This window comes from Aythya fuligula, chromosome 2 (assembly GCF_009819795.1).
Source record: "Aythya fuligula isolate bAytFul2 chromosome 2, bAytFul2.pri, whole genome shotgun sequence".
In the NCBI taxonomy this organism is placed as follows: Eukaryota; Metazoa; Chordata; class Aves; order Anseriformes; family Anatidae; genus Aythya; species Aythya fuligula.
This window is the reverse complement of record NC_045560.1, coordinates 137,920,139-138,061,941: the sequence shown is the minus strand read 5'-3', so window position 1 is coordinate 138,061,941 and position 141,803 is coordinate 137,920,139. Positions and strand designations below refer to the sequence as shown.

Here is a 141,803-nt window from a genome sequence, read left to right as displayed (position 1 = left end):
AGCCCACTTTCTCCCAGCCATCCCCGAGAACACCTGTCTCCGAGCGAAACGCAGCAGCCGCGGCGGCGCGAATCCTGTGCCCTGCTCGTTGTCATGAGGTGCTCGTATCCGAGGCTGCTGGAGATTGTGTAAATGCTAATAACATTGCTAAGCAAAACCGCGAAAGAAACAAAAATAAATGGACGTCAAATTACGTGAACCCTGCTGGCTGCAGGGATGAGGACTGCACTTTGAGGCTGAAAAATGTTCCTGTGCCTCCCATGCCTCAGAAGTGACAGATTTTGGCAGATTTTCCAACCAGCACCTTTCCATTTTCTCCCGCGTTGCCTGAGGACATGGCATGGCCTGGCTGACGTGATCTGTAAAGCTTCGCTGCTGTCCTCTTCCCTCCTAATTCCTGCAGGAGCTTGGCACCTGGCAGCAGAGAAGCAGCGGAGAGGGAAGCCAGAGGGGGCAGTGTATATTAAAAAACAACCACGCCGCCTCTTCAGCGGTGGGGAAGGAGGTTGTGCAATATCTGGCTTGTGCACCCATGTGATCTTACCGCTGCCAGCCAGGGTTTTCAGAGGGAACCGAAAGGAGAGAAACACCCACTAGATTCTGCTTCAGATCATCTGCGAAGCTCAGCTGCTTCCTTTCAGCCTCTTCTCTTCGTGTTTTGCAGTTGCTCGTCGTGGTATTTCTCCCTGGGAGCTCACGGGAGGCCAGGCTCATCGCCAGGTCTGTTTGTAGGCAGTCCCAGGATGGGTTTGGGGTGCTAAGCCAGCTTCCCCGTGCCCTGGCCTTCCCTGCCTCTTGGAGCAGGGGTCTTCCAGCAAAAGGCTGGTGTGGCACAGGGTGGGTTAAGCAAGCACGGGGTGGGATGGGTCGCTGCCACCCTAACAGGGCTGGGGCTGCGGGAGGACCTCGAGAGGCGACGTTCTGCAGCTGCATGGGGTGCAGAAGGTATGGAGCTCAAAAGGCCTGGAGAGAAAGAGGAAGGAGACACCTCCCTCGCCAAAGAGCTAAGCCAAAGTAAAAATGAAAGCCTGTAAAAACAGGGGGGAATCATAGCAACATATACTGGAGGGTTGGGTGGTTCCTGTGCTGCGTTTATGGCTAAAAACATTCAGGTTCGTTGGGTTTCTGGTCTCTTGGATCGCCGTGACAAGCACCTGAGCCTCTTCCCTTCCCACAGATACACCTTGCAGCTTACTCCACCTCCAGATGGGATCTCTGGTCGCAGCGCTGTGTGTCAGCCAGGATTATCCTGTGGGGCTGATCACATCTGCCACCCACACACGCTTCCTGTGGAAACTATGGGCAGGCAGGGAGGCAGAGACCCGGCAGTAACACAGGGAGCGGGAGACCGGGGTGTGGGGACAGCAGCTCCGAAGCAAAGTGCTGGGTGCCTCTGTAGTCGCCTGAGAAAAATCAGCACTTCCAGAACCTGATTCGTCTTGTCCTCGTGCAGATGCCTCCAGGAGATCAGGTAAAACTGCTTCTCTCTGACTACAGAGGGAGCACAGCGGACTAACTGAGGCAAGAGACACGGTAAGCACCGAAGTAGGGTGAAATTAATCCCGTTGAATCTTCAGAGATCAGGGCAATTTCACGCAGAGGCTTGAGAGGGCACTTACATGTGGAGACAATTATATGTGAGACACTTGTGGGTGTAGCTTTATACCAGTGCGCATGAGAAAGTATCATCCTTAATATGATGCGAACAGCGCCCTTCATCCTACAATCAGATAGCTGTGACACCATATCCTTTCAGTACTCAAATCTGGGTGAAAACATCAGATTTCCCTTCAACAGGAACCCAGATAACGCCCGAGACCAGCCTGGGAGGAGGCTGACCCTGGCGCTGCAGAGCCCCACGTTGGCAGAGCGTGTGACACTGGGCCCTGTCTCGAAGTCACGCATGTGCCACAGTTTCTTTCCTCCTTTTTAGCACAAACTGCCCTTGATTAGTCATCGACCTGGTTTAGACGCTGCACTGCTACCACACAAGCTGCGGGTGAGTATTTAAATATAATGGGCTGCGATCGTTTTAAAACTGGCCTAGATCTAAGCCCGCAGGGGGCCATAACTAATTTGGTGGAAGCTGTAGCTTCTAAATAGAACTACCTGGGACCTCTCCGGAGCTCGGCTGTGGGCTTCACTGTTCCAGCACCAAGCCTCAGCTGAGCTCCCTGACTGCCCCGCAGCCCTTCACGACAAACCAAGGCCAACCTGGCTACAGCAGGGCTGAGTTTCCTGATGGGCATCCTTCCCCAGGGGAACAAGGAAACTCAAAATGGAAGGAGGGAATTACGGTTTTGACTCCAACACCATTGAAAGTCTGCCTTTTTGTACAGTTTTGAGTCAAAACCATATGCAGCTCCATGGTTTTGGCTGTGTATTGCCTTGTTTTGTTTTTTTTCCAGCTAACTTCAATAGTCTCTGATCCAAAAGGTAGAAGTAAAGTCACCGTATGTTTCAAACCTTCCATACTGGATTATCGTCTGCAATATGCAAGTCCTGTTTTTAATGTCATAAGTCCTTCACACCTGATCTTTTTCGATTCTTCATCTTTGACTAAGTACATCTGCAAACTCAGGACGAAATATCTGCCTTTTATCAGCAAGCACAACACTGACAGACAAATAAGTGTATCTGTAGTGAGTTTGTTTGCATTAGTAGATACTGCTTCCTTGCATTAGCTGGTATTCCCGTAGCTTCTAGACCAGGAAATTACAGGTGTTGGCTCTGTATAAATATTGAACAAAACGTTGGCTGATGATGCATGGCACTTCGGTGCTACTCAACTGAAAGTGTCACCCTTCAGATGGTACCACAGCTGAGATTCCCTTGCCCATCCCTGATGTCTGCTGAAGTGGAAATCAGCCATTGCCCCAGGCTCTTTTTCAGATTCCATCTCCTTCAAAATTTCTCTCTTCCCTCTCCAAAAATTATTCTAATAGAAGCTTTGAGTGAGGCTGCTATACTGATGTATCTGCCTTCAAAATCACTTTGCCATTTTTTTTTATCATAGTGTAAATGCTGTGAAACCATGATAAAAGAGACAGTACAGCAAGTGCTTGCGGTACTGATTTCTAGGGTCATCTTTATTCACTGCAGACAATCATATGACATTCACTCTGAATCCAGTGCTATACAGCTGAATAAATATTCAAGTGTAGGTGAGGCTCACCTGTAAAAATGTAGTAAGTATCAGGTGCAGCTTATTTGCTAACTATCTTTCTTGCATCAAATCAAAGCAAATGTTTCTAAAATCTTATTATTTTTTTTTTAATTTTATGCCACCTCCACACCACCAAAATCAGTATTGCTAAGTCTGCAATATTCGTCATGAACTCCACATTCCCGTAGATCCCAGTCATTAGAACTGTATCATGCCCTTTCTTGTCTGGGGGGTAGGAGTAATGCTCAAATCTTGAACAAGCAGAGTCTTCCCCCAGGACTGGAGAGCAGGAGGGACGTGGCTTGCTTTGCATGCAGACAGGGTTAATTTTTCCTTCTTCCTGCATTCTTTTGCACAGCCATCCCAAGGGAAGTGTCATATTACCTCACCTCTCATTCCTAGGTTTCTAAGTTGGACCTGGATTTGAATTTCCCTGGCATTAGAGGAGTTGCATTCGGTGTTCTGGTTTGGATCCATCTTAAAATGGTAGCTGAGACATTAACTTAAAGGGAGTTTGAGTTGCTTATTCGAGATCCAGCCCATCTCACTTCAGACAAATCCTGGTGTCTAGTCTCCCCCTTTTTGTGCAGCTGTGGAAGATACTGGGACAAATCACTGCTTTAAAGAGGAAATAAAGTATTCCCTTCCCATGGGAGAATTTCTGAAGACAGAAAGACGGCGTAGTTAGCACTGCAGCCTTGTCCTGGCTTGTCTACACATGAAAGTTATTCCAGAATAAGCTAGGGGCTGAATGTAAAGCAGGATAGGCATTCCACAACTGCTGCGTGTTGCTGAGATCTCAGCAGAAGCCAAGGGTCAAGGTAGCTGCATGCCGATTCATTGGGACTGCCCTGCGTCTTTAGCTACCTCCAACAGAAAGAAACAGGCAAGGATTTTTGAGGACTTTCATGGAGAATAATAGACACAAAAGCAGAAGTAAACTATTTCAGACTAATCAGAATTAATTAAATACTTCTTATTTTCCTGATTTCATAAAACCAAAGCAATGAAACGTTTCCAGGACTCCTTTGCTTCCTGTCCTTGGTTCAGAATAGGATGAGACAAAAAAAAAAAAACAAAAAAAAAAACAAGGCAACTTCAAACTATTTCGTTCCTCCCTGGATCTTGCACCAAAAACATAGCTGTTTTCACTCCTTCCCCCTATCCTTCTCTGCTGTCTGCTGCAGGGCATGGGCTGGGCAGCGGCGCTGATACAAACCCCACCTCACTGTCATTGTCTCCCTGCCTTTTTCCAGTGCCACATACACCGTTTGCAGCAGTGGGCACTGGATCTTTTTGGAAAATACTGGTGGCAGTTTGACCATCTGGAGGAAAGCCAGCCTCCCCACAGTAACGTGATGGATGTGGTACGGGCGGGTGGCCGCCATCATTTGGATTTGCTGCTGCCACTTGCTCCTTGAGCGCTGTGCTTTTCCCCAGTTGCCTCCTGCCCAGAAATTGCTAGGAAACTCCATGTGCTTCCACAGGGAGAGGGCAACACTGGTAATACCTCAGGAGACAAGTGAAAGGAGGAGGAACATGGCCATGCCAGCCCCTCACGCTGCCCTAAGATGGCGGCGGGGCCCTGTCCTCCCCACCTCAGGGCTGGGGGAAGCTTCTGGCAGATGAGGAGACCACAATGGCAGTCAGAGCCCACTGTACCCCACCAGGCCTCACTCGTCCAGCCTGGCATTGTACTTCACAGCTCAGGTTGCCAATTAACCCAATTAATCAGCACCCTCCTGAGGTGCTAATTAGGGCTCCCCAAGCCCTCCCCTGATAGCACACTCTTCATTCCTGGGGGTTTCCCTGTGAGGGCAGTGATGTTTCCAGGCCAGTGTGGGTGAAAACCCTCGGTTTTGCCCAACTTCACAAATTACTGACTTTTGGCATTCACCTGATGAATAAAGATCCATGAGGTCTGCGGCTGCTCTGGACTGAGAGCTTTTTTTTACTGCTCCTGCTGAAATGGAAATTCAGTAAAGAAACAAAATGTGGGACCTGGGCACAAAGACAGAAGGCACTGTGCTCTACTTGGGGAGATAAAATGACTTTCGCTAAATTAAATGTAGGAAAAACTTGAAAGGAAAGGGGTTTTTGATGTGAAAAAAAGCTAAGGTTTCATTTTGAATGTGTTGGAATGCAGCATTTTCAGAAAGGTGAAACTAATACAATCCAGTGCATTCATTGTAGATTTAAATAGGTTTTTATCATCCTCACCCCCTCACCCTGGCACCCACAGCATGATGGACTTCAGACTCCCCAGTTGGCTCAAGTAGACAAATTTTATGCCCCCAAATTTAGGAAATAGGTAATTTAGGAAATATTCCCCTTGCATTGAAAAGGATGTACTGCTTTGTCTTCCTTAAAATGTGATCAGAGGCTAATGAACAAATACTGCTTTAACAACGTTTTTGACACGTTCTGTTTTTCTGAGAAGATGTAGGCCTAGGTTATGGCTTTATTGTGAAAATATATATATATATTTAATATAGACATAAAATTCAAGTTGAGACAGGCTTTCCTGCTGTTCTGCCACAAACTGACTAATGAAGTAGGGCTTGGGTTCAATTTTTAGAGGGCCTTTGCAGAGAAGCACTTAAACATCATTTTGAGCTTCCGTGGTGAAATCTGGGAAATTGCATTATATTACTTGGGCCTCACTGAGTGAAATATCTCCAATAATGAGCAATAAAGTAAAAAATGTATTCAAACAGATGTAACATCTTGGAGGGGGATGAAAGAAAAGCACAATAAATCACATCAATTTAGTAAATTTGAACAACAAACACTCCCCAACACCTTTCACTCAGTGTGCTGGCAGTTGTCCTGATATGTTCTTCTTGCTGGGAGTGCTCTCTGCAGCAAGCAGCTCCTACTCTCTCCTCTCCCTGCTTTCCTAAGTACTTTCCCCCAGCTCACAGGAACGCAGCCATTGAATATGCTGATGTCTTACTCCTGTTTTCTGCAGGAAAAATATAATTTTTTAGTCAAACGCATCAATTCAGTAGAGGTAAAGCTTCAAAAACAGACATACGCACAGTGCTCCAGTGAAGAGTTACCATCTGCCTTCCCCTCTCCTCCTCCTCCTCACAGGAAGGAAGAAAGAAATTTCACAGGGGGTTAGCTCTTCATTACCTGCTTGCTCTGACATTCATTCCCTGCAGGAATTTTCTTGCTACCCAGGCAGGATGAACACCCACAAAAATTGGCAAGGAGATGACTTTTAACTCATTTTCAAAAGCTGGCTCTATTTCAAGTAGACAGTGTCTCTCTTGTATCAAACCAGGAAGAATTTGGTTTTGCTTTTCTCTGAAAAATAGAAAAGGCGAGTAGCTATCCTACTGGTTGCCTTGAATACTAACAGAGAAATATGATGTTTCAAGGATCAAAAGGAAGACAATTTTACCTGTCAAAACCGGAGGATGAAGCTCCATGTTCTCCTGATAACATCTTTTAGCTAAGCATCCTGAAAACCTAAGGCAGAGTTTGCTTTCTGCATAGTCTGCTCCCCTGCCACTACTCTGGAGACAGAGCCACTATTGCCTACAGCAGGGAACACTCAAATGTCAAATTCAGAGCTCAGCCATTGTGTCAGGAGAGAGCTGTTATTGCTACACCAGTCATTTGCATGCGGTGTTACACATACAAATGGTGTTTGTATGCTGGAAAAAGTTGAGTCTTGGTATAGAAGCAAAAAAAAAAAGTGATTTTGCTGGGATAGATTTTTAGACTGAGAAAAGTTAGACCAGCTGCCTCAGCCAAAATAAAATTAAATAAATAAATAAATAAAAACAACAATGACACCTTCCTTAGCCAATGTACCTTGAGTAAAGGAATTCAGTCTCTTGGCAGAACTGTACCAAGCAATACGAGCAGGTTGACAAGGCTTGGGATAGACTTGACAGATGTCTGAGAGAAGAGAAATAGCTGGAAAGAAAGAGCTCTTGTAGAAGTGTGCCTACAGAGTTACTCAGCATAGGAAAACACATGTATTCTCCATGTTAATCTCAACAAGTCTTAATTTATGTCAGTTTGGACACCAGCAAAAGTGTTATCCCTAACAGGCAGTCTTGGAAAGGTGACTTCAGGGCTTTGAGATATAACTCAGCAGACGTGAATTTCTAAGGGCAGTGAGGTTCTGTGGTGGCATGTAGGAGGTGGTATATTTTAGAGAGATCAAGCCAGCTCTGCTTGGGAAGGGGAAAAAAAAAAAACGATGCTTGCTGTACAGTTCATATGTTGCAGACAGGGAATTTGTTTCTTTTGTATGGCTCTATTGTAAGCTCAGCAAGCAAAGCACTGGGAGGAACTAGCACCCAACAGAATTACATGGCCGAGGCTTTTATTGCTTACTGGAAGTTTTCCACAGCCTGAAGAAACAGTTACAGTCTATTGCATCAATAAGAGTGCAATTTAAATTGGAAAGTAAGAATACAATGTTTATTCTGGGAAATTATTGACATAGCTTGATGCCACTTACTACCTTGAAGGTGAAGAGCAATATCACTACCTTGTAGTCATTAGCAATAATTAGGAACAGCTCATCAACCTTAATACCTCCTGTGGCAGACAAGGAAACTATGTCTGTAATCTCTACTGTTTACAAGTGTAGAAAGCAAATAAAGTCCTGAATATTGGCAACAGTGGGATGGATGAAACTCTTATGTTGCCACAAATGTATGCTTTACAGTGCAGTACAGGAGTCAGTCACCTTCTACCACTTTGTCTCGATGAAGATTTCTTACAGGCCACACATGAGATTCTTACTTACCTTGGAAAATTATGTTCATCTTGCTAATCTTCACCTCAGGTTCAAGATGGATTCAAAAGTGGCTTCTCACTACTCCTGGCCTGGACATGGTCTAGAAAGAGACTCCTCTGCTTTCATTCACCTGTAATGAAGGGTCTGACCCAAACTCCAGATCCAGACATTGTAAAAAAATGCATTTTGATGGTAGTTGAGAATCCAAACTACAGAATTTGTGCTAATAGCCATACACACAAATTCCCTGCTGGCTGGACAAACATTTTATACTAGCAGAGACCTGTTGCTGATAGAGTTAAACCATCTTTGAGAAATGGAAGCTACCTAGCCAAAAGGCTCTTCTGCTTGTATATGGGGTGTCTGACTTGGCTGTGGGTTCCAGAAGAGGTGCCGACAAATCCATGTCAGTGAGAATATTGATTATTTTTCCTACTCCTGAGCCACTGGCGCTCTGCCAGGAAAACGTGGTATTCAGGGCCTGCCTACCATGACTCCAGTCCACTTCCACTTCCCTCTGAGCACATTTTACAATGAATGATGTGCGATATCTCACTTCAGGCAGCTTACCAAGACTTCCCCCCCAGATCGCTGTAGCTGCTGAGAAAACCAGTATCCCTCAAATTAGACACCTACTTTAAAGAACAGTGTGCCTCAGTAACAGACACGATAAATGCTATGAGTAATGACAGATCCATGTGTTAGCAGTACCCTCTATCAGCCACCTACTGGCTCATTTCTTCTTTTGAAAGAGGCTTTTCTCCTCCGGTTCTGTATGAAATGTATATTTCTTTTGTGAAGGTGGATGCCTCTGCAGAAGCAACGGGAGCAGAAGGCAGAAGCTCCTGAGTCCTGACTGCAGCTGTGAAACAGGCTTGGTGTTGATCATCAGGTTCCTTGCCTCAGTTTCCCCACTTGTCGTTTGAACGATGCCTGTGTTGCAATCACGCTGCAAGGCGTAGCCGATATTTGCGCAGCGGTGCTTTGGAGGTGCCACGCATCAGATCATCCCAGGAGATAGCAGTATCAGCCGTGTATCAATTGTATCTACGCAGGGAACAAAACCAGGCACAGATGCTAGCATAATGTTATGTATTTTGGTACAAAATGAAATAAAAATCTTGCCTTCTGTCCTCGGATTTCTTGTCAAACGTTCATTGCTTCACATGCTGAAACAGTTAGGAATACAAAGCATATTTTTATCCTACTTTATTTTATTCTTTGAACAGCACTCCACATAAAAAAGTGAAGAACCATGATTGAATCTTAATACAAAAAAAAGGGCTTAAGTTACATTCTCCTGGGATCATCTGTAGCAAAGCATAATAAGTTTCTCAATATCTGACCTAATTATATCTGTCCTTCTAAGTTTTGTTTCCCATAAGAGCTAAATGTCTATGGTTAAAAATAACATTTGAAACTCCTCCAAGTTCCAGCAGAACTTTTTCAGCCTCTCTCAAATTTAATATCTATTTTTAATTTGTTTTAATTTTTCACCCGACTTTAAAAGTTACGATTTTGAGACTGGCATTCTGCTCTGCTATCCAGCTCCTAAAAATGTTTTGGATAGATAAACTCAAGAGCTAGGAAAAAAAATAACAATTCTATTACATGGGTTTATTTCATTGTGTTGGAGAAATACCGCCACGATTGGAGCATGTGACACAGAGACATGGGGAAGGAAGGATGGCTCTGTGGTTGAAAAGAGATTGGCTCTGCTAGGAGTGTGTCTTCTGGGTCACATTGAGGTCTCTGCCAGACAGTGCCGGGTGATTTTGTGGTGGCTGTTGGCATATTTTGCCCCCTCTGCCAGCAGTCACTGCCCCAGAGCAAGACTGAACCAAGGTGACAAAGGTCTTTGCTCCACCCCATGGGATGTTCAGGGATCCCAGTGGCTACTGAGGACCTCTGTGCCTTTGAGATCCACGCAGGACTTTGGAATGGGAGATTCAAGCTCAGCCTTCACTGTTAAAAGCCTTTTGTGGCTTGCAAGGATGTGGAAGGAGGGATCTGGAGCTCAGACCGAGTGCTGGAGTCTTGTCTGGAGGAGCCCTGCATCCATCTCTCTGTGCTGGCCATAAAGTCGCATCCCGGGGCTGTATAAATGGCACTGCCCGGTCACAGGAGCTCAGGGCTCAGCCCACAGGAGGAGGGCACAAGCTGAACCACAAATTCAGCTTATAATTGCCCAGATATTCCGCTTCGAGTGTCTGGGGGAACATGATCACAGCACACAAATGGGAATTGTTGGGAGAAACAGCACCACGAGGCTCAAAGTGATTGCAAAGGCACAGGACTCCGGTGTTTTCCCTAATTTGTAATGCAGGTTCAAGGCCAGAGCAGCCTGCCAAAATTCCCCCAGAAAACGACAGTTTCCTGAGCGAAGGGCAGTGAGGACGAGGCAGCAGCTCCTCAGCAGCTCGTGTGGTGAGGAGGCCTGGCTGGTGGCAGCCTGCTTTGGTGGCTGGACACTGGTTCATGGAGGACGTGTGCCTTGAAATCCCTGCGGGCCCAGCTGGGCCGAGCACTCCAATTTCAGGGACCTTGCCTTAACCAGGAGGATCTTCCACGTGTGCGAAGCCTGATTGCAAGCCTGGCATCCTAATTCCGCAGAAACATCTGACTTTTCTCTCAAAACTCAGAAGAGAGACAGGGACAGAGCCACCTCGGGGCTCCTCAGGAGGCCTGGCAGCACTGAGTATTGCTGTCTTGGGGACGAGGGGCCGGGGCTGGGTTGCTCCTGCCACAGGAAAGGGGAAGGAAGGGCAGCACTGCGACGGAAAACCAGGCTTGTTGCTTGCTGCTGCCTCTGCCGCAGAGATAGGAAGGGTGAAGACAGAAGTACTGGTGCGGGATGGGGCCCTGGGGCCCTCCCTTCACCCCACACAGCAACTGCTGCCGGGCTATCAGCACGCCTCCGCCAGCTCCTGCCATGGCAGGACCCACAAATGTTGCTGCAGCTGCTTGTTGGCCTGCCTGGCTTGGCTAAAGGAGACATCTTCTTCTTCCCAGTGGTGGGATCCCATGGTGTTCATCCCCAGAACAGGGGAATCTGTGGGTAAAGCAGGGAAGAAAGTGAGACAGCAGAGAGGGGAGTTACTGACACGGGATGGCAGCTGCTGTGGTTTGGGACTGGAGCATGGCAGTGGTACCCTGACTTGTTTTAACACAAGGGGGGGTTGAACACATGAATTAAATTCAATTAATTCAATTAAATCACATATGAATTAAATGCATTGTGTTTCCATTCTCTGTTTTCTAGCTGCTCTGCCCTGTGTAAGGCATTGAACTGTTGGTTGTTTTTTTTTCTTTTACACATCTCTTTTTTGGAAGAGTAAGGTAGAAATTAAGGGTCTCAGACATCTCTGAAAGCCTATATAGCCTCAATTGTGGGAAAATGGCTCCTTTTCACCAAGATGTTTTCTAATAAGAAGGTGGTTTGTGAGCAGTAAGCACCTGACATTCTTTGATGATATACCACGGCTCTGCCACAGCCACTTCGGGAAGCGATAGAAGGGGAAACTCCTATTAGAGAAAAGCCAGCATAGATCTATCATGAAATAAAAGGCCTACAATTTCACCAACATTAGTCCTCCCAGACTGGGAAACTGAGGAGAGGACAATTATTTTTTCAGACAATATTGACATTTCCAAAAGCAGGACATTCTTGGGTGATAAGGCTGACTTGCAGCAATAGGTGCACACAAACACCCATTTGCTCCTCGCAGGAGTGTCAGAGGCTCATTTCTAAATCGGGCACTCGCACCTGCATGTGTAATATTCCAAACATAGTAGGCACTTCTGACTGTTTTCCTATGTCTGATTTTAAAAATCTGTTCCTCACAAGATTGAACTCATTGCTTCCCAAATATCTTCTTCAATCCAGGTTTGCTTGTGATGTTCATCCAGGACTTCTGCAGGATCGGTTCCGCTGTTATGTTTTCTGATGTTATTTGTTTTAATGGTTCCATAACAATTTTTCTGCCCTCCCTTTCATTTCTATCTGACCCCCCAGGAAACCTCTATAATCCTGATATGCTGTTTTCATACTTTCTCCAACAATCTCTTTGAAGAGACCGGACAAGCTCAGCCATCCCCGAAGTGATGTGAAACATTTCCCCAGTGTGGACATAACGTGTGCCAGGAAATTCCTGACTGAGTTTGAGCATTTCCATGCTGCATTCATGTATGTCAGCAGCCGTCAGAGGGGCAGCCTGTCCTCGCTGGAGACTGCTCGTTCCCAGAGAGGTTATTTTGCACCTGTAGGTCACTGCATCTGCCTCTGCCAGTTCCAGCGAAGGGCTCTCCACCCCTCCGATGAAAACAGCCACCCCCAGCTATCACCTGCCGAAAGCCCATCATGACAGATCATCTCCAGCAGCCCACGAGACAATCAATGCAGATAGCTGCTCTTGGTTTATTTTTAAGGCTAAATACAGCCCAGATGCCTCTTTTCAACGAATGTCATTCTTTTTTTCTTTATTTTGGTATCTAGAGCAAGTTCTGATCGCCAAGCGAGGCCAAAGCAAAGAGGCTCTAAGCAGAGAGGCACAGAAATAGGATCCTCTCCCATGACAATTTCTGGATTTCCAGCAGAGCTGCTCTCCGGTTGTTACAGCAGCCTTTACACAATCGCTGCTCCTCTGCTCCACCCTCTAGGGAGATCTCAGCCACCTGAGCTCAGCACCCTGCCTCCCTCAAGCATAAAGGCTGCACACAGAGCAAAGGGCTGGTGCTTTGCTGTGGGGACGGGGGGGAACCCAACAGAGCCCCCTCTTGGGTCAGCAGCCCTCCTCTGTCCCTCCTGAAGAAGAGCCGGGGTCCTCTTCTTTCCAGCTGCTGCTGGTGGGAACAAGGATTTGTTCTCTTATCTCTGCAAGATCCTTCAAATACAGAAGTTAAAACCAGGCTTATCCTCTCTTCTCTTTACATAAAAGCTCCCACTCAAAGCAGGCATGTTCTGAAATCTATTATCTTCTATATTGTTCATAGTGGGTCTAATTTTTCCCACGTTGCTCAAAGCTCTATCCTCAGGTGACTGTTCCCAGAGCTTTTGCAGCTCTGCTTTACCTTTCAAATAAGATTTATCCATTAAAAAAACAATTCCACTGCTTTTTGCAGCTATCATTTTGTCACATATGGATTTATTCAATAAATGCTTTTAATAGCAACATTTCTAGGCTTTGTTTGTCAAGGGCTGCCAGGCTTTTACAAGCCAGGGTTGGCACAGACGCTGAATTGCCTCTTTGTACCCAGGAGAGTTCCCCGCTGGTCGTGACAGAGGTCCTGCACACACAACTAAATGAAAGGAAATTAAAAATATGAGTATCTACATAATTCACAGCCAGTAAATTGTGGCATGTATCAGGCTTCCAGCAACTTCTGGACCTCAGCAAAGGTTCTCATAACAGCCGAGATGTGGGGTTTTAATTGGCAATTTCAAGACCCACCCAAAGACCTAAAAGCCTGGCTTCAACACGCGTACCCGGGGAGGGAACTACACAAAGGGCATCAGCAAGAGCAAATCCAGCCCGTCCAAGGGCACTGGGAAACAACAGCTGACAGGCCAGAAGGGAGAGGTCAAGCCCAGTATGCCAAAAATTTGTCATTCCTGGGTCAGCCTGGAGTTAAGCAGCCTTGCTCCTGTCCATCCGCTGCCTGCTGTGGAGCAGAGGCTCCAGCATTTGTGTCTCAGTGTGTGGGGCACCCACCCGTGCAGGACTTCACATGCGTCTCCCGAAGAACTGTAAAAGAAGGTGGTGGCTGTAAAAGAGGGAGTCTTTTATCCTCTTTCCCTGATCCCTTGCTTTTTCTGCGCTCTTCAGACGTCTGTTGCTAAATCCTTGGCCCAAATTCTCCTCCTTGAAAGTGGTGCAGCACTAAGTTTTGCTACAGCAAAATTGAAAGAGAAAAGAGAGCGCATTGCCTAATGCTCTTTGTGAGTTGTTTTCCAAAAGCTATCAACTCCTTTTGGTGCCTCTTTGGCTTTCCTTCAATGAAATGTTCAATACATCCAGACATTAAGAGGACCTTTTTTTGCTCATCGTCCTCCATCCTCTCCACAGTCACCCGCAGCCCCACAAGGACTTATTAATTAAATTCTCTCAGTACCCTGTTATCTCTCTCTGCCTCTCTCTCTTCTGTGCTGCAGCTTGTGTACATTGTCGAGAGAAACCAGAGCGAGCAAAGAACCAAATAAAAAGATCCCTCCAGGAATGCAGTGTTCGATTATACAAAGAAAACCCACAGTTTGGATTGCTCATCCTTATTTCCCAGAGGAAACCGGATGTCTTTGTTCTTTGGCTTTTTTAAGAGAATTCCTTTTTTATTTTTATTTTTTTTCTGGTAAAGTCCTTCTACCTGTGAACTGCAGGCCAGGCCTTTGGTCACATTCACCTGCTGTTCCATCAGCAGTTGTCACACATCGCCCTTCCCCACGCTCTGCCTCCAACCAACAGCTCCAGGGCATTTTGCAGCGCTCCCTCCCCGGGGCTTTGTACCCGGCTCCACAAACTTAGGATTTTTTTGGGGGGGAAGCCTGGCTTCACACAAACAACACGGCTTTTCTCACAAATGACAAAGTGTCATAAATGCATTGCTGCTGATAAAAAGTGGTGATGAGGTCCCTGGAGAGGCCAGGAGAGGAATGAGCGTGGGGCCCACGGTCCCCTCTCATCTCCCGAAGTGCCGTACCTGTTTTATGGACAAAGAACACCTTCTGCTCCCGGAGTTGTCCGCCAAAGCCAGCTTCTTCAGGGCTAAAGTTACAGTAAATTACTAACCACGTAACTTTTAAAATCGAAAATAAAATACAGCTATGTGTATAATGCACCAAGCATTTAAAGCAGCGAGTTCCCTGCCCCCTCGAAGCCCATACATTTCCATCATTCACCTGCACACATACACACGTTTTGAAATATACAGTATTTTGCTCTTGTCTAAACATATAGCTGGATAACGGAGGGGGAAAATCCACCTACCCCCTCACGTTTTATGCTGGGAACCTGATATTACCTCGAGCTCGCTGTCTTCCCAGCTGGCTGGGTATTGGATTGTTTGTGTTGGACCTCCTCCAGGATTAGCAGCAGCATCTGCACAGTTTTCAACATCTCATCGTGCTAAATCGCTTTGTTTTGAGATCTGATTGCGCCCAATCTCCATTATTTTAATTGTTTAATGTATTATAATTAGGGGGTAATTAGATCTAGCAGATCCCACTTCAGCCCTGCGGATCCACACCCGTCTGCAGGCTGCAGGAAGCACGAGACAAAAAGGGTCGATCCCACGCTGGCTTTTCAGCCCCAAGATCAGTGCTATTTTTTGCCACTGACTGTGAACGAAGTTTCCTATCTTCTCTTCCCCATCACCTTAACCCAGTGGAAAGAGCATTCACCCGGGACAGGGGGGACCCAGATTCAATTCAATCCATCCTAAAGAAGATAAACCCATTGCTTTAGGGAACGCTCTTGCTACCAGGAAACCTTTAGCTCCTGCTGAAATGTCATATTTGTGCCAAAATGGACAGCAGAGCATTGATCCTGAGCTGCTGGGCAGTGCTGCAATGGAGAGCCAGGAGCCCTGGTTCTGCTGCTGTGCCTCATCCAGTGATCGCTGCTGGGTGAAATAAATAAGCTCAGTTACCTTTCGGAGGAGGATCAGCACTGCAGCCAGCTAAAGGTGCGAGGCTGCTCACTTGACTTTGAGGAACGTGTGCCCAAAGGAAGATGCTGCAGGGGCAGTGCTGGAGGAGCACAGGCACTCAGTCCAGGCAAAATGCCCCGAGCAGAGGCGAAATGGGTGGGCTGCAGAACGAGCACCCACCAGCCCTGAGCTTCTCCCGAGCTTCGGCAGCGTCAGTGCTTCTGTTTCAGCCTGCTCTGAAAACGTTTCCGAGATGAATTGAAGGCTCTCCCTTCGAAAAGCAAAGAAAAAGGGGATCTTCCGTAGGAAGCTCGGTAAAAAACAAGCAGGAAAAAAAAAAAAAAAAAAAAGATTTCTAGCGAGCATGGAGATAGAATTTAAATTTTAAGGCTCTGGAAGGAAAAAAAAAAAAAAAAAGTGCCTTCTATATTTTTAAATCCCTTTGAACATTTACAGATCTGCAAACATAGTCAGTTAGAACAACTGCAATCAAAACAATACACAGCATCTGCTTGTAGCCTAATTTGGGGATTCTTTTCGACTCCCCAGACATAACGCTGGCTCATTTTTTTTAGGTAGAGAAACGTTTTTATTTTGGTAATTTTTTTTTTCTCTGAAGAAAAGGTAGTTCGAAAATAACATGTGGGATGGATTCATAAATTCATAACTGGTTTGCAGGGCTGCTAGAAATGAAAAATAGCAATAATAATTTGAGAAATCGCAGCGTTTGGGCCAGCAATCCTTACATCCGGGCTGGTCCTGAGGGCTGAGCACCATTCCTCTGCTGCCTGGCTCTTTGTTAGTGCTGTCAGCAGAGCTGCTGAGCATTTCTGACTCAGGTGGGCAGAGCGCTTCACACCCCAGTAGCCATGACCACAGACTGGGAGGGACCCGGCGGCAGCTATTGTTGCCAGGGGAGAATTTGTCAGAGCAAGAAGCTCGCTGGGGAGTGCTGGGGAAGGGAGGAGCAGGCCAAAATCACCGGCAAGGCTGCTCTGTGGGAGGAAGATCATGATGGGGAGGGGGGATTTTTTGGCATGGCATAGGCAAGGGGTGCTTTAGTGCTGTGAAAATCCAGAGGAAAGCCTGGCAGAGCTCTCTGAACGTCCCCCTTGAGCTGCTGTGTCTTACCTAGGTGGAGAGGTGATATGCTGGAGATATGAATTGCTCTGTGAATGTAGGAGTGGTGCCAGGCACTGCAGAACAAACTCCCAAATCTCCCTGGGAGTGGCACGCTGCACAAGTGCCAGTAAAGGCTTCTCAGTTGACAGCTGAGGTAAGGGTATGACAGCCTGGCTTCTACCTGAGAATCAGAAGGAAAAGCCTTCCCTGAGTCATCCCTGCCTGGTTCAGGGGCAGGCCTGGGATTGCACATCAAGGACACGTGCACAATAGCTTGAAACTTCCAGCAGAAAGCAAACCCTTAACCAGGTTTGCTTCATCACCTACTTACTATCTGTAGAGATACAGATGGAGATGGAGAAAATAAGTGGTCTGGAGAGCTCCTTGTTTGGTGCTGAGTAGCTGTAGCACACACGGCACTGACTTGTGGATTTAAGCGTGCTCCATGATGCTTCAAGATCCTCTTGCCTGAACATCAGCCGTAGCTCTTCCAAATCTCCACCTTGTCTTGTGATCTGCTTGTTAATCCCCCTGTGTGCCCTTTTTTCCGGCAGTTGCAGGATGCAGCACAGATCTTCCCATTCTTTAAGACCATCTGTGGCTTTCACCTGTAGTTGTGCTTTTTACTGCTTCTCTTTATTCACCCAAATTCTGAACATAGAAATGCTTCAGACTTCTCTTATTAACCTCTTGATGTTTGTCTTCACAGCAGGTGGAACATTTTTTACACTAAGTTTTGGGGGTTTAGATTTTTTCCACCAAATCTCGTCCCTCCAACTATCATTGCACATTGGCAAAAAAATCCAGATTTTCCTTAGAAGAGCACCCAACCTCTGATTTTGAGTTTTTATTTGGCATTGGTAAGGACCTCAATCCATGGCCTAACAAGTCTTCCTTGTACACTGTTGTCTCTCCACAGCTTTTTACATTTGCAGGCGTGAGCCGTAACCAGCTACGGTGATATTTTTCTTGTGAGAGAAGAATGAGAGCTGATCAACACACCTGGTGGTGAAGTCCAGAGGCATTCACAGCATTCAGAAGTTCGTGTACTGCTGTTATTGCTGCCTGCATGCTGCCTATCCTATCACAGAGATCATTTGTTTTCAGCCTAGTTGCACTCCTAATTAACCTAGCCAGAAGCCCATTAGAATGGCTGAAAACAAGTTTGAAAAAATAAATGTTTAACTGAGAAGTGAGACATTAACTATTTGGGAGATAATCGCATCCATAAACTTGTTAGTCTCCTTCAGCAGTTTAACTTTCTTCTCATACAAAACTCATTTTCAAGTAATAAATAAATTAAAAGAAAGAGAGAGAGAGAGAATCCAGAAATTAGGGAGGAAAAAGAGTAGCTGCCCTGTGAGACCTCAGGTCTGGAGTTTTTTCCTCAAAAATTTCTCCTCAAGGCTTAGGTTTCAAAGTCTGTGCTAGGTAAATGATGAGAAAGATTAGCTTGGTAACTCTGGCCATGGCCTGGAAGTGACAGGGTGGGATCTCGGTCCCTTCTTCAGCCTGGGATTTTCTGGATGGCCGTAGGCAAATGATGCAGGTATTTGCCTGAGAGCTTTGTCCCTACAAAACCTTATCCTGCAGGACTGGGTGTAGATGTCGATTTGCTGCTGACCTTTAAACGACTGTAAAACTGTAACTTGGCCACACTGCAAGCACTCCCACTACTTTTATACTTCCTGAGGCTTATCTATTATGCAAAACCAGACAGGTTTCACAAGCTGGGACACTGTGCAGAAGAGCAGCTTTTATCACAGCGCAGTGCTGTGTGTGTATGTGTTCGTTGTTTTGACACAGCACGGTTGGGTCATCCTGTGCAGACAACTGACCGGAGAAGATCTAGAAAAACTTTCTCTTCTAGATAAGGTACCCATCCTGAGGTAGAACCTGAGAGAAAAGACAAAAAGGAGGCAAGTAATTTGTTTCTCCGGTTTCTCCACATCCTAACAGCCTGGCTGAAGTTTTTGGATGAAGAAAGAGCCAGTAACTGGCTCCCAGCAGGGTACCTCTGAGACCTCATTACTAAATCAGACAAAATTTGTACGCCTGTTAAGTTACATGGACTGATACTGAGCCAGGAGAGCAGGGGGAATGCAAAGATAGTAACAGACTCCCAAAATTCTGGGAGGAAAGCAGGTGTTCAGGGTGGAAAGAAGGAAGAAGAGGCAGGACAAGAGAGTCGAGTTGCTCTGCAAGAAATAAAACAAGTGAAGTGGGCTTTGACTGATTGTTTTCACAGTCTTGTGTTGTCTCCTAAAATCTCCTTTGCCCTAATAACCTCAGGTTATCTTTCGAAACCCACCCTCCATGTAGGGCACATGCTATGCTCAATCAAAATCTTTGAGCACACTCTGGCTGGCTGGCTGCTCTCAACTGCTATAAAAGGCTGGCTTCCACCTGCCTTCTCCATCGTGCAGGCATTTAATTATGCTCCTTGTCCTCTGTACAGCTGCAGTTTCTCACAAACCTTATTTATCTTGAGATTTCATCTTTCAAATTCGGTTGAAATTGGGTCCCGAAGTTTTTTAAGGGGAATTGCTGAATGTACAGAGAGATAAACAACACAATCCTATAAACTTCGTTTCAAAGGCAACCAGGCTAAAAAAAAAAAAAAAACACAGCTTTTAATTTCTGATCCTGTTCGTGCCAAATGTTGTCTAACATTTCAGCAGCAATCTGTGGCCCTGAGAGCCTCTTTCAATATCCTATCAAGAATATAAAATAAATTGTGATAAATGTAGTCAGTATAAAACAAAATGAGTGGAAATTGGTTGCTGGGATGCAAAACCGAAGTTGACAGGCAGTTGAGAGGAAACTTGCAAGAAAATGCTTATTTTGTGTATTTCTTTGGGGCTTAGCAGCCTGGAGCTGTCAAGATGGTTTTGCACATGCTCGGCAGCAAAAACAAGGGAACGAAGAGATTTTACCAGTGGAAAATGCAAGTTCCCACAGCACTAAGCAAACCGTCGGGGTTAAAAATGCTGTTAATGCCTGTAACTTGAATGAATTTGCTTAAATACTTATTTCAGGGCCCAAGTTTCCCTTGTAAAACTACATTTTGAATTTCCTTAGTAGCTTGTTAGTTTCACCAAAGGTTTATGAAAAATCTTAATAAAATATTTTAGTAAATTCTCCTTTATCCATACTTCTATTTAACCATTCAGGTAACAGTGAGAGTTTATGGAGATGGACTTTTCTACTCTAGAAATTGTGATTGCTAAGACCACCTCAGAAAATGATCTTTGAGGTACTGCATCATTCCATTTTAAAGAATAATGATAAACAAATACACAATTCACTGTATTAGTAATTCCTTGGATTTCCTTTTAAAAATATAGGTTCAACAAATTACCCGCTGATCATGTTTTTAGTGAGAGTTCTCATCTATTATACACTAGCTATGCTACTTCGTTTTTGAGGCCCTTTAGAAGTCCTCAGGCCATATGAAACTGGCAACTTACATGTTTACGAACTGCGAGCACACCTTAGCATTTCTTCTGATGCCTTCAACTGTAGCAGCCGTTGTATATTTCTAAAGAATGTAAACACAGTAAATAATTTATCGTTTAAAAACTATCAGACAAATTAATTCAGAATAAATGCATACAAGGCAAGGAGGCCTGAAATTTAGTGACAGAACAGATATGAAACAAGACATTACAGAACCTTTTTCCTGACAATCAACGTTAAAATAACATTAGCTCGTAAGCTCAAATAAATAAAAAATAAGTCCAAAAATAAATCAAAGTAAGTATAATAGAATGATGTTAGTCTCAAGTCTGCTTCAAGACATCCTGTCTCTTCTGGTAACACTTTTTATGTATTATCTCGCTCGCTCAAGAACAGTTACACATAAAGGAAATGAACACAAGCTAAGGAGAGTTCCAAGTTCCCAAATCCCCGTGGCTATTGTTTGCAAAAAGAAAAGAACTGCTTTCAGCTATAGACCAACCAAATTACTCAGGATTTAGTAATTCAGGGTGTAATTTAGGGCTATGTAGAGTACCAGGCTAAGACCAATGCATGGTGATTTTATCAGCACGGTATTAACTTCACTCCAACTCATACTTTCAGCCCCAGAGGACCCGGGTTCAGCCAGTGATCTCACCTGACAGTGGCCTCATCCATCTTGTCTCCTGTAGGGAGAAATTGAGAAGAAAACATATCTGATCCACTCATTCAATATGTCTTTGGAAGACACAAATAACTCAGCATTTGGGCAATCGGTTAAGAATGAGAATATAATAAAATCACAAGACATAAACCATATATATTCCACTCGCAGGCCTCTGTCTAGCCAAGTGTCTTTAAACACTCACGTTAAGTCTCCTTGTGCTGATGGTTGGGGATATTTCATTTGATTTCTTCACAGTTCTGATAACTGCAGCAGCATCCCTAAAATGCTCCTTAGCTGCTTCTCAAAATAGTCTGATTAATCAATCTTATTCAAGTGCTGAACTTTATTCTTCCGCATAGCTTTTCAGTTTGCATTTAATTTTGCAAAATCAAATCAGGTACAACACAGAAATAGGATGAATTTTCCATGGGAAAGTAAATACACCCAAAGCCGTGGCAAGTTGCCTGCTCTGAAAATGAGCTTTCAGCAGTTCAAGAATTTGCTCATTTTCTCCTCAATATGTAGGTGCTCAAATGTCACACATGCATTCGAACACTAAAAGGAAAGGAATCAAATGAGATCCATCCATGGAGCTACATTTTATACACAACATCCCAACCTCTCAAACTAACTCGCAGCTAACTTGGTACGGAAATTTGTTGCAGCCCTTTAAATACATTCTGGTGTTCTCTGCCATGTCATACACTAAATGTCAGAAATAAAAGTTTTTTAGATTAAATTCAGCTTCTAGTGACCTCTGTGCAAACTTGCGGGCTTTCATACCTTGCTGGAACTTTTTCTAAACAAGGAAGAACTGCATTTAGCTTCCTTTCTCAGAAAGGTCAGTAGGAAGTAAAGAGCAGCGTCAATTTATCTTTGTCATTTGGTGACAAGTTCTGTGAAGGAAGTTGCCATTTCACATCACTTTTATTTTCAGAACCAAGGAACGTGCTAACTCATAATCTACCTGCTCTATGCCATTTATTTGGTGGTGTTCTGACATCCTTCTTGGATACACATCACTTTTGTGACAAAATGTTTACTAATGTTAAAAAAAATCTACATTTTATTTTTGTGAAAATGATGTTTGCATTTTCCTGACAGCAGAATCTCAGGAATCATCCTTCAGGACACTTGCAACCAGGCACTAACTCCCTAATATATGCATTTAAACCAGTCCATATCCAAAATCACTTGAGAATTTAACTCCTGTGTACCCGCTTACTGAAGCAGGACTCGCTCTGATTCTTCAGCTAGATGTGCCATTTTTAATAAAAATGGACTATGGATGGAAAGGTGAGGAGTTTGGAGAAGGTTCTCAGCACATCTCTAGGGAAACGGAGGGAAAGGGCATTTAAGACCCAGCAGCTCTAACTGCTTTCCATTCAGTGGCAGAAAATAGCAGCCCTATCCACAATTTATACTTTTTATCACTGGCACCTGACACGGAGTCAGAATCTGACTCATGTTAGACCACTGGGGGAAAAAAAAAAAAAAAAAAAAAAAAAAAAAAAAAAAAAGGGAACAAAATGGAAAGTCTCAAATGCATCCTTCCTTCAGTAAAGTCTCTGCTTGATCAATCTACAAGAATGTCCTGAGAACAAAGTGTGTTAGCTGACTCAAGACCTCAATCAGACTACACAAGAGAGGAAATATCTCATCCACTAATGCTATCAGCAAAGCTTGAAGCTTTTAAATCACTGAAAAACTTTTAAAATCACAGGTTGTGGCCAAGGAAAGACATGAAGGCAGCTATGACGGATTCCTTTAAATTTTGATGAAAGTTTTACTCCAGAAAGGTGGTGATACTCTGAAGATCTTGCTTTTGCTAAGTGGGGGCAAGCGGCTCAAAGCCCTACAGAAGCTCAAAAAGACTATGTAAGGATACATAGTCCTATATACAACATAATAACCTGAGAATTGGTGCAGAAAAGTGTGAAACAAATTCACAACAGCTAGGGTTTTGAGCAAGCAGCTTTCAGAAAAGTGGCTCCTGATGGCTGGACACCACAGGACAGAGCTGCCATCTCTTCTTTCTCCCCACATAGGCCATAGATTTGCCGAATCATCTCCTGGTCTCCTGAGAAATGCCCTTTGCTAGGCTGCTTTTCCTCATTTTCCTGTTCCCAGGAAAAAATAAGGCAATCAGAACATGTCCATTTTCTAGCAGCAGCAGCAGCCGCCTCCTGGTTAGCTCCAGGATCGAGCAACGCTCTGCCTCCCAGTTCCGGACAGCATTCACCGACCTTTAAGAGCTATTCCTACTGACTTCCTGGACTGCTTTCCCTGGGCTGTGTGAGGATAACCTCCCCCAAAATTCCTGCTGTCCTCTTCCAGCAAGCGGATAACCCTCCTTTAACCACCCGTCCACTTTCAGTCGGGTATGGTTAAGCACAGGGGAGAATAACTAGCACTTACAGGAGAAACGATGAGAGGGAAGTAGAAAGAACTAAATGCTGTGCTCAAGGGAGAATAAAAGACATCTGGGGCCGTTTTCATTTTTTTCCCACTCCGTTTCTTCCTCTCTCAAGAAGCAAGTGAAGTGAGAAGCGCTGTAAATAAACACACATAGATATACTTTTATATGCTAATGTGTCTAACTCCACAAATGAGTTTTTGCTCCTAGCTGTTGACAAGTATGCCTGACAGTCTGAGATAGTGAAAGTGCAAGTCATCGAACAAAAAGCCGTGTGGAAAGCAGCACAGAAAATGCATTTGAAGGAAAGGGAAACTGCTTAAAGCCTATCTTTTTAAGAGGCCGAGCTTCTTGGTCAAAACTGCAGCAAGCAAGACAAAATATAACATTCCACGCTGGGGGAAAAGTGCAGGAAATGTAAGAATAGAAGACAGCAGGAGAGTATCTGTTCAGGAGACGGCATATGCAAAGGTGAGTAATGTCTAATTCCTTGGATCTGTTTCAAATGGCAGCGTTCGTAAAATCCAGAGAAGTGGAAACGGTGTTTGGCAAAAATAGCTTACTTAAAGGAGAACGAGTGCAGAGTCTATTGACATATGGGGCTGCTAGCAAACAAAAACTATGGTTAGTGGCAATTAGGGCTGCTGCAGGAGACGTTCCATTCACTCCAAAAACAGAAATAATGGAAAGAAGTGAATGGAAAGGCTGATGTTTTCCTTCCACAAACCTATTAACACTACCTACTGTATTGCAGCCTACTTCGCAAGCCATTGCCCTGTGTTTCCTGGAGGTACCAAGAAGTGATACGATGCATACCTGTGCTTCAGCTGACACACACACTCCAGCATGGATTTTTGTGCACTTGTAAGGCTGTAAGGATTATTCTATTTTCTCGTATCAGTTCATTTTTCACCACGTTACCACAAAACATTCAAATACCTCTGAAAATGTATAGTCTATATTTGGGTAGCTGCCATTTCAATGAGACTTTTCTACAAAATAAAGGTTTAAAGCTTATGTTAAAAATGAACTCTGTAACATAACTTGAAGCAAGTTGCAGCAAATGCTGTGCCATCATACCATCTGTGTTCAAGTACAGCTCTCAAGCTCTCCTCCTATAGCTTCCTAAAGTGGAAAATAATGATAAAAAAAAATAAAAAACAGATAAGATGAAGAAGCATTGTGTGTTGGAATCCATTATGAACCTGAGCTTTACCCTGCTTGTCACAATAAACAAACTCCTCTGTATCTGCCTCCTGCAACAAGGTGTCACTGGGGAAATAAAAAAGGAAGGTTATGTTCTTCATCAGGTTTAAATTAAGCAGCAGAGATCTTCTCACCTGACACAGCTAGCCAAGCCTGGCCAGCTTTGCTTGACCCAGCGTTGTCCACCAGCCTCCATGCTCTGCTGTCCTTGGCTCCTTCCTCAGGCATCCCAGCAATATTCCACGGGCAAGCGAGTGAAATTCTTATGGAAGGCACTAGAAATGTTAAGAAAGAAAAAAAAAAGTAACATATATATATATATATATATATATATATATATATATATATTCCTCAGTGTTAAATCAATGTCTAGGATATCAGTAGCTGCTGGAGAAAACAAGGAGGAAAAGGCACGTTATGACAAACCTCAACACACATCTTAGGCCGTGAGCAAGGGTGGTAACAGAGCCATAAGCCAGTAGTACAGGTAAAATGTCACTGCTGAAAATGGAGCAGTTCTTTTTGTGATACAATTTTAAAGGTAGATGAAACAAAGCCCTGTTCTTAGGAAACCAATTTTGTCATGCGGAGCTTGAAATAGAGTCTTCCTGATATTCAGTCAAAACACGGGACAGTTGGTTGGAAGATTTGGAAATAAAATCCCCATTCTGGCCACTTTATCATGCTCCCAGTCTCCGTCCCCTTTGCCAAGGCAGGGAGAAGGGAAGGCGAGGAGCGTGCCAAGCAGCTCCCCCAGAAGCGCCTGGAAAAGACAGAGACGTGCGGGAAAGGCTGCGAGGCACAACACGGGAGGCGGCGAGCTCGCAGGAGAACCTGCTCACGCTGTTTTCTCCGGTCCCGTCCCAGCCTAGCCCTGACCAGTGACTTGCCAAGAGCACAAGCACACTCCCAACTTCCTCCTGCTTTCCGAGAAGCGAGTACCTCAGCCTTCCTATGCTCTTCCCACACGCTGCCCTACCAAGAGATTTTTACGGCTCTACCCACATAAATACCCCTCCGTCCCCTGCTTTGGCTATTTCTGCATGAGTTGTTTTGAAGGATTTGCCCAGCAAGCGTGCGTGAGGCGAGCAGGAGCAGCTCGGAGCACTGCTGCGGCTTGTTTTCCAGCCGCTGCTCCACCGCTGAGATACAGGAACCCGCCACGTGACCGCCGCGCGAGGTTTTTCTGTTGGATCCCGCATGGAAAAAGGAACAGGGTGGAGTGCTGGCTGCAATCTCCATAAATACGAGCGCCTGGAGCGAGTCCACGAGAGGGAATCTCCCTCTCCCAGTGGAGGTGCTCCTGCTCCGTGACACCGCCAGCTTGCGGTACAAAGCCCGAGGAGAAAACCTCCCCGGCCCCTCTGCTGTCACCGGCCATGGGCAGGGGACAGATTGGGGCGCTTTCTCCATCTTCCACCGACAGCAGACCCCAAGCCTCAGCATCCTGCAGCCGCTGCCTCACTCAGGCCGGCGAGGCACCACCTCAGCGGCTTCTCGTGGGATGCCCCAGCCAGGAGCGGGGTTTTATTTCCGATCCTGCTCATCCCAAAGCCCAGAAGCAAGCTCAGGACGCAGCGTGCTGAGGCAGAGAACGAGGCAGCCAAGTGGATGCAGGCTTGAACATCTTATTTTATTTTATTTCATTTCACACACAAAAAGCGTTCCCAGTATTTTGCATTCCCACACGCCTCCCACTCCTTCCCAGCACCTCCTCAGGACCCTCAGACCCTTTCCCCAGGCACCCCACCCACGGGGGTCTCTCCCGGGACCCCCTCAGCACTCCCGGGGCTCCCTGTGAGGGAACCGGGGGTGATCGGGGAGCCCCCACAGCAGCTCCCCACGGGGGAGCCATTTTGTGCACCCCCCCCACCCCACCACCACCATGAGGGAGCAGAAATGAGGGGTGCTGTGCTTTTTGTGACAAATTTGTGTTGTTTTTTTTTTTTTACATAAGGGGGGGAAAACACAAAAGGGCGGCGGAGATCGGGAGGTGGGCGGAGGGGGGGGGGGGGAACGGCCGCGCGCCCCCGCCGCCGGGGCCTCCGCCCTGGGAAGGGCGCGGGGCTCGTGCCCGCGCCTTGCCCGTTGCCATGGCGACGCTTGACGTCACGGGCCGGGCGGCGGGGCGGCGCGCTGATTGGCCGAGCCGCCCGTGCGCGGCTGCCGAGCTTGGGGAGGGGAGGGGAGGAGAGGCTGCAGCGCCGCGAGCCCCGCACAGTCCGCGCCGGCCGCCCGCCCCGACACACCGCCGCCGCCTCCCGCAGGTAACGGGGCCCCGCCGCGCCCGGCCCGGCGCCCACCGCCCTCCTCGCAGCCTGCCGAGCCCCCTCCGGGGCTGAGCGGGGTGGGGGGGAGCCCGGCGGGCCCTTAGGGGGCGGGTGGGGCCGGCCCCGGGGGTCCCCCCCCCCCCCCCTCCGCATCCGTTAACGGCCGCTCCCCGCCTCACGCTGAGGCAGAGGGGGGGGGGGGGAGGGATGTGTGTGAGGGGGGGGGCGCCCCCTCTGCTTCTTCCTCCTCCTCCTCCTCCTTCTTCTCCTCGGGGCTGGAGGCGCCCCGCAGTGGGCAGGGCTGCGGCGCCGAGCCGCCATGACAAAGGCGAGGCGAGGCGAGGCGCTCGGTGCCCCCGCGGCCATCCTGAGGGGCCGCCCCCGGCCGCCATCTCGCGGAGCCCCCCCCCCCCCCATCCTCCTCCTCCTCCTCCCCTTCTTCTCCTTGTGCTCCCCCCCCCCCCCCATATAACAGCTTGAGGAGGGCGGCACCGCCTCCCCCCACACCCCCCCCCCCCAGGCCGGAGCCGCCTGTAAAATGGCTCCCGCAGCCGCCGCCGGGCTCCCCGCTAGGGGTTGTGCCCCCCCCCAGCCCTCTATTGCTTGGGCTGAGCCCCGCAGGGTTTTTTATTTTTGTTGTTGGCACCCTGGGGAAGCGAAATGGGTCGGATGGAGCCGGCTTTGAGCGGGGTGTGCGCCGCAGCAGGGTGGATAAAGGGGTTTTGTAGAGCCCAGCGGGCCGCCAGGGCTTCGGGAAGGAGCCAGCCGAGGTGTGTGAAAGGTTGGGGGTGAGGAAGGATGGTTCTGAACTGTGGAGCAAAAAAAAATAAAGGTAGTGGTTATCCCCGTGCAGCAGAGCTGGGTTGGAGGAGCCCTCCCGGGGTGCAGGTCGTGAAGCATCGCCACCACCTCCTGCCATCTGAAATACGGATGCTGAAGCGATACCTTACTAAACCCTAAAATTTCCTTTTGTCTCCAAAAAACCTCTCAGGCTGAGGGGTCAGAAGGTCTGGCATCCCACCTTTCAGGAGAGGAGGTTAGCGTGGCTGAAATCAGCGTGGCTGCTCAATATCTAGGTGCTTTAGGTTCTGACTTTGCAGCATCCAGTGTGGGATTGGATTTGCAGATCCATCTGCCAGTTCTTTCTGCATGTAACCATAAGATTTTTGTTAAGGCACAGTGCTGCGTGGTGCTGTTCATCTTAACCTTTATTTTGTCTGTTTTTTGTGGGGGAAAAAAGCACTGCTGGCTGCTTCCTTTGTCAGTTCTGTTGTATTCATGACTAGATGCAGTTGATGCTGCAGGTTGGATGCGCTCTTATGAGAGAGTGGCAAAGAACTGGGATCGTGTATTTGCATAAGATAGGAAGGATTTGCTTCCAGTTCACCTTTGGATGCTTTTGTTTGCATTTTTTGGAGTAATCACTTCTCCAAGTTAACAGCTTTTTAGGAGGAATCAATGACTGTGAGTTTTCAATCCCTGTGTCTGAGCACTTGCACGCCTCGCGGTCTAGATTTCAGCCATACCTTGTACAATTCCAGGCTAATTAGAGGATGGCAGCTCTGCATGTGAAGCTAAAACATCTCTTTTCATGAAATCGGTGTCTGAATAATGCCTCACTATTTTTCCTCTTTAGAAACATATCAGCATGGATAAAAATGAGCTGGTGCAGAAGGCCAAACTGGCTGAGCAGGCTGAAAGATATGATGACATGGCAAGTTGCATGAAGTCTGTGACTGAGCAAGGAGCTGAGTTGTCCAACGAAGAGAGGAACCTTCTCTCCGTTGCCTATAAAAATGTTGTAGGAGCCCGTAGGTCATCTTGGAGAGTCGTCTCAAGTATTGAACAAAAGACGGAAGGCGCTGAGAAAAAACAGCAGATGGCTCGAGAATACAGAGAGAAAATTGAGACTGAGCTAAGAGACATCTGCAATGATGTGCTGGTGAGAAATAATGAAACTGTTGATCCATTTTTACTTACCGTTTGCAGGGTGAATGGTGCTGGGTCTTGTAAGGCTGCTTCTGTCTGTTCTTTCATTAAAGCTGTGGCATTTCTGAAGGATGGGATTTAATATTTGTCTTGCTCTTCTTTCCCTCTAATATATTGATTATTTATGTACAAATTAACATAGTTATCAATGCTAATGTGTTTGGAGATGTGTTGAAACCTTTACGGTAGCTTTTCATACCTGTTACTTTATATCTAATATTTCTCTGAGGCTGAAGTAGATGCAGGCTTGGTTTGGAGCCCTCTCCTCCAGCCCGCCCCCCTGCAGTACTCGTGTCCTGGATGGCTTTGATTCCTGTAACTTTAAGGCGCTGCACTAGTTGTAAGAGGTAGTTCTTACTCGACGGAAATTGTGCCCCTCCCTGGGTAAGATGATGTAATGTTAGTTATGACTCAGCCATGCAGAAAACTCACTGCAGGAAGAGGCAGTGGGGACGCTGTGATACCTCCTCAAACTTCAGATTTTTACAAGCAAACTGCAAAGGGGTTCAAGTTCGGCATTTTCTGGGACTCGCAGTTGTGTCACAGTGGGCACGTACCTACCAGGGAATGTTACATTTGCCATTAGGAGGCTGGTTTAGAAAACCTGAACCTCCTCCAAATGCTTATTCCACGTTGTCTTTTTTTTTTTTTTTTTTTTTTTTTTTTTTTTTTTTTTTTTAAACTGCATACGCTGGTAATGCTTCAGCGAGCACACGCGCAGTGGCCATCCTGTCCTGCCTCCACTCGGGGCAGATGTTGCTGTCAGCTGTAGAATTTAACCCTGGACCGTGGGCCCTGCTGGTGTGTCACCCCGTGTACATCAGGGGATCACATCCCTGGCGGTGACAGCATGCCACACGAGCGGTCTGTAGCGAAGCGTGTGCTCCCAGACCTGCTGCCAAACTAAAATTAATGCCACTGGGTAGCACAAACCTGGCTCGCCGTGTCGGAGGGCGAGACGGCATGGGCGGTGATGGCTGCTAGCAGACTGGTTCTCCAAGGGTGTGTAAAAGTCGGCATGGAGAGCTCAGAGCCTTGGCTCCCAGCTCAGGCTGGCTTCTACGGTTATTGTAACACACCCAGTTCCATGCGCTTTGTTGCTCTGTGCGGGGATGGCTCTTCAGCTTCCACTGTGAAAATGGAAAAGCCAAGGTTGTGATCGGAAAAAGCTGCCTTGCTGTTCCGTGCGTTAAGTGGCAGCTCATCAGTTTAAGTCAGGAAAATAAGGATCCGAATCTGACGTTCTAATTTTGTGATTTCTTTTTTATTATTATTATTAACTGATTTTATTAACGGGGAAAGTCCTCGGGGGTGGATGCTTTCAGTTCAGAGCGATCTGAAGTTCTTTTTTGTAAACTGCATGTGGGTTTAAGGATTAATTTTAATTAAGCCGTTGGGCTTAGAAACCCCTTTTTAGTAGAAGTTAACAAAGTGTTTGCAATTAAGTTTCATTCTGATAATGGAAACCAGATTGAGGCAAAACTAGCCTGCTTTTATTGTGCATGCTAAATACAAGAACTAAAACAAAAAAAAAAGTTTTTGAGGCTGCTGCAGCAACTAATGAATCAGGGAGGGGGAAACATAGGTGGGGAATCTTGTTAAATCTTTTGATTCTCAAAATAGGCTTGAACTTCTCTTTGCTGTGCTTAATGAGAGGTACGTAAATTATTCAAAAAATTATTATCCTCTGACATGTTACTACTTCTAGGCAGCTAATGTCTCGCTCGTTTTCAGTGTTGCCAGTCTGGTTTTTGTTAATAGATTGAGGAAAAAGTATTGTCCAGATGGAACAATGCCTTAGACAGTGATTAACAGCAATAAAACTACTTTTGAGATTTGGGATTAAAAAGGAAAATAAAATCTTGTATTGAAGAGACGAGATTTAAAAATGCTTTCAAGTGGCACACACTGAATTTGACATTGATAATTACAGTGAAGGATTAGATTTATGTCTTAAAATGTATTCTTGATTCTTTGTTCACATACATTCTTCCTCACCTAGTGACATGACTGATTCCATTGCTTTACTTGAAATCCACTTTGCTTTACCAGAGGAAAAAGGTCTAATAACATAATTTTCTTTTTTTATGAACAGGAGTCTGCACAATGCCACGTGCAAAGGTAGAACTAGGATTTTTTTCTTAGATCCTCTGTAATTTTTGCACAGCCTGGAACTGCTCACAGAAATGAAAAATAATGCTTACCAAACCTTGATTGGTATGAAAAATGCCTTTAACAGGGCCCAAAGTGTTAAATTTTCAGAGTTCTCAGGCATGAAGCTTATCCATTTTGGCTTAAAAAACAAAAAAGGCAGCTTGGCAACTTGTTTGTATCTTTTATCAAGACTGTGAATCCATTTGAGCCGTTGTCTTCAGTTGCCTACTGGGCTCTTAAGTAACATTTAATGCCCCAGAGTGTTACGTCACTTCCATGCTCAGCTGTGACCGGAGCCTTAACTTCTGTGTTGAAGGGAGGAAATTAAGGGAGTGTTGAAGCGAAATGTAGCCAAAGCCGGCTCCTCTGAAGCTTCTCGCTCTCTTCCCTCACTTGTTGGAATCAAATTAGTAGCGGCTGGAAGGAACAGCCAGTAGGTGTGGAGTGTGCCAAACTGCGAGTGGGGTCTGTTCCCAGCTCCCCTGCTAATTTACGGGCTGAATAAGAGCAATGCTGGGCTTTGCTTGCTTCCTAACTGCTGGCGATCGAGAGATAACAACATGAGCAGTGACGTGGGGCAGATCCAGATGTTTTTCTTCTTTGCACTGACCTCGCTAGAGAGAAGCCAGCATCTACATCCTCGCCATCTCTTTATCTTCCCTTCCTTCACCTTTCCACCGAGTACTTGTACAGCTCTAAGCAGGTGAACTCATCCTTTTGCTTGCTGCAGCCTCGGCGTGCTGCTGCGTGGAGAGAGACCCAAAATCTCTTGTTCCAGCACCAGTTCTCTCAGATACGCCCAGATACATTCAGACATATTATCATCAACCCTGATTTTTGGTTCCTTTGGTAGCTACCAGTAAACTGCAAGTAATTGTGACATGTGATGCATACGACAAGCTATGTGCACTGTAACAGTGAAGACTGATTTTCCAAACCCTTCAAGAATAATATAATTTGGGGGGAAGACGTGGATGGATAGTGTGTTGCCATATTCAAGCATCCTAAATGTACGTATTATAGAAAATTTCCAGCCTCAGAAATTTCATATTGATACAGGAAATTAAGCTTTTAAGTACTTTTCCTCATGTTAGCTAAGTGTGTGCTTCACAGCCCGTTTCACTTTCTGGGGCAGAAGGAGGGTCTGTCTGAAATAGCAGTATAATAACCTTTTATTTGTCGTTTCCATAATAAAAATGGATGTTACTTGAACAGGTGTGGATTTTCTTCAGAAAACCTTTTTCAGTTAAAGGGAAACAGAACTGTAGCTGAAGTAGGTCCCATTAAACGTGTAGTAAGATGAATTTTCCAGCTAATACGGGTTCTGAAATACAGAGAAGAACATGTGGAGAGGTCTTTGCACAGCTAGCATCTGATATTTCTTACTGCTCATGTGTTCCCTGGAGCTCTAAACTACTGCTAGCTTTCAGGCAGTCTGATAATTTAATAATTTGACTAATAATTGGAAGCATGACAAGCTTTCTGCAGCTTACTAGGCAGAGTTACTGTCTGCTCTCTATGCTGGCACATATGGAAGCACAGTCCCTTGCATTTTTTCTAAAACACCTTGTGATTTTCTTACATCTGCCCCATGCCCAGTCTTCTGGGTGACCTGCCCTCTCTCCCCCAGATTCTCCCACAGCCATACCTTAAAAGAATCTTCCCCTGCAGTGCACAAGCACTCTGCTTCCCTCCTTCTGTTCCCTTTGGGTTGTTCCTCTTGAGGTGTAGAGTGCTTCCTGAAGCCCTGGCTCCCATTCAGCCCTCGATAGCTGCTGTTGCACAGAGGTGCTGCGCCGCGTTCCCCTCCCTGCCAGAAAAGGTTAAGGATAAAGGTGCTGTTCAAGAACAAGATGAATTGCTTGCTGGCTTTTCCAGGTTTTATTTCTTCCTGACTTCATGCTCAAAAGCATAAAATGGTGCTCTTTGTGTACCTAGCTGGATTTCTTTGCATTCTATAAAAAGTAAAACATCCATAACAGTGGCTATTGTGAACAGGGAAGGTTTGAAAGGTTTAGTAACCTGTTGTGGGGCTGCAGTTCACTGGGGGCTGAGTGTAATTCCCTTCAGAATGCATCTAAATGGCTTCTTAGAGAACATAGCACAGAATTAATGCCTCTTGCTGTCCTACTCACAAATTCCTCTGCGACTGTTTTCTGGATGCCTGCAAACACCTAATAGGTTACTATTTCAACATCTATAAAACCTGTTTGTGTGCTAGCTCCTAAGCGATAGGATCAGGAAACTTAGTCCTCCCCCCGTAAGAAGCTGTGTGTACATGTGGGGTGTTTGTAAAGCTCAGTGTGTCAGGACACAGCTGACCTATAGAGTGGTATAATTGAGCAGACAAGTAGATTGTTTGAGCCACAGTGGCTGATTATCCTGTACAGCCTTCAGATATTTTCATAGTGTAGATGCTAACAAAAAAAAAATAGCATATTCTGGCTGAAAACTTCCATGTTTAGTTCTCTGATTCCTTCAGACTTCATCTTTTATTTCTGACTCCACTTTTTTCTGCCTTTAAGACCTGTGCCCTTTATCAGTTGTTTTTAGGAAGGAAAAAAAAAAAAAGGAAGAGGTGGTAGAAACTTCTGTCTGCAGAAAGCAGCTCTTTGAAGGAGGATGGTTAACTTTGAAATCTAGGAGTTGCGTGCACCAAGTCTTTGTCTTGAAAAACTTGTTCCATGTCATTTTAAGCTGCTTTGGTTGAGTAATTATTGAGGTTTGAAGGCAGGCCTTTTAGTTCAGCTTCACTCAAAACAGGTGCTGCTTGATCACATCAGTCAGGGTCTTGTCCAGTCAAATTTTGAACATCTCCAAGGATGGAGATTGCGCAGCCTCTCTGGACAGCCTCTTGTAATACTTGTTACACTGAAAGTGTAACCATAAAATATATATATTTTTTTCTCTTTCTATGCAGTTAGAACTTCTTATGCTCCAGCTCTTTTGCTCTGTCTCTTTCTTTCCCTGTAGACCTTCTGGAATAGTCTGGCTCCATCTTCTCTAGTCAGCTGTAACAAGCAGTAAGATCCCTTGGTTATCTCCAGGCTGAGCAAGCCCAGCTCTCAGCCTTGCCTCACATTTCATGTGCTCCTGCCCCATAATTATGCTGGTGGCCTCCCCAGGCTCGTTTTAGGATGTCCATATGTTGGGCTGTGGAGCCCAAACCTGGACAAAAAAACTCTGGTTATCATCTCCTGTGTGCTGAAAGATGGTAACTGGTAACGTGCTAGTGGATGTGTATGAAATAAGTCAGTTCAAAAATCATTCATTTGAATAAATTTTTGTTTATTGCAGAGGAGAAAACAGCCAGGGTTTATGCCTTCCCAGGATGGTTATAATTAAACCTTTTAATTACTTTCCAAGTCTAGCTTTTTCAGTGAAGTTTCAGCTGGGATAGTTGTTCAAATACCTTGAAGGGAGGAGGCTGAGACTACTTGTATCAACCTTGTGATTTCACTTTGCTAATCCTTTAATCACTTCCCTAGTTGTAGCTACACCCCTTCAGGTGTTTGTTTTTGTCCTTGTTTTCCTGCAGTGGCGAAAGCACTGCCTAAACTTGAGCAATTTCCTTTTTTAAATAATAATAATAATAATAATAATAATGTGGTGAAAAGCTTTTGAATCACAGAATTAAAACATGGACAAGTTCAAATATTATTACTTTGATAATTTCAATTATTAGTTATCAGGTGTGCAAAATTAATCCTTTTTTCTACATTGTTCGTGTAATTCTTTGCAAATGCATGAAATTTCAGCTCATTTTTGAGAGGACTTTTCTGATTCCAGCATCTGTAAGTAATTTACTGATGGTTGGGCTGCAAGAGTAAAGGTGAGACAGCACTTACAGATGGAATTCTTGCTAATATTAACAATGTTGATGTTTTCGGAGCACCCATTTATCATAAAGTTGGTCATGGTGCTCTGCACAAATGCAAACAAGTATTTAAATATGCAGTTACCTGTTATACACACACGGCTGCATGTACATACATGCAGGTATCTGTGCCCTCTCAAATTTGTACAGCAGATCTTTACTATAACCAGTGGTCTGCTGTACTAATTTAAGGTCACATTAATGCTTAATAATTGACTTTGATTAAAAAATGAATTAAGAACTGTACATAGAATTTGTGCTGCTCAGGAGCATCCAGGTAACTTTCTTATTTGAGAGCAACCTTGAGTGTTTGCCTGCCTTATGTCCTTGGAAGTGATACACAGTTTCAAGCAGCAAAATAAAAACAAGTTGTTCAATTTTAGGCACTTCTAACAAATGTTCTCCCCCTTATTCCTTGCTGTTGAAGAAGCAAGAACTTGACGCAAGCACTTGGAACTCTTTAGCTGCTAGGTGTGCTCATTTCACTGATACTCAGGAGGCTGCCAGCAGAAACACTGCTATGGGAAGGTGCCTGCTGCTGCTGGGCCTGAGGAAGATGTGAGTGGTAGAAATACAACATCTAAAACATGCGCAGAGTTGGTACGTTATCTCTGCTCATCTGTAATAAGCAGATGCCAAAGCTATCTCTGGTTTTATCTGGAAACTTCTGCCTTGTTACCATGCGTCTGACAGAAATACTTTTTTGAAACCAGTTCTCAAACTCTTGTCTTTTTTTAGTTAGTTAGGTTTTTTTTTTTTTTTTTTTTTTTTCCTGTAGGTAGACGAAGCAGCTCCTGGCTGTTAACCTGAATGTGATCATCTCGTCAGGCAGTAGCTGGCTACCATTATGAAATAGTTTGGGAGAAAGCTTTGTGCTGTTAAATATGATAGAAAAACATTAAGACAATTACCTCTTGAACTTGTTTTTTACTGAACGCCAGCTCTTGCATAGCTGCTTATTTTTTCTTGAAATCGGACTAGATGGGACTTAGATGGGGCTGGGCCCCATCTAATGAAGAGTAATAATAAGTCAGGCTGCTGCTGAGACAAAGATAAAAAGTATATTTTTTGATGAGTTTTAATCCAAATCAAATAATTGAGCAGTTTTTTTTTTCCTGGTTGTTACTACCCTTTGTGGTTATGCAGGTAACAAAATATTTAACAACAGGAATCTAAGCTACTCAGTCTGTAATCAATCAGCTCCTCCTAGTGCAGAGTGGGTTTACATCTCTAAAATGCCATTTTTGCTAATATTAGCATCCCGTGCTGTAATGAACTGCTAATAGACACGTTGTGTAACGTGGTGCACTTCACATTGCAGATCTGCTCAGAGATTGCTAAATTGCTAGGGATAACTTGGTCTTTTGTTTCTTCTCAAGGATAAGAAGTGTTACATCATGTTTCTGGGGGGGCTTAATAGTATCTCTTCAGAAAGGAAAACTGGAAAAGCTCAAGACAGCTAGAACTGTGCTCTGGTTTGGAGTGCAGCCAGGACAGCTTGTCATGTAGCCCTACCTGTCCAGCAGAAATTCTCATCCAACCCAATTGGTTTCAATTTTGTATTATTACAAGCTTCTCAGAAGGTATTCTGTTTTTTTTTTTCTTTGTTTGTTTGTTTTAGGGAATAATGATCTCTTGGCACCGTGCTATTTTGTTGCGAGTTCACAACAGTCCAGAAATAAACTTGAGGTGATGCCAAAAAGCAGGGAAATGTTGCGTATTGGCTTTGGTTCCCAGCAAAGGCTGTTTTTGTGTATTAATGCCTATAGCAATGCCTCAACAAAAGAATAACGAGGAAAACAATTAGGATTAAAGTGGCTTATTAGCTGCTGCCTTTTGTATGAATTTTCTCCAAGAGTATATCCTGATATTTAGCGTACCTGTTCCCTGTGCCACCAACACTCGCTGGAGAGCAGAGAGGTGGAAGGAACAGGTCTGCAAGGAGAGCTACGGATCCACCTGTGGAAGCGTGATATGGAAGATCTCGCTCCCCACTGCCTTGTCCCCCTGCTTTTCTTCTCATACTGGGGGCTTTGTGGCTGTAAGAGCCAGATCTTCCCTCTGAACCACCACCCCCTGAACTACCTGTTGCTTAGTGCCACATCCCAGCATATGTGTGAGCACGAGGGTGATTTTTTTCTGGGTGTCCTACTTAGTTCTCTCATGTCTTCCTCCGATTGCCCACATGTGACACTGCTTTTGTTCTCTTTCCTACAGAAATATATTTAGACCATCTTTAACAGCATCTTTTGCATAAGCTAAAAGTTCTTGCCATTCCTCGCCTGCTCTACAGGATTCCCTTTTCTCCAGCAGTCTTCTAGCCCTGTCAGTTACCCTCTTATTACTCAGGACTGTCCTTCATTTTCCCCCTTCCAGATCTTCACCAGATCAGCAGCTGCTTTGCTGTAACCACGTACATTTTTCCTGTCCTTACCAGTCCTAGGTAAGCTCCAGGAGTCCTGCTCTTCCCCGTGTCCCAAATCCTGCGTTCCTCCCCTGCTCAGGCTCATTATTCTCACCTTGTCTTCCCTCGCCTCGCGTTTTTCAACCTGCTGCTGCCTGTGTGGGCAGCCACTTTGATGGGAGGAGGGGATAACTGGTACTGAGGGCAGGCAGCAGGCTTCTCTCCTTCTTCGGCAGCTGTTTTAGCAGCCAGTGGTATTTGACAGATCTTCTTGTATGCCTGTTCTGCTGGGGAAATGAGTAGATAGAAATCTCAAGCTGAGTTTAAACAAGAGACTTTGCTGTTGGCCAGAGAAGGCTGGCAGCAGAACCATCCTCTTGTGGCGGTTTGTTGGTTTTCTGTTTCCCAAGAGAGCCGGAGGTCACCAACGAGGCAGCAGTTGTAAATCCCCTTAAAAATCAAAATTTGCCATTTTCCTCCAGCAATTCAGATAGATGTCTGGAAATAAAACTTGTGCTGGCCACAGATGGCTCGGTTGAACCCTTTGTAGTGGGCACACAGATCTGTGCGGGGTGGCTACTTGCAGATAGGATTTCGTAGCCTGTGTGACTTGCCTAGCTGGGGTGCTGACACAGAACACACACGCACAGAAAACCAAACATGATACCTACTGGTCCTACAAAAAGCTAGTGAACTTACCCAACACATGTGACTGACTTTAATTTTGGCATCAAAATAGAGGTAGGGAGTAGTTCAACCAGGATGTTCTGCAGTTACTGCTCCGGTTAGTTGGCTCTGCTTGGGACTAAGTGTGTGTAGTTCTTCCTGCCATGTGTGTACCTGATCAGAATTGATGTGATAAATGTTGGCCTGGCTGCACCTGATGCTTTACATCTGTAAAGTATTTCCACACCTGTAGAAATGAGGTTGTTACCCTGGGAGCTCTGGAACACGAGAGGAGCTGGGTACTCTCTGGTTTGCACTTGGTAAGTGTATTAGTACATCCCAAATACACCCCAAAAGCTAATTCAGGAGATTCAGGGGTCTTCAGTTGACTGCAATTTCGTTGCCTGTTCAACCACAGGGCTTCAGCTTGCTGCTGCCTTCCTGACATCCTCCACATCTCTCCCTCTTCCACTCCTCACCTTCCTTCATAGACCACAAATAAAGAGCTGCCTGGATGGTGTCAAAGTGCAGCGTGAGCTTTTGGTTCTAATTTGGAAACGGTGAACTCTTCAAATGATCTGAAGCTATCTGGTGGCCTTCTGAAAGAAAGGCAGACTTGAGCACTGATGCTTTTATAATCTTTTTTTTTTTTTAATTAAAGTGGTTTAAGGCAAAAGTAACAATTCCTTGTAGTCACATATCTGCAACTTCCTTGACACACAGCACTGTGGCTCTTAAGGTAATGTTGATTTAAAGGGAGCTTGGACGAGTGTGGCCAAGCAGCCTGCTGAAGGTTACCACACTTAGAAACCACATCTGGCTCAGGAAGTCCCTAGGCATCGATGGAGGCCAACGGAAGCATGGTATTTTCTTGGCTTTTTGTATGTTTTTCTAACGGAAGCCTCTTTGGGGCATTGTTGTGGGTGGGTTGGACAGAACAGCCCTGTCTTCCAGGGCAGTCACCCCTGTGTTCTTGTAGAAAACACAGCGCTCGTGTTGTGCTCCTGAAGAAAGGTGATGGCACGCTGCCTACATCATGAAATTAGGCCGCTGTCCCTTAATAAGAAATAGCAAAGAAATAGGTTTTCAGGCTGAGCTTAAAGAAGACACGCTGTTTCTTTCATGCCTTCTGGGCAGATTTATAAAAAGAGAAAGCCCTTCCATATGTTCTTCAGCCCTATGCCATGTTCACTCATCATCAATTTGTGGTATTAAAATTCAGCAAATTCTCCTGTGTAAGTTCTCCCCAAAAGCAGCAGTAATGGCACAGCTGTGTCAGATGGCTTTGACACTGCTTGAAAACAAAAGGCCTGCCACGTTAGCTCTGAGCAGAACTGATAGCGTTTAAATTAGCTACTATTTTTCAGCGTGTTCCTCTCAGGTTTTGCCTCTCTTAAGCTCGGTCCTTTTGTGCAGGAGATTTTTCTCCCCCTTTGATATTTCAAAAGGTTTTTACTCAACTATTTATCTTACTAGTAGCTAATTGCTGGTATTTAAACATTTTTATATATTACCTGCTCATTTACAATTATATTGCTGTGGAATCAGGTGACTTTATTCTTATGACCTGTTTGTCAGGACAGGAATATCTTGAATAGAAAACAGAGCTGTTGCTGCAGTCCTCAAGCGCTTTAGGAATTATCTAAAGATTCCAGACCACACGTACTGAAACTGAGCCCATATTAAAAGGAAATGCATGCAGGGCTACAAGCAATGGAGCAAAACTGAGGCATGGATTTTAACGCTCTTATGGTGGATTTGGGAATGGTCTTCTGGCCTGCACAAGTCATTTGCCAAAGATGTAAGCAAGTACTTTCAAAAGAAAGGCATTTTGAGGCTTCTTGTGAAAGGAAAAGACTATTCAAGTCGTCTTGGGTTGGCTTCCTGTCTTCAACTGAAGTTCTCACCACAACGTGACAAATTTAAGCCTGTATGCTTGCAGAAGAAGGCAGGCTTCTTGTAGAGGATTTGTTTTTGTTGTTTTTTTGACTGAATTACTACTGTGATGCTTCCTTCATGCTCCTCCTGAGTCTAGTGCTCACCTTTAAGACTATCTTGCAAAACCACAGGAACATGTCCTTGGGGCCTTTCATCCAAAACGCCTTGTGCCTGTGGTTAGCATTGCCATCTGTTGAATGCGTCCTGCTCTGGCTAAAGAACATAATTAAAAAGGAACAGAATAAATCTTTCTCATTTAGTTTTTATTTTAATGCAAGCCAGAACCAAAGCTCGCTGGTCGAATAATAAATTTGTGCTGATGCAGCCTGTTACATCCTTTGAGACAAAGACTTTCTTTGCTGCATACTTGCTGGGGGTGGGGGAATGTACCAAATTTGTGAGATTGCTTATCTGTGGTATGCGTCAGCATAGCTGGCATCTCTCGGGGCTGAATGCACTTTCTCTACCAGACCAGAGGACGGACGTGTTGTCTGGACTGCGATTGCTGCCAGCTGTGACGTGTTGAGCCCGAGCTTTTCATTGCTAGTGTATTTGTAAGAGCTGATATTCAAACTTAATCCATGCATGTTTAAAAACGGACCCCAAAAAAGTGAGTTTCAGTTGAAAATCTCTTTGGAAAGGCTGCTTGTGACTCTGCTATGAGAAGTATTTGAAGCACTTGCACAAGCTGTTACAGGTTTCTGCTGTACAGCACTCTGAGATGCTGCTGCATCCCTGTCTGCTTGACTACAATGCCGTGGTTTGTTTCACAGCAGCTAAAGGCTCTTGCTGTCAAATTAAAAGCTCCGGCAATTACAGCTGGGGGAGTAGAAGAGGGGTGGTTTGGGGAGATACGTTGTTTCTACAGGATTCTCATTCCAGCACTGTAATTAACTGCCCATGGAGGTGTAGTTAGTGCATACTTCAATATATATTATATATAATACTTAAAAAAAAAATCAAAAATGGGCAGAAATTTACATGATAGCTAGGATATCTTGAATAAGCAGGACAACTTAGCAAGGGTACATAGCATCTGTATGATACATTGCTATTTGGGACATCCTTCCATTGTCAGGACACTGCATGCATTGCAGTGCTGTGGCTTACCTAACGAACTTCTTAATTAGGGGTTAGCATGTTGGTCCTGTCCTGGACTAGTTTCTAGCACTTCAGTGCCCCATGTGGTGATGAGCACTACGCTGATAACCACCCACTGCCATCTACCTACCTTCTTTCTCCTTTAGCAGTTGATACACTAGAACAGAGCAGTTGAAGCATCAGTAGGACTGTTGATAGATTTCTGGAGAGGGGAGAGAGCTCCTCCTTTCAGTAATCTTACAGACTGGCTCTCAGGTCTTGCTGTTACCATTTATGAAGTATTCAGCATAAATAAAATTCTCCCAGAGATGCGTGGTGGTTGGAGAGAAGATTTTCACCCCAACAGGAGCGAGCTACCCACGTGGTTGGAGACTCGTTGTATAGGTTATGCTGTAGGAATAGCTATTCAGTGGGATTTTCTTGGTTCCTCTGTCTTCCCAAGTCAGCTTGGGTTCAGAACCCTTTTCATTTCACTCTTTACCCACTGTCCAAGCTGCTGTTGCCCTGTTAGGTTCTATCCAATTATGAAGACTTCATTAATTGGTAGTCTTCCCTCCTCCGTGTCTGCTGGTGCAATCGACCCCTTCAGTTAGATGTTGGCCAACAACTTGACCTCCTTTGGGACCAAAGTGAAGTTCAGGTCTGGGGATTCAGCTGCTGCTGTGGGAGTGAGCGGAGCTGTACTTCTCAGTCAGCTTCCTATAGAGGTGACGAATAACTTCTCGTTCTGGAATCGCTGCAAATATTTTGGTCTGGCCGCTTAATGGAGGGCACAGAAGGAGGGCAGCTCCCCGTGGTGCCAGAGGGTGGGTGCAGACTGACACGCCTGGCTTAATTGCAGCCCTGCAGAGACAGCCTAACGAGCCTCCTTCTCAGCAGCAAGGAGGAACCTTCACTTGTCATTGGAGTCAGAGCTGCTTGGCACTGATGAAGAACGCCAGAGCTGCGAATCCTGGAGCTGTGCGATGCTGAGAGCAGAATGTATGAGTAGTGACAGAGCCAAAGTGTGTGGCCCACAGACCTGACCGCCTTCTGCTTCGTGCCAGCCGTGCCGGGGCAGCATGGTCTTGCCCTCTCCTGCTCTTTCTGTCAATGACAAAGTTCTCTGTTGCTTCTGTCCACTGGTTTACTGCCCACAGGTGCCTGTGTGGGGTTGCAGCACACTGGTCCCAGCTTACTGTAGTCCAGTTAAGCCTGTCCCAAGAGCTCATCATGTAAGACACTCAGTAAACCTGCAGGTCTAGAGGAAAGCACTGTAAGGCAGCCGTGGCTCTGGAAAGATGAGCTAAAAACAGTGAAGCAAAACTGAAATGTCATTCTTCTAATTTCAAGTGAAAAGCGACGCCCAAAAATTCATACTGAGACCTCTTTTAAAAAAAATTGTTTGCTATGTAGCCATAGCAAAGTTTATGTAACAGCTTCTGATTGCATTTTCAGTATTCAAGAGCACTTCTGCACTTTTTTTTTTCCTGGCTTTTAAATAACTGGCTTTTCTTTCAAAGTCTGACTTTGAGCACTCACTATCAAGAAGTTTGACAGGCTTGTACCTTAATTTGACTAAATGTGTTGGAGCTAGTGACTTTTTTTCTTTCTTTTCATCATAATAGAATTCTTACTAAATTACATGACTGCCTCAGCTGGGAACTTGCTATGTTAATTTAATAAGCAGCTAGAATAATCTAGAAAAACCTGGTCTTAACTGGCAGCCTACGGGGAGGATTTGGTGGGGTGACTTCAGAGAGCTCCCCTTTGCTTGGGAAGGGATGGGAAGACCTGTTAGGGCAGCACACAAATAGCTGATCCTCCTCGGTGCTGCTCAGCTGTTGAGAAATTCAAGGATCCAGGTTCACCTTGCAGTTTCTTTTGGTGATTCCGGTGTTGAGTTCTAGTTAATCATAACTTTAAAAAAGCCTCATTAGCCTGCCCTAGTTCCTGGTGCCAGTTTATGTAAGATATTTGGGTCTCTGATTTGGCAGCTGATGTTTTGAATCCTTTTATCACTTATCACCTGTGGATCCAGACTTTCTTCCATTGTGTATGCTGTGGCTGTGCCCAGACTCTCTGGATTACCTTATTTTTGTCAAGGCCTACAGAAACCCTTCCTGTGGTTCTTAAAGATTCATCTGCGAACCTAACACAGCCTCTTTTTCTGTTCTCCCCATGGAGCATTCCTTTTTAGTGCCTAGAATTGTGATCCAGGACACGTTCACCTTAACTGACAACGCTATGTAAGACGTGAAGAAAACAGGCAAAAAAATCAAACTCTCTTGACTGTGAGATAGATGGTGGTGTAACTGAGCTGTTGCTTCAACGAGCTGTACGAGCACACATGTTCACAACACTGTGTTCTTTGTTTCTGTTTCAGTCTCTGTTGGAAAAGTTCTTGATCCCTAATGCTTCGCAAGCAGAAAGCAAAGTTTTCTATTTGAAAATGAAAGGCGACTACTACCGTTACTTGGCCGAGGTTGCTGCTGGAGATGACAAGAAAGGTATTGTATGGCAGCTTGTCACCGCCTGTTGTCACGTTGGGTTGCTTTTGGTGAACACTGACACCACTGTAGTCGTGGAATACTTCTGTTTGGGCTGTAAATTTCTTTAGTAATAAGCCTCCTATTTCCTAAAGAAAAGTCATAGGTCGCTGGCTTTCAAACGAGTTATTAAAATTTGAGGCAGGGAACAGATGTTCAGTCACTAAGTCTGGAAATCAACTCCACTTCGTGCACATGGGCACCTTATCACTGAAATATGAGTTTGTGCATCTCTTTCCTGGCTGAGTATTGGTTTTGCATTTTCACAGGGAGTCAGTCAATCTAGCTTTTTGAAGTCCTTTTCATGCTAGTTCTGCATTCTTACAGCATATCTGCATAGGTTCAGTGATCAAAGACTGCAGTACACCTGGAGAAGAATGGGATTAATGAACTAAATGGTGCTGTTAGGTGAGCTTGTTCGATAGCCATGATAGTTTAATCTCCAAATGGTTTTTAATTTCCTAAACTTGCTTATATCTTCACTTAAGCAGCTTGTCCTAATTGCAGGTAAGTTGCCTTCACCTAAGTGTGGCTAGTAAAGTTAAAATAAGGTACTTAACTACAGCAGTTAAGCCACCTAATATATTGTAGCATTACAACAAGTTAACTCTGTGCAGCCACCTTCAATTCAAGAGGATACGTTACGTTAGGTGGAGCTTGCGAGCAGTCCTAAATCATTTCCTGGAGCCAGTTTAGGGCTGCGACCAGTGCTCAGAAGAACAGAGCCCAGTCTACAAGTTCTGCCAGCCCTGAGCTGTTTCCTTGCAGACTCAGTTTAATCTGTTACTCAGTCTGTGGAAGTATGGGATATTGGGGAGCGTGCGGACAATCCAGATGCGTGGACTGCTGTTGCTTTGCCTCATCTGTTTTATCCACGTTACTTGTGGTAGCCCAGTTTCCCCAGTATGCTGGATAATGGGGAATTGAATAAAATTACTGAAACTTAAATAGGGCTTGATTTGACTTCTGATGCTTACCGCATGCAAACTGACCCAGCCTTAGTGACTGCAGAACTGTAACCAGTGGTCTGTACTGTCACAGCCCTGAAGGAACCATGTTCCATTTAGTAATCTCTCATTTACAGACCTGGAAGGTATGATGTTCTGCTCACGGTGAGGATTAAGTTGCAGGCTATAAAATCAGACTGTTAAAATCTCTGCTTAATGTGGTTTTAAAGTTCATTTTTAATCAACCCGATCTCCTGCCTGAGCAGTTTTTTAGTGGGTTTTGACTTACCAAATAAAGAAAACGAATTGAAAGCACCCTGGCTCCTAGTTGCTATGGCTCCTAAACTGAAGATCTTTTTTGTAGGTGTTTCATCTTGCAGGCTTTTCCTGCATGCTGTGATGGGTAACATTGAAGAAGAGCAGCTGATAAGTGGTTTTTAGGAAATAATGGCTGTTCAGATGAACAGGATTCTTTCAGCCTTTTGCAGAATAATGCAATATCAGGATAAAGCTCCCAATTCTAGAAACTGGATTTCTGTTTTCATAAGTTATTGTATTGACAGGGGTTTCTTTGAGCTGTTCAGTGGACAGGAGTGTCAAGCAGGTAACCTTACCCTGCTGTTTTAGCCTTGAACTTTGGGGTTGTGCAATGCTATTTGTCTGAGCAGAACAAGGCTGAAAATCTTGCAGCCTTTTTATGCTGGATGACTGATTTTAAAACAAATAGAATATATCTAATTCTGCTTGCAGTTCCATGAATCCGTGCTCAAAAGATAACTCTTGTCAAATAAGGAAAAAAAAAGTACTTTTTTGAAGTTATTTATCTTAAAGAAAAAATGTTTAAAATGAAGCACCTTCATGTCTTGAAGGTGTTTATTTTTCAAGGTACTTGTTCTGGCTTTCATAAACAGCACCATTTTCTAGCTCTTTTCCATTACGGAAGGAGTAAAACACATCCCACTACTTCTAAATTTAACTTCTTGTAAAACCAGTTCTTCTCAACCATAATGAGCTAACTTCTGGTGATTTTCAAGGTGGTGTGGTGGTTGTCTGACTTCTGAAGCACTCCATTATTGGTAGTAAGTGAAGAGGGGACAGAGCCCTGAATAATTGTGCAGTGAGTGTCCTTCCTCTTCCACGCTGAAGAGGACAACGTAATGCTTTAATTTGGGGAAATTCATTCAAAGCTGAACCAACTCAGATTACATAGGCATCCTGGATATTGGTGTTCAGTTATTCTCAGATTTTGAGTGCTCTGACATGAATACTGATATTTTTGAGTCCTTAACCTTAAGATTGCTTTCTTCCTGTTTGGCTATGTGACTGGCACTCCTGCAGAGATCACGCTGGATACATTTCTGGCGTGATCTAGAAACGTTAGGATGTGAATCCTTTTGCATCTGAATTGAATTCCTTCCTGCACACCTTTTTTCTCAGCTGCTATTAACAATCTTTGAGAGTAGGGGGTAACAATGGTGACATTGTTCTCAGTGTCTTACACTTTACCTCCTGCAGTCATCAAGGGCATAGTCCAGCTTGTAAATGGTGTTGGACCATGACCTCTGACTCGTGCAGGCACGGGCTGCTCATAAGCTCAAGTGTGCTCAGTGAGAATGGTGTCTGGAACGGTTCCATCTTAGTAAACACTGTAGAGTTCCATTTATTTCCTACTTTTTTCCTGTAACTGAGTGGGAATTCACAGATGACTGTAACAGAAAAGATCCAGCAAGATAGACAAAGGTAATCAGGGCTTTTTGGGACTAAAATGTGGATCTCTGTGCAGTACTTACAGGAATTGTGGTATTACATCAAACCTGCGTGTAGTTGAACCTTCAACTTTGTACCTTTTTCATTTAGGCAGTGAGTTTTATATTTATCAAGCACTGTAAAAGTGCTGTAAGCATTTGATTGTATTTGCAGATAGTCACGATGTGACAGGGAGATGCTCTAACCTATGATTTAGTGGCAACTTCCTGTTTTTTTACCCATTCAAAAATATGATTTAGTAATATCTTTATAAAACAACTTAAGTGCTTATTCACGAGCATTGGCTCTTAACATACTTTGTTCATGCAACCATGAACACAGTCCTCATTGTATTTCTGAATACGCTATTTGAATTATTTACTTGTTGTGTTTTTGTGTGTGTTTTTTTTTTTCCCTAAAGGGATAGTGGAGCAATCACAACAGGCGTATCAAGAGGCTTTTGAAATCAGTAAAAAGGAGATGCAGCCAACACATCCCATCAGATTAGGTCTGGCTCTAAACTTCTCCGTGTTTTATTATGAGATTCTCAATTCCCCGGAGAAAGCCTGTTCCCTTGCAAAAACGGTAGGTCTGTGGGGGTGGAAAATCCCACTTCTATTATTTATGTAACCTTTTGTCACGTGTCTAATGAAGTTTGTTTTTGAACTGTAGGCTTTTGATGAAGCAATTGCTGAACTTGATACATTAAGTGAAGAGTCATACAAAGACAGCACACTAATAATGCAGTTACTGAGAGACAACTTGACAGTGAGTATCGTTAAATCTTACGTATTTATTGGTAGTGGGGTTGGTCTTTACAACAATTAGAGTTGCCCTCTTCATTCTGAACTTCTATTTATTGTTATTCTTAGCTGTTATTTACTTACAGGCAAGCTTATGTGATATTTCTGAGCTACATCTTTTTCTCCTGCCTAATCTCTTGTGTCTCAAGGCGAATTAACATAACACACTTTTCTAGCAAAAGATAGATTGACCACGTTTTTGTTTTGTTAATCCAAGTAATTTAGCATGTTTAAGTGATGTGGCATGGGGACTGTGACCACTGACAGTGCTCTCTTTTATTGTAACAGCCTTAGAGAATACAGTCACATTTGCCACCTCAAAACTTCCATCAAATCTCACGTAGCTTGCTCTGTGTATTTGCATGTAGAAGGAGCAGACCCTATATGCAAACCCAAAGCCAGCACATCCATTTAAGGACCTGCGGGGGGGGGGTGAGGGAGGAGGGCGTTGGTTTTAATTTTGGTAAAGCTGAAATTGGAATCAGTGCTAGCCAGGGTATTTCTGGGGAAGTCATAAAACAGCCATATTAATTCCTTTTGACTTGGACTCTGCTGTAATCATGATCTTCATCGTGTATGTGTGTGGTTTTTAACCTGTTTTGAACTTTAAAACTGGCAAAGATAAAAATAGTAAGTGTAAGCAAGCATGCATTACTGTAATTAATGACACAGTTCACGGTCATCTTGTGAGGGAAAGGGAGAACTGGAAGCAAGAGCAGGAAAATAAGAAGCACCTCTCTTGTTGCCAGACGTAACCCCTTGTTCATATGTTCATCTGGAATTGGAGACAGCAAAATAGCTGGACTTCTTTTAACATAACTACAACTAAAGTCATACAGTTGCATAAAGTTGGAGCTGCCACACCTTCTATTTCTGTTTCTAACACGTTATTTGCCTATTTCGTGGGACCTTTTCCATGAGAATAACAATTTAATACTACTGGAAAATTACATGTGATGATTCCAGCTGTTGCTTACAAAACAAACGGCAGAGATTTCCCAACTTGTGTAACGGAGACAGATACAGGATTGGCCTCGCTTTCAGTGCGTGTGCGCGCGTGCTGTCCCTTGGGTGAGATTGCTCAAGAGCTGTCCTCTGAATGAGAGATCTATCGAAACAGAAAATAGAAGCTGACTTTAATTGCTGGCTTTCCAGTGAAAATAATGTAAAGCTTGTCACAGCAGTTGGAAAGCAGCTTGCTTCATGCAAGAGCAAAAGTTGGACTGAGATACCCTGCTGCTTCTATTATGATAGAAGGGCCCTGATAGTTGATGTAAGGTTTCCATTATAAGGGAGAAAATTGTAGATAGCTGCAAGACTCCATGTCCCTGAATGGATGGATGTGTCTTGCCTTAAATATTTAGTGTGACCCGTGTGAGTATTGCTCTCACAATGATTCTGTGTTTTTTCCACAACTTCTTGAGGTGGGAAGTAACTTCTGATATATGTGTGACTGATAAAGACTGCAATTAAAATCATAAATGTGAAAAGTTCTGCTAGTTATGCAAGTCTCTCACACTCTTTTGGATGTAGGCTTTTAACAGGTTTAACAGGGATTCAGCATGCTGATCAATTTTATGCAGTAGCAGTTTCCTCAGCTGATGATTCTTTGTCTCGTCTGGCTGAAGAAGAGACTGTGTTCATTCTCAGGGGGGATTTGAAGGTAGAGAAGTGTTCAGAGGACTGTTTAATGTAATATAGCAGGTCAAAACTTGTTTTACTGGGCTGGGAGGTGGGGGGCGTGGAATTTTTCCCCATTTCCTTTCCCATAAAGGTCCCCCAACAGATTATTTAAACTCTGCTTTCAATTGGTAATCCTTTTTATATCATCCAGGCTCTGTTTTATTGAGTGAATAAAGGTATGTACATTACCCTAGATATTCTAGGGGTGAGGATTTAGGGTAGAAGCACCCAATAAAGTTCTGATTAAAAGCTCTTCTTACTGACTGTTCCTTATAAATGCATGGAGTAGCACTGAAATTGAGAATAATGGATTTGAATGTAGTGCAGGGGCTGGAAACAGACTGGTATGTTGTCGTCTCCGGTATATTAACTCGTTGCTTAATGTCTTCAGCAAGGAATGTTTAGTGCAGGCGTGTCTTGAGAGTAAGGACATGGTTGAAGCCTGTTTTGTACTTCTGGAAAGGGTGAAATGTTCTGGTGTTGAATTTATTTATTTATTTATTTTAGCATCATGTAGGACCTACAATTATTGGTAGATCCCAAAGCAATGCTAAAATGTGGGTGGACAAAGAATTAAGTTGTTCTCAGGTTTTACCACCTAATGCCATAGAGCATGAAGGATTCAGTTAAGGCTGCTCTAAGTCCATGGTGAGAGATAACAAATCATATTGGGCTGGGAGTAGTTTGGAAGCAGTCAGTGTAGCGAAAGGCTGGGTTCACAAAATAACTTCTTTGCCCTGGGTGTTGCCCTGGAACTGGTGCTTAGTTGCTTTAGTGGTAGTTAATCTTGATACATGGCTCCTTAATGTGATTTTATGGAGCTGAAAATAGGATTTGGTGCATACAGCACGCTTAGCCTGACTTTTCTTCCCCCCTTCCACTGCCCTCTAAGTTTAGAAGCTCTGTGCCTACCCTTAAGCAAATTTTGGATCCATTAACCGAATAGAGCCAAGGGATAACAATTTTAATGAAATATCTTGGTTTAAAAAAAATCTTTAGATGCCTATTCTGAAGAAAAGGCAGCATTCGCTCTGCCACTGGCTGTGGAAAGACACCTTTACTGAAGCTTTTCCTTCAGAAAGATGCATAAAGCTCGCTTGAGGAGAAAGTACCAATCCACATGAAGCCAAGTGTTGTTAGTTCCTTGTTTTCAAGCATCTGTTCTGTAGGTGTGACTCTGGCCTGCTTGTAGTCGTGTTCTGGTGAGCCTCGTGAATACGAGGTCTTGGTTTTGACTGTTCACGAACTTCCTCATTAAAAGCAGCGTAGGGTTGGGTCACCTAGCACTAGCTTTATATTTTGTTTTGGGTGGAAGCAATAGCCGTTTACTTCTGCTTTCCTGCAAAGAGAAATATATTAAACGTGCTTTTTATCCCCCCGTGGTGCTTAGTATGGCCTCCCACAATATTATTAGAAACTGGGCTTCTCAAATAATCATCGATTGTTGGTTGTAAATACGACTATCTTACCTGTTTTACTCCATTTTTCCCCCAAACAGTTGTGGACATCGGATACCCAAGGAGATGAAGCCGAAGCAGGAGAAGGAGGGGAGAATTAACCAGCCTTCCAACTTCCGTCTGCCTCATTCTGAAATTTACACAGTAGACCATTTGTCATCCATGCTGTCCCACGAATAGTTTTTGTTTACGATTTGACAGGTTTATGTTACTTCTATTTGGATTTCTATATTTCCCATGTGGTTTTGTTTAATATTAGGGGAATAGAGCCAGTTAACATTTGGGGAATTTATCTGTTTTCATCTGAGGTGGCCAATATAGGGTTGTGAAATTTTTATACAAGTTTTACATGTTTGGCATAGTACTTTTGGTACATTGTGGCTTCCCACAAGGCCAGTGTTAAAACAGCTTTCTATGTCAAGCAAAGACGACTGCTTGCATATTGGTCTGTCGCGGTGGAAAAAAGGGATAATTGGTTGCAGCCACAGGTGTAGTTAGCATGCGTACTCGAGCTGGAGCACACATGGCTGTGAACAAAGCGATGCCCCACAGGTCTTGCGTGTCAAGCAAACATGTGAAACCTGTGGAATATACCAATCAAGTGTACATCTCTGATTGCAGCTGAAGTGTTCCTTAAGGCAGTTTGAAAACCCAGTCAGCTTTCTCTAGAGAAGGACAGAGAAACGGTTCACATTCCATTATTTGTAAAGTTACCTGCTGTTGCTTTCATTATTTTTGCTACACATTTTATTTGTATTTAAATGGTTTAAGCAACCTAAGAACAAATGTACAAGTAAAGATGCAGTAAAAATGAATTGCTTGATATCCATAATGACACTGTATATCGAGCACAGCAGTAAAACAAAAACCCATGTATTTAACTTTTTTAGGTTTTTTGCTTTTGTGATTTTTTTTGATACTTGCCTAACATGCATGTGCTGTAAAAATAGTTAACAGGGAAATAACTTGAGATGATGGCTAGCTTTGTTTAATGTCTTATGAAATTTTCATGAACAATCCAAGCATAACTGTTCAGAACATGTGTATTAAGTTGATGTAAGTGGAATAAAAGTTTTATGAATGGACTTTTCAACTACCTTTGTAGATTTCATGTGATCTCTTTCCACACCTAGGATAACAGCAGTGTTAGACGTGAAGTCAATTTGGGAGCCTTTTTATTAAGGAGAGTCTTAATAATACACACTCAAGCATGTAGCTAATTTCATGGAAGCCAAGATTGGGTGCTTCATATCAGATTTTTAGATTGCGCTAATTAATTTACAACTTCTAGGTGGCTAGAGCTTTCTGACTTCTGCTGGTACTCTGGAGATGCTTTAATAAAACATATGGTCCCCAGATTTATGGCAAAATGCATAAGAAGCTCTTAAAGAGCCGACCCCTGCAACGAGTCTAGTCTCTGAAAGCCCACAGCTTCCTTTTCTGAGCTCTTCAAAGGAGAGCAGAGCAGGAGCCTCCATAGGATTCAGGCGTTTCAGATATTAAAACTCAGTTTAAAGAGACTCTGTGGAATAATGATGCTCTTCCTTTCTTTGTTCCTGCTGAGGTCTAAACTGACAGTATTTACAGAATAGCTCTGGCATTTGGGGATATTTAGTTAGAAACTGGGGAAAAAAAAAAAACAGGGAAGTAGAAACTACTTTTCAAGCCATGTCACATCTCTGCCAGGAGCTGAGATTATTGGAAAATAATTGACCTTTATATTGATTGCAGAAATATTTTACAACAGAAAAATTTAATAAAAGGGAGCATGAGTGGTCTTTTTCTTGGTCAAGCTGCATGTGTAAGCACAGTTATGAGTATTTTCTAGTTTTAGATACCTTTTATTTGGGTGGAAAGTTATTTTAGTGTTGCCAGCTTAATCTTTTTACCTAGAATAAGATAAACCGAGTCACTGAAAGTGATCTCCATTGCCTTATCCTTTTGCATGTGTGGTTGGACTTGAGCGAGGTAACAGGTCTGACTTTTTAGAAATTCTGTACAGGCTTTTTCTTTTTCTTTTTTTTTTTTTTTTTTTGGGGGGGGGAGGATTTAAGACATGATTACATTCAGAATGTGATGCTCTGTTTCTAGAAACAGCTGAGCTTCGTCTCCCAGATCTTAAATATTTATATTGGTGGAAAAGGTGGGTAGGATAATTTCAAGCTTTAAAAAGGTAGTTGGGGGCACTAATAACCATTCCCACAATGGTAAATTAATAATCTGTCCGTTATAATAGGTAATAAAAATTAGAATCTCATGAAGAGCAGGAAGGAGGGAAGAATACAGGGGGTGAAGGTTAATGAGGTTTTATAGGGGTGAAATTAGTATATTCCTCAATTACCACTGAAAAAAAAAGTAACAATGGCTTCTTTAATATGTGAAAGCACTTGTCAAAAGGAAAAAGCAGTAATCAAGTACACTGACAAAACAAAGGGCTGCATTCCAGTCTGGGAGCAAGGCAAGTTGGCAGACCACGACTAAAAAATTCACCACAACTCAAAATTCCTTTGGGGATGTTGGATCCACTTTTAGAAAGGAAGAACCGCAGCAAATGTGGGTTTTGTTTCTTGGGAAGTCTTTAGTGAAGATGTTGCTTGCTTCCCTTCCTAAACCCATTTACCAAGTTTTATGGTAAACTAATTATACTCTAAACATTTAACTTTAAGGTATAAAATATTACTTGAGTTGAAGTTGCTGCTTTTTTTTTTCTTTAAATCTTTTTCCTTAAATCTTTATCCAGCTCTGAGTTAATAGGGTTCTGTAATGTTATTCCATCTATCTGGGGAAATCAAGGTAATACTGAAAATTAAAACCCACACAGTTAGGGACCGATGGAATATAGCATAAAAAATGTTTCACTCTTGTGCCTTTAATCGCTAAATAAGATGTCTTCACATGGGAGGTCATTGGGGTTTTGTTTGGTTTTTAGAAAACCTTTTCTTATAGTATCTGAGCTGATCTTCGGTATCACAAAAGGTTCACCCCGAACGTTCATTTTCTCCATCACCCCACTAGAGAGGGATCCACAGTCTTTGATCATGAAAATAATTTTGTGTGAACGAGCAGCCTCCTCTTAGGGCAAGTATATTCTCACATACTTTTAGTTTGGAAGCTGAAGACCTTCCTACCATGGGGCACTGCCTCAAACCCAGTGTGTATCTTGTTCTGAAATAGTCTTTGTTGAGCAGAAAAGGCTTAGAGCATGAATTCCTCAAGCCTTTAGTGCAGTGCTAGCGCTGCACACGTTTAAAACATTGCAAGCTCTTTATTCGGGAGCTGTATAGAGGTGCTTGCAAGCCAGTGCGGGTGGAAGAGGTAAAACAACACCGGAGGTTGGAACTGTTCATACAGAACCGCCTGTTGCACAGAGGACAGCCACGCAGCCACCTGTAGCCTGTTTCTGAAGGGAAGGACTTCTAGGATGATAACACGGACACGCAGAAGCTTTACCTGAGGAGAAGAGATGGAAGTTAAGATACCGCAGAAGCAATCTCTGATGGCCCAGGCAGCGCACCTAGCTGTTACTCATTGTGCCTCTTGCTCCTGGCCCTTTCGGATGGCAGGTAGCTAAATCAGCTGCGTCTTCTGCTGGTAAGAGCTCCGCGTGGCTGGCAGCGTGTGACCGGGTTTGCTTCCTTATTTCCAGTAATTTACACGCGAGCAAGATCCTGGCAGGCTGAAATTTCCAGATCCTGAACGGAGGAGGAGGCAAGGATGGCGCTGTGGTTAAGAAAATACTGGAAATCGAGATTTAGCTTCTATTCTCAACTCCTAAGATTATTTTTGCGGGTAAGTCACTTTACTTTCTTTAACGATGCAGTAAAAGTTGTTAGAAGATCCAAAGTCCCAGATTTCTGAAAACGTTTACTCGAGGTACCTTTTCAAAGAGAGAAACTAGAGTTTCTCTCTAAAAAAGTGACGTGATGTTGAAGTGCCTCAAAATTCACGTAAGGAGCCTGTTGAAAGCGAGAACTTTTTCCAAACAGCTGTAGCCTTTGAGCCCTATTCAAAGGCCGTGCATTAATCTCGTGCCTATAATTGAGCATAATTTCTGCCCACCCCACCCTGAGAGTAATTAGCATTACCTGTCAGCTGGAGGAGGAGGAGCTGCTGGTTGTGGTGAGTAATACCCTGCACAATTACTGTACAGTAAAGGTTTGATTCGTTTTTTATTCTGCTTTAATGGAACCAAGTTATTTGCCTTCAGGATTCTTTTCCTATCCTCTCATAGCCTAGCCTGAAATAACAAAACAAAACACACACACAAAAAAAGAATAATTTTAAGCCTGCCAAGTGCTAATTGCTATGAAAGCTATCTGCTTTTTAAGAAATTCAGAAACATTCGTGACAAAAGACAACAACAATGGGAAGCCAGAAAATGAAGCTGGGTTCTGTGGCCTTTACACAGTGCCCCAGCATCCCCAAGCTCTGCTTTTGACAGGTGAATGACAGAGAAGTCACTCAGGAGTGGCTCCAGCAGCTACAGGGTAGAGTCAAGTCACTTGTATGGCTTTTTTTTATTTTTTTTTTTTTTAAAAAAAAAAAAAAGAGAGAGAGAAAAGGGCAATTTCAGATTGTTCCGCTCAGGTGGGTAGTTAAGCTCTCCTGGCAAATCCTCCAGATGTCGCCAGGTTGCAGAGATGGAAGGTGGCCTCCCAAAGAAGCTGAAACAAGGAGGCTGGGCCCCAAACCGAGCTCCTAGCTGTGGATCTGGCAGGCTGCATTGCAGACCCATTGCTTTGTCATTCCTGACCTGGAGGAAGAGGACCAAAAAATAATAGTTTCCAAGGACAGGACTTTAAATACCTCATGCCCTGGAGTACATGCCTGGGGCAAGAGGCTCTCCCGGGTGTGTCCTTAAAACAGCTTGGAAAACATTTTAAAAAAATGTGTATTTTTAACCAGAGTCTACATTTTTTCTTTCTTTGCCTTGTTTCTTTCTTACAGTCGGTGTTTTCTGTCTTCTTTCTTACAAGAGATGTGCTTCCCTGAAGCACCTTGGTAGGTGATCCGTGTTGACCAACCCTTTCTGGCCTGGCAGGGAACACTGGTTGTGGTGGGAGGCATTTTCTTGCCTTCCTGCCTGTTTCCTCCGTGATCTTCTGCTTGCTTCTAACCCTGCTCCCTGGCGTAAGCTGTGAGGTAGGGCTCTGAAAGCTGGAGCAGCTCATCAGGAATCCGCATAGCTGCGGTGAGTAAAGCTGTGTATTGGAAGCATTTGTTTTCAGAGCAACTGTAGCTGTCGATTAGAGGGCCACCTACATGAAATTGAAGTTTCGTAGCCTTAACTCCCATCACAGAGCATTGCAGGCAGAGTGGCCAGCGTGCTGCGACCCCAGGGGAGCTGTAACACTGTCAATGTGTGTAAAAGTGCAGAGCCGAGTCCCAGGCTGCTGGGGACTGCAAGACGCTTAAAGAGGAAAGAATTATTCAAATATAAATTCTTATCGTGGTAAAATATCCTCATTCATGGATGAAAGTCAAACATAATTTCACTGAATTATTTCTTTGCATGCAGAGGTAACGTTTGGAAATGTTCTCATCCAGACTGAGGCTTTCTGCTGAGCCACACGCAGCAGGGAGGAGGGCTGATCCCCAGCCTAGTGCCACGGAATACTCTGCCTGCCCATTGCTCTGAGCGATTTTTAACAGGCTCATTGTCGTTTAACCTTCTGGGACAGGTTAGCTGAGCTGTTCTGCTGTTAGTGCTAAGCTATTTAGCATCAGCATGGTTAATTTCGACTCCCAGTGCCAAAAGGAGCTGGAGAACCCTTTGAGGTTAGTGCTTGTCGCTGAGATTTCGCCCAGACTAGAAGATTGAAAGCATTTCAGAGCAAATCCAGACCGTTTTCCTCCCATGTTCTCGTCCTCCCATGTGCCCATGAGCACATTTTTAAAGGACGGTGGTAGAAAGATTGATTTACTGTATTAAAAAACACTTTCAGGAAAAAGTACTGTGTTTCTCTAGCTCCCTATATTTCTGCAATATCAAGAATTGTTTTCCAAGGAATGCAAACTGATACATCGGCGAGGTGAGCACAGAAAATTCTAATAAGAAGACTGCAACAAAAGGAAGTAAGAAGAGGCGCTGAGGTAGGGAAGTGAGGCAGCAAGAAGCTGACCATGCAGAGGATTACACCACCCAGCTACCCAGCCAGCCAGCCCAGCACTTTGGTGAGGACGATCAGAGTTGTGCATTTCCCATTCTGTAGGGCTGAGAAGTGTTCACAAACTGTCCACACGTGGACTTCAATGAGAATTTTTGGAAAGAATGCAGCCTAGGATAATGGGCTGGAGTTGTTCAAAAGGGCATCGTGTTCATTAAATGATGAAATGTGACCTTCAGAGAGAAGCAGCTAGACTTGTCTCTTTGGGGAAGGGGGGATAAATTAAGAATTGCTGCATAAAACATACATCAGGACTATGTTACCTACAAAACTGTGATGAGATTTTGGTTAAAATTTGGTTTTGGTTTTACTGCTAGCCCCATTGGAAACTCAGGCCCTAATAGAGGTCATAAGGGAACCTGTGAAAGGACATCATCATCCGAGCGAGGATACAGAAGGCTGCACAGACGAGGGTTTTAAAGGAAATGCCTAATTGATTTTGATTTTTCTTGACTAAAAAAACCTGCCTGTGCCTGATGAGCGCTGGGGCATGTCGGCATAGGTTCAGGAGTCCCTCCTTGTCCATTACTGCACAACTCAAACCGATAATCCTCAGGGGTCGGTCAGCAAAGGAGGGTTCTGCTTCAGTGCCTGCAACAAGGATGTAACACACACAGGAAAGAATTCTTCCCTGCTCTCGAGTCTGCGACATAAACAAGGCCCGAGACTTTGAGCATGCTTGGAAAGTAAAATGGGAATCAGACTTGGCGTTTCCAGTCGCAGTGCGTGTGAGCCCAGAGACAGACTGCCTACGGGGGTCCTCGGGGATCCCAGATGCACTGGGGAGAGAGGTGTGGGATGGCCAGGGGAGAGTGAAAGGATTGATGAATTCTCAAGGAGGGAAAAGAAACAGCTCTGATAGTCGGGATGCAGTGGGGAGTCATCTTGTGGAGGGATGAAAGTAAGTAACGACAGAAAAAAATCTCCAAAGTGAAGTCCTTTGTTAATATGTTGGTGGTAATTCATGTTCCAAAGCCAAGGAAATGTAAAGGATGGATCCAAGATGCCTTGCAGTCAAAATGGGTTTAGATAGCAATACAAACTGAAATTAAAGTGAAAGGCTAAAATTTATGCCTGTGGGAGCATTTGTTGGTGGCAGAAAACACAAAATATATGCGTGGGGGGCTGGTGTTTCCTAATGATCATAGTTAGGAAGTCTATAACGTGTGTGCAGCCTCATCAGACTGCGCCTTGTACGTCAGAAGATCCCCAGTGAGTTTTGAGTCAGCTCCTTCTGTATCCCGGTAATACCTTGAGATTCAAAAACAAGAAGAATGAAAAAGAAGTTGCTGTGCTGGTTTCAGCCAAGACGTTTTCTAAAGAATAAACTTTATTCAGACAAATAATAATAATAATAATAATAATAATAATAATAATAATAATAATAATAATAATAATAATAATAATAATAATAATAATAATAATAAATCTGGGTTTTCTGTCTCAGGATGTCAAGATTTTTTTTTCCTTTTCCTTATCAAATGGATGGATCAGGATAGCCAATTCCCAAATTGTCTGTTCACTTTTTAGGGGGTAATACTGTACACAGGGTATTTTGTTGCAAAATAAAGAGGGATCTCCTTCCCCAGAGACGTCGAAGAGCTCAGTGTCTGTGCTGTACCTGATCTCCAAGCCATGCTGGGGCAATATGCACGCTGAGCAACTCTTGCTGAACACAGCCGTGCTCTAAGGGAAGCATCCCCACCTGCGATTCGCTTCCCTGAAACACTGAACAAACAGGGTCAAAGCCACGAGATCTCCTCCCAAAGCCCAGAAATCTCCTCCCAAAGCCCTGAGACCTCCTCCCTGCAGTCTGGTACACGGATGTCCCGTCATTTTCGCAGCTCAACACAGTCATTTCATTTTCTTGGAGCGATGATCAGGAAGCCCAAATGCTTCTTCAACCCCCAAAGCGTAAGAGATCTTTCAATTGAAATATTTGATTAAAACACTGTTCAAACAAGGAACTTCCAAATGTAATTTAGACCTTAGAGAAAATACTTTTGAGGTGATGCGAGCCAAATTGGAGCAGGCTTCATGGCACTTACAGCGTACTGAGCAAAAACTCCATCACGCTCCCTAACAAGGTTCCTGGGACAAATTAAAGAATCAATTAAATATCTTGCAAGAGGAAACAAGATATCCAGGAGGAATAAGCCAGATGACCTTTTCTTGATTAAAATGTCGGTTCCACTCTAATGATACATTTTTCTTTTAGCTGTTAACCCCACGGAACGGGCTGTAATATTGGCTTTTGTGATATTAAATCCTCGTTAATTATGCCCTTTCTTTCCTTTGGAATGTGCTGAGATTTCCAACTGTGTCAGACTCAAACTCCTTACGCTAAAACCGTACGCAGCTGAGGATACAACTTTGCAGCTGGCAGCTCCTGCAAAACCCTCCAGGTTTCTCTCACTTCTATGCTTGCCTTTTGGGTAGGTAAACCTGTACCCCGCTTTGTACAAGCTCCCCTGGCGGAGAACCAGCCCAAGCTAATTCCTTCAGATGCCACAGCCAGAAAACCGGTGCAGCCCCAAACCAAGCTGTGTCAAATCCCTGCTCACAGGGCCACACAAACACCAGTGCCAGCCCCAGGGACCAGCCTCGTGACCACCACGGGGCTTGGCCTCTCCATCGTGGGGTCAGCGGGGTGCTGCAGGGGACCTGAGCCCACCGAGCCATCACCGAGCCACTCCTGTGTGAAATTGAAGTGACACCAGGCTCAGGCCAGCCCTGGCTGCTCTGGTGCCAGATTGAAATAGTTACCGAGCCTAAAAACGCTCATGAGTTTTTCAGCATCTGAAAAGAAGCTACGTGAAAGGTGCTTTCATTGAAGAATTTATCTCATCCTCGTGCTGTGTTGTTATTTGATGATAAACAACGTGCTGAGGGGGTCTCTTACCATGTGCCACACAGTTATGGGTTCAGCAGCATGTGAGCTGAAGAGACAAGCCAAGAGAGTTTCCTAGGGAGATGCCAGTAGGTTTTATCAGGCCACATTTAGATCATAAACACCGAGCACAGCACTTTTCAGTGTTCTTCACTCCAGCATCCTGCCACCTCGCTTCAAGGAGAGGGGATGGGGACAGGGAGAGCAGGGAGTTAAATCCCTTTCCATTGCCCTGAGGTGTTTTCTCTTAGGACACCCCAAACCCTGTGGCACTGCCAGCGGCTGCCGAGGTACACGTGCAGTAAGATTAAAAAAAAAAAAAAAAAAAAAAAAAAAAAAATTAACTCGTTTTGCATCTGAATAAGTCCTTCGGCGAAGAGCCTTGGTTTAGGCAAAGTATCGCCAGCAGGTGGAGGGAGGTGATCCTTCCCTCTGCTCAGCACTGCTGGGGACACACCTCGAGTCTTGTGTCTGTCCTGGGGAAACAAGAGGGACATGGGCATAGCAGAGAGAGTCCAGCAGAGGGCCATGAGGATGATGGAGGGCCTGGAGCACCCCTCCTGTGAGGAGAGGCTGAGAGCTGGGACTGCTCAGCCTGGAGAAGAGGAGGCCCAGGGGAGCCTTGTTATTTCAGAGAAGCTCTTTAGAAAGTTCTCAGCCAGTGTTTATCTGCGATAATTTACCGGGCCTTGGTGCCTTGGAGCAGTGGCAGAGCTGCAGCAAAGCAGACACGCACTGAACTCCCCCCATTTTCCTATGGGAAATTAAATCCAGAGTGCCTGTTGGGTGCTAGCGAGAACCTAAACCACTGAAAAAGAGATTGTGGGATCACCTGAATTTGTCTGGTGGTGTCTCAAAACCACACGGTTTGGGATGCGTTGAACACTTTTCACCAAGATTCAGGCGTGCATGGAGGTGGGGAAGGCCCCCCAAAACACAGTGCCGCTCTGCAGGAAGCATCCCAGACCCCATAAGGGGGCTCAGGACCAGCTCAGGGCTGCTCCCAGCCTCCTGCTGGGACCTTCTTGGTCTGTGCCAGGGGCCCCGTGCAGGCCGGGTACCCCGGGACAGCCCGTGGGTGGCACCACGAGCCTGCTAATCACCGAGTAGTCTCACAAGGTAATGACGGGGTTATTTTTGCCCTCTGAAATCAAGCGCTACCTCGTAATTAAAAATAAAGTGACCAGCGTGTCCCCACATGTCCCAGGGTATGGGGACAGGGGGGCAGTGTCATGGGGAGGTGGCCAGAGCACGCTGTGGGGGAAGGAAGCGGTGGTTTCTGTCAGCGGCGGGGGAAATCCAGTGAGGCGGCTGCCTCAGGGCCTCAGCCCGCAGAGCCCACGTCACCCTGCCGAAACGGGAGCTCGTGTGCTGGGGAGGTTAACATTTGATCTGGTTGTTGTGCAAGGTGCTCTGCCACCCTCCTAAGGCTTTGAATCCTAAGCACCAGTTAGGCCACGCACCTCCTGCGAGAGCATACTGCCGTGGTAAAGCCCCTGGGACTGCAGGGAGTGTTAATTAGCTATAAAGCTCCTGGGCTAGCCTGTAAATGGCATCACACGGCTGGAATGAACGCTCTGGTCAGCTCTCCAGGAATGCTGCTGCCGAGAAAAGCCCCTGCTTGCCTTCAGTGGCAGGAGGCTGTATCTGCCACACAGAAGGGAAGGTGGGGCAAGGACGTAGAATTGGGCAGAAAATAAGGACAGCAGAAGGTCCCGTGGGTCAGCCTGTGCTGGGACACTCATGCCTGGAGATATCACCTGTGCTCAGTCTGAGCAGCTAAGCTAGGCCCTATAAAGATGGGGAGCGAGTTGCATTTATGCCAGACAATTAAAGCTGGTTTTGAAGGTGAGCGATGTGGCTGCAGCGGCGGTGTTTGCAGGGACAGAGGTTGTTGTTATCCTCCCTTTCACTCCCAGGAGGCTGAGTCCTCCCCGCTCAGCCAGGCTAACATCAGCACCCTCAGGCCTTGTGCTTCGCTAACACGATACGGGAGCTGGTTTTGGATCTCTGTGCTCACTGTTTACTGCAGATCCCTTGGGAATCTGCCAGTGTGCCACACTTCTCCCTATCCAAATGGAAGTGCGTGTCTCCAGAGACTCACACTCAACTCTTCCGGAGTACCTGAGCACCTGAACTTGGCATCATACAGAGCAGCCTCCTTTTGTCCCTGGGTTGTGCACCCTGCTGCTTATCCGGTGTCAGCTCCGGCTCTGTAAGCAGATTTAGGTCACTAAAACATCCAAATTTACTCATTGCAAAAACAAAACCAAAACCCTTAAAAGGGAAGCAGTCAGGACTGCATGGCCTGAAGAAGGGGAGAAAGCAGCAAAGAGGAATAGACAAGAGAAAGCAGGAAAGAGGAATAGTCCTTCTCTTGGTGGCAGCAAGCCACCTGGGTACATTCCAGTGCTGGTGGAACCACAAATGGTCACTCAGTGCCCTCTAAAGGATGGCCGGGCAGGGCCACTTGTCTCCAGAAACACCAGGTTTGGCCATGCTGCGTAACACAAATTGCACTGTAAGTTACAGACACCACAAAATGCACCTGAAGTTATACATAACAGCAGCAGCGGCCTACTTCCCACCTCCGACGGGGAAGAGCTTTATTTTAAGGCAGTTATTCATTGCCAGTGTGATCCCTCTGAACTGAGAGAAAAACTCTGCTGTGGTAACATTGATGTAGAAAGGGAACAGGGTCCAGCTTCCACCAGCTTCCCTCAGACTGAGAGACTTTTGATCCGGGAGACTTTGGGGACTATATGCTTGCCTCAGGGCACTTGCTGGATGCAGGCCTCCTACCTCAGACCTCGGCTCCTGTGCCCAAGTCCTGCTGTAAATGTGTGGGAGAGTGCCCTCTCCCCGGCTCAGTGTCACACAGGTCTGAATCTGGATACAGTTTCATTTTTCCTTTTTTTTTTTTTTTTTTTTTTTTTTTTTTTTTTTTTTTTTTTTTTTTTTCCTCTTTGTACTTCATCTTCAGGCCGGCCTTGCACTTCTCTTTGTCCCACCGACCGGGCTGAGATCGTTAGTTAGGGGCTGTGCTGGAGATCTGCAGGCGGACATTTCGGAGCCAGCAGGGTTTTGGCAGAGGGTTGGAAGGTGCCAGGCTGGTGATTCAAAGCTGCAGGACTACATTGATGAGCCTTGGACTGAGATCTGTGAGAAAAGTTTAGGGAAAAGCAGCCCCCATGGAATAAGAAATGGGATCCCCTCATCCACACGACGTGCACATGGCCAAGCTACTGCAGCTTGCTCTGGAATAGGGAGAGACAGACTGGCACATGCTGCCACAAAGTCACTACTGTGCTAATTCAGCAATGCCCATCTGAAAAACATTATCTGCCAACGCCAGAACTCGTTCCAGCCTGACCCACTTCCTGATCTAGCTCTGCAAGGCCAGCATGAACAACTTCCACCACGGGCCCTGCAAGGGAGACGTGGCTTTGTCAGGGGAAAAGTAGTTGAAAGGCAAAAAAAAAAACATGACTGCACTGCCACTGGGAATAGAGTGAGAAGGAACTGCAAGAATGGGAACTTAGGAAAATCATTTTCAAGTTAAGGAGAATAAAGCCCCTGAACTGACTGCCTTGGATATCACTGAGGATATCTATGAGGATATCTATGAGGATATCTACGAAAATGCCTATGAAATCTTGGTCAGAGGTGACACAGTGTCCTTACTGGGGGAGCGAACGGACTAGGGCACTAACAGAACTTTCTTCCTATTTTTTTTTCCTACAATTCCATACTTTTAACAATCTGTCAGAATCTAGGTGTTTGTTTCTAGGTGAAGAGATGCTGTAGCATCTGATGAAGGGAACGTGCCCAACAGCTAAGCAATTCTGATTTTAACTAGAAAAGGGCACAGAGACAGAGCACACTCCTAACGAGACACAAGGGGAAACACGCAACACTATTCCTGACCATACCCAGCTCAGCACCTTCCCATGCTCTCAGCTGCACTTTGCACTGGAGAAAACAATCCCAGCACACAAACCTGCTGTTTTGTTTGCTTCAGGCACAATATAAAGTAATTAACTGTGGCCTTCCCCCCATCATGACTGCCTGAGAATGACACTTCTTTCCCTGCTGCTCATTGCGAAAATGACTTCCCCTACACCAGCTCAGTGAAGGAAATGGACACACAGTTCTTCATTTGTGAAGAGTGTTTATTAAATGGCCCCTAAAATAAAAACGCAAAACTGGTTTTGCTCACACCCAAGAAGCTCCAAAATGCCCAGCTGTGAGGTCTTGTATTATTTTTATTTTCTATTAAAGAAAATACTCAGAATTTGGGATTGGCTCTGCTCAGAAGGTTACCCAGCACCAAAAAGCATATTGGGTCTAAGTAGGCTCCCAAAAGCAAACAGCATTATCAGCGAGGCACTCAGTTTAAAGAAGCCGGCACTCCCCTTCAAAAGGTACATGTTCCTCCTTATCTCTTTGACACAGATCATCAAGGTTTTAGCTTTCACAATGCACTTTTAGTATATGGCACTGTACTGCAGCTAAGCTGAGAAGGAAAAAGCGGAGATGTGGAAGAGATCCTGCAGTTCCTGAACTCGGCAACACAGCACGCTTATTCTGGACAATAAAACTTTCTTTTCTAAATCAAGCATCAGCTGTGTTCATTTGGAAAAGTATCGATCTTCAATATTAGCAGTTTTCGGATACAATTTAAAAATGCTTCCCGTGGCTACCTACAAAACCTGATTTGCATGATTTCCAACAGTTTAGCCAATCCATCATATTTCAAAAAGTCATAATTCCTCGGCAACAGAGAGGAAATTTGTTGAAGTCTGAGCACATTTCAATAACTTCCCCACTTCCATGATAGCCTAGAATCAGAAATAATTGCATTCACAAATCATAGTACCGTTGGCACAAAATCTTGTATCTGCCTAGAGCTTTAAGTTACAAAGGGTCTTTAGCAGCTTTGGTAGAACACTTTTGTTTAGAAAACACGTTTCCGGGTAATTTAAAATATTAATCAATTGCCCTTAGTGAAAAATACTGTGTAAACATTGCTCATTTTTCTATTTTCTAGTAATACTCCGCCAAAAGGAGCCAACGTGCCCATCAAGTATTTTTATCTGGATTGTGAAATACTTCAAAGATGTATAATTAAATTATTACTCCTCATTCAATTCCTCTTTGGCTTAGATTCTCCGAAGCTGACAAAGGAAACGCTGAATTATGTCTTCCAGCTACATCCCAAGCCTGTGGTTTCCAAAAAAAAGAAGCTGTTTCTGACAAGGAGGCCAGCTCTAGGCTCAGCCATGCGTGTTTAATACCTGCGGTGGCAGGGCGTACGCTGGGGCTGGGAAGTAAGCCCAGCTGATGAGACAAACGTGCAGCAGCAACTGGCACCCGCCATCACACGGGACTTCAGAGAAGCAGAGCTAAAATGGGTCCTGGAGAGAGCCAGGTGAATACATCGGGTGGTGCCATCCAGGGATCTCCTGCCAGGGTCCCCTTCTGACCCCGGCTCTCACCTGGGGCTCTGGGCTGCAGTTGTGGGGGGCCATCAGCATTACGAGCTCCCAAGTTTTCCATGAGGTTGAATCCTAAGTGACTGGGAGGATTTGCCAGCAATTTCTGCCAACAGAATCTAAAGCTTAATTTGAATCTTGTGCCTGGGCCACAAAACCATCCTTTCTGCTTGCCTAAAAGCACTTAGGCCACATCTCGAAAAGTAAGTTTAATGTATTTGCTGGAGGTGGAGGACAGGAAAATTGTTTTGGGCACCACCAGCTAACTACACCTACCTCCTACAATGAATCTTTTTCCTCATCTAAAGAACAGCCAAACTGCCAGCTTAACACTTTATGACAGTATGGGGAAACAGAGGAAGCAGACAGCATTTTTTTTTATTAGTGGTTACATCCTTGCTCCAAGCAAAAGGAGCATAACCCACGAGGACAAGACCCAAGAAGCCCATTATTTTGCTGAAGGGATAAATGCTAGAAATGTTTAATGAGCAAGCTCCAGAGGTTTTAAGTTATAATTTGAACTTTGGTGGATATCCAGCTAAGGGTAAGAGCACATCTTTACTTCCCTGAGAGCATTGGTGACAGAAAACTCTGAAGCTGTATGTTGTTAGGAATCTAAGAGCCAGATCAGAGAACACCTTTGCTGATCAAAACTCATCCTGCTGTTGTTTGTTTTTTTTTTTTTGTTTATTTTTTGTTTGTTTGCTTGTTTTAAGTGGCGCCAGGGAGAAGCAGTGCCCGGCTGTGCTCTGGGCACTTTCTCGCTCTCACCCAGGAGCACCAAGGGCGCCAACTGACACGATGGGGCAAGAACACGGCTGGGGGAGAAGAAATGTGTAAGAAAACGCTCGAGTGATAATGACAGAGAAGTAAGAAAGAGCCAGGGACCCAAATCCACGCAGTTATAACTTTATTTCGGGAGCCCCCCCAGCCCCGCCGCCCCCCCCACAGCGCCCTGAGGCGCCGCCCCTCCCCCCCCACCCTGAGGCGCCTCCGCGGCCGTTACCAAGCCCCGCCCCCACCTACGTCACACCACCCCTCCGCGCGAGGCGCCGGAACCAGCCCCCTCTGCGCATGCGCGCGGCCCTTCCCTTTTCCCGGCCGGCGCGCCGCCTCCAAGCCCCTCCCCTCCTTCACCGCGCATGCGCCCCTCCACCCCCCTCCCAGCCTCGCACATGTGCTCCCCAGCCCGGCGCATGCGCGCTGCGCGCCGCGCCGGCCCCCCTCCCACCGCCCCCCGCTGACGCCGCGCGGCGCACGCGCCCTCCCGCGCGGGCCGGCGGCGCAGGCGCAGTACCCGCCCCGCTCCCTCCGCCTCAGCGCGGCGGCGCATGCGCGGCGCGCGCCGTCGGTGCGTGGCGTGCGGCGTCGGCGGGGGGGGGCGGGGCGGGTATATATAGAGCGCGGCCGGGGCGGCGGCCTCCCCCTTGTCCCCCGGCCGCCGTCGGTGCTGCGTGCGCAGTGCGTGTGCTCCGGACACCGGGACACGCCGGCCCCGCCGCCGCACCCCCTTTATTACTAAAAAAAAAAAAAAAAAAAAAAAAAAATTTAAAAATTTAAAAATCCTAAAAAAAATAAGATCCTTGAAAAAAAGATTTTAAAAAATCCTTTAAAAAAAATACTTTAAAAAAAATTTAGAAAAATCCTTAAAAAAAATCGCTAAAAAAAAAATACTTAAAAAAATAATAATAACCCGTCCTTCCTCCTTGCAACCGGCCGGTTTTTGATATATAAAAAAAAAAAATAAAGCCCGGTGAAGCGAAGCGAAGCTCAGCGCAGCTCCCCCCACAGCCACCGCCACCGCCTCAGCCCGGAGCCGCCGCCGCCGCCCCGAGGAGCCACGGAGCGAGCCCGCGCCCCGCAGCCGTTGAGCGCCGCCGCCGCCGCCTCGGCCCCGACCCCGACCCCCGCCGCCTCCTGAGGCAGCGCCGGGCCCGCCGCGGCCTCCTCGCGTCGCCAGCGCCTCCGCCTGCTGCCCCCCAGCCCTCCCCGCGCCGGGAGACGGCGGCAGGATGAACCCCAGCGCCCCCAGCTACCCCATGGCGTCCCTCTACGTGGGGGACCTGCACCCCGATGTGACCGAGGCCATGCTCTACGAGAAGTTCAGCCCCGCCGGGCCCATCCTCTCCATCCGCGTCTGCAGGGACATGATCACCCGCCGCTCGCTCGGCTACGCCTACGTCAACTTCCAGCAGCCGGCCGACGGTAAGCCCGGATTTCACAAATACATATATTTTTTAGCCATTTTTACACATCTTTCTTTTTTAGGGGGGGGGGTGCGGGGGAGCCATTTTGCCCCCTCCCGCCGGCCCCGGCCGCCGCATCCATTTTCCGGCGGCGCGGGGTGGGGCCGGAGGCCGGTTGGAAGAGGTGGGGAGGGAAAAAAAAAATAAAAAATTAAAATAAAAATGTTTTTTTTTTGGGGGGGGGGGGGGACGCGCACCCACAGGGCTGACATGCGGCCTGCCTCGTGGCGGTTAAGAGGGGGGGGGGGGAGGCGCTTCCGCGAAGCGGGGTGGAGGGAAGGAATTGGTGGAAGAAAGCAAAAAAAAGGGTAAAAAGAGCCCTGGGGACGTTCCCCCGGCTCGGTGGCTCCTGGGGTGAAGGCGTGGGGGCAGCTGTGACTCGGGTTGCTGTGGCCAAAGGGGGGGGGAGGCTGGCTGGGAGGCAGCGCGGTGGTCATCAGCACCCTGTGAGAAGTGGTGAGGGGCTGGGTGTGTGTGTGTGAGCGTGATTCACAGGCACCAGGAGGAAATAGGACGGCCCGAGATCGTCGGGGACTCCACGCACCCACCGTCCGCTCCAGGCCGAAGCGCTGGGGCAGATTCATCACGTGTAGGGAAGGGGGGGGGTTACACGGGCCTCCTCTGGCTGCTCTCTGCCATGTCCTGCTCTGGTTGTCTTCCCGCTACACCCTGACGGCTCGCTGACGAAGTTGCCTTTTTTCTCTGAAACTTGTTTTACGCGCAACGCTGCCATTTCTCCAAAGTTACATCAGCAGAGAAACTTCCTGTGTAGCGCTCACCAAGTCTCTGCGAAGCTCGGCCAGCCGGCTCGCTCCTCCGGAGGGGATTTCGGTAAAAGAACCGAATCCAACCGATTTTAAGTTCCGTGGAAACCAGTTAAAAGAAAAAAAAAATTGGCCAGCTAGATCATATTTGATTTCAAGTACAGTTAAGTAAACAGCTTTCCATTAGAATGGGTTTATTTTCGAGCATATGAAAGAGATTTGAATTACCAACTTTTCAGGCAATTAGATTAACTGGCTTTCAGAGTTGGCTTTCGCATGTAACCATTATCAGATCGGGCTTCTGGTGCCCCAGCGTTATCTGTGTGCAAGTAGTAAAAGTTACTGTCTCATCTCTTTAATAAGACATTTCACTTGTTATCAGCCCTCTCGCTTCAGAGAGCTTTTAATTTATTCAGACAGCGTTGAGGAGGAGAGAGTTTAACTGCTTGCCTTAACATTCTTTCAGTTGATAAAAAAAACTGCCATACGGTTTACTCTTAAAAAGCAAAATAAGTGGTCAGCACAGTTCAGCACTGTGATATGAGAATGGCAAGGCAGAAGCTGAGGGTGATTCAAATGCTTTTCCTCCCTAGTAATGACAACTCCGCGAGGGTCGACCTCGCCTTTGTGGTTACCTAAACAGCCTCGTCAACCCTACACTTTGTGACTTAGTTTAGTAATTTGCCAAATGGGGGGGGATAAACAGAGCTGCTTCACCCCAGCAGCATTTGCATTCAGGGTTTGAGAATGTGCCTCTTAGGAAAATGCCATTACTCCAAACCTGTAAGTATTTTTCTGACGTGGGGGGTGGAGGTGTCCGTGTTTGACACCCAGTCCGGTTCGGCTACAAGCATTTCTCCTCTGTATCAGACAGGCACGGGCACCTCACTGGAAGCACAAAACACATCGATGTGACCATGTGACTGTACTTCTGCAAGAATTCGATGTTCTTGGCAAATACCTAGAAAGTGTTTGCTGATCTTTTTTGACAGATCGCACTTTCCTGAAGCCTCGAAGCATTTTCTGGAACCTTGCACTAGCAGCTCTGAGGATGAATGGTTATTCCTGTAGTCATGTTGGTTGCTTTTTAATTCCAAGCTGGCTGCCTTTCCTTGGTTTAGCCTAATTCTTACCTACATCTCAGACTACGCTCATTAAACAGCCGGTAACAACTAGCTGGGCTTTTGAAAAGGTCTTTGAAGGTGTGCTTGACATTACCAGCTGCCTGTAAACCAGGGATCTCAAAGCTCTTCCGAAAAGTAATTAGGCCGGGTGACACACTCGTGAGGTATGCTCACATTTCACAGCCGTGACTTCTCTGAATTTGAGTCACTGTCCGGAGTAAAGCCCCAGCAATCTTGTTTAATCACTGAACTGGGCTTATCCTTGAGTAATCGGAAACTGCACTTTTCCCATCAGTTGTTTTTTTTGTCAGTGGCTCTGTTTCCAGGGCTTTATTATCTCGTAGCTATCCCAGTGGAGGTTTAGCACCCGGTGTGCGTTCTGTGCGATTCTGAAGTTGCTGCGAAAGTTGAGCGGCCAGTTGCTCGTGACTAAAATGGGAACCGGTGACTCATTCAATAAAAGCTCCAGCAGAATCAGCAAAAGGGTAGCCTGGGTAGGTGTGTCCTCTGGGTAACAAGTTAACTACCGGATTGAATTGTCCCCCTGCAAACTAGTCCAAGGGTTCCTGTGGCAAGCTGTAGTGTGATAAAAGCCAATTTTACTGCTTCCAATTTTTTCTGAGTAGCAGCTTATGCCTAGTGAAGTATGTAAAGTATTCTAGTCATCTGTTAAAGTATATTGTGGTATGACTTCGGTGCATATGAAGCTGAAATCTTCCTATTTCTTGCACTTCCACTCCACAGAAAAGACAAGGAGGGTTTCCCTGCTGTCCTCGTCCTCATGGAGAAATTGTATCGGCCTACGATTTGTGCTCACTGCTAATTCAGTTTGCAAAGGCTGGTGTGGAATCAGCCACCAGCAATCGCTTCGGATCAGACGTTTGGGAAGCAAGGCCATGAGCACACATTTCTGAGGAGTTTCAGGATTATTCTAGAAGCAATTAGCACGAATTAGGAAAGCCTCTTTTCGAGTAAAAGCAGGCCCTGTTGCTACTGCTGGAAATCACAAAGTGTTTATTACTGGCACTTCTGCTGGCGCTGGCAGTAATAATTGTAATGACTTCCAGGGCAATCCCAAAGTGTTCGATGTTTCTACCACAGCAAGCCTGATATCCACAACTTGTTCTGTTTGGCCAGCAGGTTTTTTTTTTTTAGTAATTTGCTGTTCTAGTACTCCTTGTGTCTAATTACCAGTAACCAAAGCTGGCTCCTTCTCTCCTGCTTGATTTATACTGAAGTTTGTGAGAGCTTTGTGAACTTTCACAAAAGATTGGCAGTGCTTGTATTTCTGTGGCTTCAGCTCTGAATCGGTTGTTGGCTGTTGTGTGACTGTAGCAGTAGTTTCTGTAGATGATTTTTCACAAGCAAATGACTTTTACCTGTCTGTCTAGTTAACCTCTACAGATGTCTGTCTTCAAATCCATTTGTGATCTAAAAACACGGCACTAAAGGAGATGCCGTGGTGTATTAGCTGAACGGAGGCCAACTGCACATTTTCTTTGGCCATAATATCCAGCAGCATAGCCAAATACATGAGCAGCACTAAAAGGAGAATAAAAAAAAAAGGATTCTGGTTGAGTTTGGCAACGTGGTTGGCCTTCGGTCCTTCTCCTGAGAAAGACAAATAAACCAGGTGGTTACTGGTTTTAAACTAACACTGAATGATTTCAGTCATGTTCATGTCGCATCGGTACTGATGGCTGTGACCTCAGGTATTTATTGGGGCTATTTTCAGGGTTCTGCCAGACAGGCAGGAGCAAAACTGGAAAGGAGCTAGTGCAGGAGATGGTGTCTGCCATAATTTAGAGCTGTCTCTCTTTCTTGCTTAAATGTATTGTTGACTTAAAACATCATAGGCACATCTTGTTGCTTTGAAGAGACATGAAAACTGAGGACGTCTTGACACTTCCCTGTCTAAATACACTGAGGTCTTAAATTCAGGCTTTGAAAAGTCAGCTATGGAGCTCTACTGGAAAAACTGCTCCTCTGGAGTCACAAAACCTTGCATTAGTTCCTTTTGCTGTTTTAATACTTGCTCCTTTGACCTGTGTATTTCATCATGAGCTTTAAATATATATTATGGGAGATTTTTAAAGTAAAGCACTATTTTTACTTCTCTTTGAACTGTGCCCGGCCTAGAAGCCCATCACAGATCTTTCTTTTTGTCACTAAAGTGTTGCGTCGAGAAGCTGCTTGAACTGCACCTGGCTCAGTTGCAAGGCAGTTCTGTCAGTTTAGGGCTGCTGCTGTCTTAGGAGTTGGTATGTAAATATTTGCAGAAGGACTAGTGTGGGCACAAGTTGTACCCCCGAAGCATTTTTTGATATACTATGGCCAGCTGCTCTTTCTCCAAACGTTAAAACCTTTCCTCCTGGGGAATGGGGTCATAACTGCTGTCAGTTGATAGACTTTTTCCTGTCTGGGTGCCATTTTTTCATGGTGGGGTACAATCACTGGGACTACTGGGGTTTCTACTGCTTATTCATCTCACCCGTGCTCCTTCCTGTTTCTTCAGCACAGCTTTTGCTGAGGAGTTTTTGCTGGTTTTTACTTGCAGAGAAGAGGGGGGGGTTATTTGCATTGGAAGTTTGGATTTGCATCTTGGTGGTGATGATACTAGACTAAGCTAAAATTATTTGAAGAACTGTACTCAAAACGCTGGTTTTGCACTTCCTAAAGCAACTTTAGTGTTTCCTACTAACTCCGTGATGTTTTTTTCCAGCTGAACGAGCTTTGGATACCATGAACTTTGATGTCATTAAAGGCAAACCAGTGCGCATCATGTGGTCTCAGCGCGATCCATCTCTACGCAAAAGCGGTGTAGGAAACATCTTCATCAAAAACTTGGACAAATCAATTGATAACAAAGCGTTGTATGACACATTTTCTGCTTTTGGAAACATCCTTTCTTGTAAGGTTAGTGCAAAATTCTGGGTGCATTTAACGGTTTGGCATTTGGTGGGGGAGGAAATACATGCGGGAAACATTCCATGGCTGTTACAGCAAAGATTTTCTTTAATAGGTGGTATGTGACGAAAATGGATCCAAGGGTTATGGATTCGTACATTTTGAGACACAAGAAGCTGCAGAAAGAGCTATTGAAAAAATGAATGGTATGCTGCTTAATGACCGCAAAGTGTAAGTACATAAATACGGAGCTGTAGATCAACAGACTGAAACTCTCTTTAAAGTAGATGTGGGCTTTTAGAGCTTACCTAGAAGAGACAGGTTGTTCTAAACATTTCTCATCTAAAATGACTTAGAATTTTTGTGCTAGGAATACTACAAACTGTGTTACCTACCTACTCTAAAGGCAGAATATGTTCGGAAAACTCTGCTAATGCACTTCAGGAAAGAAAAAAGTTGTCTTAAAAGTCAGTGCTGCAATGGGAGTTTGGGAACTTCTCTTTTCTGGTTTTACTGGTCTGAGGTAAAGCACAACTCTTACTAAAGTTGTGTGATGGGTATGCTACCGTATTTTGAGTGAATCTTAAGAGTGCTGAAGCTACTAAATATTGAGTAGTGGTCTGATTATGCTGAATGTTCTTCAGTGTCTGTTAATAGACATACCTGGGGAGCAGGAGTAGAAAAGAAAACTTATGAACACAATGGATTCAAAAATACTTGTTCTCTACTATAGGAAAAAAAAAATAATCTTTTGGCAATTGTATAGTGATACCTAGGCTGGGCTGGGAGGAGTGAGTGTGCCTACAGCTGTGCTTAAGGGATCATTATGGTGTTTGGTGTAGTTGCAGAAGAATAGCTCTGTAAATACTTCAGTGGCTTTGGAAAAAAAGGGTAACAAATTGGCATCAGCTTACCCTCTTGGATTATTTTTAATGGGTGGATCAAGCCATGTGCAGGGAGAACATATCTTTTGAAACTTTAGTTTTCCCTCTTGTTCTGTGCTTGGCTGGCACACTGTGTATGTTTTCACTCAGTTTGCTCTTTATATAACCTTTTTAAATCAGTAAAAATGCCAGCATACAGGCATAAACCACATTACTTACATAAACTGTGTTTAATAAAACGCATCATAAAAGCAAGTGAATTAAAATATTCTGCTCACTGTCAAAATCTGCTGAACAATATTGTTCTTATCTTTGGTTATTACGAACCTGGTGAAGTTGTCAGTATTGAAGAAACTGTTGAGCTACTGTATGCTGCATTATTGAATTGGTTAGGTTTGGAACTATGAAGTTCAGGTGATGATTAGAGAATAAAAGCCTGTAACCAGAAATGGGTGCCTCTTGTACTCTCATAACTTCTGTACTAGAGGAATTCCTTGGATTGTAGGGTGTTCTGTTCAGCCTCTGTTCCTTCTCTGCCAGTGTGAGCTGACCTTTAGTGTTCCCAGCCAACTTGCAATGATATTTGACTACAGAGCAAGCTGCACTATTTATTTCTCCATGCCTACTGAGAGAGGTGGGGGAAAAATAAGGGTTTGCTTTGATACAGGCTGGAAAGGTGTCTAAGGGCATGCAGAAAGTTGGTTAAATAGCTCTTGCTTAAAAGCTAGGGTGCAGAATGGCTGCCAAGTTTTTCGTATGACAGATTATGCTGGTAACTAGAATTTCAGTTTACTTAGTACTCTTTCCCATTGCCTGTGTGTCTCCTGATGTCAAGGGCTGCAGAAGAGCAAACAATATTGCCAGTAGTTTGGAATTGTTCTTATGCTTGTAGTTGTGATAAGCGCACTGATACAGAAAAGGATAGTAAAATTGTTTTTCTTACAGTTTTATTTTGAATATTTTACTTGAAGAATTTCATGCCTGTAATGAATAATGAGACTGATAAAGAATAAAGTATGCCAGATGATTAAAGCAAGCCTGTCAAGGTGCTACAATTTACTTTATTCTGTTCTCATGAAACTAGATTCGTTGGAAGGTTTAAATCCCGTAAGGAACGCGAGGCAGAGCTTGGAGCCAGAGCAAAGGAATTCACCAATGTTTACATCAAGAATTTTGGAGAAGACATGGATGATGAGAGACTTAAGGAACTCTTTGGCAAGTTTGGTAATGTCTTACGCTTTGAGTTTATATAAACACCAGTGAACTTCAGCTCTTACAGCTGTATGGTGCTTTATAATAGGAGGAATCAGATTGCTGGCTGAACTTTTTATTTTAAAAGTATGGAAAACTTAGTATTTGTATCAGTGTGAATTTGAAACTGTAATTATATCCACTAAAGAATTTAAAGTGGCCATAATAGAATATATAATCCTCCTATCAGAATTGTTTGATAATTTGGAAACAGTGTCTAGTCTTTTTGATGGGTTTTGCAAACTCTTTAAGCTGTAAATGGAAGTGTTTTCTATTCTAGTACAGATTGATGTTGCAAGTTCTGTACAGGAAGCATGACAAAAAAGTTTCCTGTAGCTTTTTCACCTTGCAGACTTAGCTTTATTCAAGGTATCTGTTTTCATTACTTGGTTACATTGCGGTGGCTTCCTTACTCTGAAATAATGAGGAACTTTGCCATTGGCAAGCTATTCGGTTCTGTCTTGACCCTCATTTATGCTCAGGGCAGAGTTATGGTAAGCATGTCTATATGTGATGTGTCACCAAGTTAGGAAGTGGCAAAGTTCCTTTATCCAGTTAGATCTTACACTGGTTTATAGGCTGTATCTGTTGTCCTCAGCCTCGTGGCTTTCTATATTATATTTTTTTCCTATGCTTTGCTCTTCTCCAGTGGATATTGTGCAAACCAAGGCAGAGCCTTGTATGTAAGATACCCTATTGCAACAGTATAGCAGCATTCACAGGAAATTCCTTTCCACTATTGTGTTTGTGGATGAAATGGTAGCAAATTTAGCTCATGTCTCTGACAATTGAGTCTGAACCACAGCTTTTCAAAGGTTTGAAACAGCTGAGCTGGGATCCTTTCACCAGGACAAGAGGTGTGAAGCCCATAGCTAATAGAAGGCTCTCCTCTCCACCTTTCAATACCTGTTTCAAAGGACAAAAGCACCAACGCTTCTTAAACATCATGGGTTTTCCCCATTAAAATTACTTCACTTTGAAGTTAAATTTGTACTCCATTTTGGCTGAAAATACAGTAGTTAAGAAATTCAGCGTGGCAGACATCAGCCATAAAAGCTGTAGTTCAGCCTAAGGGCAAATCAGCAATTTTATATTAATGGATGGTGTTTACTAGATACTATCATTGGTGCAAGAGTCTTTTGTAGTATAAATGAAGAAACTAAATATTAAAACTTCTAAACAGTGTTGAAGATGTGAAGAGAATATGCTCTGTATACACCACATAAAGTATTACATTCTCCTTTTAGGTCCTGCCTTAAGTGTGAAAGTTATGACTGATGAGAGTGGAAAATCCAAAGGCTTCGGCTTCGTTAGTTTTGAAAGACATGAAGATGCCCAAAAAGTAAGCTTTTGTACTTCGTGTTAGGAATTCTGTAACCTGAGACTCAAATAATAAGTTTCATTGAATGCTTTGGAATCTTGTGAGTTCATTAAGGGCTTTTAATTGGTCAAAAACACTGCAAAAGCAGGGATCTTCTTCCTAAGGGACTGAACATAGTTGATATCACTTAAAATGCTTTCCTTTGAGGAAATGTCAGTTGATTTGAAGAGCCTGTTAAATTAAGATACTGAGAAAAAGGCTCTGTTGTAGCTGGGCTTGAAGGTTTTGATGAGGTTTGGATTCCTTCATGCTGGGCAACATGCAAGCATAGTAAATTATTACATCCCTGCAAAACCCAGATGAATCATTGGATCCAATTTGGTTGCACAAAGCATTTGTGCAACTGCAAAGCAGAAAGGATGGAGGTTTTGAACTTCAGGACTGCTAAGTCAGCAGGAAGGCTATTAGTTTTATGGAGTACGTTTGGCATAGCTGTAAGAAAATAGCCTTGTGATTTTGCTTTTACCTTGAAAAGTAACTGTGGAACAAGGGTCCCATTAATTTGTGTGTATGTCTGTAACATGCCAGTGTGCTGTATAATTTAATTCGTTGGCAGCTGTTGCTTTGATGTGTCAGTTTGCTGTGGCAGGAAGGACATAGCATCAGGAGAAAAAAGCAGCACAGAGCAGATCAGGGGCAACAAATGAAGTTTGCTTTTCAAAAGGCATTTCTGTGATTTCTCAGTAATGCGAGCGCACGAGCAAAAAGCTGGAACAAATCCTGTCTTAAATGTACATTTTTCTCAGCCTTGCGTTCATTCATCAATGAGTTGTTTCTCTCACAGGAGTCAGGATCACACATGGTGTGTTTCAAGTAACTTAGAATACCAATACCTCAGTAAATGTGATTTTTATATTTGAATTACTTTTTCTGATGGCTGAAAAACACTGAAATATAAGCCACTACTAACCTCTTGTTCGTTAATGAAGGCTGTAGATGAGATGAATGGGAAGGAGCTCAATGGGAAACAAATCTATGTTGGCCGGGCTCAGAAAAAAGTGGAAAGACAGACGGAGCTGAAGCGTAAATTTGAGCAAATGAAGCAGGACAGGATCACCAGATACCAGGTTTGCTTTTAATTCAAGAAGACTACTTTTATTTTTAGATTTAAGCAAGTCATTTGCTTTTTAAAATAACTTTACTTTTCTTTTAGGGCGTAAACCTTTACGTGAAAAATCTTGATGATGGCATTGATGATGAACGCCTTCGAAAAGAATTCTCCCCATTTGGTACAATCACTAGTGCAAAGGTAATGTTAAGTTTGTAGATTGCACTCCTCCTTTTGTTGGTGAATGATGATCACTAAGTAAGAGCAATTTGTTTCCTTGACTCACAGAAATGTGACCCAATTACCTATCAGTGCTACTGTTATATATACATGGGCTTCTGCTTTCCTGATTTTTGTACATCTCAGATTAAATGCATCATGCTATTGTCCTTCCTTGACTTAAACTGTGTATTACTGCATGAGTTTGAGAAAAATAGCATCTTCTCATTGCAATGGTATGCTCAGTGTTACTTCACTGAGATTTTAATCTGTATTCACTAAAGAATTAACTCATTCAGCAGTGATACTCCTTTTTTTTTCATAAATGCATTCAGTAAAGCAAACCTGTGGTGTCACATGTATAGTAAGCTGAAAAAGGAGATTTGTGCAAGTTGAGTAGGGAAAGACATAAAATTCTCTTGTTTAAAAACTGTGCTTTGTACTTGGCAGGTCATGATGGAAGGTGGGCGCAGCAAAGGATTTGGGTTTGTTTGCTTTTCATCACCAGAAGAAGCCACCAAAGCTGTCACAGAGATGAATGGTAGAATTGTGGCTACTAAACCATTATATGTAGCTCTAGCGCAGCGTAAAGAAGAGCGCCAGGCTCACCTCACCAACCAGTATATGCAGAGAATGGCAAGTGTAAGAGCAGTACCTAATCCTGTAATCAACCCCTACCAGCCAGCACCTCCTTCAGGTTACTTCATGGCAGCTATCCCACAGGTATGTATAGAGATGAGTAACAATATTTTGTACCATGTAGCAAATTTGTTTAGATGGAAGAGTAAATAAAACAATTAGAATGTATCTATAACTTCAGCATAGCAGAAAAGGGGATTGACTGTTCAGTATGCCCTCAGAGGATAACAAAAGTACATGTTTTTGCATTTGACAGACTCAGAACCGTGCTGCATACTATCCTGCTAATCAACTTGCTCAACTTGCTAGACCTAGTCCTCGCTGGACTGCTCAGGGTGCCAGACCTCATCGTAAGTCACTTCTTTCCTTCTCCAGTGATTGTGGTAAACTCGATAGCCTTTACCTTTGAAATTATACAGACATTTTCGTGGTATTACAATCTTTGCCATGTTATCATATTCCTTCTACGCTCTCCTCACCATGCAGTGTTTCAGTGTGTAATGTGAGATACCTTTCCTAAAACAGCATTCCAAAACATGCCTGGTGCTATCCGCCCAGCAGCGCCCAGACCACCATTTAGTACCATGAGACCGGCTTCTTCACAAGTTCCACGAGTCATGTCAACGCAGCGTGTTGGTGAGTTTCACTTATAAAAACTTAACTTAAAATATAAAACCTCTTTTTTTTTAAAAAAAATTTTGCTGGTTCAGAATCTCTCAAGCATCGGATCAGTGTCACATGTGGTACTGCTTCTCTCCTTTTCTGGCTCTAAATTGGCAAGCCAATAATCACCTTTTACTAGCTTCATAAAATATTGTCCCATCAAAGAATGAAAATCAGACTCCAGATGTAGTCCTGTCTCTAGCACTGAACAGTTCTTCTGTTATTGTCCGTTTTCATAGTGTTGTATGAGAGCTTCTACCATTTCTAAATATCAATGTGGCAATTTAATAAGTTGCATGGAAGAACACTGAGATGATCCAATTTAGCTTTTAACTATTTGTAATAGAATACTGTGAGCTGCTATTGTGCAGAATCTACACATCACTGAATGAACCAGAATTGATTGTAATGGAGTCTTAACTGAGAACATATTAGCTGGTGGTTTTTAGCTATCCACTTCAAGAGTATCTTTTTTTTAGATGAGTGTTGAGACAGTGTGTACGCTCAGGAAATCATGGCCTTTGAGGTTGGGATGAAACTACATCAATACTCAACCAAAAGTGAATTGTTTTCTCATACATCTTTCTAAAACATGTTTGTTTTGTTTTGTTTTTTTTTTAAAAAAAAAAAAGTAAGGTGACTGGAGAGTAACAACCAGTAGATTTCTAGATTTGAATGTTCAGATGGGACCAGTGATGTGATAATACGACTGAGATGAATCTGTAATGCAATACTTAAATTATGTATTTGGTTTTGGTTATTTCAACTTTTGTACAGTGTATGCTAAATTAAAAATGGGACTGTTCATAAGCAGAATTGTTGTCTTTTCAGCTAATACATCAACACAAACAATGGGTCCACGTCCTGCAGCAGCAGCTACTGCAGCTACTCCTGCTGTACGCACAGTACCACAATACAAATATGCTGCAGGTGTCCGCAATCCTCAGCAGCATCTTAACACACAGCCACAGGTTGCTATGCAGCAGGTACGTAATTTTAGGAACTGGTCATGCTTTTGCTGTTCCTTTTTTTAAGATGAAAGGCAGGGATGCTTATGATTAAGAGTTTCCTTTGTTATTGTAGAATTGAGGCTCTGCATTATGGCACCAGTTTTCAGCCTCGGGGCTTTAAGTGTATTTCAAGTTCACCTGGGATGGGATCCTGTGTTACTTCATATTTTCTTGATAGCTTGATGCCTTGCTTGATAGCTTAGCCTGAGTGTTCTGTGTTTGCTCCCCAGTGGAGTGCTTGATGCTAATCTCCAGCATCACTCAGCCCTAACCAACACTACTTGATTAAATTGACTTGAGAGTCATTTTTTTCAGGTTTCTGACAGTGTAGGCATTGCTTATGCTGAGTTGTGTAACAGATATTTGAAGCTGTGTGTAATTATAAAATAGAATTTAATTTTGAAATGGTGTAATATTAATTTTGCAGCCTGCTGTCCATGTGCAAGGTCAGGAACCATTGACTGCTTCCATGTTGGCTTCTGCCCCACCGCAAGAACAAAAGCAGATGTTAGGTATGTACATGGTCTCTCTCCTGATGCCTTGTGGTGGAGGAACACTCAGAGTACTCTGAAATGCAGAATAAATGGTTTTAGGAGTAGAACAAGAAGGAAGTTGTTGCCCTTTTCCCTTGAATCTTAAGCTGTGGTCATCAGATGAGATCTGTGACTCCTGATAACTTTTTTCTAGGTGAACGTCTATTTCCTCTCATTCAAAGCATGCACCCTACTCTGGCGGGTAAGATCACTGGTATGCTGTTGGAGATTGACAACTCTGAACTCCTTCACATGCTTGAGTCTCCTGAATCTCTTCGTTCGAAGGTGGGTGAGCCTTTGCCTCCTGCTAATTTCGTAAGCAATTAAATCTACTCTGATTGAACGGGTGTTTGTGCTGGCATGGTGGAGTAGTGGCAATGCAACATTGGCCTGGGGTGACAAGTTAGAATATTCTGTTCTGGTGGGTGGCAGAGACTTATGTTAGCATGAACTGGAACTAATGTTACCCATTTATTGTTAATGATACAGGTATTGCTTGCATGTATAATTTAAACCACTTCATAAACTTAAAAATAATTAAGCTTCCCTCTTAATTATTATTTTATTTTTTTTTTTTACTTCCCAGGTTGATGAAGCTGTAGCCGTACTACAAGCCCACCAAGCTAAAGAGGCTGCTCAAAAGGCAGTTAATAACCCCACTGGGGTTCCAAGTGTTTAATAAGTAAGTTTTCTGAGGAATGCAGCTTTATAGGGTGAGTAGGGCAACAGTCCCTAGTCCATGGCCTTACAAGCAGTGTTTCCAGGCTCAGTATCATTTGGAGCCGCAGAAAGTAGGAGCTGTGGTCATGGTGGTAGGATATTTTTATACTTCATCGTGCATATTTAACTGGAATTAAAGCATTGTTTTGAACAGCATATTTAGCTGGTATTGCTTTTGGGCATGCCTGCAAAAGGGAGAAGTTCTGTCAAATGTTGCTGTTCATATTGCTCAAGAGGAACTTTTGCAAATTTTGGGGGAAGTAAGCTTAAATGATACTAAGCCCTAATGTTCCTTACATCTTCCTTAATGGCAGTTAAAATATTATCCTGATTACATTTTCTGAGTGGTTAATATCTTAATTTTGCATGACGGGAAGAGGCAAAAGGTACTACATTTACCATTTCAAAAGTGGAAAAATGTGGAGTTGGGGATAATGTAGGTGTCTATTCCCCATTCCTTTCAGTTGAGTTTTGCCTGTATGTGAACTTCTCACACTTATCAGCTGAAAAGGCCTGCTTTTAAATTTGATCACTTAAAATCTTCATCTTTCTTGGTCTCCTTGCAGGCAGGAAATGGTCTTTTGGAGGCAGAATGAGTCATGCTGCTTTTTTCCTTTCTTTTTTGCTCGTGACACTTTCACACTGGAGATTAAAAAGTGTTGAACGGTTGTCTAGCCTAAACTAAGCTGCCCAAACTTAGAGAACATTACTCCTTGTGTTCCATGATGCTTTAGTAATTGGAATTTGAAAATGCTCTAATTGTTTGAGCTGACCTTAGAGTAGAGGTCTCTGTTCTGCAATCAGGTTACAGTAACAAAGTCTCGTGCCCAGCCCTTGTCCAAGGCTGGGCTGTGCAGAGTTCTGTTTAGTTCCAGACTTCGTTCTACCTTGCAAATGATTGCAGCCTTGAGGAACTTAAATATCTCTAAAAAGTGGGTTATCTGCCTCTATGATACCCTGCTTGTAACGAACTCTGGCATGATCAATACTGTGAAAGTACAAAGTATTATCAAGCTTACAGCTGCAGAAAGCAAGGTGCTGCTTTGAGTTGAATACCTAACAGCATTGTTTTTGTTTACAGAAAGATCCGGGAACTACAATCTAGAACTTCGCTTCACCGAAGAAAAAAAAATCTAAACATGGAAAAACTATTAAATATTGAGAAAAACATTGCAAAATATAAAATAAATAAAAAAAGGAAAGGAAACTTCGAAGCTTATGTACAGAGCAATGCCGGGGCTAGTAAAACAAGTGCTAGTCCTAGATTACTTATTGATTTAAAATTAAAAAAAAATAGTAAAATAAAAAATACAAATTAATGTTTTATAAACCCGGGGGAAAAAGAATTTTCAGCACAGTAAAAAAAAAAAAAAAATTTAAAGCATTCCTTTCTTTAATTTTGTAATTCTTTACTGTGGAAAAGCTCAGAGTATCACCACTGTTTTAGTTGACAGTGAGAATTGATAGCTGAGCAAAGAAACGTAATTTGGATTATAAAATTCTTGGTTTAATAAAAATTCCTTAAACACTGATTTACTTGTCATAGTTTTTTGTACGGTGTCCTTCTGATAAGGTAGTGTTTCAGAATACCAAGTTAGAATCCACCTTGAGTATGTTTTAGCAGTTTGGCAGATTAGCCTCCATTTAGCCACCTGTTACTGGTAATAAAAACTTAGGCTTTAAACAAAAAGAGCAGCTAGATCCACATCTGGGTTTAAAATCCTTCATAGCATGATGTCTGGGCTATGTCAGTGTATAAACAGAAGTAGCCATTTAAAATACTGTACCTTGGTGGAAGGAAGACTCCTCATACAGGTTTCCTGCTGTTTCTTTGGAATTAACCCTGATCATGGCAATAACGTCACTGTGGCTGAGGTGGAGGCAGAGCAGTGTGGATACAGGTGAATGAACAAGGATTGCCTGCAACGGTGTTGTAAGATTACGTTCCTGTGAAGGTACAAACACAAGGCTTCCTAGAACAACAAGGTTCGAGTGGCAATGTATTAAGTGCATATTAACCAAAAGATAAACACCATAAAAGTCCTGTGGATAGAACTGCTTAATCCTGCCTTGAAATTGCTAATGTGTTCCTTAACACAAGCGAAAGGCTACTGGTTAATTTTAGCCTTGCTGCATTTTGTTTTGTTTTTTTTTTTGAATATGGTGAACAAATCCTTCGCCAAAGGCAACTTCAACAGCTAGCAAAAGATCTTTTCATTAACTTTTGGTACAGTGAGCCTACACAAAATTTGAATCTGATGTTTCTTGTAAAAGGTTATCTTCTTGGCTCATCCTTATAATTTTAAACAGTGAATGGAAAGGGGGGCTTTATATTGGTCTCAATCTGATCTGCTGTATAATAGCAAAGAAAGAAAGGGGTCTCCAGGTGGAGGCCAGTTGCTGATTGTATCCCCCAGGACTCAGCACTGGAGCCAGTTCTCTTCAATATCTGTACCATCACCTGGATGAGGGCATTGAGTGCGCCCTCAGCAAGTTTGCAGATGATACCAAATTGGGCAGGTGTTGATCTGCTTGAGGGTAGGAGGGCTCTGGATCAGTGGGCTGAGGCCAACTGTGTGAGGTCCAGCAAGGCTGAGAGCCAGATCCTGCACCTGGGGCACAGCGACCCCATGCAGTGCTACGGGGGGAGCAGCTGTTGGAAAGCTGCCTGCTGGAAAGGGAGCTGGGGGTCGATAACAGCCAAATATGAGCCAGCAGTGTGCTCAGGTGGCCACGAAGGCCAACAGCATCCTGGCTTGTATCAGAAATAGTGTGGCCAGCAGGGGTAGAGCAGTGATCGTCCCCCTGTGGTCAGCTCTGGTGAGACCACACCTCAAATACTGTGTTCAGTTTTGGGCCCCTCACTACAGGAAGGACATGGAGGTGCTCGAGCGTGTCCAGAGGTCACACAAGCTGGTGAAGGGTCTAGAAAGCGAGTACAATGAGGAGCTGTTGAGGGAGCCAGGGTCGTTTAGCTTGGAGAAAAGGAGGCTCAGGTGAGACCTTATCGCACTCTACAATTACCTTAAAGGAGGCTGTAGTGAGGTGGGGGCTGGTCTCTTCTCCCAAGCACCAGGTGATAAGAGGAAATGGCCTCGAGTTGCGCCAGGGGAGGTTTGGGGTGGATGTCAGGAGAAAATTCTTAACTGAAAGGGTTGTGAAGTATTGGAACAGGCTGCCCAGGGAAGTGCTTGTCACCATCCCTGGAGGTCTTCAGAAAACTTCTAGGGCTTTGTCACATGTTTTAATGGTGGACTTGCAGTGCTAGGTTAAAGGTTAGACCAGATCTTAGAGACCTTTCCCAACCTGATTCCAAACCCAAATGATTCGGTTATTCTATGATCATTTGGCCTGATGGGACCTACAGTTCAGCCTGTGTGTTGTACACCAAAAATGTTCAAGTAAGTAACCAAATATGGCAAAACTGAAGAAAAATACTAGTTTGAGCTGCCTTTAACCTGATATAGGACCTTACTGAGGTCAAGAGTTTTGCAAGAAGTTGATTTTGTGATCAGCCACCTAGGGAGGGACTAACAAAAGCTTTTGCTAAACTTTTCACTGTGTAAGTTAACTGGTAGTTGAAGCTGTCCATCTGCAGATGGGTTACCCTACAGCTGCTGCCCGCTTTCTTTCCCCTACCTTTAAGGCTGTAGTTTCTGTGAACTTGCAGAATGAGAGGCGTTTTCTACCCAGTTGTGTCCTTTATCAGTTCTGCAGAAGCGATAAAGCAGGGAGAGAAAGGAAGTAGCAAAGTTGGCATCTTTGTTTTAAAAAGATCTACTCGGGGAGAAGCATGGTCCTTAAACACTGCAGCCCACGGGGTTCCAGTGATTGTGTTCCCAGGATATGATTTCTGCAGAGTCACAGGAGGGGTTATAGTGAGTTCATTGCAGAATGCTATCTGAAGGCTGTGCTTTATGGGGGAGGAGGAGGGAGGCAGGTGTTTTCTGGACCTATTGCTGTAATCTCAAAGCCCTACAGCGCGCTTTCTGATGTCATTGTGTGCATCTGGTCCCCATGCCCCAAAAAAAATAAATCAAAAAGTTAGACTTTATTTTTCCACTAGTTCAGAGAACTTCAGAATGGATTTTTTTTTTTTCTGTTAAGCGAATCTGAGAAATAAACATAGCACAGAGAGGTGGTCTGGCATAAATGGATCCTTTACCTCCCACTTCACTAAAGGAGTGTTAAGGTAAGCTTGTACAATTCTGATGTTCACTCCTGTCCTGATGGAGGCAGATGGGGTAACCCTTTAGTTTCCAGTCTTGCTGCAGTGTGGGACTGCAATTCAGAATTTTTGAAATTGGATGGGAAATCCCACAAAGAGAAGCAGTTCAAACAAGGTACGTATATGATAAGAGGTTGAATGCACAACTTTATGTGATATCAACTATAAAAACCATTAAAGTTTTGGAGATAGTTTGAAAAATCAAAAATCCTTAACACCATAATAGAAGTGTTGAAAAATTGCGTGATGTTAAAGGTGGACCTGGAGACCAAACTATTTGCAGTTTAAGGGCCCTAGCAGGAAAGCTAAGAGCCCACCTCAGTTCGTTTCCCCAGATAAGAGGTAATGTGATTTCAGTGAGTCTGCAGGAGTAAAACCAAACTATTTCTTGTATTTTGTAAGAAAGTGCAAGTTATTTAACCTTGTGCATGTGGGGAAACGGAAAAAGGAGGAAAAGAGGAGTTCCTTCAGTTTTGCGTCAGTCTTCTGTGGGTGTGTCAAGCACCAGCATCTGTACCAGCCTGAAATACGAGGTAGTTTCTGTAACAGAAGGAAATAGTGAGGCAATTCTGCTGAGGTTATGAAGACTTAAGGAAATGAAACCCTGTGTCTGTTAGGTTTTTCATCCCACTCTACATGGCAACTCCTCACTGTATATCACAGACATTTAATCGATGTCTTCTATTTGATCTACATTTTTTTTGGTCTTAGAGATAGTGAGCTATGTTTTGTTAGCGTCCCTATCACTGTTTCATTGGAGTACTGCTGTTAAATTTAAACAATTCACCCCACAGACAAGTCAATTTACTCGGCAGAGGTAGAACATTGTTGTTCCCTTGGGTTAAAGGCAGTCTAATAGGCAGTCACGTCCTTTTGCCACACATTCCCTCCTAGCATGTCTCAGAGGCTTATGCTGATCCTCCGCAGCCCTGCAACTGCTCAGCCCTAAGCTGATTTTGCTGAACCCTCTGGTATTTCATTCCTTCGCTCCTTCTCCCTCTTCCATTCTCTGCCCACAGCAAACACTTCAGAATTTAGCAGCAGCCAAAAGCCTGCTCTTGAAATGAATGGTGATTTGAGTGAATGAATGCTGTATTCACCCTCAGCCCTCCCAAGCAGGCTGTGTCTTTGTGTGCAGCTAAATCCAAGGTTTGGTACAGAGGCGATTTGGATTGCACACATCGTCTTTGCTGCTCTGGAGAAGGCCAGGAAATTTGGATTTCATTGGGTGCCGGGGTACGTGTCCTCCTAAGAGGACAAAGTGGTGGAAATCAAGATGTTCCTGTGTCAGGCAGTGTTAGAGCTGCCTGATTGCATTGGTTATGGGCTTACTCTTGAAAAACTAAACAAGTGAGATCTTCAGTCCTTCTACTTCTATGCACATCCTTCTCAGCAGCATTGTTAATCATTGCTGTGGGCAACATAACATGGAAAGATGGTCACTTAGTGTTTTGGACTAGGATTCCTATCAAAAGGGCTTTCTGAATTCTTCATCTAATAGACATGTTTCTGCTTTGAGTAACTTGGATAATTTGTGGGGTGAGGAGGGTGGTGTATTGCAGAGTTATTGTCCAAACTGATGCGTTAAAGGGAGCCTGCAGAGAGTTCTGTCCTTAGGGCCACGATTCACTGAGCTGTTGAAGGCCTGGGGCAAGGCTCTCCATCACCAGCAGTTCCAACCATGCTACTTGGGATTAAGCAGGAAGCTCCATTTCTGTGAGCGATCTTTCCACCGGAGTTGCTGAAATTGCTTCAGGTCTTTGCTGGAGTCTCAAAAGTTCATGCTGACTTAAAAAGAAGATAGCAAAGGGAGTTGGTCTAGATACAGGACCTCTCCATTTTCACATCAAGACTGAGGAAATCCTTCTACATGTTACTCTCACTGGCTGGCAATTTTCTGGGATCCTGTCTCTTCTGAGCCCTGTTTCTCACTGCCTCCCTTCCTCACAGTTTTTAGTTTTTTCCTCATTTGATATGACAAGGAGGAACACATTAAAAAAAAAAAAATCACGAAAAAAACATACAATTCCTCAACAAGGCAGGCAGAGGCTTCAGCACACCAGCAGCATGACCACCATCACTTGGGAATGAGTCCGTGTGCTACAACTACATGAAGGAAAGCTTTTAGTCCATCTTACCTTCTGTAGGATGTGGCTGATAATGACAGATGTGAGTTGTACCCAAATGAAAATGCAGCTGGCAGGGCTACAAGTCCTTAGGATGCTGCAGTGAATACAATTTTGAAACAAATGTTCTTGGCTACACTAAGAACACAAGGTACATGTACAGTCAAAGCACCCTTTCAAGGAGCTAGGCAACAACAAAGGAAAGAATATTTTCCAAAAATAAAATAATTTGAAACATTTCTTAGATTTGTCACTTATTGAATTGGGATTGAATGTAATTATTAAGGAAAAAAAAGGAAGTGATAAGCTTGGCCAGCCTAATGGGCCTGTTGCACATTATGTACTAAGAGCAGTGTATCTGTGCCAAATAGTCTCCTGCTCCCCAGGTAACCTGCTAAAGAAACATCCCTAATCAAGTCACAGTCCAGCTGGCTCTAGCTGCCCAGGGATACACACTTTTTGATAGCTCTGAGCATAGTTTAAAGTGCTCCACGTCATGCCTGAACACTCAGAAAACAAAAGAGATGTCCTGGGCAGGTTAGCTGGTGGTGTCATGTTGCATTGATAAGGATTACACACAGTCTAGGTTAAATCTGAAGTCAATATCAAAAGTGGGCCTGAACACATTGTGTTGTCACACCTGTAAGGAGAAGCTTGCTTCATCCTGGCTCTTGCTTCTGTTAGAGAGATTTGCCACCGTAGTTGGTTTCCTCTCCTGTTGTTTTCCAGAGAGGGACCAAACTCATGCAGATGGGAAGAGATCACTGACCTAGCATTCTAAGAAGCAGAAGGGGAAAACACCAGCCTATGGCCTGGTGCATAAATCTTTCCTCTGTCTGCCTACACCTTACATCCTCCCATCCAACTCCTTACACAGCTACCTTACCTCCTAGGTAGAGCTATGGATTTCCAGAGTGATTTGGGATGTGAATGAGGATGCATGCAGGGAGGGGAAGGAAAACTCTGCCTGAAATCCTCAGGGTGCAGGTGCCTCACCTCCAGGTCCAACGGGGCGGCTGTGACACTGGGATCCATGAGGCTGGCTCTGTCAGAGGGCGTTGTGTGGGTGCTCCCGAAGCTGTCAGACTGGTTAGATTTGGCTGCACAGGTGAAGGAGAAAAACAAATCAAGTTATCAAACATGTTACACAATGCTGTTTGCCTTACTCTTCTCCATTTTTCCTACAATTTCCACAGTGCGTTCTACTTCATGAAAAACATGTACAAAAACTTGTTCCACTGGGAAGGGGTTTTCCTCGGGTCATCAGATGAATCATAGCCTTTCCAAAACATATTTTTTTCCCTCTTGCAGAGAGCTTTTTGGTGAAACCAAAGCACTGTGTGCCAATTAGCAGGAGCAGGGTTTCAGCTGCGTTACCACCGTGTTGATTAACTCGTTCTGTGTCTCCAGGAGCACTGCTTGCGTAAGGCAATGAGCACTTCCACTCACACACAAAGTCCTGGCTGTGACGGTGCCTTTTCCTCAGTAGTACCAGAAATTCACAGAAGAGGAGTTAGGAAATAGGGCAAGCGAAGCTTGCCTTTATCCCTAATATAATTAGCGATAGACAAAACGTCCCAGGGCAGAGCTGAGCCTGCTTCTCACCCTGTGACGCCTTTGGCCTCAGGTTTCCAGGCCCCGTGACGGGCGTGGGCGCAGCTCTCCCCGTGAGCACTGCCCCACGCTCGTTACCCACGCTCGTTAACCTTTAATTTCACCCCAGCTTCACCCCTGGCTCTCCCAAGGCCCTGCTGGGCGGCACCAGCCCTGCTCCTCAGCTCATGCTCCCTCCTGAAGCCGAGCCAGGGCCTGCCTCGGCCATGAAGCTGCACTTCAGCATCCCCGCTGCTGAGGAGCTGCAGGAGGGGCATGGGGGCCGCTATGTGGTGGGCTTGGGGTCAGGGTGGGTGCGTGGATGGGTAGTGGGGGGCTCGGTCATGGCTCTGACAGCTCTGTGCTTGCAGCTCTACTCCCTGTTCCTGGAGGGCTTCCTGCTCGGCAAGGCTCGGTACCGCCAGCTGCGCCGCTGGGACGAGCAGGTGAGGGCTGGGATTCAGCCTTTTCCCCTCAGCCTCCTTCCCCGGACACCGCTCCCACTGAGAAAAATGGCTGGGGAAATCCCAAAGGTGGGATCTTTCCACCCAAAGTGCTCCCACACACCCCTTGGAGGTGGCCCTGTCCTGTGTAAGGGCAGCCCCAGGAGCAGCAGGGGATGCTGCACGATCCCATGGGTTATTTCCAGGGGAGTCCACGTGATGATGTCTGTGCTGGTGTTTTGTTTCTTCTCCCTTTGGCCTCAGTCCCTTTCCCCTCCATTTTCCCTCTGGCATTGTTAGGAGGAGCAAAGAGCACATGACATCGAGCACATCCCCGTGCTAACCCGATCCCTCTAGCCTTTGCCAGCCCTTGGCAAAATCCTCCAAGTGCGATGCCTCCCGCTCCAGCTTTTTGCTTTTTTTATTTTTTTTTTCTTTAAGGTTTACCATTTCTTGCTCAAGGTTTGAGCTTCATTAATGCTTTCAACAAAATCTTCCCCTTCTCTGTGTCCCCTGTAACTGACCGTTTACCTTCATGAAGGACTTTACAACTCATTAGCAAGCTTTTATTTTTAATTTGTTCAAGCCTGCTGTTGGTAGCTGCCACGCTTGGTCTTGGGGCTTGGCAGTGCACTTCTGTCCCTTAATTGTCCTCCCTGTAGTTATGTCAGGTTGCTTGTTTATAGTTCTTATGTCCTTCTCTCCTTATTTTAATTGAAATACTCTGCTAAGGTAGAACAATACACGCATACAGGACTTCTTAAGCTCCAGGACAGGGTAATTCAGCTGTCTGACCAGATCACACATAGTGGACACAAAGCCTCAATTCTGTGATGGATGCAGGACACAAATCAGCTTTTCTTGTGGACAGATTTCTTTATGATTATACCTGATAATATTTCTTGAACGCTTCTCTGAAGGGTTTGTCTCTGGCCTCTGTTGGATGTACAAAATCAGAAACCTATATATTTCTTTTTTCCTGATGCTGTGCCTTACCTGTCCCTTTTCTCTTTCTGTGCCTTTGCCTCCCTTCTATCCCTTTATATATTTTGGGTGTGTATTTGGCATTACCAAACCCCATTCCTTGCTGCCTCCCAGGGCAGTTCTCTTTACAAAAGGACTGCCTGAAGGGAACAACTGTTGAGGAATCGGTAGTAGGTGGCACAGCATTACAGGGCATGTGAGGCCCTGGCTGCACTGCTCAATGGGGAGGTGCAGCTATGCAGAGTCTGGGCCACATTTCCTTCCCCCAAGGTGAGGTGCCTTATTACCAGAGGGGATTTGCAGCCCTAAGCACAGTGCCTGAGGTGAGTGGCGTACAGGGAGGTGTGAACAACAGGAACTATATCCTAAAAGCTCAGGCATTTGGGTATGGGAAACCCAGGGTTGTTCCCTATTCCGTCTGAACTCTTAGGTGTTATATGCTAGCAGTAGGAAGGAAAACAGGAGGGCCAGGCTCCCTGTGCCAGGACAAATGCCATACCTGTTAGGCAGCCTTCCCTCCTGTTTGCTTTTGCTAAGCCAGGACCTGTGCAGCTGCTCTCTGCCAGTGACTTCAGCAGGAGTGGCAGCATCGGGCACACCTGACACTAAGTCCCTTTGAGAGCTTGACAGCTTCTAAATATCTTCATGTATACCTTTGGTTGAGACATGTTTTAAGCATTTTTAATCTTAGAACAGTGTGTATTTTTTTATTTTTTATATTTAATCAGATAATTGAGAAGGCAATGCCCAGAGCCCTGCTCGCTCTGTACATAATCCATCTGTGACAGCTTTACAGTCAGTGTTGCTGTTTTCCTGGGTTAGCAGTTTTGTTTCTGGAGCTCTGTCTGGCTTGGGCATCAGCACACAGATGATGGAGCGTGGTCCTGGGTGAAAGGACTCGTCTGTACACCATGGGCAGAACCTGTCCCAAAAGCAAGCTGATGGGATTAGACCAAGTAAGAGGTGATTAATTCAATTACACTTTAAAACTGATGATGCCTCCTGCTGAGGAGGGAATAATTTATTGCAGAAAGTTGAAAAAGAAACAGCACCAACTATAGCACATCTTTAAAAGATAATCTTTCCAAAAAGGGGAGTAAAGATGTCGTACTTAGGGAAGCTACTCTCTCTGGTTCTTTGATGTGGAAGTTGTGAAGGAAGAACAAATACCTCCTCTACAAGGCTGGAGCATCCTACCTGGGCTCCCAGCACAGCAAAAATCAAGCTGCTTGTTGTGGTCCTGTGGGCTTTCCTGGCCCTGGCTCTTACCCTGTGGTGGGGAGCTGGCATGGGGCTGAAACGCATGTCTTGTGTTGGGTGGTTTTAGGTTGGAGAAATAAACCCAGAGCCTTAAGGAAGAATGGTGGGAAGCAGATTTGGGGGAGGAGGATCTGACTCTGGCAGGGCAGCAAAGTGCAGGCTGTTGGTGCCTGGAACCACCAGGTGTGATGTTCTCTGCCCCAAGTTGTGCCAGGGGAGGTTTAGGTTGGAAATGAGGAGACATTTCTGTCAGAAAGAGCAGCCAGGCACTGGGACAGGTTGCCCAGGGAGGTGGTGGAGTCACCGTCCCTGGGGGTGCTCAAGGAGAGGTTGGACGTGGTGCTTGGGGACACGGCTCAGTGGTGACACTGGTGGTAGGGTGATGGTTGGGCCAGGTGATCTTGGAGGTCTCTTCCAACCTTAATGATCCTGTGATTCTATGTTGGTGATGGCTTGCATGTGAAATGTAGCCTGGGCTGTTGGGTCTGTGCAAACTTTAGAATTCAGGGGCATGTTTCTGTAGCTCCTTGCCATATGAAAAGGTCTAATTGGCAGGGAGAAGCTTCTCTTCTCTGTAGCCCTGATCCTGAGGACACACAACTCACAACTGTATTTCAACAAATTTGCCAGGCAGCCAGCACTGAGATGAATTTTATTATTTTTTTTTTTATTTTTAAAAAAAAAAAAAGTAGGTCAGAGTCTTGGCTTGTGCAGACGGGTGATAACAGACAGTGCAGCTTTGCAGGTGAGGCATGGCCTGCACGCAGAGGGAGGAGAGGGGACCTCCTGGTAGTGACTGTGGCTCCAGCTTCTGGCAAATTTCTTGCTCTATCTCCTCACTTTGCCTGCCTGTAGAACAGAGATAATATTTTTCACTCCTGGGTGAAGATCGCATATGTGAAGGACTCTGAAGATGAAAAGCACCCTATAGCAGCTATTACTGTTAGCTTCCCATAAAGCCAAAGCATGTAGTGCTATCTAACTCTTTTGTGCTGTGTAACTTGGAGCAATTCAGGCCTATCTAGTAATCACAAACTCAAACAGCAACGTGTTGCCAGTGTAGGGAAAGTGGCGCTGTGAGGGTATGCCTGACTCCTCTTTCTATCTGCCAAGTGGGAGAAGGTATTGCTAATTTTTCATGAGCAAACATTTTTTTCTTTTCCAAGCTTCAGCTACTGGAGTCATGTGAAAGACTTGGGCAGCTGGGCCTGGAGGAAGAAGCCAGCTCGCAGGATTTAGTGACACTGACTGCTGAGCTGAATACTGGTGCTGAAAACTTAATTAGTAGTAATGTCTCCGCATGCTATAGGAGTGTCAGCTTACTGATTGGATGCCAGATGGTTTTGATTTAGGCGAAGGAAGGTTTCCAGACAGGCTAACTGATTCTTGTTGTGTTTAGTAATGTGCATATTGGGAAAGTAAGCAGAGCATCTTTGTGTCTTGAGGTAATTTGCCTAAACAAAATATTAGAGGTTTGATGGTACTATCAGAGTGAAACTCAACATCCAGCAGTTTAGCATCATTTAGCTTGAAAATACAATAAATAAATAAATAAAAGCATGCTTGATGTGAACTTGCTGCCAATTGCAATACTGTAATTGTGGTTTTGCAGTCCTTTCAGGTCTGCTTATAAATGAGGTAGGTTTGTACAGATATTATACTCTTATTAGCCAGCTAATATAGCTGGAGGAAAAATTGATCTTTCAAATAGTTTGTGTTTCTGAAAGACTACCTGTTTCATTGACAATATTATGTGATCTGGTGAAAGATACTGCTCACTAGCAAAATAATAAAAGCCTCTGAGGTAGCAAAAGTCACCAACTTTCTTTTTTTTTTTTTTTTTTTAAATGGAGTTTTTAACCTGTAGTTCTGTGATAGATTAAAGAGATCCCATATGGACATATTGAAAAGAGAAGACCTGCAACCTTATTGTGTTTGCCAATGAGGTGTAGCAGACCTAGCTGATAAGGTTCATACAATGCCACTTTTCTGACTTCAAGCAGGAGCTCCGAAGGAAGTGGTAAGGCTGAAAACGAGACACCCATCAAAAGAGGCTGTTCTCTTGGGCTTGTCTCCTGTTGGCTGCTCAGATGAAGGTTCCTGTTTTGCCCTTGCCATGGGCCCTGAGGGCCACCGGGGAGGTGCTGAGCAGGTACCTGCACTAGCTTGGCATCAACCCCTGTCAAAACAACAGAGCATCAAAAGCTTCTTGGAAGCTACAAACACTTCTTCACTGATGGAGAGTTTTCCTTTGGCTGTTTTGCAGCTGAGGCAGGTTTTTGGGAGCACTGTGCCTGCTTTCCCTCCAAAGTTTTACCTGGCAATGACCCAGTCGATGGCAGATGAGAGACGGTCTCAGCTGGAGCAGTACCTTCAGAACGGTAAGCCTGCATGTAACAACCTGATCAGCTGCCACACACGGGGCTTAGACCTCTGAGGATGTGTCCACAAATGTGTCCACAGGGTGCTTTACCTCCTACACTGAGCTGAGCAGGGACATGCCTAAAAGACAGGGGCTGAGTGTTGCAGCCTGGTCCTGTCTGTTGGTTCACCAGCTCCAAAACAGCAGCATATTATGTTTTTCCTCTTAATTTCTTCTTCAGCTTTCACAAAATACAAAGGTGCAGCTTCACAAACAGCTGGCACAGGGTCAGGTGTGAGAACTTGTGCCTGGGAGGAAAAAGGGAAAGGCAAAAGAGAAGAGAGGCCCTTGGACTGGTGGGAGTGTAACGTGGAACTGGGCTCTGAGTAAACCTCTTCCCTTCAAGGGCTGCCAAGCAGACATGATAATTACAACAAAATAGAGTTTGTAGATAGCTCCCTACACCTGAGATTGAGTTTGAGTTATAAACCAGGCCTGCAGGATCACTGGAATTATCTCCTGAGTTTCACAGAGGCCAAGAGATTTAAAAAAAAAATAAAAATAAATAAAAATAAAAAATATATATATACATTTTGACTACTCCCCCCAAAAAGGGTGTGTGGCGGGGGATGAGTTTAAAGTGGTTTTACAGCCTCTGGCATCAAATACTCTGTGTCAAGACTTTCAAAGCAAACTCAGTATTAGTCTTTAAACCCTTACTCAGTGAAGAAGTGATTCTCTCTCTCAGTCTCCCTCTGTTTTGTATTCAATGGTGCCTTTTAGAGTTACTGACCATAAATGACAATGGAGTTGTGGCCAAGGACTTGACTGCTGTTCTCTCTCTTCGGGAGAACAGCACCATGCAACTCTTGCACTGTTCATGGCTGCACAGGGATTTAACAACAGGCTAGCAAAGACAGCTGTGCAGAAACCAAAGGATGGATAAAGTTTAATCAGCAGTCGTGTCATATACATCTAATTTTTTTCAGACAATGGCCATGTTGATTCTCTTTTGGCTAAGTTTGTCCTCTTTTTCTCCTCTAACTCTTGTTTTCCAGTTACTTTGGATGCAAACATTACCAAGAGTGAAGTCTTCATAAACTTTTTCCAGAAGCTACAGCTGGTAAGTTTTGAGCTTTTCAGCCAGATAATTTCTTACATGAAAGAGTTGAAACGTTATCCTACCTCCTGAGTTCAAGGCTTCCTTTGCTATCTTCCTTTCCATGTGTTCTTAGCATATCGGTCCTGTAAAGCCACGAGTTCTGGTGACAGTGCTCTCTCTGAAGCCTAGGTGGCAATAATAGTAGCATTGCTATTGTTTTGTCCATGTACAAACTTGCTTCTCACATGGAAAGAGCTATTTGCTTTGTTATGTCCTGTGGCGTATCTGATGGATCTTTTTTTTGCCTCTAAACAGTTCCCAGAAGAGCCTTTGTGAGAGCTCAATAGAGGGATTACATCCTCTCTTGGATTTTGCAACTGTAAATGCTTTTTGGTTGTGTCAGTACTTTGTACTGATAAGTATATTGATGACTGCTGTGGAAATGTCAGGTTCTCTTATCTTGTGACTGTAGTGATGGGCACAGTCTGGCGTGTATTCGGGTTGCTGCAGCCTGGATGGCTTTTGAAATCTGCTTTAATTTGGCCCCTGACATGTATGATTCTCTGGCAGGGATGGAGAGCTGGAGGACAAGCATAGGAGGAGGAGAGAAGAGAGAATAACCATCAAATTTTATGAGCATATGTACTCTCTGCTGTAATGCTCGCTCTTGTAAATGTGAAATCAGAAGTCAGTCATGATTGCTTAAGGACTTTTAGGTGTGTTCACCTGGCTCTGCAAATGTGAAGAAGCATTTTTAACAAATTCTATAAAGATTTTCCCTATATACTCTGTAAATAAAAAGATGCAGTTTGTTTACAGTCTCTTAAATTCAGATGCACCAAAGTTCTCAGGACAGTGGATGAAAAGCCCCTTTCCCATTAAGAATTTCTTTCATGAGAAGCACTCCCTTCAGCTCTGATCCAGTGCCTGTTACAGCCCGAAAGATAACTCCAAGCCATTACCGTTGAGTCTTATTTAGTCTTGATTAGCCCGATAACAGGCCTGCTACAGAAAGTTAGATCCGTCAGGAATGCCTGCAATTTTCCCTCAAACAATGCCAATTGACTTCTTCCTAACAAAGTTCTGGCAAGAAGTAAGTTTTGGAAGTGCACATTTGCAGCGTCTAAAGAAGGATTTTTTGTCATGGCTTTTTTTGTTGTGGATTTCTGTTAACATACCTGCACAAATGATGCTCTACGTCCAGGTTTCTTTCTCTACTGCAGGCACTTCTGGTGAGGGGAGGTGACTCTCCATCAGGCCGTGTGCAGGACTTACTTGACGTACAGTTATGTGCATGCTTATTAAGGCAAGTGGTGGTTGTGCTGCCAAAAGCAGTCGGTTATTTTAGCAGATTTCAAGGTAGGCGCTGAATTATACCTTAAAAGTTAGTGCCAGGTCAGTACATTCTCGAGACGTAAAATTAACCCAAATTTCTGTTGCACAGTACAATGGATTTTCGTACACAACGTCTGAGCTTCCTGCTTGGCAAGGACAGTGGTTCTCCAGCTTTGTCAGTTTACAATTTCACCTTATAATTGTCGTGCTTACACAAATTACCGCTTCATAATACAAATAGCAGCAGCGCTTTGTGTTCTTTCATTATGGCAAAGAACAAACTGCTAAGAGAGATCAAAGGATCCAATAACTTTGCGAAAGACGTGAGCGCATCCACTGTCATTAGCTGCGCGCAGTGCCTTTAATTGGTGCAGCAGACGTTTGAATAAGTGTTCATTTTGGCTATTAAGGAATCTCATTCAACAGGCTGGCTTCGTTGTGCGTGTTCCCGTAGCTACCGGTCTATTAAGGGACTTGTGAAACGTTTTATGGCAGAGTGACAAAGTTTCTGTAACAGTTTTGAAAGACACGGAGTGAAGTTTGTCTTGAAAGCACCTCTGTGCTGTGCTTTCTCTGCTGTTGAAGATGTGTAGGCAGCGCTTAGTGCCCTACGCATTCCTCAGGAGTGAACACAGTGAGAGTTTGTGCTGCTGCTACCGAGTGCTAAAACCAGGCAGTCCCCTCAAACCCGCTCTGTTTGTTATGCTGCAAGAGGGATGATTAATCAATGATTCAATAAAACATCAGGAATGTGATGAAACAGCAGGCTGCCTTTCCATCAGTGACGTGGGCTGGCTCTGGCTCTACCTGGAGCAAGTTAATGCAATTAATTCAGACTTTTACGAGCAGCCTGCCAGCTGATGTGGGAGAAGTGGCAGAGAGACCCCACTGCAGGTGATGAGGAGTGGGACTCGGTCCGTGACTTCTCTGTCCCCGCAGCTATTTATTGAGCAAGGAAAAACACTGCTGCTCTTATAATGCAAGGCTTCGGTTTAAATAGAATAAGAAGATTGATTTTTCGGCAAGATCTAGTCTAGCATACTGCTGACTTTTTTTCACCTTCACTTCTCTATTTCATTAGAGCTGTCCCCTCAGTCTGTTAGTGCTTGCAGAAGCTTCATTTTCTTGGCTTGTCTTAGCAGTGTTTCAGCCTCTAGCTGAAGCTGTTTGTTGTACGTATGTTTAGTCACTGATTAAAATAGAAGATGCAAAGAGAAAAAAGAAAAATCAAGCTGAACTTGAGGCCTTTTTGGTTTTTGCCCTGTGTTTTACTTCAGAATGGGGTTGTGAAGGGTGTGCCAAGACCAGCACTCTGCAGGGTGGGAGTGCTGCATGGGGACTGCGTGCCAACCTGCTGCATTCCCCTGGCCATGTCTAGCAGGGCAAACTTTTCTAGCAGAGACAAGCCCATGCAGTTTAACCCTGCCTTCTAGGCCCTTGTTTTTGCTCAGCACTTGTTGCATAGGTTGTCACAGCATGCTCCTGGTAGCAGGCATGTTCTGGCTGTCTTGCCAGCAGCCTCATCTCCCAGGGGGAACCCTCAGGGCACCATGGGGCTCCTGGTGCTCATGAAAGCAGCTTTGCATAAATGGATGTTTTGCTTAAAGCAAGCATCACCGAAAGATTAACCATCACCACTGTGTAGTCCAGTTGAATAACCAGACTCATAATGTGCCACCCTTCACCTCTCCTCGTCCTGGCTCTGCAAACTTGGACAATGACCAAGCCAGACAGACGGATTCAGCACACACCCCGCTGCCTCCAGCCCTAATGACAAAAGGCACAGTTCTTGCAAGAAGTCATTGACGTTAACAAGGTGAGACCCTTGTGGCTGTGCTGCTTCCTTCTCTTTTTTCATCAGGAGAAAGTATGAGCAGGTGTGTACATCCCTGTCAGTTTTAGTGCAGGCCATCTATATCCCTGAATGTCATCCGAGAGCACGATCTATCTCTGTGTTGGCCATCTGTGGATTAATGCGATATATTCGGGATGTGGCTGGGAGTGCAGCCAGTCATTGTGCATCTGAAAAACGTTGAGACCTCTTCCCTTGGTTTGGAGCTGGTGATCACCTCTTCCAGCCTGTGCTGCTGGTAAGCAGCAGCCTTCAGCGTGAACAAAAGTATTCAGGTGCTGCCAAAAACACAGGTGGAAAGTTTCTGAGTACTTGAGCAAATACAGCCTGATAACAGGCAAAGCAGTGTTCCTACGTGGTCCTTTATCAAAGGATGTGAGGCAGTTCTCCTTCCTGGGAGCAAGCACGAGGCCAGGGATTAAATACTTGAGGGAGATGTGGTGTGCGTGCTGTTGGGAATGTAGGTAAAATGTAACCCAGAAATCTGCAGTTACCAGGAGTCAAACCTGTTCTGATCACAGACTGAGTTTTCTTAGGCAGAGCCCCTGCCTCTGACCAGGCAGCTGCTGTTTCCTTGAGCAATTGCAACGCTCACTGTTTGTGCAGGCAGTGGAGGAATACGTGTAACATATTTCTCTGTACTCACTCTCAGTAGTTCACAAATATATTTGGATTTATATGCGTACAAATAGAAGTCAGGCTGAGTACCTTCAATCTCAGTACTGCTCTAAAAATGTTTTTCCTTATCAAATCAGGCTGGGCTTCTTATGAACTTCCATTTCAAAAGTGCAGCTGGCCCCAAATCTGAATTTCATGCGGGAAGTCCCTGTACTTTCCAGCTTTTGCTGCATGCTGTGGTGGGAAGTCTCTAGCATAGAAAGTCCTGAAGAACTTCAGTTCAAAGATGTCCAATTTATTTTTGCTTCAATGTTAAGATTCAATTCAGTCCCCTATCCTGCTGTTCTTTACAATTTACAAAGATGTTGTGCTTAAGAGCCTTCATTCATGCCCTTTCTCCTTCTATGGACCACGCTTCTTAGCTGAGAGCAAAGCCCTTGAGACCTTGAAGAGGGTTCGGCTTAGTGCTGACTTCTGTTAAAAGAGAATCATTTAACTTTATTTTCTGGGGAGTAAACTAGGAGGAAAGTTGTTTTTTTTTTTTGTTTTGTTTCCTGTGGGGAAACTATATAATAGGCTTTTTTTTTTTTTTTTTTTTTTTTTTCCAAAACTCTTCTTTCCATCAAAACCAAACCCCAGAGAAAATCCCAAATCCCTGAGCAGCCCTGCATGATCTCATGTTACATTAATGATGGAGCTGTGCTTCAGCCTCCTGGGGTAGGCAAGTGGGGAGCAGGTAGCAGTTCAGGTGTCTCAGGAGATTTTATCACAGGTAATAGTGACAGCAGTAGGGAAGATTCAAATAAGCAGTATTTAGGAATGCAAGTGTGCAATTCTCATTACGTGGCAAGTTTCCTGAATTTCAGGACCAAAAGTGTAGGAAATGTGGAGAATACTACTGGACATGTACAGCTGCCAAAATACAATAATTTTTCTTAGATGTAGGAGCCTGATGTAAGCAGATGGAAGTGACAGCTGATGCTTCTTCTAAAACTAAAACAGCATTTGGGGAGAAGACCTGAACCTTTCTGATTCACTGCTGCAAACTTCTTTCAAGAGTATTTTTTGGACCATTTTGGAAGTGGTTGTAACTGCCACGTGCACTCCCTAAATGGATCGCCACTAACGCTGATAAGCACTCTTCCCTTCACATGTGTTTTAAACTTATTCTGGATTCTTTTATGTTGTTCTAGGGACGTGTCTGTATTTGTCTTTCTTGATTTCGTACCGTCTTCTGCCTTACAAACTGCACTGTTTCCTCCTTTTGTTTTTATGTAAGTAATTTTTCGGTCTTAACAATACTTTGCTGATAAGGGGCTAAGCACAAATATTTATAACACCGAACAATGCGTAGCGCTTCTGGCATGGGCAATTTTGCCTTCTGGGGTAAAAGCATGTGCTTAAAGGGGGAAAAATCCCCAAACCCAACAGTTTAAGATAATTCTTACTTCTGATTTTCTGTGCCATAGACATGGTAACAGAATGTTATCAAAAGTCAGAGATAAGGAAGTGGGGGATTTGTCCCCTAGACCATGAAATGAAGCTGTGCCTGTAGTTCAGTGTGCAGTCGAATATGAGAAATTAAAGCAGTTTTAAACGAAGACTGTGGAAACCACTCGCCTAAGTATTAAGCAGAAATCCCTAATGAGACCATTCTGGATGGAATTGAGATTTTCTTTTCTCTAATAAGTCATTTATTATAGAACCTCAAATTAATCTGCTTACCAATATGCTGCATGGTGTCCTTAAAGAACTCAAACTGTTTGGAAGCAACAGAAAGTTTGGATCATGCTTTTCTCCTGTCCTGTATCACCATGGAGTAGTGAGGTGGCAAACAGGGTGGTGCAAGGTGTGACTCCCTTTCTGAGTGGCAGACTATTATATCTCCACAAAGACTATTATATCTCCACAAAAGCCAAGTACTGCTTCTTTTAATTAAGAGGAATGACCAGACCTGTTTCCTGGATAAGAAGGAAATTAGTTTGGGAATAAAGAGTAAATCTGAGTGGATTTACTCAGAAAGACTTCCGATAGGGCATTGGCTAATGCCCTCAGAAGTTCTCTTGTTTTTTAATGCATGCATACAAACAGCTGGGTATGCAGCTGGGCGAGATGCTGGGTGTCAGAAAAATCTGTGGAAAGTCTGTTTAAATAAGAATGATCTGTATTTTTGCAAGACTTTTTTTCCTTCCCCTTGACATATATCTTTTTACAAACTTTTGCTCACATATTCTTAATAGATGTTCTGGAAGACAATACGTTTTATTTGCATTTGATCTTATTTAAGAGTTATTTCAAGGTAACTTTTGTTTGCATTTGGCTTACTTAAGAGTTATTTCAAGGTAACTGAAGAACATGGTATTTCTGACCCAAAAATAGTGATGAATCTGTGAAGTGAGTTGACTGCACATTCTCCAGGGTACCCAAAGGGGAGTGGATAATGGAGTACACAGCATAAATGTCAGTCCTGCCACTAGCTCCTGCTGATATGTCGGGGTCAGGAGAGGCTCCTATGTACAGGCACTATGAAGCCTGCAGCAAGATACCAAGGGTATTTGACACCTAATAGCTCCCAGGGAGTTTTCGGTATCCTCCATCAGCTAGCGGAGGTGGATATGAGAAAATAAAATTTAATGTTGCATGCAGTATGTGCAATTACAGTATTTTCCTCCACTTTGAATCTCAAGGGAAGTATTTCTCCCTACTTAATAAAAATGCTCGAAGGGCCATTGTTGTCCTCTGATCCAGCGCAGTCAACAGGAAAAGGAGCTGCAGCAATGAGTTTCTGCCACCTCATCCAGACACATCCCCAAGGGAATTCTCAAACTAGTGTCCCTCCTCTTGCAACAAGTAAGTCTGAGCTCTCATGCACAGCATGGCATGGGGTTTTCTGAGTTTGAGCTGTGGAAAGCCATCTAGAGAGTGGAGAACACATCATTCCCATGTGCTACCTCACCGTTAGAAATACGTGCCTTACTTCCAGTCCAACTGTCTACCATCTGCTGACAGCCAATGAATCTGGCTTCTGTGTGTTGGTTTTCCAGATTCGAGATCACACTTCTTACGTTTAGACATAAGACCTCTGAGGTCACTTATTTAGGTCATGAGAAAACAGGTCTCATAGTGCTTTTAGGTTTCTTCTTTGCATCCCCTCCCCATTTGCGGTGTTCTTGAACCCTGGGCTCTGGTACTGCACAGTTTTCCAGTGGCAGTAGTTCTGTTGTATTAGGATACCATAGGAAAATCTCAAGTGAGATTAATGAGGCTATCTGTAGGTATAGGGCTGCATTTTTCCTTTTGGCAAGATTGTGGCTTTGAATATTCACATGCAGCTGTTTATCCACCTCCCCTTCTTAGTCTTTCTTCTTCCTAGTATAACGACTATATTGTTCCTACAGACACTGGCATGAAGTAACCCATGCTCAGCTTAACACCAAAATGACCCTCCCTGGATTCTGCTATATCTTCCCACTGGCTATTCTTCATGATTGTTTGTTTGTCATCTGCAAGCTCTAGCAGTAATTCCAGTAACTTATTGTTTAGTAAACAGTGACTTTAATTGCTAATTTTGCTGGAGTAAATAGATAAATGGAGCTTCAGAGTCTTCAGAAGGACTCTACCGATATGGGAAGCAATAAAACAATGTTCTGTTTCTACCTAACAGGCCACATTTAAGATCCAAACCCAGAGAGCCTTTCTGGACATTTACCTTGCTGATGGCAGTAATGTTACTCTTGATATCCAGACATCGGACACTGCAGAAAGAATATTACAGGTAATGGGTTTCTAGAATCGTGTGAAATTTTCCATTTGTGAGAAGTGGGCAAAAATGGAGATCATTTCTGTCAAGAAAGAGTAAAACTCCCTATCTGAGAACATATAATAATATATTCTGTGGGTTTTGAGGGTTCTGTTGTGCCGGGGGTGTTCCTGATTTTGCAGATGAGCATTGGTTCTTAAGCTTGTTCATAAATATATCTCCCTAATGTTATGTTCCCTCTCCTCCTGTGGCATTTGGCTGTCGTGTTCAAGCTTCCTTCACTGATGATAGAATCAGCAAATAATTTTTATTTTTCCTTTGGGGGGACACGGGGTGTTCAAGGAAAGGTTGGACCTGGTGCTCTGGGGTGTGGTTTAGTGGGTGATATTGGTAGTAGGGCGATGGTTGGACTAGATGATCTTGGAGGTCTCTTCCAACCTTAATGATTCTATGATGGTTCAAAATAGTAGTGTGTTAGCCAGCCCCAGAAAAGGGGCCCTCAGTCCCCCTAGCCCTCCTCCTCCTTCCACGTGAGGGCATCTTCCAGGCTACTCCCAACACAGCTGCCTTTGGCCACGCATGGGCCACTCCATCACAGAGCCTTGCTGAGGCCACCACTGCATTGGTGGTAGGGTGATGGTTGGACCAGGTGATCTTGAAGGTCTTTTCCAACCTTAATGATTCTCTGATGTTGGCAGAGTTCAGGTGAGAGAGCTTGAACTCTAGTAAAAAGTGATGTCCTAGTCTTGGCTGAAGTCTTAAGTAGCATGCTGTTGTGAAAGGTTACCATAAACCAGAAAGTCTTGGCTGTTCTGCATGCTTCTCCTTTACTTGTTCTGCATCCCCTGACGTTTACTTGTGAAACTGTGCGACTTCCTCTGCACTATTGGCATGCTTCTAGCAGTGTGGCTCTGGGATGTCAGTAACAGCTGTTGTGACCCATATAGTAAACAATTGCTAGTTGAATTGTGAAGCAACTGAATATTGTCAACACAATTGGCTGGCTTGTGCTTGATAATTTCTGCTGGGGTTCCCTCCCCATGCATGGAGAGGAGGAGCAGTGGCTCTCCACGTTGTAAATATGTGTGTGTGTGCATGGGCAAGGTTGAAGCCTCATCCTCAGTTCCTCCCATTCCCTAATGGTAACAGCAATAATCGCTGCCCTCCGCCAAGCTGCAATGTATCAGCCTGTCACCCACGCACGGTTCTGGTGAGCTGGATAACGCAGGGTAATCCATAGCTGTGTGAAGGCAGCCGGATTCCTCCTGCCATGGGGTTTGCATCTCCCGGGGCAATGCTGGGACCGGTTCTTCCAGGGGATGGGAAGTGTCAGAGCCGGCCTTAGACCCTGCAAGAGGAGACTTGCGGAGGCTGAGGTGGGAGATGCTGAAGGCAAAATGTGTCGGAGGCAGTAAGGAGATCGGAATTTTGATTGGGGAAGAGGGAAGTTGGTGCTAATAGGGTGGAAGAAGTAAGGAGATATTTCAGGTAGGAAATTTGCATAAGGACCTTGAGTAAGGAAAGGATTTGCCAATATGCTTTAAAAACGCTAATGATTTAGGCTTGACTATCTCGTTAGTTTTGCAGTGGATCAAGGTAACTGCAAAGCCAGACAGTGCCATTGTACATTGCGTTGTGTACTGCATTCATAGAGGCTTAATATTTGTGTAGAATTTTACAGAAATGATGACATTTGATTTACTGCATACACCATTTCTTCTCTGGTGGTCTTAAAGACAAGACAGGACTTTTAGGAATTATTTAGGTTTCCTCACTGGAGATTCTGCATTCACTGTCCTTTTTACAGCTGTTGCTCCCCAGCATCCTTGTGTTCAGACCAACAAATACCAGACTCTGCCTCGATCCAAGAAATGAAGTAATTAATAATCCCACTGAATCTGGTCTGCCTGACGTTCCTGGGAAATGCCATCTGGTTCAGTTAGAATTATGCAACTCAGGGGTCATATGTTGAAGCTTTGTGGCCAATTTCAAGTAATTTTGGGGGACTTCTTAGCACAGAGGCAGACAGAATGAAAGATGGTGCTGCTGATTGTTCACTTCTTCGTACTTGTGTTTGAACTTCTGGAAGTTTCTTCCCATTCTGGTGATGAGTGTGAGGCAAACGCATTGTACGCTCTGCTGCCCTCTCTGGTAACAGCCCCGATGTTAACAAGGATAAGGAAAACCTCAAATATGTGTTTCTTAATTTTAACTTGGAACAATTCTTCTATATTTAGTTTGTCTGTCTTTTCCATGGACAAAAACATGTCTACTTTCCAAACCAGCTGCTACACCTGGGGGAAAACCCCTTCTGAACTGCAGAGATAAGTGAATTTACAATGCTTTCAGTGTGACACGGAGCTGGCAATGTTTCAGGATTGGCACCTTCTGGAAGAAGTCTGAAAACCAGTACCTCCACCTCCTGTTCAGACAAAAGGAAGTCCAGCTTCTCCGAACAATGTCTGACTCCCCTATCGAGTTGCACAATCTGCCAGATGAGCTAGGAGAGGAATGTTCTCTGGGGTGGAGAGTTTTCTTGCTGTTCTCACACCACTTTCCTGAGTGAGCTCAGAAGATTATGGATACTGCAGAACTTGGGAACGCTGTAATAGCACTCTACTCTTTGAGGTTATGGCTGCTTTAACTAATGCTTTGATGCTTTTTCAGGACCTAAAGCAAAACAAGACGACTGCCCCAGTCTGATCCAGCTTTTACTGTGCTCACCTCTGCCTGACTTTTCTGTCCCTGTTATCCCATTGTGCAGCTGGTTCTGCAGATCACTTCTGGTTTTCTTCATTGGTGTCACTTCTGTCCTTTTTCAAAAAAGATGTGGAGGGGCCACATCAAGTTATATAGCTATTACATGTCCAAATGTCAGGCTGGGTAAGATTTTTCCTTCTTATGCACTGCCGATAATGAAAGGTCAGCAGAGCTCAAGTCTACTCTTGACAGAAGCCTTTGCACAGAAGTGTAGAAACCTACAAGAATGCCTGTTGCTTTCAGTGAAAGGGGCAAGGCTCATAGATATTTCCTAGAAGTGCAATACTACAACTGTAGTGCAACTCCACAGCTTGGAAAATACACAAATTGTTTAGAAATATTTATCTGTGATATTCTCTGAGCCAATAACATTATTCAAGAACACAGTGATTACTGTACAAGAAGATTTGAGGATTTGATAGTAAAGATCTGGGAGTAACATGGCAGATGTCTTGCATTGGAGTACACTTAAATGTATGTCAGAGTATAAAACATTTTCAGTTTTACTGCATTTTTACATTACTTTGAAACTCATGAAACTCCTCACATATGTGAATATTGCAATGTGGGAAGGGTTCTTTCCCACATGGAACATAAGGAAAAGTTTAAAAATTAAGTTACGTTGATAGGGATTGAACATCTCTTTGTTATTCATGCCAGTGGATTGCTAATGTTCTGTCTTTTTTGTTTTTAAAGGTTACATCATGCAAGATGGGGATAGCAAGAGAATTAATAAAATACTTCAGCTTCTTTTTCATTCAAGATCGTGATGATGGAGCCCTGTCTGGTAAGCTGCTGAGAGTGCTCAACTGAGCCCTTCGATTTTTTTGTTGGCTGCAGTGACTGATCCTGGAGCCTCTGAATAGCCTGCATGAGCCTCTTTACGCAGAAAGTCCCATCCTGTCTGACAAACCCCCTCGGGCTCATTCCCTGGATGGCTCAGCTGCTGCTTTCTGGGAAGGAGCAGTAGTGGGGAACAAAGCATGGCAGCAGAGAGGTGTGGTGCAGGGGACTTTCACATGTGACTGTCGTGCCCCTTGCTGTTTACCAGACATGTAGCAACTTTACCACATGGAAACTACTAGGTGTATCTTCTGGGTAGGCATTGAATCAGATGCTATACCTACATAAACCACTTGTAATTCACAGATCACATGCTGAGTTTAACAATAGGACAGGAAACTCTTTTGTTATATTTATAAACAATGCCTGTGGCTTGCTTTCCTTTATACCTTGACGTGCTTCATTTCTTAACTAAGCTTAAATGTGATAGTACTGAGCAAGCTGTAAATCTGAGCTGTGAGTCTCTTTATAGTCATAAAATGTGAAGGGTCTTTTATGTTCTCATTGGTCTGCTGATGTCCTTTTCTCCACGTGGATGGGGCTGGGTTCAGGCCTGGGATTCGGAAAGGCTGGGGCCAAACCAGGGATGTGAACCCTGTCTCTGCTGTTGACTGGAGTGAAGCTGGGCATTGCAGCCCCTCTGAGTGACCTTGACAAGTCTCAGATTTTTCAGTCTTCTCATTGGCATAAATATGTTGATGCTCTTTTAAACCTTTTCAAGGCAAAGGTCCAGTAGTAAACTCAGGCTTACTCAGTGGGGTAGGCAGCTTATTGTCTGTGTCTATCTTATTTATCACCCCCGTGTCCCCCTGTTCTCTCAGCCTGTGAAACGACTTGCTGAGTGCACAGAATCCCTGACTGTCACAGTCTCAAATGTGTCCAGATATAACACATTTTACATGCTGTTCTAGTGCAGCCACAGATGGATTTATTTTTTCCTTGTATTGTGATATAATTAGATACCCAGGAGAACAGAAAAGATTTTTAATTGATTACATTTTTATGCGTTTTCACAATCGCATTAAGTCCAAAAGTAACCCACAGTCCACTGCCAAGAAATACCTAAGCTCACACGCTAAAAATCACGTTGAGATGTTCTGCTGAATTGTGGCATTTACAGGAAAGCAGTGACCCCTGAAAAGCTGCATGCTTTTCTTCCTTTACATTAGCTAAAGCGCTGTTCTCTGGTCTTCCATTAAAGAAAGATACCAGTCTTGGAAGCTTGCATCTACACATTTTAAATGCAGAAGCATCTATCCTGCTTAGCTTTGTTCAGAGAGAAGGGTATTCTGTAAGAGTATAATCTGAGGGAGCATAGATACTCTGCAAGTAACAAAGCTACATGAGTTTAGATTTGGATAACTAACCTCTCACTTTATTTTAACCCAGAATTTGTGCTTGTGAGGTGCTTCTCCAAAAGCACTGCTAATCAGCACTAACTGAAATGTGAGAATAGCTGGGGGATTTCACCAAGTATTTTTCTCTTCTTTTTGTTTTTTATTTTCTTTTCCCAGTGGTGAAGAAAGTGGCAGATTTTGAACTTCCTTATGTGAGTCTTCAGAGCATGAAGGAGTTGGACTGTAAGCTTGGGATCAGGAAGTGGTGAGCAAGAAGCTTAAGAGAAACTAGCAAGATATGTGGCAACTGCTATAAACAGCATCAAAGGAAGAAATCCTTTGAATAACTTATTTACAAAGTCTTTAAGTCTCAGCAACGTGTTGTATTCTGAGGCCGGTTTGTAATTGGGATTGACTGCTTCCTATGTCTCTGCATATTTTTAATTTTATCACTGCAGTATTCCTGAACCATCTTTTGCTGCAGCAAGATCTTTACTCTCTCACTTTCGGAATATAGATGAGAGGTGTTTTGTGGCTGCTCCACTCCTAATTCTTCTACCTGCATAATGCAGTGACCACAAATGGATATACACAAAAAAACAATATAAAAGAGAGTTCTGAGTTCAGAGTTGCAAGCCACAACTCAGTTTGGGCAGAGATAGATTGCTTGTTATCTAACATGCTCGCTTCTACATGCTAATACACAAAATATGTGGAGCAATAGCTTCAGTATTTATTTTGGTAAGCGGCCTATGAGCAGCAGAGCACTCTTCCCCCTTCATTTGCTCACAACTTAGCTCAGTTGTGCTGATAGAATCGTGTGGGCAGACAACTGGGGAACTAACTGAGGCTAAAAACAAGTTGCTGGACACTTTTGTTTTTGTTTTTGTTGTTTGTTTGTTCGTTTTTGCTGGCTTATATTTCAGCCTGGGTCAGACCTACAGCGTCGCTTGCTGTGCAGCAAACAGCTGTGCTGGCTTGTGGGTGAGGATAAACCCTGGGGACAGGGAGACTGGTGCCAAAGTCCTGCTTGTCAAACAGTGCCCTGAAGGTGCAGCAAAGCAATTTAGCTGAACCAGTCTAATGGCTCATTGGGGTGCTTGTGGTCTGGTCTACTTCTCCACGCAGTGAAAAAGAAAAATGCTAATAGCAGGGTTAGTGAATTGAATTGTCTGCAGCAGGTGAATGCTTAGAGCAAGGAGTGTGGTTGGGAGCAGGGGTGGAAGAAAACCATGTCTTTTGGTGGCAGTGAGCAAGGTTGCTTGGCTTGAAGCTATGCAGAAATCTGGTTTTTGATGCTTATAACTTGTCTGGTTTAAATCTACTAGGCTAGAGCTTGGCCTCTACAAAGCTTTCTCTGTTTCCCTATATGTGCACTTATAAATTGCACATATTTAAACTACCAGTGGTGGTAGATGCTATGGGAACCTTACCAACTTTTATGTAGGTAAGGCATGGGCTGTGTGAGCAAAGGGAGAAAAGGAGGAGGAAAGTTTTAGTTTTAAGTTGTAATTGTTAGGTTTGGTACCACTAAAATCAAAGTGGAAAGGTTGGATATCCAAACTAAACGTCATTTCCATTTTATGACAACGTATAAAGAATGAATGAAGTAACGCTTCAAAACCAGGACTTTTTTTTTTTTTATTTTATAATCTGGTGGATAATGGTAGCTTGCTGGGTTGTGATCCCATTATTATTTTTAGCTGAAAAATCAAAGGTTTATATTAAGAAACTTAACTTCATATTTTATTTCACTTTTTTCCCCCCCTTGGCATGGAAAAGGTATATGGATCCTTCTCTTGATACGCTGCTGACAGATTGTAAAGCTTCAATGAATTTGCTATATATGCAGGTAAAACTGAAAGCTCTTCTGAATTTTAAAAGCTAACTTCTTCAAATTATTTTCTTCCTTTATACAAGTTCCTGAAATGTCTAGTATAATTACATTAATATCAGGTATGTTTTTAAATGGTTTCTGGTCTACATTACCTTGCTACGCTTTTCTAAGTGATGGGTATAGCTATTGATCTTTGTTATCAGACTCATGTACTTGAGGCACTATCTCATCTCTGTTTTTTTTGCATGGGAAAAGTATTGCACAGAAAGACACGTAGGGATCTGTCCACTTTATTTTTGAGTCTCTGTGTATAGGCAGTCTTCCATTATATGACTTGAATTCTCAGCTGTAGGTGTGTTGGGTTGTACTAGCTTTGGGAACTATCAGAATTATAAAACAGCATAGTGTAAACTTGATGCTTTTTTTTTTTTTTTTTAGGGGGAGGAAGGTGGTTTTGGTGTGTCTTGTCTTGTGTGTATGAAAGGAAATACATTTTTGAATACATTTTTGCTGACTATTTTTGCTATTTAAAAAAAAAATGTTTTAAGGCAATCCAGGAAGTTAAGAGGAATTGGATTAAACCAACAGAAGGACAGATGCAAGAGCTTGAATTTCTACAAAAATGTAGAAACAAAGCAAAGGTAAAATGATATTTTTAAAAGGTAATAAGGTATTTTATAAACAATATAAACAGATCTAAGGAATGGATTTCAAAGGAGTGATGTCAGAGGCTACGACTCTGAAAATACAGCATGGTTTTATGGACTGGTTTGAGCTAGAGACCCAGGTCTCCTGGCCAGATATTGAGTTATCAAATAGAAAAGCAGGTTCCTATCTCTGGAAGCATTTTAAAATATCCCAAAAGAATGACTTGGATTCCAAGGGCTAGTAGGAATCTTGACCATGAATCCTAGTCTTCCTGATGAGATACTAAAGTTCGGCATAATTTTAGGAAATGAAATGGAAATTAAGATTACTGGGATAGCTGTTCACAGTATTTCCTGCTGGTTAGTTTTACTTCTTCCCCTCAGCATGGCTGAGAAGCATTCCAAAGGCACAGCTACTCATACTCGGTGGAGTGGGGGGAGTTGCTAAGTCAGAACTATGAATTCTACTCTCTGAATCCAGCATGGAAATGTTATGGTAAATCTGTGTCCACCCAGGAGGAAGAGGATTAGGAATCTAAATGATATGCTTCATAGCCCACTTCTTTTCAAATCACTAGATTTCACGTGCCTCTACAGCAAATAATTTTAGTTCTGTCTTTCTGGTGCAGTTCCTGGAGAAGATTCGAGAAGTGCAGTTCTATGGATACGTACGGCTTGATCCTTGCATTTGTGACTATCCAGAAGTAGGCTGCTCGGCTGAAATCTATGCTGGAAATAACGAGATAAATTGTTGCATAAAATTACCCACTAACCAAACCAAAGAGGTCAGCTTTAAAATCAACAGGTTGAGAAGTTGGCAGGTCACTTTCCTTGTAAGTACTTAAGCTGAGTTTGTATCTAAATTTACTTTTTCTGTGTGAAAACTAAGGCTATCAGGCAATGGCGAGTCTGGGGAGGGGGATTCTGTTTTAAATCACTCCCATCTGTCCATATTCCTCTCCAAACCTATCCTAGAACAAACTCCCTTGGCAATCTTCGCAGCAGTAAATATACTTATATATAAATAATAATTGAAAACCATCTAGCCTTACTCTGTCTTCCTTCCCTGGCATTCTGTTCGTGCTTTTCCTACCCTTCTCCATTCTCATTGAAGGGGGAGCTGGCAGAGCATTTTGTGTGGGAGCAGAAGAACTGTTCTAACCAACTTTACACTTGCAAAGGCTTCCCCTTCCTCCCTCCCTCCCACTTGCTTCCCCCCACCAGAAGAATTGTTCTGGTACGGATCTTCAGCCATTTTATTTATATACTGAATAAAATGAACCTGATTGACTAGTTCTGATGTAAGGCTGAACACCTTCATGCTGTTTCTCCTGTTCAATGTTTTTTCAGGGTGAAGAAGACACTCTGGAGTTCAGATTTGAGTACAATGATTCGGGCACATGGGAGTGGATAATTTTGTACACAAAGCAGGTGAGTTCTCTTTCCTTTTAGGAAAGGATCAGAGTAAAATCTAATCTTAAAGTCATGAGGATCTTCAGGAGTGATTAGTCCATTTCTACACAAGTGCAGCAGCTATGTTTTTAAGCAGGGTTAGCCTTGGTACAGAGTTATCTGAGGCAAAGCATTTGAATTTCTATTATATGGGGAAGAGATTTTATATAAATATTTTCCATGGTGAGAGAAATGTTGTCTAGCACTCAGCAGCAAGGCTTGGATGGAGCACAGAGGTGCTATTTACCTACTGAACTCAGTAAGTATCCAAAAGTCATTAGTTAGTCAGACCCACCTAAAGCCAAAAGCTCTCATCTTCCGCAATAAATCCTGTTGTTCAAATATCCCATAATAACACAGGTTAATAGAGGGTGTGAATATGTGACATCATAGTGGTTTCTTTACATATAAATAATCCATAATTAGGATTTTATAGAGTGCCATTCCTCCCTGATGTTATGTGGGATGAGCATGTAGGGCTCAGGTCATATTAGCTGCGCAAGATGCGACTCTATGATCTAGTCTACAAACCATTGGTAAAGCCATCTGGTATAATCACCAAAGCTTTAATTTTTAAATAGGGCTGAGTGCCTGTAAACTCCAGCTTGCTTCATTTGTTGAAGTGTTCTTGATGCTGATGCTCCACATTTGATTAAACTTGCTTAGGATTTGGTGCGATCTGGCAGCCTTTAAGGTAGCAACCATGGGCAGCTAGAGAAAACAACCTGCTTCACAGAACCAGTCACAGAAACTCTTATTCTGCTCTCTGAACAGTGCCTTGAAAGTTATGCTGAGGCTGGACTTTAACCAACTGCAGCTCGTATGGTGCACTGAAAGGATGTTGAGTGCAGAGTAAAACTAACAGGATTAGGAAAGTAACCATTCTCCAGTTAGGGATGATAATTTCCTGGTGGAAGAGGAATGTAAGTCAAGTACATCTTTTAACAGAAGAAACTGAAATGTTCTCCTGTTTATCCTCTTCAGGCCTTTCTGCTCAGCAGCTGCTTGAAGAAAATGATATCGGAGCAGATGATAAAAGAAACCAACAAAGTCCCAGAAATGGTGAGCGTGTGTGTGTGTGGGTGCCTGAATTTGTATTTAAATTAAACAAAACTGCTACTGCTATCATTCTTTTAAATGTGCTAAGTCCCATTGATGAAAAGGGTCTTACATGTTCCAGCATTTCAGTACAGAATTACTTGACTCTACATCTCTGCACTGTTTTACTGAAAATAATATTTGCTCTGAATGTTAAAGGTGGTTTGTCACTGCAGTTTTAATAGTCTGCTTTGCATTCTTTGACTTTCATTCTTACTGCATACAATAAAAGACATTTATGGTATTTTTTTAATGTTCTGCTCTACCCTGTTCTATCCATATCTGGGTTTCACTTCTTCACCACTTCGTTTGCTTGCTCCATCTGTTGCAATGTTAGACCAATTTGAGATCTGACATTCACACGCTTTATTTTAAACCAAAAAAGTATCTCTGTTAATAAAATAGAAGCACGATTTCTAGCTAAAATACCTCTTCTGTCTTTTGTGTAGGCCTTAAGCGTGAAAACATATTTAGATATTTTATTAAATCTCTAGCGTTAATAATGCCTTTTTTAACCTTGTGACACCTAAAGACTTTTAATGTTTGCTTTCTGAAAACTTATGAGAAAACAAAGGAAAGAAAACTGATCTTCTAGAACCATGCTGATTAGTGAGCAGTGAGGTAATGAACATGTTTTTTCATAGCTTTTAACCACAAATGAAGTTGAAGAAAACACCAATCAATTTTGGGAAAAAAAATGATTTATTGCATTCTAAGATTATTTGTACTGGAGGTTCAGTAAATAATGAATGTTCGTCTTCATAATTAAAATCTTCAGCTGCTGATTATACTTGGGTAGCCTTGATTATGAACAGAATTATGAGAAAAGGGTAAATATGCCAGATCACTTCCTACACTGTTTCCACTGGGTTAAACTGAATGCTGATTTACTCAACGTATTTTGGGTGCTTGGGGAGCATTTAAACTTATCCTAAAAGTGGAACTTCTTAATCTATTTAGGAGACTGAAATGCTTGAATCCATGAAAAACAGTAAGAAATCCAGCATTCAACAGAAACAGGTTAGTGAGAAATTGTTTCCAAAGTGTAAATGCAGTGTGTCTTGCTAACTAATGGTATTTAGCGTGATTTTTTTATATATATATTTTTTTTTATAGACAGGGAGACTTGTAATTAATTTAATGGTAAAGTCTTTGGGTGGGAAAAGGAGCTAAATCTGAATTTTGGAGGAAACATCTGAATAAAAAAAAAACTATCTTAGTTTGATGGATTTAGTGACAATTTGGTTCATTTTATTTATTTATTTATTTTTGCAAATGCCTCATTCAGAAACGTTTGCAGAAAGACATAATGTATGGACAGATCAGGTGTGTATACCCACGTGCAGCTGTTGCAGTTTACAGCCCTGTGGCCCTGTGCTTGGATTCAGCACTGGAATTGCCTATGCATTCATTTTTTCCATTAATTTGGGAGGTTTTTTTTTTTTTTTTTTTTTTTTTGCAAAATTTGTTATGTTACATATCTATGTGTGTACATTCCTGTCACATGAAAGATGTAATTCCAAGTTGCATTGGCTGTAATCAATATTCATAGCTAATAGTTTCTGAATAGCTAAGTGGCTTTAAAAAAAAAAGTTTTTTCTAACCCATTTGTTGAGTATTAAACAATAATAAATGGAAAGGGAATAATGTAAAGCAAATGAAAATAAATATGTCTCTTACAGTGTATGATTAGCCGATGAGGAAATAATTCTAACAGGGAAGAAAAAAATCTAATCTACATTCAGGAAAAACAATAATTAATAAAAAAGTTGATATATACTTAGCAAAAGTACATTAACTTCACAAAGCTGATCACCAACAACTCTTTCATAAGCAAATCTACTAACTTGTGTGGTGGGTTTTCTTGCCCTTTCCTCTGAAGTGCTCTGTACTCACTGCTGGAGACTAGATTCTAGGTTAGGTGTGGCCCTCTATTCATAAATAAGCTGCAAATGATAATAAGGGAGACAATGTCTGCTGAGCAGACTTGCTGTACCTCTGAGAAAGACTGAAGGGTGTGCTTCAGTGGCCTCACTGGTACAATTTCAGATGCTGCAGGTGAAGCAGCGACTAAATTGCACAGCTCTCTGGGTTTGAGGCAGTTGTTCTGACTTGGGCATATTTTAAAATAGCTCCTTGATTGCTAGCTTTTGGAGCAAGGTGGCTGTGAATGCTCCAGCTGAATTTTTTTGTGAGGAGAGTAGTCTTGGAAAGGGCAAAGTAAAGCCACTGAGCTAACTGGCCCTCTTGCCTGTGTAGTGTCTAGCTATTGACATGAAACTTGGCAAATTAAGAAAATTACAGCTGATAATGAGAATGAATTGTTTGTTAAAGTCGAGGTATGGTGAGGCATAGCATGCCATGCTATCCCTGTTTAACGCAGTGTGTTATACAGTAAGTTTAAACCAGTTAAGTCTAAACAAACTAAGTTGTGCTACTAGACAATTAATATAAAATCTTAAACCATACTTAGTTAACTTCTCCATGATCACAATATTAAGGTTCTTAGGGCTTCCCTTTCCTATTCATCTCTGTCTGTACAGTGTTCTTGGAAAATGTATTAAAATTGTATCTATGTACATTCTCATTTGGGAAAAAAATAACAACATTTGAGTTGTCTCTATAATTTTCCCATTAGTATTCCCAAGAGTCTTACAAATCTTTCCTCAGAGGTGACTGAAAGTTTAACTGAATGCTCTCCAAAGACTGAAAACATGCCAAATATTTTCTGCTGACTCATGGGAAGAAAAAATTAACTTTGGTTTTCTTTGCGATCCCATAGCAGTATGCTGTTGCTACTAGATCAGTGTGAGAGTCTGTAAATTCTTGTTCAAATAGATAATCTAGTGCAGCTATAAGATTTAACAGGAAAATTAAGAACAATCCATTGAATCGAGATCAAAATGATTCAACTAGCATGAAACAGGCAGACTTCACAGATAGTGAGGATGTGCTATGGAATGTGCCTATATCTAGGCAACTTTACTGTTATGTCTTCGGAAAGTCTTGAAAAAGAGAGGTATGAAGTAATCAACTTTAAAGCATTTGGAAACCAAACCCATATTTTCATAGATTCTCTGGACTCATTACAACATAGTTGCCATAGCTTTGTGATAGACACTCTCAGCAGGGTGCTTCAGGGACATTTATTTTACACATATATCAAGGTACCTTGTTGCAAGAGGCAGAAGAGAAAAATCTGTGCCAGAAATTCTCCTAGTACAACAGTAAACTGCAGTTACCTGCAGTGTAAGGATATAGATAGCCTGTTTGCACCTTATAAAAGCAGGGTGGTGTGGTGGTAGGAAGCTTGAGATGGTTCACAGTAGGAAATGTAGGGAATTCTTAATTGAAAATTTAGTTCAGTGACAGCTTTGAGGAGGATGGAACATGATGCATCTATTCAGATTGCCTGTCTAAACTTTTAATTTGTGTAGGTGTCACTTATGCAGGTGTTATGGTTAAAGTTAAGAATGTGTGATAACAGTAGTCTCCCTAATTCACAGGGCCCAACAGTGAAAGTACCTGCACAAATGTCCTAGTGGACACTGTAATGCCAAATAACACTGATATTAGAACATTTGGACCTGCCATTCAACCTGCATCACATTGTAATAAACCTTAAGAGCTGTTCTTGTGCCTTAATCCAGCAGAAAAATTCTGTTCACTCCAAAATACCAACATAGAGATCGTTCATTGTACCTAGATATGATAACATCAGCTTTTCTAGCTTATGTTCATAGTTATCTCTAATTATTGAAACGCATACATTCTTTTAACTGTTTATTTGTTTTGCTGCAGGTCGTCCATTCGAGTTTTATATCAAGGAAAAGATTTTTGGTTAGGCCGAACGAAGAGGACTGTGTATTTGAGAAAATAAGAGAAGAGGACCTGTGACAACTTATTCTAAATACTCTTTCAAATGAAATATCTGGGTATAATAAACCCATTGCTGAGAGCTTGAATAATATGGAAAAAGTCTTCAGTGTCATTCTTTGTCTTTTCTATAGAATTTTTAAGTCTAGTGAAATATTCTTTACAGTTAGATGGGTATTGTCACTCTGGAGACATCTTGCATACATGCTTTTTTTTTTTTTTTTTTTTTTTTTTTGTGATATATCTTTTTTTTCCAGACTGAAATTGTGGGGAAGAAAGGGAAGGAGATGTTAAATAGAAAATGATTAGAAAACGTTAAGATAGTAGAGGAGGAAAAAGTATTAACTGTATTGGTTTGTTTCTGTGAGCAGTGGTACTGTGTTCAGTTTTGGGCCCCTCACTACAAGAAGGACATGGAGGTGCTTGAGTGAGCCCAGAGAAGGGCGACGAAGCTGGTGAGGGGCCTGGAGAACAAGTCCTACGAGGAGCGGCTGAGGGAGCTGGGCTTGTTCAGCCTGGAGAAGAGGAGGCTCAGGGGCGACCTTATCGCTCTTTATAACTACATTAAAGGAGGCTGTAGCGAGGTGGGGTTGCTCTGTTCTCCCACGTGCCTGGTGACAGGCGTGAGTGGCCCTGAGGCAGCGCGATGAAGGCAGTCATGGTGCCTCCCCCCGGCCGCCCCGTCACGGCCGCCATTTCCCGCCGCAGCCCCGGCGGCGGCCTCCGGCCGGCAGGGGCCGCCCGCGCCCCCTCCGCCGCCCCCGCTGCGTGCCCAGGAGCGGCCGGCGGCCGGCAGGGCAGGTAGCGAGGGGGCTGCGGTGGGGCCTGGGGGGGGATAAAGGGGCCGTGTCCGTCGGTCAGGGGGATGGAGGGGGACCGGCGGTGTCCGTCGGTCTGTCCGGGGAGGGATCCGCCCGGGTGGGCGCCGGGCGGTGGGGAGGGGACGCTGGGGTGGCAGGGGAATGGAGGGGCGGTGTGAGGGAGCCGGGGGTGTGAGGGGGGAGCTCGCTGCTCCCTGCAGGTACCTGAAGGGAAGGGGTGGGGAGCTGGGGTCGGGCTCTTCTCACAGGTAACCAGTGACAGGACTAGAGGGAATGGCCTCAGGTTGTGCCAGGGGAGGTTCAGGTTGGAAATGAGGAGACATTTCTGTCAGAAATAGCAGCCAGGCACTGGGATGGGTTGCCCAGGGAGGTGGTGGAGTCACCGTCCCTGGGGGTGCTCAAGGAGAGGTTGGACGTGGTGCTTGGGGACATGGTTCAGTGGTGACACTGGTGGTAGGGGGTGGTTGGACCAGGAGATCTTGAAGGTCTCTTCCAACCCCAATGATCCTATGATAAATTAAATCAAAAGGTAACATACTTCTGCCAGAAGTTTTTTTTGTTAGCCAGCCTCAGATTGCCTTCGATGAAGTAATTACTGTTTTTAAGGGAAATTAAGTAGTTGTCTTTGTTTGTTTGTTTGTTTTCTAGACAGCAGTAAAGTTTTTGATCAGCTGCTACACAGGAAATTGTGCTGAAAAGATAGGGATAACTCCAGAATTAAAGAGAGGATGAGGAACTAACTAGAGACAACTCGTGGTGAGTAACATTGAGAAGAAAACCATCGAGTCTGGGTATAAAAGGAGATTATAAAATTAGTTATTTGAAGATCCATCTTGAGATTAGTCTTGTTAAATACTTAATTGTTACATCAACGTCTTTATTAAAACCTAAATTTGGTAGTGATGAACAAGCTGGGAGGCACTGGCAATATAGAAGAGGGTAACTGCTATACAGGAAAAAATGGATGATCTTAGGGACTAGAGGATGAAATAAGCATAATAATAACTTAAATAAAATGCAGTAATTTAAAGGACAAGGTTTTGCAGTTGCAAACACAATATACAGAGAAATTCTTATTTTAAAGCAACACAAATCCAAAATATGTATTGGGTAGTTTCAAAATATGTGATTGTGGAAAAAAGCGAATGCAGACCTGTGGTGAAGGGGAAAAAGAAGTTACTGTTATCTGTGAACAAAATGCTAGAATGTTTCATACACTGCTAAATGTTTTCACGTGAACAGGTGAAGTGGAACAGGTAAAGATAAGCCTAAGACAGGCAGGAAAATGAAGAGTCTATATTGAAAGAAATATTTGGCCTCTTTATCTTTGCAGAACAGAGGCCTTTTTTGCTTTCTGTTGAAACATCAAGGTAAACGTGGTAAAGGGAATAAATTGAGCTTAAGAATGGTGTTGATACGTGAATAATTTAACATAGATTGTACGATGAATAATATGTGAGTATTTCTAGCTATCGGAGCACTGATGTTCAGGAGCATCCTTCCCAAAGATCAAGGAGGAGCAAGAACCCAACAAGTATTTTAGCTGGAAAGTGACTGGTTTGTAAAAGTAATTGGTTTTGCTTGCTGCAGGAGGGGGCTAAGCTTAGTGTTATCTGTAGGCATTAGGTCTGTTTTTCATCTTTGTTTTGTTTATAAAATATTTTATTAACAAGGACTTGTTAAATGTGATTTTTAGAAGAAATATTTCTACTAATGTTTGCATTCTGTCTAGTAGAATTGACAGTCAGAAAATGAGATGGGCTGATTGCCCTCTTTGAGTTCTGAAGATGGTATCGAAGAGTAAGCTGGGATGAGTCAAAACCTGAAGCATGGTGTCTGCATCTGCTGTCTTCCTTCCCGAGGAGCAATAGGTTTTCTCTCAGCAGGTTTTGGTATCCTACATGTTAGAGTTGCCTCATCAGCAAGAGAGAGGGATTCCAAGTGATGCCTTAAGCTGGCTGCTGCATTCCAGCTGTTGGTTGTCTCCCCCATGGTCTCGCTTGTGCTCTGCTGCCAGATGTGTCGGTTCATGTGGACATAAAGTATTTCAGAGGGCGTTTCTCTATACACTTCTTATGAAATACAGGATCCCAGATGCAGTCAGCTTTGTGTGAGACCATTCATAGTGTGCCATCAGTGTAGGTGACCAGCTGACAAGCGTGCCTTGAGTGCAACCAAACTGCAGTTGTTGGTAATTATTTGTCATTTACTGACATTCTGCTGCCATTTATGTCAAATACCACAAATGCTGAAATGCTCAAGTTTGCTTTACTGTTTAACGATGATGCTCACTAAGCGTTTCAGGTTGGTTTTCATTTGTTTTACCATTTAAAGGTAATGTTTTCTAAGTAGGTGGGGAACAAGTTTTACTCTGATCTCATGCAGTACCTCATAGAAGGCATATGTGTACTGTAGGGCTTAGTCATTTGAAATATCAGCAGAGTAAAAGACAGAAATGCCGCTTGGAAAAGTAGCGTAGCTGTATAATTAAAACCAGAATCTTAAGTGGAACAGAGCTGTGGAAACACCAGCTCGACACATTTCTCCCATCCAGTTAACACAGCTACATCACTAGAATTTTACAACATAAAGGAATAAATGTTTTAATGTGCGTTGATGGTATCATATTCCCCAGCGTGCTCAAGACCTCTTACAGCATCAGATCAGCATAATGCGTGGGGATAAAGGGCAGCCACAGGCTTCAGGAAAGGCTTCTGGTTTCTTGTTTTCCCATGGGTGGTCTAGAATGCTTGCTTTACTTCTTCACCAGAGAAGTGCAGAGAGAGATGTATGCCCATCCTTGCTGTGCCCTCATTTGTTAGGGGATGGTTTTGCCTGAGAGCAGACACATTTTTAGAGGTTTGATCTGTTTAAGGCTAGTTAGCTTCTGCTGTGGAGTACTGAGTGGCGTTGGAGATGCAGGTGATGGGCTTTGTATGTTACTGGGGTTTTCAGGAAGCATTAAAAAAAATGTCAGAAACTTTTAAGGATAGTAGTCACTTAGAGCACAAAAAAAAAGTCTCTTTATGTGCAGAAATGGTTGGGTTGAAAAGTTAAAGAGGAAAAAATAAATCCCCAAAGCAAGGAGGGGGGCAAAAGGGGGACACATGAGCTTCAGTGTGCATAAAGGTAAGGTGATGGCTTGAGTAGAATAATCTGAACTGTGTTTACGTGTTGCTGAACTCAAGACCAAAGTGGCAGCTGCCACTCAAGAAAAAGCTTCTTGGAGAAGTCTCTTCCCAAGAGGCTTCTCTGGTTGCCGCTGTTGAAATCAGAGTGCTGAGTGGGCATTTTTATGAACTTAGGATCAGTCTTTTCAGTGGAAGGGGTTTAGTTCTGCGGGGTTCTGTTCTGGGTTCTAAACTTGGCGTAGAAAAGGCAGTGAGCAACAAGGTGATAGTGTTTGCTGATGACAGGAGCAGTAAAGATAAGGTCAGCTGTAAAAAACTGCAGATTGACCCTGTAAAACTCAGTAAGCAGACAATATCAGAGCACAGGAAATCCAGTGCAGGTATGCAGAGCGATTCAAATAGGTAGGGTAAAAAGATTCCTGAGCCCTCTGTGAAATCGTGGGCTTTCAGTAACGAGCAATGTTTTGTAATTATGGCAAATGGTTCCATTAAAATGTACCCATAGATAATGCAGACAGAAAGGTAAATCAAACAGTAACTGTTATTGGGAAAAATGTAAAAACAAAAACAAAAATCTTTTTGTGTGGTTGTGTTAATCTGTGGTTCAGATTAACCTCAAAGACTGTGTGCAGTTCCACAGTCTCTGTCCCCCATCATAGTACATAGTAAAAAATCATACTGCATTGATGGAGATGTAGAATATGTGGAACAAATAAATATCAGTTAACAATTTTAGCTTTGATAAACTGTTTTTTTTATTTACTCCGTGAACATGAAAATTCAAAGCAGAAATATCTGTATCCAGAGTCATAGCAAAGAGTTACCTATCTGACAGCAACTTGGTTTGTCACTGGTATTAGTTGTTGATACAAAAGCGTAAGCTGTAGGGAACAAGGAGCAAAACAGAGTATTTTAGAAGGAGATTCCAATAATCTGTTATATATAAATGATGTACAAAGTTAGGAGACTTCTGCTCTTTAACGTGACCTGCTTCTGTTCACTAGCCATTCAGATGGATTTGATGATGCGTGCGTTACAAAGGTCATGTCCTCGAAGGTTACATATTGCTAATACACAAAGGATAAATAAAATAATTTTATTTTATAAGAAATAAAATAAGAGAATATAGACTATATAGTAATAAGTGGTTTAGTGGCAGCTTCTCGATTGTCAATTTGCTTTGTTGCTGGAATAAAGCTGATTAAGCTGTGGCTTCTGGCAATTCCTGCTGGAGGCGGGAGGTTTCCCATTTTAGTGAACTTGTCAAACCTGCCATTGTCAGAGTTATCGTGTGTCTCTGTAAGGACTTTTTTCTTCTTCATGGAACAGGCATAAATGCAGGAAAAAAAAAAATTATCTTCAGAAATCAAGATTTATACTGAAGTCCTCATTTCGCTAATGTAAGATCAGTGCTAAACAAAGATTTGCTGTCTGTGTGACACAGGAACAACAGATTGGATTTCAGAATTAATTTTTATCAAGTTTTCAGGCCTTCCATCATTTCTCTTCAATCTCTCTCTCTTCAGAAGCCACCTGGACTTGGTCCTGGGCAAGCAGCTCTGGGTGTCCCTGCTTGCGCAGAGGGACTGACCAGGTGGCCTCCAGAGGTCCCTGCCAGCCTCAACTTTCTCTGTGATTGTGTTTTTTCCTTCTCAGGAAATCAGAAAACGCCACAAAATCTAGAAAAACTAGTCTGTGTGGGTCTGGAATTACCATATCGTTTACTTCAGTTGAAGAAGAATCTGTCGGTCCACACGGTGGCAGTATTCTTCTAGATAAAAGTGGTGCTCGCACATCTGCAGCTTGCAGCTAGTCAGTCCACTTGTTAACGGTGTCTTGGTGCTCACTCAGAGCTGCTTTCTGTTCCAGAAGACTCTTTCAAGATCTGCAAAGAATATAAACTTCGGTCAGAGTGGAACAAATTCTCTCTAGTTTGTTTAAAGAAATTAAGAAAAAGCTGCAATGAATTTTAAGATTTTCTTGATTGACCTACATTAGCACCCCATGTTCCCAGCAGAACCAAGGAAGGGATTTGGATAAAGGTTTTTGGAGAAGTTGATAATTATGATTAATGTGAGGGATTCAGTGACTTCCTATAAAAGCAGGTGTATCCACACCAACCACGAGGATCAAGGAAATACTGAAGTTGCTTTATTGATTCACCTGAGGTGGTTGTGGGGTGTTAGTTATAGCACATCTCTTTCTAACTACTATGAATTTCCTTTCCACCCGAATAGTTCTTCCACAGAAGATAAAAAGAAAAAAATGAGCAAGGTTCAGAAATACTTAACTGCGCATTTGATAGGAGTGCACTGAGACGTGTAATGCAATTGAACTGCCAGTTGAGTCCAGAAAGGAAAAGACATCTGTGAATCTGCTTGTCGATAAAGGTATTTGGAAAGAACGAGCTCTTCCCTATCGCTCCCTTATTCCGTGTGCATCGATACACAATGACTGTTCTGTGTTATCGGGGGAGGCGTTTTACAGCCCTGAATTGGCAATTGAGCTCCTGTTTATTTTTTATCTCTTAATGTTGACGTACTGTACAATGACGAGCAAAGTTCTCGGGTTTTAATGCCATTATCTACTGATCCGTACAACAGTGATAATTCTGTTATTTTTTCCATTCTTCTCTTGCATCTCCACGTGCCCTGGCTAGAAAGAGAAAAAGGAGAGGTAGGTCTGAAGAGCCTGCTGTGATACCTGAAGTGTAGGAACTACTGAAAAAATAACCAAAGAAGGGAAAATGTCACATCATGCTGTACTGATCTGCTCTGCTGCTTTTTGCAGCAGATCCCTGTTAGTGGAGAAATAAAACTCTAACCCACTTGGACTGAACAGCTGAAGATTTTTAGGAGAAGATACAGAGCTGTTGGTGGAGCTCTGTGTAGATAGTGGTGGCCTTTCCTAAAAAATGATGGTGATTGATCAGATGATTTTTTTTACTATTTTACTTTTTATGTTTTTTTACATTTATTCAGTTAAGTGACTTGTGTCTTAGCCTCCATGTAAAACAGGTGTGCACGAAAGCTTAGCAAGGATTTTCTCCCCCAGCCTACCCAGAAAAGGAGTCAGAACAATATTGTTGAGCTTACAGTTCACCAGGATACATGAGCAGTTCAGAGGAGCAAGGTAGTCAGTTTTGTTGTTGTTACAATTAAATAATATATTTTAAAAAATGTTACCATGTATCCCCAAGAACAGTTTGTGTAATTTTTAAGGTTACTGTTCTATTTGAGGGGAAACTGCCCTCAGAGAGTGGGGGCTGACAGTTGAAGCAAAGCACTCGAGCTGGGCCCTTTCTCGTTCATATAAAAACGAGAGGAAGAGCTCAGCGGGCCACTGCCACTTTGTAATGTATTACAAAAAGAGGAAGCTGCCTGCCATCAGGGAGCTGGCAATGCAGGTTGCGTGCTGTGTTTTGCTGGGGGAGGTGGGTTTGGTCCCTGATTTTGTTTTAGGTTTCCATTTATTGTTGGTGGCAGTTCCTCTGGAGGAAATCTGGCTGATGTTTGGGTTCTAGATGTCAACGTGTCTCCCAATATGAGGAAGTCTCAGCTGTTGTGTGATCTGATGGTGTGCCATCGATCCGAGGCGTTCATTAAGAACAGCGACCCTCGCATCAGTTTTTCTGAACGTTCTTGGAAATTCTGTCGTTTTGCAGAGCTGGTAAATCATGGAGCAGTGCCTGTGTGAGGAACTGCAGCTCACCAAGCCCACCAATATTTCTGTGGTGGAGAGACTCCAGTACCATTAGTGAATCTGTCTCATAAGCAATCTGGCTCCTTTTCCTGGAGCTCTTTGGCGACTGTTGAACTCGGTGAGAAGGCAGAGGCAAAACCACGTATTCAGTGTAAAATAAAACCATGCACGGTTAGTGCAAATTGAGGGGTAGCTTAAGCAGTAACAAAACTCACATCTCGCTCTAGGTTTTGAATTCTTCAAGATGACTCCTGGCTTTGGCTTCCACAGGTTTGAGCACGTTAGACAATGTGTGTACCACAGCTCTAGGGGGTAGACAGCTGACTTCTAATAGATAAAAGTGGATTATTATCACTTAATACAAGCATTCCTGTTGAAAACAGAACAGTTTGGTTTTCTCAGGCTGTACCAAACAGCATGTATCACTGAAGAACTGGCTTAGTGCAAAATGTCTAAAATCATTAATAAAATTATACGGTGCTTGGGCAACATCCATTTTGGGTAAATTAAGGGAAAATGTATTCTTATATTACACTTTCCTAGCAGAAATTCCTCTTGCTTGGGAGAACATACTTGATTTTTTTCTCCAAGCTAATTTGCTGTCACAGTGACAAGTTATTAACAGTGAAACTTTTTTTTTTTTTCCTAAGAGTGCAATGTAAAAGATCAGTTTTTCTGAAACTTTTCTGAAGGTAGCACTGTGTTTTTAGGAGCAGTCCTTTACTGAGCCAAATTAATTTAACTCCAGCAGCAGTAATTTGTAGGGCTATTTGGGCCGCTCCTTTTGCAATGCTTTAGTGTCTCCTTACCGAGTAACGTGAGGCCCTTTGTGACATTAGTGCCTGATGGGAGGTGCACCAGCTCCTGGAAGGATGCAGGCTTCTTTCTGCCTCACCTTCAGAAGCAATGTGAAGAGAACGGATGGGATGCTTTGGATTTTTTTTTTTTTTAAATACACTTAATTAGGTATTCATTGCAATAAGAACGTTTTTATACATACTGGGGATTTAAATGTAATCAGTTTGCTCATTCAGAAATTTCTAATTAAGTCGACTGTTGTAAATTTTTTTCTGAGCCTTGTTAGGAAATTTTGCAAAATCAGATTACATTTGAGGCAGGACTACATTTATTTGGGGACTGGCATTTTAAAGACGGTGCAGTTCATCTTCGTGTGCAGCTCCTATCTGGCATGTATTAGGCAGCCATGTGTAAAACAGAATCGTGTGTGTGCAAAAACCTTTTTTAATCACAAAGCTGAATCGACCCAGATGGAACCGATTCCTTGTGAATGCGTTTGTTTAGTCCACAGCCTTCAAGCATTAGGAAGGAGGATTTGTTGTTGCTTTATAATTCTTTCTTAAAGTAAATTACTAAGGTTTTGCTTTAGTCTTGTGCACTTCAGTGATGAATTCTAGAACATTTCAGTGATGATAAATTCCGAATTGGAAATATTTTCAGTTAAACCTCATGATACCTGTTAATCTTCCTGCTTCCTCTCCCAAGAAGACAAGGTGGTGGAGGTTTGTTCTGCTGCCGTTAGCTGCTGTTTCGTCACCCTTGTATGAGAAGTGACAGGAAATTCTGCAGGGCTTTACCAGGCCCACACATCTGGTACGAAAACATAAACCAAAGTTTACATTTACCAGAGCATCCCGTCAAGTTTCTCAAATAGCATGCTTTGCTTCCAGGCTAATATTCTGCTGTTGATTTATGCTAGGCCTTTTTTTTTTTTTTTTATTAAGCAGGATTAAGCACTCAAATACCACTTCATAAGCAAGCTGTGGTCTTTTTTATCAAGTACAAGGAGGGCTTTATGCTGTTACTATGCTTGAGCATTGGAGGTTTCGAAGTTATTTATGGTTTTGCTGCTTTAGGGGAGATTAAGTGCAGAACGTAAAGGTGTCAGTCACATCATACAAAAATTGGGCCTGATTTTTTTCTCAGCAAGGACTGGACTATCGGAGTTGAAGAAGCACTCTCATGTCATTTATGATTTGGGTAGAAAGTGGGCGAGAAAATTGAACTTGCTGCCAAGTGGGAAGCCTAGCTTTGCAACAGCCAAGGTTTTGTAACATACTCGTTGAAGATACAGGTATGTTGGCCCTTCTTTCTCTGCAGGATTGTAAGAAATCTGTGTGTGTCTGAAATAACACTCTCCTTGCATGAAACGTTTTATGCTGTGCTGGTGAACTTTTGGTATTGGAGATGGTTGTGGGAAAGGGTGCTTGGGCCAGCGATACACCACCGCATGCTCAAAAACACCCTTAGAGCCTAGGGGAATGTGCTCTGTCTAAAATCATTCCTTATACAGATACCAGGACGTAGAAGTTAATTCCCATCTCTTCTGTGTCCAAGACAGGAAAAAAAAAGTTGTGCATTCCTGCACAGGGAAACTGGGCAGTGCTGATACATGGAGCAGAGTTTGTCCAGATAGGAAATACAAGCTATTAAAGTTTAAATATAAATTATTAACCCCCGCCAGCCCCAAAGCTGTTAATCAGGCCAGTTGTATAAATGTGAAATGACTCCTGTAGGTGCTCTGATCTTGAGTTTGATCTAACACGTGGGGGAAGAGCTGTAAAATCCAGGCTTTATAAACTGTAAAAGAAAATAAAAGAGAGGTTTTAAATCGAATTCTCTGGCTGCTGGCCATGTTTCCGTTCTCGTAGCTGAATGAGTGCACTGGTGTAGAAGGAGACCTTATATAGATGAGAAAATGTAAATCTGCATATAGCGGCCTTGTAAGAGGCTCGTACTGCTAGCCAGAACACAGCTGCACCCTTCACCCAAAATGCCAGCCTTGGTCAAGTGGGAAATCATTTTTCATGCGAAATTTCATCTTCTGCTCAAAGGTTATCTAGTAAAATTGCTCTTCCTTCCTGTCACTTGAACTGTGTGGTGGCTTTATGGAGATTCCTTTGAAGGGTTTTCACTAGCTTATATGTGTTTTTTTTTTTTTTTTTTTTTCTTAGAGGCAACGTGAAGCTTTGCTGCCCAGCCTCCTAGATGTTTTCATTTTTTCTTACTGTTGCCTCGTGCACGATGTTCCCATCCTCTTGCATAGTCATTCCTTTTTGTTTTCCTTACTGTTTTCAAGTCATCTTTTCTGTGTCCCATAAATCCACAGCGTCGTCATACCCTCGTTATTTGAATCATCCTTAAAATAGTGTTCTGCAAAACCTAAGTCATGTTTCATAAAATGTCAATAAATCCATTCTGAAATGACATCCATCTTCCTGATACAGAAAAGGAATTAATCTTTTATGTAATATTAATCCAGAGAAACTGCATTTGTGCTTCTCTGTGGTGGGGTTTTTGAAAGCTGGTTCGTCTCCCTTCTTTCAGTTCAGATCTCCAGTGTTTTATACTTTTAATATCAATTCTACCACCTGCCATCTCTTCCTAGGTGAAAGTTACTCACCTGGCTTGCATTTGTGGTAGTGATCTTATCACTTCTCTGTAATAAGTCTGTGCTACTGTTTCCCGAGGTGGGAGGATGAGTAAAAAGAGCTCTTCCCATATTACCAGACAGGAGTGCAGCACGTGAAATTAATAGGTAGGACAGGAAGATTTCAGTCAGTTCAAAAGCGAGTTTGTGTTCTTGTTCAGAAACCTGAGAAATCTTCCAAATGAATTTTTAAAGTTTAAAACGTATTTGTTTGCCTGGCTTCCCCGACACTTTCCCCGCTTGTTCTTGCAGGTTTGTCATCTGCTCCAGAGAGAATCAGAACCATGTCCTACGTTTTCGTCAACGACTCATCCCAGACAAACGTGCCGCTGCTGCAGGCTTGCATCGATGGAGATTTTAACTATTCCAAACGCCTGCTGGAGAGTGGGTTTGACCCAAATATTCGTGACAGCCGGGGCCGGACTGGCCTTCACCTTGCTGCAGCCAGAGGAAACGTAGACATCTGTCAACTCCTGCACAAATTCGGGGCTGACCTGCTAGCCACCGATTACCAGGGTAACACAGCCCTGCACCTGTGTGGGCACGTGGACACCATCCAGTTCCTGGTTTCTAATGGACTTAAAATTGATATTTGGTAAGTTGCTTTTCTCTTTTATTTTAAACAGCATATATTTTATAATATGTGTTCTGTTCCCAAAGCACTGTGTACAAAACTGCTGTGGCTGCGATGCTCTATGCAGTGCAATTCAATTTTTTTTTGGAAGATATCACTTAATGAAGACACAAAATAAAAAGGCAGGCAAACAATGAGAGGCCATTCCTGCTGGCCAAGCGAAGCAAATAAAAATAGCAGCTGCTGGTGTGGGCTGCTGTGTCTAATTCTGACTCAGTGATGACGTTGCTATCCTGGTTTGGCCAGACAGCCAGGTGTGGGTGGTTGGCACCAAAGAAGAAAATCGCATCGACTGCTTGAAAAGAATTTTCTCCGCCGCAGTTCTATTGTTTCAACTGTTGCACTGTATACGACAAAGAAAATACAGTGGATGTGTACCAGTTCATTCCCATACCCCTTGGTGACAATGCTTCCTTTCAGTGGTTTCAAACCCTCAAAATGTGTGACTCAACCCTCCTTTTAAATATTGTTCTTTTTAAATATTGTATTTTCTTGCCTTCTGGCTTCCAGCAGCTGGCGGATGCCGGTGCTCAGATGCAAGCTCTCCAGCTACAAAACAGCGAGCTGTTTTGCTGTACTAACTGAATTATTTTGTTTGTGGAACTTTCTGCATATTTACAGGGCATGCAAAAAAGTTTGTGAAACTTCAGAACCTTTGAGTTTTTTTTTTTTTTATCTGTTCCCTTTTCACTTGTCCCTCATTAGTGCTTTCAGCTGGTTATTGGCAGACCAGATTCTTCATGGGTTGTGTTTTGTTTGTTTTTTTTTCTTGCTTCGAGCAACTCTGGTGAAAATCCCTAGTCTGAATGCAGCTCTGGTCCTAGTCAGTATTTAAAAGAAGCAGAGGGACCATCTGTATTTTATTTCATTTTTGCCTCATGTCCTCATACCCACATGGAAAAAGGAGCTATGAAGAAACAGATTGCACAATTCCTTCTTGAAATCAAGCTTAATCTCCAGCATTGCCATAAATCCACGCTTTTTGTTACAATACCCAGGGTTTGCAATTAAATTAGAGTACTAGGAATTTTGATTTTATTTGGAGGAAAAGGAGTTGTGCTGTTTCAAACCTAAATATACAGATACTCTTCTATAGTCAATTATGGTATCACTTTTATAGATGGAAATGACAGAAAATAGTTCTGGGTAGTGAATTTTATGCTGTGTGTTATGTGATCTTGCTACAAAATTCCTGTTTTAAGATTTTCTTTTCTTCTCGTGCCCATTCGTGGCATTACTTTAGCAATCACCAAGGTGCAACACCGCTTGTCCTTGCAAAACGAAGGGGTGTAAATAAAGATGTAATTAGACTGCTGGAATCTTTAGAGGAGCAAGAGGTGAAGGGATTCAACAGAGGAGCTCACTCGAAGCTGGAAACGATGCAGACTGCTGAAAGTGAAAGGTATTTACAAAACAGAGAATTATTGGAAATGATGTATGTGTATAATATATCTTTACTAATGTGCTTATTGCTCTGAGATTTTTATGATTCAGCTTGCTTGCTTGTTCCTCAGAGCAGGTAATACCAAATTTGTCCTGGTATTATCAAATCAAATCTTAGAATTTAGCAAAATCTCTTTAGATAGGTCAAATGTAAGGGGAAATAAAGGACTTTTTCTAATCGGAATTCTCATTTTATGGTGGATTTTTTTTTTAAATAACTCTGTTACAGACAAAAAAAACATATATTCTGCCATTTATCGTGAAGTCAAGGGGAAAATGGGGTGAAATGTGAAATGCCAGTATCACACACTGGCCTAACATGCTTTCAGTAAGATGGTCTGGTGCGAGGTGTCCCTGCCCATGGCAGGGGGGTGGAACCAGGTGGGTTTTAAGGTCCCTTCCCACCTAACCCATTCTGTGATTTGGATGTGACAGAGTGCCTTGCTAGTTTCAGAGGAGACTGATTCTCTCACAGAAACCCTTGAATTGCCAGTGAACACAACAGAACATTGAGCTTAAACATGCAGCAGTACTCTCCAGTACTGCTTTTTTCATATATCTGAAAGAAGATAGCAATGTTGTTTTGAATACTTGCTCTCATACTGCATTTATTTAAATTCATGGTTTTTAATACTGTCTAGTAATGGTGATGAATTACAACCACTGGGGTTTTATATCAGAAAAAACACGGAGTTCTGTCTCATTGGGTTTGTTCCATTTGCGTCAAAACGCGCGTAGCCTTCACTGCAGGGGAAAATAAAGCTATCTGGACGGCGTTGTTATCTAAGTGGAGCAAACAGAAGAGTTGAAACCAACAAATTTACAGAAATCATGCAAAATACTCCCTGAGAGCAGAGTGGAAGATCTTTCCCACTCATCAGGTCACCCCGCTCGTCAGAGAGACTGCTTTGAGCCCTGAAACACAAAACTTAATAGTGTCCAAAGTCCGTTTATGTGAAGTATTGGATGTTCTGCAGATTCTTTCTAACTTCCTAAATTTTGCTGAAAGCTGTTTGTGACACAGGCTGCCACCCCAATACACACGGACTGAAGCTCAGCCCCATGAAAATGACCCTTTTTGATAGTGTCCCTTTAATGAAGGGAGCTTCCTTTCTGTTATTTGACCTTCATAAATGTTACATTGTTTAGCTTGGCAAGGAAGTCAGCAATGCTCCTTGGGGAGAGGCACACAGACATATAAACAGTGCGCTACCCAGCTTGTTTGTGAACATGTTTAAAATGTCTGAAATATATTATATTTAGCATAACAAACAACAGATGCCTACAGCAGCACAAGCAAGTGAGCTTGTGGCTGTTTGCTCTGTAAATAAATAATGCCTTTGGAGCAGTTGCCTTTTCAGACCTCCACAGTTTCACTCCTCCCCCTTTGTATTTTTTTTTCCACGTTTTAGCTAAATTTTGTTAAGATGAATGACTTCTAACCTCCCTCCCCAATCTTTGCATTGTATATGACCCCATGGAAAATAAATACTCTTCCTGAAAACCGTCAGCTTCCCTTTTGAAGAACAGTGTCTGATTTAAGGTTTCTGCTTCTTATCTCACACGGTTGCTGCAGATCTGGAAGCAGAGGCCCAAAGTAGGTTCCCAAATGGGATTTATTTTCTCTGCTGGGAGGCAGAGCTCTCCCCCTGTGGCCCAGCAGAGGTGACCTGTCCCTCTGCACAGCCCAGCGTGCCCACAAGTGCAGCCAAAGGTGAATTTCCACGTTGTGTTGGGAACAGGAGCAGCCACCTGCACTACGTGGCACAAGCTCTTCTGTAGGACGCATCCCTGCAGCACCATTTCTCAAGGAGATGTAATTTGTCATAAGGAAAATATCTTGAATATCATTGCTTTTAATTGGGCTGCTATACAAAATACCAAAGCGTTTTCTCTCTACCCTTTTCTATTTAATGAGCAAGCATGTGACCTTTTCACTTAAATCACGTTGCACCTTTATTTAACCTTACTGTGGTTACGTATTAACTAGTTAGTGCTTAATGAGTGAGTAGTGCTGTTTTCACCAGTGGCTGTCTTCTGTTGAACCCTTTGTTTTGCTTGGGAAATCAGAATGTGCAAGGAAGATGACTAAGTCCTGCAGCTATGGACAAGCTAAAATAGCTTTAGAGCAAAGTAAATATTTTAAAAGCAAAAAAGGCAAGCTGTTTAACAGGCAATTTCTGAAATTTTCTGCCCATGATGCTGCAATACTTCAGTAAGCTAGGGGAGTTCAGGCTAATTACTCATCTATGCCCATGCTTCTTAAGAAGAAAAAAGATGTGGCATGACATTTTTCTGTGGTGCAAGCTTAGAAGAGAGATTCATAACTGAGACCTTTTTCTGCTAACTCATTTGTCAATTGTCACCAAAACCAATAGCATTTATGCAATTAGTTTTGATTTGCAAATTGGTTTTCCCTGCAATGTTTTCTTCTCATATTGCTGGAGGAGATGCCTAGGAATCTGGTAACTGAAAGCAATTAGAAGGGGGGGAAAAACGTTTTTCTTTTCTGCTTACCTTCTGCTTTGACATCACCGGGTGTGCAGGCAGTTTCACCATTTCCTCTCCGTGCTTGTCAGAGCATGATCCTGTAAACACTGGTGTGTGCAGTCTCACTCAAGCGAGAAGTAGTGGGGCTGTGCAGATGGCTAAAAATCTGCATAACTGAAATCAAGTGATGAGAACGCTTTCCTGTTCTTACCGAGGTCTCTCATACACCAACAGAGGGATAGTTCCCTACTATAAACCCCTCGTGAAACCAGCGAGAGAGAGAGGAGGATAGAAGGAGCCACGCAGTGTTTGAGGCGACTTGCATTTTTTTTTTTCCTAACGGTGCTTCATGGTCAATCTATCATTCTGATTTTTCTCACTTGAAAGTGAGAGTTTCACTCCCTAATTTATATAAAATTTAATATAAAAAAAAAAAAAAGTCTGACAATTTAAGGGGCCTGAAGGATTGAGAGTGGCATGCTAAGGCAGCAGAGCAGCTGCTGAGTGCCATGGGGCAGAAAAACTACAGTGATGCTGATTTAGCTCAACAATCAGAAAGTTTCTGATTTTTTTTTTTTATGTAAATGGATTGTTTTCTCTATTTTTAAGCTAGAGAAGAGGCCTCTAACAAAGAAATGCAGGAGAGCAATAAAGATCTCCACGTAGTTCAGGATCTAAATTATACCGGTCGTAGTTTCCATTTTGTTCGGCAGAGTTTACTTTTAAATTGCAATTTGTTTTTATTAACGAGAGCTGTGCCCCTTGAGGTTTTAGCTCACGCTCCATTAAATTTTACAAAGCCGTGCTGAGCAGGAGTTCCACTGACTGACTTCTGAAGGCTCCTAGGTGGCAAGGCTGCAAGCTCAGAGCAGTTGTACAGATACAAGTAGCACTCTCCTTACGCCAGTTAATAAACCATCCTTTCAATTAACTTCAGTTTAGAGTTAGGAGCCTTTTCCTGATCTGCTTTTGTCTTGATTTAGCCGAGGCAATGCGGTAAATCTGCAGGTGGGTTTAGTTTTTAATTTAGAGTGTTTCAGTTGCTCAGAGTAGGATTACTGTCATACTTAAAGGTGAATTCTTTTGCTCTGATGTATTTTTAACTTTAATCCTTTGTAGTGCGATGGAAAGCCATTCCCTCCTTAATCCAAACCTACAGCAAGGGGAAGGAGTTCTTTCCAGTTTCCGCACGACATGGCAAGAGTTCGTGGAAGACCTGGGCTTCTGGAGGGTGCTGCTCCTGATCATTGTCATTGCCCTGCTGTCTCTTGGAATAGCGTACTACGTTAGCGGGGTGCTTCCTTTTGTAGAAAATCAGCCTGAACTGGTGCACTGAAGCAAATGAAAAGGAGCGCACTGCTCTTTTCCCTGTTGTCGTCTCATTTTGAACATCTCGGAGTTTTTCTCTCGGTGCAGGCAGTGGCAGCTGTGCATACGGTTTTCCTTTTATACTTAGCATTAACCCCTTTGGAAGAGGAATTAATTCATTTCAAGTAAAACACTAAATTTGAAAGCATTCCTAACCTACCTCTGACTTAACTTGCAAGCAAGATGTAGAGGTAATCCTCTCTGTTGATAAAATACTACGATTAGAAAGGGTCTTTCATAATGCATATTAAATTCCGGAGCATGAAAAATGTAACCTAGCACAGAACCAAGTTTGATTTGTAATCCATATGAAGAGAGGTAAATCTCTTCTTGCGTAATCTTGCGTGTGCTGGAGTTGAAAGAAAAATGCTCTTAAAGGTCCCCTAGAAATCGGAATAAAATAATAATGCATTCTGATATATAGACAGTAATAAGCTCTGTGTTTGTAGTTCTTTCAGTGCTTCCCCCTTGTTCCATATCTGCTCGTTTATAAGAAAAAGAATGAGAAATAGTTCAAACCTTATTACATCTTTAATGTATAGCTCACTCCTTTATTTATTAGGTTAGCATAGTGTTTCTTCCCCAGATTAAATTGATGTTGTTAATATCTGTCTGAAGTAATTTTAGTAGAACAAAGCTGGTTGTAGTGCTTTGGAAGTAAAATTGTTTCAGCCTCTAGGGTGAAAATTTTGCCTTTTTGCTGGAATATTACTAAGCAAACCTTTATTTGTAAGGGTGGATACAAAGTGATGTTGGTGTTCTGCTCTGTATATGCTAATTCTGTAAGACCACTGTATTTGTGAAATGTGTCATGAAGGATAACCCTTTTTCCTCCACAAGGACCACATTGCACCATAAAATTGAATCATTTTCACATTTGTGGAAAGGACCTGATTGACTGGAATTCCTTTCTAGAATTACTTTCTATTTCAGTTGTTTTCAGACATCACTTACACGTTTATAAAGTACTTTGAGTATGCAGAATAAAAATATTTAAAATGTTTATATTTAGGAATATTGTATGAAATGAGATCCTATCCCATTCTGTACTTAAGCTGTGAAATCCTGTGTTTATAAGTAACCTAGGGACATGAAACACTCTTTCATGAAGGCTAGGATGGATGGTAATACACAGTAGTTGCAGGTTTTTCAAAGAAAGCAGATTCTCTCCTTCCAGGCTGATTAGCTATCTAACTCCCTTGGTTGCCATTGCATTGAAAATCCCCCTGGATTTGAATTCTGCAAAACTAATGATTTTTTTTTTAACCTAACCACTCCAAAATTGTTGCTAAATAGCATCAAACATTTATAAAGTTATAACTGCAATAAGTTTTGCTAGAATTAATTACATCTCTCTGTTCTGCTACCATGTACGTTTTTCTTTCTTGTGCATGGGTTTGAGTGAAGAGGATTGTTGTCTGCTTTGCTGTGTGACAGGGGCTTCACTAACGTGGGCCCCATTCTAAATTGCATCTGAATAATTCTTGATCTCATTTCTTTAGCGAGACATTAATGAAACAATACTTCCCTAGCAGCTGGGAAACCTCTTAAAATAAACAACAACAAAACAGAGCGTACTCTTCTTCTGAATATTTCAATTATTGTACATATGTTTGTGAACAGAAATAAAAACTCATATCTAAAATGCAGTTACTTTTCTGGATAAGTACACTTCTGTTCTGATACTCTGTATCCTGAATAATTGCTGTCTTTCAATATGTATTCTTTGTGTAATTTGTAATTGTATTCTCAGTATGGGTGAATGCCAGAAATAAATACATGTAGTAAATATGTTTTGGTTTATCATTACATTACGTTGTAATCCTATTTTACTGAGGATTTTTTGATGGTTTGCACTGATAATAAGCATTTCAGAAGCAGGGAGGTTCTGCCCCAGAGAAATGGAAGCACACTATTGGCCTAATTGAGGTTTTAGAGCAGTTTCTTCAGATTTGCCTGCCTTATTTTCAGTGTTGTTTTTGCACCACTCTATCTCTCATCTAAGATTTCAAGTATCGAACATATCATCTAAAGGCCCCTTGAGATTTAAGACTACCTATGAGGGAGGGTGCGAAATAAAACCAAGAAAAGCAATCTTGATGGTAATGACTGCTGCTCTGAAATACCGATATGATAAACATCTGGCTAAAAGAGAATTTTGTTCTGTATATACCTCTGTTACTGAAAAAAAAGGACAGCCATACCTTTTAATATGTCTATAACAGCTTCCTTTTCACAGGTTGATAGTAAAGAATGAATCCTGTACACTAGGTTTCAAGGAATGCAATCTGTCTTTCTCACAGGACCAGAAAGAGGACCTTAACTTACTTCCTCCTGAAGTTGTCATAGGGAGTTTCACAGTTTCTGCATAACGAGAGGAATCAGTTTAGATTGTCTGCAGGTCAGTAAGATTTCCTTTATTGTTTATTATTATATCCAGATACCTCCAACAAGGAAGCCCATTTTGGTGGGCACTTTCCAGATCCAAGACAGTTTCTTCGCTCAGGGTGTTCTCACACTAAAACAGCAGAAGGAAGTAAGAAAAAAAAAATCAATCATGGAGTGATTAAGTGATTTTTTTACAGTGTTGCAAGACAAGTTGGTGAGCAAGATAAAGTCAACTGGAGTGCAAAGTGGAGGCAGTATGACTACTGCACGGTATTTCATACTAGACGTGCTCTGGCACTGTGAGGTGTATCAGCACAAAAAGCTCAGAGGAGGAACGTGGTTTCATTTTGAAGTATCGAAACAGAAGACCTACGAAGTTCCTGGGTCTGCAGCTGATCTGGAGATTGAGTTTTGCGTTGGTCAGCTAATCTCTCAGCCTGGTTTTCATTTCTTGAGTAAGGAGAAACGATCAACTCACCAGTGTATTGTAGAGGGGCTCGTTAGCTAGGTAGCTCTTTTTCTAACCAGAATATTTCTGGTCATAAGATGTCAGAGAAATGCAAATTAAGTAATTTGCTCAGAAATTCAGTAACACCGTTGTGTAATACTGTCTCTTATATTCAGAATTTCCAAGTCTAGCAGATACTTAAAATTAACATGCACTTTAACCTTAACCTGGAAATAAAGCATCTTAAAGGCTGTGATTGGATCTGCTTAGATGCAATTGCCTCATGATACCCAAAGTTGCCTTTTAACAGAACTGATTTCTTCCTCAGCTGACACACAAGGTAATTTCTGAAGCCAGTGGTTTCTGACATTGTTCCTGTTTCTGAAGCCAGCTCTTTGTTAAATTGTCACTTGATTCGCATTTGAATTGGTGATTAAAATAAGTCTTAAATTATCTGAGAATTCTTACGTTAGAAAGCTTTTCCGCCGTTCTGTTTTCTTCCATTTCAACATTAATCTTTGTTAATTGGTTACTTGGGAAACACTTCGTGAAATTCAGTAAGCAATCCATAATCTTGCAGAAATCATTGCCAGTTGTTACTGCATTTCTCATTCCTTACGTTGGGACTGTCTAGAAGAATTCAAGCACTGCACGTTATAATAACCCCGAGTTCTCTGTAAACATGGTAAGTGCCAAAATACTCTTGAATCATCATAAATCTCAAAACTCTTAATATTATAAAAATTGTTTATGGTGACAGGAGAGATAATTCTGTACAAACACTTGCAGGTGGTATGATACATGTATTGTCTTAAAAGTATTCGACTGTTTCAGCTGAATTAGTGCTTCCTGGCATCTTTTGTGCAGAGATTAAAAATACTTCAAAGACGGACACTTAAAATATACATTAGTGGGAAACAAATGCAATTTATTGGTAGTTCTTTACTGTTTGTTGCTGAGCGAAGTGTTCCCAGGGTCATGCTGCCAGTGAAATCCGAGATGAAAACTCAAAGTCTCAGATTGACAGTGAGATTACCTGGTGCAGTCTGTGCTCTTACGCAAAGCAGAGCTGGTGCTCTGATGTTGCAGCTGAGGCAGTTTGTGTGCAGAACCCTGAAAAATCTCTACTGTAGGTATTCAGAGTTTGTAAACCACTAAGCTAAGCATTAAACAACCATTATTACCTAATGGCTGTGATGAGACAATTATTGTTCTTCATTAGTGCCAAGGGTATCGGAAATCTATTGGAAATTGCCAGAACTGAAAAGGAAAAATCAGAATTTCTGCTGAAATCAAAGTGTGAGCACGTCACTCCTGTGTCTGCCAGTGCCGTGTTCTTTCAGTTTGCGATTTTAAGCTACCTGCTGGGTAAAAATGAGGAGACGTTTGGAACAGAATTTGTTGCGTGGCATGGTTTGCAGAACATAGGAGGGAAATGCAATGAGCCAGGACAGCAGCAGGGGAGGCAGAGCAGGGTGATGCCGTTATGAATCACGGCTTAGGAGCCAATCCCAGTGCCTGTAAGAAGTGCGAGGAGGGAGCAGCAATAGCCTCTTAGCAGGGAGAAGGATTTCACCGGCTTGTGATTGCCCCGTTTCATAGTCCTGCAACCCGAGCTGGCCCTTCTTGACTTTCAGTGTCTGCAGCACTGCTATTTCAGACAACTGCATGTTTGAATGTGTGCCTGCATTAACAGCTGCTCGCGGGGAAGCCGTGCTGGTTCCTCTTATAGAAGAATCCTTCTGCACATAGGTTATCAGCCGTTTAACCAACTGTGGGCAGAAGCTCCTTGTAAAACACTATTTCTGCTCTGTTAAATTATGATTATCTAAATATCAGAAGGCAGGCATGCTGATGAAGGATCAAGTACATGCAAAAATATCTCATTTTCCATTGCAAAGAAAAAAAAAAAACAAGAATAGATAACATTCTCTTAATGCAAAGCAAGAAGAAAATCGTAGTAAATTTGTTATGACCTGCAGAAGGTGAAATTCTCATTAAGCCACCTTCCCTAGTAAGAGGACTTTTTCAGGTAACATTATAACCTCTGGCAGGTAAGTTTTCTCGTTGAAAGTGGCGCGGTGTGAAGGCAGTAATGCCTAAAGGTTGCTAAAAATGCTTAAACAGGCATGAAGGCAGCTGTAGCGGCTTAATGAAGCATACGCATTGAAACAGAACTAAATAATAAAGATAGCTGACTTCTGGGAGGCCGTGTGAAGTGCTGTGTGCTCTTCCCCATATCGTTGTCTCCTTGCAGGCTGAGTGCTGGCCTTGCCTGTTTGGTAGAGACACTGAGGTCTGGAGACACCCATAGGTCTAAGCCGTCAAGAACAGCTTCTGTAGGGAGCACAAATAAAAATGAAATATCTTACTAAAAATCACGTCAGCCTGCGTGGGGACTACTCCGTCCTGCCAGACGTTTTGTTACAGAACTGGAGGTTTTCCCATTTATGGTGCTGGTTCGAGGCCTTGTGGCAGCTGATGAACACCAGTGGCTAACGTGGGGCTTGAACTGAAGGCTGTTTCCAAAAATTTTTAATTACAGTAGAAGTCCGGGCTTTTTTCTTTGTTTCAAAGTTCAAGGAACTTTTATTTAATCTAATGTTTGCTAGAATTATAGCCTGCAAATGTACTCAGATAATGAGCATGTGTGTGTCCATGCTGTGTGCACTCCTGTGCCAAAATGAGGTTTCAGATCAGCGAGCGAGGCCTCCAGTGAGATCAGCTTGGAATAAGTCTAATTTAAGGAATTCTGGTTTTTGTCATCTCTCATCAGATTGCTGTTTAATCAAACATCAGCTTGCTTTTTATTCATTGCACTGACTTCCTAACCTATTTTCTTGGTCCCCACGTACAGTTTTGGGAAGTGTAGATCCTGTTACCTGCCTCACAAAGCGGTGCTTCACTGACCAAGCTCCATTAGTTTGACAGTAAGTGAATCCTTCAGTTTCACAACATGAGTCAGTTCTCCTTGTTTTTTTTTTTTTTTAGAGTTATACTATCTGATTTACAAAGTGATCAACTCTTGCTGGTATGGTACAATTTGTTTAGCTAAGGACTCGGTTTGCTTGTCCAGATTTTACGTGAAATGCAAGAATGGTTGGGGATCTGTTGGCGTTGGGTTTAACTGGTCCTCCAGAATACCTCTGCGGGTGGAGCAGACAGCCTGAAGTTTAAAAGGAGATCTGGCAATAATGCTGGAGGGGTGTCTATTCCTTATGTTTTCAGGCTTTCCAGGATCCTGGGAATAGTGTTTGGAGTCACTCTGCCGGAAGGACAGTATCTTTGTAGAAGATCTTGGCCTTTATGTATGTTCTGAAATTCAAAGGTAAAAAGTTTAGAAAGCTCTTTTCTTCCTCCAGGCAGCAAGCTGTGCTTCAAGAGAACAGTTAGGAATAAGTTACCCCCATCCTTTACATGTATTTTTAAGCCAGAAAAGCAATCTAACAACTAGTCAGATTTAAGGCTTAGCTCAAGTCAAGGTACGAGGCCACAGACTTTGTTTCTCGCCTACACCCAGCCACCTCCAGCTTTGTTCCTGGTGTGCTCTCCTGCCCCTGCACTAGTGCTAGCACGCATCTGACCCCAGGGTCCTGGCTCAGGAGCTGTGCCAGCCAGCCCTACCAGAAAGTTACTCCCACTCCCCCAGCATTCTTCCCAATTCTGCTCCTCCCCGTTGTTTCATCTCCTGCCCTCCACTCCATGCTTCTGTGGTGTTTCACCGAGGCTGGAGATCACCCCATTTCTTTTTTTTGCCAGGAATTCTGTTCGTAAAACACATTTCCTCCCCAAAACGTCTCGCCGTGCCCATTGCTTATGGTACTCTCTTCCATCCTACTGGAACCACGGTACTCTACCAGGTGTCCCCATTTGTCTGTGCTGTGGCGGGGAAGATTTCCCATTTTGAAGAGTGGGTTATCAGTCAGCTCCAGGTCACCAGTTCACAGCTGGCACTAGCACTCATGTTTTTCACTTACACTTTCCTGTAATAACGCCGCAAGAAGCTAACCTTGCTGTATGAGCCTCGGTTTCAGTTTTACTTCCTTTCTCTGGTGATATATTTGATTCTTTTGGTACCTTCACTAAACCAAACCAAGTCGTGTGGGCACTGGAACAAGCTCCCCGGGGTAGTGGTCACAGCACCAAGCCCATGAGAGTTAGAAGCATTGGACAGTGCTCTTAGATATTTACTTTAATTTTTAGGTCATCTTGTGTGGAGCCGGGAGTTGTACTCAGTGATCCTTGTTCCTTTCAACTCGAGATGTTCTGTTCTATTTAAGAAGCATTCTCCAAAAGTTTACTAACTCAGGATCTGAGGTTCGATGCAGCTTTGTGGCACATGAAGGCAGACTGCTGAAAGTAATGGATCAAAAAAAGTAAGGGGAAAGAATCGGAGAGAGAGATTAGCAACTTCCTTAGAAACTGCAGATATTTCTGAGGAAAACTGGGCAGACGTGGACATACTCCAGGCAAGAAGAACAGTTTCGGGGAAAATGTTTTCGTTTTCATTCTTCCAGACACAGATATCTAAGTGTCATTTTACCAGAGCTCTTGAAATGAGAAAAACATTCCCAGTTTTGTAACAAGAAGCATATGCAGAGCTGGAGCTTTTCCTCTTGACTAAAACTGATAAGATTTTTATTGGGAACATTATTTGTAACATCATTTAAGATGTTTATTTGTACTGGGGCTTGGAAGTCTGCATTTCTGCAATGCTGCTGTGTAGCACAAGCAGTGTCTGGTTCTGACTTGACGCACGGAGTAAGTTTAGAATGTCAGGTTCTAAATTAAGCATCAGAATATGTGATTTCTGCATCTATTTTTTATATTTGGGTATTGGATCGGGCGCTTTTTCAGCTGCTTGACTTTACCCAAAGCCAAGTTCAAGTAAGGCCGTTCAATTCTTTATTCCCTGCTTTCTGTTTTTTTGCTTGCTGATACTTTTTTGTCACTTGAATCTCAGCCTCTCCCGATGCACAAGAAGGATTGTTGTCAGTACTTAAATTAGAATCTGCCAGCAATCCCAGGTCGGGATTTATTCCATGACTTCAGTTATGCAAGCGTGAATTGGATACAGCCAGGGGAGGGGATGTGGAGCAGGCTGTTCGCAGCTTAATCTCTGTGTGTTAGGGCCTCTGCAATCCCATTCTGGTTGTGCAGAGCATTGTGTCAGGTGGGACAGCTCTCTTCTCTTCACCTAGAAAAGGAAACGGACTTTTTATGGCTGGAAACCCCTTACAGAATGGAAATGAACTCTATTCCCACTACAAAGCCGGATGCCAGGCAGTCTGGTTATAGTATTGTCACGTACTCAGCACTTTATTTCACGCTCATCTTGGTTACTGTCTGACTCGAAAGGTCTTTGAAACCCGGGGGTCAGTTGTTCCGTTTAATTTTCTCAGGTTTCTGAAAATATGTCACCTTTAGGAGAAGTTAACATTTAAATTGATGATTTGTACATACAAATTGCTGCAAAACTGAGGAGCAGCCATATGTAACATAGCAGAGTAGCGTAGAAATAGTCTCCCAGAAGGTGGGATAGCAGCATCACTTCTGATTTCTTACAGTCTTGTGGTTGCCAGGATCTCTATGGAAGAGAACAGTCCTGGATTCTATGAATATTAAAGCTATCTTGCGATAAATCTCAATAAACTTCCTTTGAAATCGCAGATATATTCCATTTTCTTTCTTCTGGCAATCTCACGGCGTAAAACTGTTATGTCTGACTTGCAGTTTTGCTCGAAGCACTGTCAGCAAAATCTCCCATGTGTTATTCTTGCACTCCTGACTAACTCCTAGCTAACCTGCTGGTGAGTGTGACAACTTAAACGGATGATGGCTCGAGGTTTTTGAATGGCAGAAAACATTTGTTTCTTTATCTGTACCTTTTGTTCCTTAGATTCCTCTTGTCCCTGAAGAGTTTGCTGGAAATACGCATTCCGCAGTAAGTCAGCATGGCCTGCTGGATGGAGCAGGAGGCAGATTGGGGAGTTATAAAGCCAAGCAATTGCTTGCTGTGTGGCCTTAGAAAACCTGCTTAACCTCTGCTTCCCCACCAATAAAATCAGCATAACTTATAAATCTTTGAGTGATGTTGTCATTAATACGTGTAAAGCTCTGAAACTGGTCGCTTGCAGGCTTTTTTACGTGAATTGTGTTAATTGCACCCAATATGTGCTATGCGTAATCTAATGACAAAGGAATGTATATTCCTTGATATGTCATTTATTAACCTAATTGGTGCTTCCTGTTATTTCCTCGGCACCCTCAGGCATGCATGAATTGCAGACAAAAGCTTTGATCTGTCATCACTCACCAGCTGAGACTCCTGCACCCGTGCATGAAGTCCCGTTGGGTTCAGTGGCTGTGGGCAAGAGCAGCTGATGCCCAGAGATGATTGAGATTCGTTATCGTGGTGAAGTACTGAAGACCTCCCTGTTTTCATCAAGATGTAATGGAAATGGAAGAAGA

At 43.3% G+C, this 141,803-nt stretch overlaps 4 protein-coding genes across 9 annotated transcripts; all 4 read left to right on the top strand.

Moving 5' to 3' along the window:
- Window positions 1–26,638: 26,638 nt before the first annotated feature.
- YWHAZ (tyrosine 3-monooxygenase/tryptophan 5-monooxygenase activation protein zeta) lies at window positions 26,639–51,101 on the top strand. Its single transcript, XM_032181636.1, has 6 exons — window positions 26,639–26,709; window positions 28,349–28,654; window positions 43,207–43,330; window positions 46,484–46,647; window positions 46,735–46,830; window positions 50,047–51,101. The coding sequence occupies exons 2-6, from the start codon at window positions 28,361–28,363 to the stop codon at window positions 50,104–50,106; spliced, it is 738 nt and encodes a 245-aa protein (XP_032037527.1). The 5' UTR covers window positions 26,639–26,709; window positions 28,349–28,360; the 3' UTR covers window positions 50,107–51,101.
- A 15,099-nt stretch (window positions 51,102–66,200) lies between these two features.
- On the top strand, window positions 66,201–81,114 carry PABPC1 (poly(A) binding protein cytoplasmic 1). Of its 2 annotated transcripts, none has more exons than XM_032181725.1 (15): window positions 66,201–66,762; window positions 71,414–71,607; window positions 71,714–71,829; window positions 73,567–73,697; window positions 74,981–75,075; window positions 76,044–76,181; window positions 76,268–76,363; window positions 76,832–77,104; window positions 77,277–77,370; window positions 77,546–77,656; window positions 78,515–78,669; window positions 79,121–79,205; window positions 79,381–79,511; window positions 79,813–79,908; window positions 81,028–81,114. In XM_032181725.1, exons 1-14 carry the CDS (start codon window positions 66,570–66,572, stop codon window positions 79,903–79,905), a joined length of 1,905 nt encoding a protein of 634 aa, XP_032037616.1. In that variant the 5' UTR covers window positions 66,201–66,569; the 3' UTR covers window positions 79,906–79,908; window positions 81,028–81,114. The 2 variants fall into 2 exon arrangements, with proteins under 2 accessions (XP_032037616.1, XP_032037615.1); XM_032181724.1 differs by having other exon boundaries at window positions 73,567–73,706.
- A 7,006-nt stretch (window positions 81,115–88,120) lies between these two features.
- Window positions 88,121–115,480, top strand: SNX31 (sorting nexin 31). The gene is made up of 14 exons (XM_032181155.1): window positions 88,121–88,186; window positions 88,265–88,339; window positions 92,847–92,961; window positions 94,001–94,065; window positions 101,514–101,624; window positions 105,066–105,156; window positions 106,727–106,814; window positions 108,332–108,401; window positions 108,935–109,027; window positions 109,663–109,866; window positions 110,384–110,464; window positions 111,470–111,547; window positions 112,544–112,603; window positions 115,385–115,480. Exons 1-14 carry the CDS (start codon window positions 88,121–88,123, stop codon window positions 115,478–115,480), a joined length of 1,293 nt encoding a protein of 430 aa, XP_032037046.1.
- Window positions 115,481–116,207: 727 nt separating this feature from the next.
- Window positions 116,208–134,287, top strand: ANKRD46 (ankyrin repeat domain 46). Of its 5 annotated transcripts, XM_032181571.1 has the most exons (7): window positions 116,208–116,260; window positions 116,929–117,036; window positions 124,620–124,724; window positions 125,058–125,205; window positions 126,814–127,156; window positions 128,439–128,597; window positions 132,248–134,287. In XM_032181571.1, exons 5-7 carry the CDS (start codon window positions 126,846–126,848, stop codon window positions 132,462–132,464), a joined length of 687 nt encoding a protein of 228 aa, XP_032037462.1. In that variant the 5' UTR covers window positions 116,208–116,260; window positions 116,929–117,036; window positions 124,620–124,724; window positions 125,058–125,205; window positions 126,814–126,845; the 3' UTR covers window positions 132,465–134,287. The 5 variants fall into 5 exon arrangements, with proteins under 5 accessions (XP_032037462.1, XP_032037461.1, XP_032037463.1 ...); XM_032181570.1 differs by lacking the exon at window positions 124,620–124,724; XM_032181573.1 differs by lacking the exons at window positions 116,208–116,260; window positions 116,929–117,036; window positions 124,620–124,724 and adding exons at window positions 121,077–121,801; window positions 122,071–122,087.
- Window positions 134,288–141,803: the final 7,516 nt, after the last annotated feature.

Excerpts from the sequence above, each read along its gene's own strand:
- YWHAZ (XM_032181636.1), top strand. The coding sequence starts at position 28,361 with ATGGATAAAAATGAGCTGGTGCAGAAGGCCAAACTGGCTGAGCAGGCT. Across the intron at positions 28,655-43,206 it reads ACATCTGCAATGATGTGCTG|TCTCTGTTGGAAAAGTTCTT; the intron begins GTGAGAAATAAT and ends TTTCTGTTTCAG. Across the intron at positions 46,648-46,734 it reads CCTGTTCCCTTGCAAAAACG|GCTTTTGATGAAGCAATTGC; the intron begins GTAGGTCTGTGG and ends TTTGAACTGTAG.
- PABPC1 (XM_032181724.1), top strand. The coding sequence starts at position 66,570 with ATGAACCCCAGCGCCCCCAGCTACCCCATGGCGTCCCTCTACGTGGGG. Across the intron at positions 77,371-77,545 it reads TCAGGGTGCCAGACCTCATC|CATTCCAAAACATGCCTGGT; the intron begins GTAAGTCACTTC and ends TTCCTAAAACAG. Across the intron at positions 79,512-79,812 it reads CTGAATCTCTTCGTTCGAAG|GTTGATGAAGCTGTAGCCGT; the intron begins GTGGGTGAGCCT and ends TTTACTTCCCAG.
- SNX31 (XM_032181155.1), top strand. The coding sequence starts at position 88,121 with ATGAAGCTGCACTTCAGCATCCCCGCTGCTGAGGAGCTGCAGGAGGGG. Across the intron at positions 105,157-106,726 it reads TGATGATGGAGCCCTGTCTG|TGGTGAAGAAAGTGGCAGAT; the intron begins GTAAGCTGCTGA and ends TTCTTTTCCCAG. Across the intron at positions 109,028-109,662 it reads AATGTAGAAACAAAGCAAAG|TTCCTGGAGAAGATTCGAGA; the intron begins GTAAAATGATAT and ends TTTCTGGTGCAG.
- ANKRD46 (XM_032181572.1), top strand. The coding sequence starts at position 126,846 with ATGTCCTACGTTTTCGTCAACGACTCATCCCAGACAAACGTGCCGCTG. Across the intron at positions 127,157-128,438 it reads GGACTTAAAATTGATATTTG|CAATCACCAAGGTGCAACAC; the intron begins GTAAGTTGCTTT and ends GCATTACTTTAG. Across the intron at positions 128,598-132,247 it reads CAGACTGCTGAAAGTGAAAG|TGCGATGGAAAGCCATTCCC; the intron begins GTATTTACAAAA and ends AATCCTTTGTAG.